The sequence below is a fragment of the Panulirus ornatus genome, chromosome 59 (genome assembly GCF_036320965.1).
Source record: "Panulirus ornatus isolate Po-2019 chromosome 59, ASM3632096v1, whole genome shotgun sequence".
Lineage (NCBI taxonomy): Eukaryota > Metazoa > Arthropoda > Malacostraca > Decapoda > Palinuridae > Panulirus > Panulirus ornatus.
In genome coordinates, this window is record NC_092282.1 from 1,016,252 (window position 1) to 1,129,627 (window position 113,376).

Sequence of the window (113,376 nt, forward strand, 5' to 3'; positions counted from 1 at the left end):
ATATTGTCAAGTTGGATATAAGCTGGAGGAATCTTCTCAGGATGGATTTCGTCTTTCAGCTGTCGATAGACACAAGAAAATATATAGCAGAATATTCACATTACACTTGATGCCCAAACTGAAATATACTTCTCAAGTTTAGTTAGAGCGACTAAGGCTCGAAGGAAAGCAACATATATGATACCAGAATTTAGAGCTAAGTTACATGCCTTAAATTTATCCACCATAAAAGAGAGAAGAGTAATGCGTGACCTAATCACAAAATTAAGATTTTGGTGATGGTAGCAGCTAAGAAGTCCTCGAAAGATGCAAAGATTGAATACCCAGAGGCTATGATTTGATAGTGAACAAGAAATTTATGAAAGAGAATGTAAATAAGCACTTCTGAAGTATAAGAGAAGTGGACGGATGGAATAAACTTAGTAATGAAGTCACGCATATGAACAACATACAAAAGTTTGAAAAGCTGTATGATAGTAAAGAAGGTTCAAGGGACGGGGCCCTTCAAGTGCAGAACTACCTCCACGTCCAATAGAAATAGGGTAATTACACACCCACACATTTATTCATTTTCTTTATGTATAATTGCTCCAGGAACAATTTCTAGAAAAAGAGTCCTGGTGTTACCCAGCATCTCTTTCCAGAGGCTTCCACAGTTCAATGCTACGCCACTTTCAGTAGCAGGGAAATGTGAACTCCTTTAGAGTTAGAAGTCGTTTAACGAGACTACTACCAGAGATGCAGCCTCTCCGAAGGTGACTTTTCACTCGAGCAGTTGAAGTCCAACAACACCCATAAACACACACACACACTATCAAGTGTTTTACGACAGTACATGGTCCAGGTTTATGTACAAAAGTCAAGGATGAAAAGAAAAATGATTTACCTTTGAGAGATAAATGCGGTGGGTGGTTACTCCTTTTTTTGACCAATGAAAGCTGGCCGCCTCGGGTTAGCATGGCTTGCTGCTACATGACGTCATCAGTTCTCATCCCGCTCTCGCTAAGAGAGGTCAGGTGTCGAGCGTTAGGTAACGCCAGAAGATCGTAAGTCTGCTGGTTTACACTTAAGGATCTCTCCTTGTTGTATACAGGGGGCCTCAAGTGTCTGAAAGCGTCTGGTCTGGGGTCAATTGAAGTGTCTAATATGGATGTTTCATATATTTGAAAATATTAATGTATTGAAACATTTGAACATTCAATATTTTTGTGATTCTGTTATGTAAATCCTATAAAAAAAAATTGATGGGACTACAATCCACATAGAAGCAAGGCAAGGTGGGCTTCCTCTGTGGCAAGGTTCTCAAGACAATATTCTTTTCTGTCTGGCAAGGTCTCAAGACAATATTCTTTTGTCTGTCATCCATGAAAGCTTCACAAAATGTGACTTCTTGATGGCAGTTGCCACCTGCAACCAGGCTGGATCCACTATCGCCCATTGTAGATAAAGTGGTTTATATAATGTGCACTAAATATTATAAAGTGGTTTATATAATATGCACTAAATGTTATAAAGTGGTTTATTCATTATGCACTAAACATTATAAAGTGGTTTATCTATTATGCACTAATATTATAAAGTGGTTTAGTTATTATGCACTAAATATTATAAAGTGGTCTATTATGCACTAAATGTAGAAAAAGTGGTTTATATATCATGCACCAAATATTGTAGATAAATTGGTTTGCAAATTATGCTGTAAATATTGCTTCAATCAGTATACACATTCATCATAATACATCAATGGAGTCTTAGAGTTTTACGTACCTGATCCACCATATAATGTATGGAATGAGTATACAGTACAAATACCTTTCTTCTCCATAGTATGTGCCACTCTTCCTTTGCATAACTAAAAACTTAACCTCAAACAGCAATAATAAGTTTACCCCGAATTTTACATTTCCGCCACATATTCTCACATATTCACCTTTGCCCAACGAAGCACAATTCTGACAAATCATACACGCACTAAAATGACTTGACATATAGCCATCAGATATTCAGTTTCCAACACATTTGCCCTCTATCCGTTTTCCTTACAGGGCCCACTCCTCCATACATACAGCACTGTTGAGACTACAGTACACTCACACACCTATTTTTGCCAATACAGATAGTGACCTTTCCCCACACTCCTCAGTTTTCTTTCCCATCTCACAGGGCTGGCATCCAAAACTGAAAAACAATGTCCTTATTTGCAGGCACTCTTACCATAGATAACTGGCGTATTACGCCAAAAACAGAGTCTTCCATCTATAGTCAAGTCCTACAGACTTTTCCATGGTTATTTTGGTTCATTCATATACCCTGTTTCATCCCAATAACAGCATCTCAGCCACTTTACGTTTCTCACTCTTGTATTTTCAGGCCCTGATATTTCAATGACTCTGTCCGTGGTTGATATACCTATCACCCTAAACACACTGGCCTCTCTCCTCAATGCACCTGGGATGTTAGACCCTTCTACCTTACATTTTACTCAACCTCATGGTTTCAATTTCTCCAGAATCCACTACCTGATATCTAAAGCATTGCCTTTCCTTCTCATTGAACTTACTCTGTCACTCCTCTGTTATTCACTCGACGAACCTCATAAACTTTGTTCATTCGCCCTCTTACCTCTCCTTTCAAATATTGTCCCAAGCTACAGGATTACATTTTCTAGTCTGCTACCAGAGATATGTCATCTTGAAACATCAGTTTGACCTCACACCAGGGCCTCTGAGTGGAATTTTATCAGGGGGTACAGTTTCTCTTGGGTCCTCAGTAAGAAAATTTTCTCAATTTGTTCACTATTCATTTAAGTAGTTCAGTTCACTAGTGTTTACCTCACATGCGCTTTAAGAATATTTTTAATTATGTAGGCTCACAAGATATGAATGCTGCTAGTCTTCAACATATGCAAACATTTTCCAACATCCCAGGAAATTCCAGTGCCTCCTTTTGGACCCCCGGGCCTGGGGATGATGTTCCCCTGCACCCACTTCTCGTTGGCTGTGCCTCACATTTTCATTTCATTGTAACCCTTTTTTTTGTTGTTGTTCTACTAAATGGTCTTGTATCTTAAGAAACTGCTATTTTCTGTTATGTGGAACGAAAATAATTTCGAAAGATTTTTTTTATTTCATTTCAAATGTTATTTCAGTACATTAAGTTCCTTGTCACTAAGTTTTGCTTTACCCCCCTCCCCCCTTCATAAATTCCCACAAGGCCAATAAAAAGAATTCTGAAGTTTGGTATTTATAATTTCATGAAAAATGCTTTGATTGGGCTTGAGCATGCATGGGATAGAACAAACTGGTGATGTGGTACGTAAGGGGTGGCGTGCTATTAATCACCTTAACTAAGAGTAGATGACATGATCTGGGGAAACCATAGGTGTCTGTGGGACTTGATTGTGGATAGTGAGCATTGGTTTCAGGGTATTATGCGTGACAGCTTGAGAGTGGGCGAGAGCAAGTAAGACCCTCTGTTCCAAATACCTTGCTGATGAGAAACAGCAATTAGAAAAAAAATCCATCACCCATAGAATAATAATGAATGATTTTTTACTGTATTATCAACATTTCTGAGATACTGACTGATTCAAACATGAAGATTGCTTGAAAAAAAATGTTTCATTGATTACACAATGGAACAACAGCATTTTTGCAAGAAATTCATTAATTCCCTTATGCTTGGTTCACATTTCCAAGACATTCTTACACATTTGCCACATTGTAGGTAGTGGTTGATAGGTAGCCACCCATCAGGGAGGTATATCACTTGTACTACCCACCTGGGTATGGAGAGGATTAGCAATGGCTGTTGTGAGCCAACCCTTCAGTAAAGTTGCACTACCCTTACCCAGGTAGCTGTCTTTTCGTTCTGCTTCACCAATGCATGGATGGTTAGCATTCTGTCTCCTTGTTCCATATAACTTAGCACATTCTTTGCATGTTAAATTTTCCTGTCGTGACTATTATGCAGTAATCAGCCCTTTACAAAATGGTAAGAGCAATAGATAGTAGTAGTAAGCAGAAACATTAGGCAAGAACTAGTAGTAATTTTTTGTAACATTAGAGCCTTCGGAAACAATGCAAGAGTTGCCCTCTGCCAGTGGCCTGTTAAGGGTGATACACTATAGGTAAGCAGCAGCACTGGAGTTCGCTAGTTATGGAGGCTTTTGCCATGGATAGCCACTTGAGAGTTCCCAGAGGGAATGGACATCAGATATATAAATAATGTTACAGTTAAGCTTTTTTTAACATTATGTCAGAGACGTTCCTCCTGACACTTTAGAGGTAGAGTGCATAGGTTAGGATCCTGGTTACAGCAGTTGGTCCGCAGTCAATCCAGCAGTTCATCCAATCTTAGAAGTTAGTAGATAAAATGGGTACCTGGCTCAGGCTTTTAATACATTTAATTTTCTACCTTCTTCCACACTATTTACTACTATCCTTACATAACCCTAAATATTCCTTCTCCAGGGTTTCCTGGTTTTAAGCCTGTAATACAACCAGTGACTGGAAAAGGATATAGTTCCTTCCAGTAAGTTCTTAGAAGAAATTGTACTCCAGTACATCAATGAAGACTTTTAACTTGCAGCATAACCACAAGCAGGCTGAGTCTTGGCAATGCCCTTTCCTTTTTACCCACAACAACCTAACTTACTTCCTTACACTCCATTACAAATGTCACTGCCTACTTCACTTTTGCTTTCACACTAACCCCATGAGCATTCCCAAAATACTTCACCTCATTCAACTTTGTCGCACACAGAACCAGAACATCCAAGTTCCTTTCAGAATCCAGATCCTACATCTCCTTTATCCTTGATACGAATATTCATACACATTTAGAGACCCTAGCCTAAGCCTTTGAGGAGAAATCTTCACTTGGCTACCTGTTTCTGTTTTTGAAGTGATTCCATCCAAAGGGTTGGGTTTCCAGCCCCCAACTATTTAGTGCAATATACTTATAATACCAATTTTTCAACAATTTAACGTACACAACTTATTTTTCTCATGCAATAATATCACGTGTAAACAAAGATATAGTATTTCAAATTTCACTTTATATCTGTACACAAAACATTGCCCATATAAGCTTGCATTTGAGGACTCCCAATATCAAAAGGCTAAATAAAAATATACCTTTAATTCAACACATACGTTTTAATCACAAAAAAAAAATGTAATTTCAAGTGCTTTTGGCATTGAACAATTGTACTCTCATGACCTACATTTGAATTGAACTAAGGCCTAGTACTCAAGAATCATTCACCATACAATTACCTTTCATACAAACTTAAAATTAGTGGTGAACTGCACCAAAATCTTTATGACTACACAATATAAAAGTTATCATCAAAACTATTTCATGAAAATAATGCCATGGGCTCCATCATGAGTCAAGAACGAGTTGCCCAAGAATCATTATAAAGATGAGAAAATCTGAAGTTCACAAGATGAGTAACAGAAGTGGACAACAGTAGTCCACAGACTATAAAAAGCTATGCTTGCACGTGTCTATGGCGTAGTCCATCAGTCCCGTTCCAACATCTTCACCCGCTTACGTGATCTGCTGAGGAAGAAATTACAGTTAACTCATGTTTCAGTTCCAGATCAAAGAAGATGCACAATAATTACCCAAGTCATGCAAGAACCCAAGGTAACATGAAAATCAGTTTCATACAATATATAAACAGAAATGATACTTACTGCACTGCAAACAAGAAATTTATAGAATAGAAGTAATATCTAAAAGAACAAGACACAGGATACTTGGGTGGTGGCAGGCAGGGAAGTGGGATCGGCGAGACAGTTGGGACGATTGCCTGTAGCCGCCACACCACACTAGTCTCCGAACAAGCGTCGAGGGGGTTATGGAGGGCCCTGGCTCACCTCGTTTACCACTGCGGCACGTTCCACCCCATACCATCACCAACCCCAAGTTGCTTGTAGAAAATCATTATCCATCAGTCAGTAGAATGGGACATTTTTCTATGAATTTTGTAATCACAGCCAAATACTCTTTTTCTCTTCCACTCACTTAAGTATGAGGTCTAGCAGTTCACATTTTCCAGTACCTTTTTATTTCAAATTTAGATTAAAACCACATTTATGGGGTACATTTCCACATACATTTCACATACTCTAAAGGCTTAAAAGGACAAATTGGCACAAATGAATTTAGTAAAGATATGGTACGGAAGTTCAAAAACTACAAAATTAAGATAGCCAGTTGAAACTCCCAAATGTTCAACATTCCATAACTGACTCCTTACTGGCACAAATAATCCAATGGCTTATAATGAACTTATATATTTATAATGAACTAGACAACCATTTGATGATTTTTCGTTCTTCTTCTGTGAATCTTGTTTCTGGCAGGAATTACTTGAGTCCTTGAAAATCTATCTATTCTTGAGTGTTCCTGTTGACAAACTTCTTGACTTCTTGGGTCTTCTGGCTTCAACTCCTTATATTTAGACAACTATCGTCGACATAACTTACACATCTTCCAATGATGCTTTTTCTTTTCAAGTGTCGCTTGATTGGATGATGCCATGTTAACAAGTATCTTTGAAATACTTAAGTGTACTCTAGAAGTTCCACTCTTTGATGTGGAGGAATGTTTCATCAATAACAATTCACTGAAGAACATATTTACTGCCTTTTCAAGTAATATGGCATTATGTCTGCAAACATTACATTCAGATTTCAACAAAAAATACTCAGGATCATTTAATTAGTGCTACTTTCCTTGTAACAAGTAAAGGAGACCGGACAAACTGTTAGAACCATAAACGCATATTGAAGATCACTTTAATGTGCCAATTTTTCAACTAATGAATGTTTTTAATTAATGAAATTTCCTGTCCTATGGACATGGGATAATGATGCACTAAAAACAACCCTCCCCCACATATTCCCCACAAACGCAGGGCCCAATCCTGAGGTCTGGAAGGCCAGACCCAGCACCTATCAGCAATGCAGCTGACATCACTGAGGTGGGCAAGTCGCAGCAGCAGGCAGCCAGCACCGCCACACAAGAGTACCCAGATGACGATGATGAAGGCCTCCACTCCTGGCCACCAATTACCTCACTTGTTGACCTGGTTGACATAGGCGTCAAGCTCAGCATCCAACTCTTCTGCAGTGGGCACCTTGGTCCTTGCCCCCCGGCCTCCAAGGCCTCTGCCACGGCCACCACCACGGCCTCTGGTGCCTTTGCTCCCTCTGATGCTTCCGCGAAGACCTCTGCCACCACGGCCACCTACAAATTGAAAACAATTATCAACTGTTAGGAGGTGTTTCCTTGAGAATCCAAGAAAATAGTTTGTGGACAAACAAACCAATCGCTTGTGACAGGAATAGAATTCTAGATCTAAAAGACATCTAAAATGTTACCCAAGTTTTTGTTTATACCTAATTGCTCCTCCTGCCTTGGTGATATACAATAAATAACAAAAAACAATGACCTTATTGGCACAAACCATTCTCTATCTTGAATTCATTCTATCTACAGTAATCATTCCATTCCCCTAAATGTTAAGGCTTCTACACCTCACAGCTTCCTTAACACCAACCTCCCCATCTCTATCAAAATAATGAACATGCAACACATAGGCACACAAAAACAAAATCATATTCTTTGCACAGGTCAAAAACTTTACCACCTCCAAATTCCTTCCTATTTACACTACATATCAAAAGACCAAATGCACACATTTTCGCAAGAATAAGGACAGCAGTAAGAAATCTCTCTAGGGATTCCACTTCAATCAAATGCATTTATAAACTAATGTGAATTTTGTAAAATTCATCAAAAATATCAAATCCAAGATATATCACTAACGAATAAAAAATAAAGAGCACGATAAAATCAATCACTACTTACCAAAGCTACCCCCAATTCCCCTAGGTCCTTGAGACAGTCTCTTCACATTCACAGTATTTCTTATCCCTCCAGACGATCCACCATCTAGTGTGATATTCATGGGTCTACCATCCAAATGAACTCCATTATACTGTTTAATTGCCTTAAGCGCATCTGCTTGCCTCTCAAAAACAACATGTGCAGTACCCAACGATCTTCCTGAGCGATCATAGTGAACTGCTGCATTCCTCATAACTCCAAATTCAGCAAATAATTCCTGTGAAAAACATGGAAGTTAATAATGTATAAACCCTAACCCTCTCAATACATATAATTTTCTTAATATACTTTCTTGCCATTTCTCGACTTAGCAAGGTAGTGTCAGAAACATAAAAAAATTTGCCTTGTTCATTCACATTCACTATGTCATTATAATACACCATTACCACAAGCCCCAAAGACCCTTCCACTGTTTACCCCTGACCACTTTGTATGCCCTGGTTTAGTCCACTGACAGCATGTTATCCCCTGTACACATCACTCCAACTGCCTCTACCCCAAGCATGCCTTCTAACTCTGCATTTTCAGGCTCTAAACATGCCTTACACGCACATGCATATTCAAGTCCCAAGCACTTAAAACCTGTACCTCTACATTCTTCTGTCTCCATTTTGATCTTCCCCCTTCTTGTCCACTCCACTTCAGACACATATACCATCATGTAAATTTCTCCTCACTCATCCTCTCCAAATGTCTAAACCATTTTAGCACATCTTCAGCTCTCACAACCATAATCTACTAATTACTACACCTCTCTTACCCAATCAAGCCTCAGAATGATTACACATAAGTGGTGAGCAACAGGGATCAGTTTTGGTATTAGTAGTCTTTCTCAAATTCATTATTGATACTGATAACAAAAGATTTTGTCCCATGGAAAAAAATACTTTTCTTATGTATTTCTGCATGCTGAATTTCAAAAAACGTTTTCAGAATTTCCCCTATCACCCATAGGTTTTTGTTCCAGCATACCTGCATTTCATTACTTACTGTATGTCATAATTTACCAGTGCTCTACGGAGCACCTGAAACAACAAATTGATCAAACACAGCTATTTTCATTGTAAGTGAAGTGCAAATGCTTCTTTTGGAAAGCATAAGCCTAAACAAACGAGTCACCAGAAGCCTGCAGACACACAACTGGAAATGCTGGGATATTCAAAGTGCCCACTCCTAAGTAGCAGCTCTCTATCAGGTGCAGGCTAGAACTCAATGCATAAACAGTGTCTTTTCAACTCTGTTGACAGATTATGCTTTTGTGTATTCAAGTGTTATGCTGATACCCCATTCACCATCATGATGCCGAGAAACTTGTTAATAGTCTGAATTCTTTCTGCTACATCTGCAACTAAAAGGAGAGGGAGCAGGGGGCTGGAAATCCTCCCCTCATGTTTTTAATTTCCCAAAAGATGGAACAGAGAAGGAGGCCAAGTGAGGATGTTCCCTCAAAGGCTCAGTCCTCTGTTCTTAACACTACCTTGCTAATGCGAGAAAACGCGACAGTATAAAAAAAATCTAAATCCAAGCATAAGGTTAAATAATCAAATTTACTATGTGCTATGAGGCCAGTACCTCACTGTCAGGAATTACCCATGCCAAAGCCTCCAAGAAACATGACACTGAGACAATAAATCCGGTGATGAGAAAGTAGACTAGGTAGAGGGCAATATGGATCCAAAATTTGAAGCAAGCCGTTCTTCAAGTAAACCACATTTGCCAAGTCAAGATCTTAATGATCTCATCAGCGATATAAATTTGTCTAAGAAGCAAGCCAATCTTTTTGGGTTCCACGTTAAAGGGCTGGAATCTTCTCCAGAATGAAACAAAGTTTGCTTTTATCATGATAATGTCATTTTTGAAGAATTTTTCTCCTTCAAGATGGTATTGTGTTCCTGAGGCCAAAAATAGCCAAATATCATACATTTCTAAATTCTAGAGGTATGTATTTTAAGTGCAGTACCAGGCTTATTTGCTAATGAGTAATATACACTTATTGAAAAATTTAATTTCTGTCACTTAAATACCATGCCTGAAAGAAAAATTCTAAAAACAGATTCAAATTCAGAATAAAAAGTACTACAAGATCCATCTATTTCAGTTTGTGGGGCAAACGAAAAAATTAAATTTTGTTGACCAGTGTAATGGGTTACATAGCAGGATATCAAAATTCCCAGATTATGCTAGGTTGAGAAACAAACCTTAGCAGAAAATCAAAATAACATCCAAAATGATGGGATTGGGCCAACAGATGGCATATGATTTTCTGTACTGAATGCACAGTTTTACATGTCAGAAGTTAAAATAATGAGATGCTACACTATGAATTTTGATGATCTACAAAACGTAAATGAAAAACCAAAAACTAAAAATATCTGGTTGTAATAGCAATAATCAGTGGTGACAGAAAGCTAAGTAAGCAGTTAAAATAAGTAGTAAAAAGGGGCGAACAAAATTCCTAGACACATACAAAGGGTTTATAAATTCATCCTCACTCTTTACAACTCACTCCACTTCACAAGCTGGAAGACTTACTGTATGCTGTCACTTAACAAACATTGTTTTAATGACATAACAGCAATAAAACTAATTACAAGAAGCAATTATCTATCTACAGTTCTGACTGTGTGGAGTAACTACTCACATGTATGTCCGAGTCTGATACGCCAAAATCAAGATTGGAAATAAGAAGTTTTGCTGGTCCAGAGAGGGGCTGAACACGACCAACTCCTCCTTGATATAAGTCATGACTCCATCTTCCATCAACATTGCCCTGAAAAGAAAATACTTCCTCAAATCAAATTGGCCACCAATGTCTCAAATTGAAACATAGTGCCTTTTATGCTTGCGATGACATCCCTGGCATTGTTACCTGATGCTGCTGCGTAAATTTTTTCCATACATTGATCAATGTAAAGTTAAGGAGGCCTGTATGAGATATGGGTCCTCATGTAATAATTCTTAAATCAGTAACAATCTTACAATAGACAATAAGGAAAAAAACCCAAGGTAATCTATTTTCTGGGAAAAACATTGCTATTAATACCACACATCTCACTGCAAATGCCAAACATTATTCCTGGAATTTATAAACCTCATATGTCTGGCATACAGCATTCAACAAATGTAAGTAATGTTTCATATAGTTGTATACATTACACTCAGCCATAATACCAATCATAATTAGGCAATGACAACAAATAAAAAAATACTCACTGTTTGCTATTCACATTCCGAGGGTACCTGTAGCCATAGCCTATCAAATAAGGCAATAATGGTAACCTATATATCAGGAAAGTATGAGGTTAATCAATGCACAAGCTAAAATACAAACTTATATAAACCTCTCATTCTTATTAGTAGCTAAAATGGCAGTCAATATATATCAACATTATATGTTTCCTGCTGGGGACTAAATAGAAGCCCATTGTCAACAGTTTGCTGACATCCACCACCATGTTTCCTACATATCACTGGAATGTTCTGACTAGAATACACAAACACTTAGATAAATCTTAAAAGAGCAGATGGTTAGTCAAGGAAAGTTATTTATATTTTTCAAAGTGTATAACTTTTAATTCAATTAACCCCAGTTCAACTAAGATAATACATTCACATCATTCAATATGAAAGATACAATAAACTGGTCCTCTGCATGTATCTCTGCGGCCAAAGTACCGTGGTATCTGATGTATGGTTTTCACCCTTCTTTCTATTTCCACCATGAAGTCATGTATAATCTTACAAAAATTATAGCTCATACTTGTAATACTCTCTACTCTTTTATTCGTAAAACTGACAGAACATTAACCATATATGCTAGGATGCTATATAAAGGCAGTGGCTATGGGTATACTTTGCATACACTCTGCAAAACAAATTCCTGGTACTTTGGCATACTCATTACTACTGCCTTATTCTATTTTTGTTGAACAGCTTACCGAATGAGATAAAATTACATGTATACATGGTAAATGTGGGGATTATTGTATGAAAAGGAAAAATCAACAGAACCTATAAAAACCAACCCTAAGCTCTTAGGAATAAAACTTATTAGAAAATGTCCAAGTAACAGGGGGTTTAATGGATTTACAAAGTTTAACAGTTGAAGCATCTAAGAGCAGTCAATAAACATGAAAAATCTGTTTTTAATGGGAAATTCAATGCAATTATACCAAAGAAGTTAACATTGCAGATTAAAAAGTAACTTCAGCCAGATTCGGAGCTTTCTAAAACAAAAAATACCGGATGCCAAGAAAAAAAATAAAAGCCTTACCACATCCAAAAAAAAAAATCAAATTCTGGTGGGAGTGTCGCTACGATTGCAGTTACTGTTAACAGGTCAAGCCAATAGCCACTTGATTTTCCTTTTTACAAATTCTTTCAACATTAGTACAAACCCTACCCGCTACAAATGTCTCATGTATACCCATGTTCCATATTCTCCTTTATAGAAAAATTTCACATTTCACACACTACCGCAATCCTTTGGACTCCAAGGGCCCTGATTTTCGGAATACCGTTAGATATTTGTGAATGGAATTGTCTGTCAATACGTAATATATAATAGTAATATCGTATTTAAAGCCACCTTAACACTGATATAAGGCTAGGCCTTTCATGAACATTTTAACTTTTAACAAAGGATTTACAATTAAAGAAAAGGTGCTATAAGCAATGGTTTGTATTCATTGTATAAATTTGATCTTTCTAAAGAATCTAACCGTTTCATCAGCTTAAAATACCGTAAAGACAAATAGTGAATGTGATACAGCGATGCAATTCGATGATGCAAGACTAGACGACGCGAGACAATATGACCACCAAATGGTGGAATTCACTACTTGCGCAACAATAACCAAAAATTCGGAGTCGTCCTAGGGCTCAATGTTAATCCATACAGAAATGTTTTCAAAATTCAGGTGTAATACATAAGCGTGCGTAACTTACCCTCTGACCAAATGGCTGTCTGTTTCCTCGTAGTGCGCCTCCAGGCCGCCCACGGCTGGCCCCAAGTCCGCGTCTTGCGCCGCCCCGCCCGCGGCTTCCTCGCAACCCTCGGCCTGCACCACCTCCTCTTCGGGTCCCTGGCTTCACCTTCTGTGTTTTTATGATGTCTTCTAAGCTCATATCTACTTTGCTTGCCATTTCTTCCTACTTTCGGCTACACCAACTCAAACAACCAAGGACCAACACTGGATTATGGCGTACCTGTCCGTCAAGAGTCCCACAATGCACTGCGAAGTAATGCCGACAGCGTCCCGATCCGCTCCAACATATGGTGGGATCTTACCATGTTTCCTGATCTAAAGGCCAGGCCAGGGAACGAGGGGGTTAGATAATGTTTAGCATAATACTTCTTCCATTTAGTTTATATTAAGCTTTATATATGTGTAATATTTTTGGTACATACGTTAAATAATTCATTTACAAAACCTTGATAATACTCGAACACAGAAAATCCACAGGATACAACTGAATAACTACAATTCTCTTCATTGTAAGGAGTATGACCACTTTATTTCAATATCAAGACTCTGAAAAAATCAAATTGAATTTGAAAAGATTACTAGTTGATAACGAGATCAACAATTTTATATTTACGGTCTGTCACCGGCTCTCGGATACATTGTTGATTCATGTCCTATTTTGCTACTTTACTTGACCGCTTCTCGTGGTCTTTCAGTTTCCATTCCGTACGTCTAAGTTTTGCACTTTTATCAACAACAGATATACAAAAATCATCGGTCACAGATAATGACAATAGAAATTATTATGAAACTAGTATTTTGATAACCCTGCCTTTTTCTGAATATTCGTGCATTTATCTCTTTAGTCTATGGCTTACAATATATTGAAATGTTCGTGCACATTTTCAAAAGTTCTCATCCTAAAATAACTTGGTACCAGTATTTCAAAGTGAAAAGTAAAGTCAAAAGTAGGCTTGATATTTTCGTGATTCCTAGAATTAAAACGACATACATGGATGCATACATTAGTTGTATTGCAGATTTCCCTGTAGACTGAGTATCCTCTGACACTTCTTATATGGTTCTTCCCTTGTCAGTGCTAACTAAACGTTTAGGAAAACCAAGTAATTTCCTGGGAAGTAAATAATGATAATGGCATACTTATTAGTGAGCCACAGTGATGTGAAAATTTAGAGATAATGTTGTGTCAGTGTATCAAAGAACTTTTTTTACACATTGGTAGTACCATTATATGTGCTTTCAAAATTCAGCAAACTCTATAGGTTTCAAATCTCTAAACACAATGTTGTATGCTCACAGGTCTGTTCTTTAAAAAGATCGGTCAGTGAATCATTTAAAGTCAATATGCATAATAAGAGGGTGTACATGGTCTTAGAATTATCTTTAATACCTGAAGAAGGTGTTAAAGATTTTTCTGTTGGTGGTTACACTTGATGTTGGAAGTTGATAGGCCTATATGCCGAAACAATCATTCCACTTATCATTTATCAGTTACTGCTGTATGAACTGTGGTTGTAGTTTTTCCCAACATGAATAAACTATCGACAGAGAAGATTTTTCTTAGAGTCATTATCCAAATATTTGCACATTTTCATCAGTTTATTTTAGGTCGTGAGTCCCTGCGACAAATGTAAACACGACGTTTGTAAAACCACTTTCGAGAATACAGTATGTCATTATTCCCTGCCTACACTGTGGATAACAAATTTGGTATGTTTCCTTTGTATTTTGAATCATATCCGAGTTCCTCGTATGATGTCTTCAAATATTTCGTATGCCCAAATCGTTGATAAAGCATTTTGAAACTAATTAAGCTACCTCAAATTTCGTCATATCGCCAAGAAAGTGGTTATTTTGCCAAAACATTAATGTGTCAGAGGTATTACACCGATATTATTTTCATAGAAGTACTCTGGTTTAAAGGCATTTCAAATATAGCAGCGATTTGGAATAAACATACTACTGTACTGTCACTCCTGTTATTTAGGCTTGTAAGATTTGGAGTATTCTGAAGTGTTAAGAAATATATACAGTATCTTGGTGAAAATCTGCTCTAGCTCCATATCCCTTGTAGCATAAATGATACAGTAACCTCGAAAACTCAATGAAGTTTAAGAGGACTGTGGAAAATTACAAAGTGCACTAAATCAGCGGGGCCGTGGAGGCTCGCAGGCTGCGGCTTCCAACAGCTTGGTTGACCAATTACCTAAGCCATCAGCCTAGAATCAGTGAGGGCTTTGATGTATTCCCTGCATGTTATAGAAGGTGAATAAGAGGGGTGGGAACAAATGGCCAGAATTCATCTCTTCCTGTATTATTTTCCAAAAGAAAGAGCAGAGCAAGGAGCTAAGTAAGGATTTTGTTCCCCCTAAAGCTTTGCAATCTGTTCTTGGGGAAAAATGGAGAATATATATATATATGTTGGAAAGGATCACAATTTTGTGCTTGATCAAGTATAATCTTATGAGTCCATGGGGAAAATGAAACACGATAAGTTCCCAAGAGTACTTTCATGTAATAATCACATCATCAGGAGAGATGCAAGAAAGAAATATAACAGTCAGTTGATATACACCGAAGAGACGTAGCTACCACACCATTTGGTAAACAAGTGATTGTCTTTGTAAAGGAAATATGTATATTTTATTTTTTTATTTATTATTCTTTGTCGCTGTCTCCCTCGTTAGTGAGGTCATGCAAGGAAACAGCCAAAAGAATGGCCCAACCCACCCACATACACATGTATATACATACTCGTCCACACATGCACATATACATACCTATACATCTCAACTTATATATACACACACAGACATATACATATATACACATGTACATAATTCATACCATCTGTCCTTATTCGTTCCCGTTGCCACCACGCCACACATGAAATAACAACCCCCTCCCCCGCATGTGCGCGAGGTAGCACTAGGAAAAGACAACAAAGGCCACATTCATTCACACTCAGTCTCCAGCTGTCATGTATAATGCACCGAAACCACAGCTCCCTTTCCACATCCAGGCCTCACAAAACTTTCCATGGTTTACCCCAGACGCTTCACATGCCCTGGTTCAATCCATTGACAGCACGTCGACCCCAGTATACCACATTGTTCCAATTCACACTATTCCTTGCACGCCTTTCACCCTCCTGTATGTTCAGGCCCCGATCACTCAAAATCTTTTTCACTCTATCTTTCCACTTCCAATTTGGTCTCCCACTTCTCCTCGTTCCCTCCACCTCTGACACATATATCCTCTTTGTCAATCTTTCCTCACTCATTCTCTCCATGTGACCAAACCATTTCAAAACACCCTCTTCTGCTCTCTCAGCTACACTCGTTATTACCACACATCTCTCTTACCCTATTATTACTTACTCGATCAAACCACCTCACAACACATATAGTCCTCAAACATCTCATTTCCAGCACATCCACCCTCCTCTGCACAACTCTAGCCCATGCCTCGCAACCATATAACATTGTTGGAACCACTATTCCTTCGAACATTCCCATTTTTCCTTTCTGATATAATGTTCTCGTCTTCCACACATTTTTCAACGCTCCCAGAAACTTTCGTCCCCTCTCCCACCCTATGATTCACTTCCGCTTCCATGGTTCCATCCGCTGCCAAATCCACTCCCAGATATCTAAAACACTTCATTTCCTCCAGTTTTTCTCCATTCAAACTTACCTGCCAGTTGACTTGTCCCTCAACCCTACTGTACCTAATAACCTTGCTCTTATTCACATTTACTCTCAATTTTCTTCTTTCACACACTTTACCAAACTCAGCCACCAGCTTCTAAAGTTTCTCACGAATCAGCCACCAGCGCTGTATCATCAGCAAACAACAACTGACTCACTTCCCAAGCTCTCTCATCCACAACAGCCTGCATACTTGCCCCTCTTTCCAAAACTCTTGCATTCACCTCCCTAACAACCCCATCCATAAACAAATTAAACAACCATGGAGACATCATACACCCCTGCTGCAAACCTACATTCACTGAGAGCCAATCACTTTCCTATCTTCCTACACGTACACATGCCATACATCCTTGATAAAAATGATATATATACATATATATATATATATATATATATATATATATATATATATATATATATATATATATATGTGTGTGTGTGTGTGTGTCTATGTATATGTGTATATATGTATATGACGGAAACGGCCACATTCGTTCACTTTCAGTCTCTAGCTCCCTATCCATATCCAGGTCCCACAGACCTTTTCATGGCTTACCCCAGACCTTTCACCTGCCCTGGTTTAGTCTATTGACAGCCTGTTAACCCCGGTATACCACATCGCTCCATTTCACTCTATTCCTTGCATTCCTCTTACTCTCCTTTATGGATAGAATGATTTAAGGGCTACTTTTCTTCAATTTTAAAGGGTTTTATATTGTGAAATAAAAGAGATTGAATTTTGCTTTTTTAGTCATTATTGTCTTGACAAAATATGACTGTAAATCTTTGTAAGACCTGACAAAAAGTTGTGAATACCCCAGTATCATGATGTATACATCATGTTTTATGGTAGCTTTCAAATGTAATGGTCTTTTGCAGATAGCCAATCAGGAGCTTCAGCAGTGTCCTTGGCTTGGTTAATCAATGAGAGCTGCCCTCCAGATGTGGGTCAACAGTCAGTGCTACATCCATCCCAGAGGTCAGATTGGAGTGTTGTGCTATCAAATTTGCCTTAAAATTGTAAAATTTGTTGTAATTTCTGTGGTATTTTTTGTTAGTTTTTGAATAATAAAGATGCCCTTTAGGTTGAATTTTACTGGCTCTCAAAACTATTTCTGTTGCATATGGATGGCATGTATATTAGTGCTACTACTTATCTTTATTTCCACATATGATTACATCTTTCTTCCTGATCTCTAGCATCTCTGATTATGCTAGATATTAATTAAACATGGGAGGATTTTCCATTCAATTAATGCACATTAATAATTTATCAGTTGCTATCAGTTCCTTTTATGTGAAATATGCCCGCAGATCCCCATGAAGTATTGTCAGACTCTAACTTTGGGTAATTTATTTGATCTCAGGCAAACCTGGTGGGCAGACAGATCTCATTTGTTCCATAGGTAATATCAGTGATATTGATGTAAGTGATTTGAACATAAGTTGAGAGGTGGAGCTTAATTTCACATACTTTATTTATTTATTATTATTTTGCTTTGTCACAGTCTCCCGCATTTGCGAGGTAGCACAAGGAAACAGAAGAAAGAAATGGCCCAACCCACCCCCATACACATGTATATACACACACGTCCACACACGCAAATATACATACCTATACCTCTCAATGTACACATATATATATACACACACAGACACATACATATATACCCATGCACACAATTCACACTGTCTGCCTTTATTCATTCCCATCGCCACCTTGCCACACATGGAATACCATCCCCCTCCCCCCTCATGTGTGCGAGGTAGCGCTAGGAAAAGATAACAAAGGCCCCATTCGTTCACACTCAGTCTCCAGCTGTCATGCAATAATGCCCGAAACCACAGCTCCCTTTCCACATACTTATATGCACAAATTACATACTCAGTTCATATCTTGATGAGGTTTGCTTATTTGTTTTGGCTTTTATTCTGACTTAGTTTACTTTTGGTTTTCATCAGTTTATTTTTAACCCAGTCTCCAAGAAAATGGTATCCAGAATTGACAGATTGTGACAGATTAAGAAATTAATTGACATAATTACTTATCATTGTGACTCCAAGGATAAATAACATGTGTGATTAGCTTTGTAAAGTAACTGAAGCTTATTGGATGGAGTTTTTTTCAATGTGGTATGTTATCTTGTATAATCTAAATGCTGAAGACCTGAATACCTGTCAGGTCTTAGAAACATTCATTGAAAAGTCAAAACCCTTTTTCTTTTATATTTACAGTGTTTTATCTGAAGATACAGTGAAATCTAGTGAATGTAAAGAATTACCAGAATCACCACAACATCAGCAGTCAAAATCATCTTCAATGAAGAAGAAAATGAAGAGAAAAAAGAAAAAGAAAAAATGTCACAAAAATTTTTCTTCTTCCAGTGAATCAAGTGATGAAACAAAAATCAAGAAAAAGAAGCATAAAGGTAGGAAACTTCGAAGTCCCAATATATATTTGTTTAGCTCACAATCAAGATCAGCAACTCCACAAAACAGCAGCAGAAAGACTGTATCAGAGACCAAATACTGTAGATCACAATCAAGAAAAAGAAGCAGGTCACGATCAAGATCTCAAATCATGAGGTCTAGATCTAGATCAAGAACAGGGCAGTCAAGGTCTAGATCAAGGACAAGGACAGGGCAGTCAGTGTCAATTTCTAGATCAAGGACAGAACTGTTAAGGTCAAGATCTAGATCAAGAACAAGGTCTAGATCGACATCAAGAACAAGAGAGTCGAGGTCTAGATCAAGAAGGGGAAAGTCAAGGTCAGGGTATACATCAAAAACAGATAGATCAAGATCAAGAAGTAGGTCAGGAAATACAAGGTCCAGATCAAGTTCAAGAAGTAGAAGATCCATTTCAAAGTCAAAAAGTAGGTCAAGATCAAGATCAAGAACTGGCAGATCAAGATCAAGAAGGGCCCCCCCCCAAAAAAAAAAAAAAAAGAAAAAAAAAAAAACCCAAAATTTTTTAAGAAGAAAAAATTTTTTTAAAAAAAATTTTTAAAAAAATAAAATTTAAAATGGTAAAAAAAACCCGAAAAGGGGGGGTTTTTTTTAAATAAGGAAAGGGGGGGGTTTTTTCCCCCCAAACGTTTTTTTTGGGCCCCAAAAAGGGAAAACCCCCAAAAAAAACCTTTTTTTTTTTTAAAAAACCCAAATTTTTTGGGCCCCAATTTAAAAAGGGAGGGGGGGAAAAAAAAAAAAATTTTTTTTTTTCCCCCAAAAAAAATTTTTAAGGTAAAATTTTTCAAAAAGGGGAAAAAAAATTTTTTAAAAAGGGAAAAAAGGGGGGTTTTTTTTTTTTTTAAAAAAAAAAAAAAATTTTTTTTAAAAAACCCTTTTTTAAAATTTAAAAAGGAAAAGGGGGGGAATTTAATTTTTTTAAAAAAAGGGGGAACCTTTTTTTTTTCCCCGGCCAAACCCCGGGAAAAACCTTTTAAAAAAATTTTTTTTTTTTTTTCCCCGGCCCAAAAAACCCCCCCAAAAAAAAGGGGGCCCCCCCCCAAAAAAAACCCCCCCCCCCCCAAAAAAAAACCCCCCCCTTGTCAATTTTTCCCCAAAATTTTTTTCCCCCCCCCTTCGGCCCCCCTTTTAAGCCCAAAATTTAAAATTTTAAAGGCAAAAAAAAAACCCAAAAAACCCCCCCCAAAAAAAAAAATTTTTTAAAAATTTCCCCAACCCCCAAAAAAAAAGGGGGTTTTTAAAAAAAGGGAAATTTTTTTTTAAAATTTTTGGGGGTTTTTAAATTTTTTTTCCCCCCCCAAAAAAAAATTTTTTTTTTTTTTTCCTTTTTTTTTTTAATTTTTTTAAAGGGGATAATTGGGGAAAATTTTTTTTAAAAAAAAATTTAAAAATTTTTTTCCCCCCCCCCTTTTTTTTTTTTTTCCCCAAAAAAATTTTTTTTTTTTCCCCCCAATTTTTTTTAAAAAATTTTTTAAAATTTTTTAAAAAGGAAAAAAAAAAAAAAGGGGGAAAAACCCTTTTTTTTTTTTTTTTTAAAAATTTTTTTTTTAAAAAAAAAAAATTTTTAAATTTTTAAAAATTTTCCCCCCCTTTGGGTTTTTTCCCCCAAAAAGGCCCCCCCCCCCCCCAAAAACCCCCCCCCCCTTTTTCCCCAAATTTCAAAAAAAAAAAAAAAAAAAAAAATTTTTTTTTTTGGGGGGAAAAAATTAAAAAAAAAAAAGGGGAAAAAAAAAAAAAAGGGGGGGGAAAAAGAGGGGGGGTTTTTTGGGGGTTTAAAAAAAGGGGGGAAAAAAAGAAAAGGGGAAAGGGGGGGGGGAAAAAGGGGGAAAAAAAATTAAAAAAATTTTTAAAAGGGGGGGGGGGGGCCCCCCGGAAAAAGGGGGAAAGGAAAAAAAAAAGGAGTTTTGGGGGGGGGGTTCTTTTAAAAATTTTAACCGGGGGGGGGAAACCAAAAAAAAGGGGGGGTTTTTTTTTTTTGGGGGGGGTGGGGGGCCTTTTTTGGGGGGGGGGGGTTGGGCCATTTCTTTCGTCGTTTCCTTGCGCTACCTCGCAAACGCGGAGACAGCGACAAAGTATAAAAAAAAAAAAAAAAAAAAAAAAAAAATTTTAGCTGCTACACCATAAACTGTCTCTCACCAACCTGGTCATCTACCCTGTCAAATGCATATTTAACTAAGCTGCAAACCACACAAAACTGAACACTCACAACAGTCACTGGCTGCCAACAACAACAGGCACTCGTCCTTAACGTAATGAAGCAAGGATTTTCCTAGTACAATCCAACCTCAGCATGCTCTGCATTCAACTCTTTGCAGCTGGACTCGACCCTTCTCATCCAGACTACATGATGAACCACCAACCCCAAAGTAGAAATAAAAAATTTACCCCTATCTCATATTTTAACTACCAATACTCACAGTTGCCCCCCCACCTCCAGTGAACATGACATTACCAAAACACATACACATTGAAATAATCCAACAAGAGCTAGAAGTCTTTCCTTCCAACTCAGTCTTAGACACCACCAACCAGACATACACCCATCTAAAGCTACAGTCTGTAAACATACACAAGTTACACTCCCGCATACACTCTGGACATCACCCATCCCTAAAACAAAACAAACACTAATTCAACATGTACTCTTCCTACCCATTATGCATTTATTACAGTGAAGACAATTGTCAGTTGTCCTCCACTCTCCTCACACAGACACACACATATCACTACGCTGTGATACCATTTAAGATTCATTAATACTTTATTGCCATTTCCTCCATTAGCAAGGTAGTGCCAGGAACAGATGAAGAAAAGCCAGATCCACTAACATACATTCCCTAGCTATCATGTGTAATTCACCATAACCACTGCTTCCTGTCCACATCCAGGCCCCCATAGACCTTTCCATGGTTTACCATGGTTGCTTCACATGCCCTGGTTCAGCATGGTTTACCATGGATGCTTCACATGCCCTGGTTCAGCATATTGATCCCAGTATACCACATTGTTCCAATTCACAATTCACTCTTTCCTGCACGTGCCTTTCCCCCTCTACATGTTCAGGCCTCAGTTGCTCAGAATCTTTTTTACTCCATCATATATGAAATGTTTGAGGACAATTTGTGGTGTGGGTTGGTTTGATCAATTAAGTGATGAAAGGGTAAGATAGATGTGTGGTAATAAAAAGAGTGTGGATGAGAGAGCAGAAGAGGGTGTTTTGAAATGGTTTGGTCACATGGAGAGAATGAGTGAGGAAAGATTGACAAAGACGACATATGTGTCAGAGATGGAGGGAACAAGAAGTGGGAGACCAAATTGGAAGTGGAAAGGAGTGAAAAAGATTTTGAGTGATCGAGGCCTGAACATGCAGGAGGGTGAAAGGCATGCAAGGAATAGAGTGAATTGGAACGATGTGGTATACCAGGGTCGACGTGCTGTCAATGGATTGAACCAGGGCATGTGAAGCGTCTGGGGTAAACCATGGAAAGTTTTGTGGGGCCTGGATGTGGAAAGGGAGCTGTGGTTTCGGTGCATTATTGCATGACAGCTAGAGACTGAGTGTGAACGAATGGGGCCTTTGTTGTCTTTTCCTAGCACTACCTTGCACACATGAGGGGGAGGGGGTTGTTATTCCATGTGTGGCGAGGTGGCGATTGGAATGAATAAAGGCAGACAGTACGAATTATGTACATGTGTATATATGTACATGTCTGTGTGTGTATATATATGTATACATTAAGATGTATAGGTATGTATATTTGCGTGTGTAGTATGTATAGGTATGTATATTTGCGTTTATGGATGGGGTTGTTAGGGAGGTGAATGCAAGAGTTTTGGAAAGAGGGGCAAGTATTAAGTCTGTTGCGGATGAGAGAGCTTGGGAAGTGAGTCAGTTGTTGTTCGCTGATGACACAGCGCTGGTGGCTGATTCATGTCAGAAACTGCAGAAGCTGGTGACTGAGTTTGGTAAAGTGCGTGAAAGAAGAAAGTTAAGAGTAAATGTGAATAAGAGCAAGGTTATTAGGTACAGTAGGGTTGAGGGTCAAGTCAATTGGGAGGTAAGTTTGAATGGAGAAAAACTGGAGGAAGTAAAGTATTTTAGATATCTGGGAGTGGATCTGGCAGCAGATGGAACCATGGAAGTGGAAGTGAATCATAGGGTGGGGGAGGGGGCGAAAATCCTGGGAGCCTTGAAGAATGTGTGGAAGTCGAGAACATTATCTCGGAAAGCAAAAATGGGTATGTTTGAAGGAATAGTGGTTCCAACAATGTTGTATGGTTGTGAGGCGTGGGCTATGGATAGAGTTGTGCGCAGGAAGGTGGATGTGCTGGAAATGAGATGTTTGAGGACAATGTGTGGTGTGAGGTGGTTTGATCGAGTAAGTAATGTAAGGGTAAGAGAGATGTGTGGAAATAAAAAGAGCGTGGTTAAGAGAGCAGAAGAGGGTGTTTTGAAATGGTTTGGGCACATGGAGAGAATGAGTGAGGAAAGATTGACCAAGAGGATATATGTGTCGGAGGTGGAGGGAACGAGGAGAAGTGGGAGACGAAATTGGAGGTGGAAAGATGGAGTGAAAAAGATTTTGTGTGATCGGGGCCTGAACATGCAGGAGGGTGAAAGGCGGGCAAGGAATAGAGTGAATTGGATGAGTGTGGTATACCGGGGTTGACATGCTGTCAGTGGATTGAATCAGGGCATGTGAAGCGTCTGGGGTAAACCATGGAAAGTTGTGTGGGGCCTGGATGTGGAAAGGGAGCTATGGTTTCGGGCATTATTGCATGACAGCTAGAGACGGAGTGTGAACAAATGGGGCCTTTGTTGTCTTTTCCTAGTGCTACCTCGCACACATGAAGGGGGGAGGGGGATGGTATTCCATGTGTGGTGAGATGGCGATCTGAATGAGTAAAGGCAGACAGTGTGAATTGTGTGCATGGGTATATATGTATGTGTCTGTGTGTGTATATATATGTGTGCATTGAGATGTATAGGTATGTATATTTGCGTGTGTGGACGTGTATGTATATAAATTGTGTACGGGGGTGGGTTGGGCCATTTTTTTCGTCTGTTTCCTTGCGCTACCTTGCAAACGCGGGAGACAGCGACAAAGCAAAATAGAATAAATGATAAATATATCCAAGTGTTTTGGTCAGCATAAATGGAGATGTGAAATGAGTGAGTGTTTAAATGTAAAAATATTGAATGAAACTGACAGATATGTATCAGTAAAATAGAGGAGTAGGAAAAACATGGATTTAGTGATGAGAAGTTTCTAAAAGGAAAGAAGTTGAACTTTCATATATAGCAAGGGTTAGTGGAAGTTTGCACAATGTACTTAAATGTAGGTGGATGAAAATTGATGGTAGAATTTTTGGGAAGACTGCAGAATGAAGGCACTGAATGTGACTTAGAGAAGAGTGTTTGTTAGTGAAAGCTTATTAAGAAATTTTGAGAAAAACTAATTTGTTGATATGTTGAAGATTAAGAAAATAGATTTAGGTAGTTTGTTGTTGAGGTGAGTCAAAGTTTTCATGGGTGTGCTGTTTGATGACCAGTCTCTGAGTAAGAAGTTATGATTTGTTTATTGATTACTTGCTTTTGTGTTTCTCAGATCTGAAGTGGTAGTATCCAGTAATAAGAGTGTCTTCCTGGAAGATCTCCATGGCCTAGTAAAACCACAGGATGCCTTTTTCATCAGTGTAGTTGGAGAGAGTAATAATGTAGCATTTCAAACTACACATTATTCTCAATTATCAAGGTGCAGATTATTAAGTTGTAATATATGTCAAAGAGTTTGGAAGACGATGATAAATTAGTGAATACAAGTGCTAAAGGAACATGATAAATCTTAATATGTAAACCTACTTGAAATAGTTTCAGTCATTGTTAAAGCTAGGAGCTATCAGAAATTCATTTGTAAGTGATGTATGATGGTATATATAATTTGTATAAATGGTTGATAAAGAAAAATTATTGCAGGTACAAGATCAAGGCCAAAAGTATTCTTGGAAGTAATTCTTCAGAGAGACAGAAGTTAAACAAAAAGGCAGGAAGATACTTCAAAAAAAGTGCACTAAGAATGATATACTCTGATGCTACAATGGTTAGAACACTACCTGAGGATACCTTAGACCAGTGTGGTTATGTACCACTTGAACTCACTTATGGAGAGGAAGCTAGAGTGAAGAACCCTCCCCAGAAGTCAGATGTTAATCAGCTGGGAATACATGATGGAATGACAGAACTGTATTTACTGGGAACAGGTGTTAATGAACAAGAGGAAGATCTTAGAAGTAGCAGAGAAATTGAATATGAATATTGGCAAAACCAGTCCAAGTTATATAATGAGAGGCTTAGTAAGGAACCGTTGAATGTTTCATTGTGGTTAGAATTTGTTAAATTTCAGGATGAGGCCTACATGTATCTGTTTAATGATACAGATGTAGATAAGACAGATAATAAAAAGAAGTACAAGAAGAATAAGAAGGCTTTAGCTGAAAGGAAGATTTCTATTTTAGATTGTGCCATAAAGAAAAACTTTAGGTCTTTAGACTTACAGTTTCATCGTCTGGAGATTGGTCAAGATATATGGGATGACAAAAAACTTAAGCATGAATGGGCCACCCTGATATTCAATTTTCCAAATAAGATGAGAGTTTGGATCCAATACCTTGCATTTACACAGACTCACTTCACTTCATTCAGTGTTCCATCAGTGGTGCAGACCTTTGCCAAGTGTACTGAGAAATTAGAACAAATGCATAGTGGTGTGTTCAAGACAAGCTCTCCACCTCCTGATCTAGGGAGGTGCTTAGTTGACATAGCTGTTCAGCTTGCTCATGTGTGGCGGCAGGCTGGACAAATGGAGAGATCAGTTGCGCTATTCCAGGCACTTATAGAACTAAATCTCTTTGCCCCAAGGCATGCAAGTACCAAGGACACGCCATTGGAAGCAAGAATAGCACTCTTTGAGCCTTTCTGGGATTCAAGGGCACCAAGGTAAATTACATGATATTTCTTATATTTTTATTAATGTTTCCACATGCAGTACAGTACTAGTTCCTTCATTATTAATAGAATTTCCAAGTACGTGTATTTTCAGAAGCCTTCTCCCTAGAGATTCAAGTTTTCCCAGTCAATTTCTTTAAAAAATCCTCGATCATTATTATTTTTACATCACCATCAAAGGCTTTTTTCTTGGCATATGTATCATTGTAATTATTCCCTTTCTAATGTTTATTCATTAAATGTTCTGGTTCATCACATCTTCAAAGGATTATACATTCTCAGAAGAGTGATGCACTTTTTCTTATTGTTACATCTACCATTAGGAACTGTCTGTATGGATTATTAATTGCTGCTAGTTCCTGAAACATTAGATTATCTTTACTGTTAGGGCAAGATTCCTACCTTCTTTGCCTTTTTTTTTCCCACTTGCTAACATATATCCATCAGCATAGATTGAATTTGCTTTCATCTCCATGTTAAATTTTGTGTTAACTACTACAGTAACATTGGGTTTGATTTCATCTATACATTCCTTAAACTCCACTTCCATATCACCTACTACCAGTACATCAACATTTACATGTGCTGAGGGTTCCCAGCTTATAAACGTTTTATGTTCTTGGGCCTAGTTTGTAAGTAAAATTTTTTGTTGTTAGTCCAAAAATATAAAGAAGTGATAGTTCATATAAAATTACAGTAAATACCTCTACCTGACTGTAATAGTGTAATAGATATTGTGTTCTGAAATGATATTGTTAAAAAAATCACTTTATGGGACATTTAAAGGAAAAAGTGCATATTTAGGTAATACCATGGTTTAAGATTATGAATAATCAATTTTATATTGAAATGAGAGTTAAATTAGAGGTTTTTGGAGTTCATTTGTAAGTATGGGTAATTTTAGATCAAACGTCGTAAGTAGGGGACTTCTAGTACAATGTTTAGCGTTACTTCTCTTTTGCTTGGTATTCTTTTGTTTTTTTTGTCATCTCTTGGTACACCCTGTAAAATCCTTTGCACTCCGCAAATTTACTTCCTTATTGCAACAGTATCTTGCTACTAAACTGCTTTCATATGGAAATCTTAAGGGGCCTTTTCCCCATATATATACTATATTTAGTATCCTTTTATATTCTTTTACTTTGGGTACTGTCCCTCTAGTGTTTGGTACTGAAATATACCAGAATGAAACAGTGTTTGCCATGAAAATTACTTGAATTGTGTTCAAATGAGCTAGTAGAGCAATGTTTGATATAAGAAAAGATTCAAATCCAGTCAGAGGAAAAACCAGAACTATTTTGCCCTTTGTGTCTCACCAGGTCAGTTTTAGTAATATTTGTTTGTGTGTGCATAGATGAAGTTTAGGTTTGCAAAGTCCAAATCCTTACAAATTCAAACTGCTTGCTTCCAGGCCATTTGAATTTTTGGAAATCTATATAATGTGATTTTGCTAATGTAGTCAGTCAGTGAAAGATATGTTTGAAGGAGTTAATTAGTAAGATAAGACAAGTATGTATGGGAGCTAAATGTAGAAACTTTGGATGTTGCAATAATTTTGTGTAGATTGTATGTTTAAACTAGCAATGATAATTCACAATATTGGGTTTTTTAAAGTCTCTTCTGTCTTGATTGAATCAGGATGTAATTTACCTTGTATGTTTTTTACTATGTTATTCAATGTTTTTTAGCATTATTGATGAATATGCACATTATTGTTTTTCTTTCCATTAATTATACAGATTTGGCGAAGAGAAAGCCATTGGATGGGCACAAGTAATGGAGAGGAGGCAAAAAGTTGATTATCCTGAAGTTATATTAGGTATGTAAAATGCTTTCAAAAACTTGTATTTGGGGTAGAATCTGCACATCTAACACTCTTAAGCCTAACTAGAGCTGAAATTAAACCAAAAGTTAATGGTTTCTGAATGCATTGCACTGCTTAGCATAGAAACAAAATTAGCTGCTTTGTGAGTCATCATTTGTCATACAACATGAATTTTATTCACATTCACTTTCACCTTTCTTATTTTACTCATTCTCCCAAATTTAGACACTAGCTTTTGTAGTTTCTCACTTGTCTACCATCAGAGCCATATCAACAGAAAAAAAGTTACTGACTTGCCCCCCAGTCTCCTTCAGTACCAGCAGACTGCAGGCTTGCCTTTGTCTCCAAGGCCCCTGCACTCACCCTCACCACCCCATTTATAATCAGTTAAACTCCTTGACTACTGAGTTAGGTTTCTTTTCAAGTGCTTGTGAATCTCAGTTTTTCATATTATTTTTTATTTTTATTTTTTATTATACTTTGTCGCTGTCTCCCGCGTTTGCGAGGTAGCGCAAGGAAACAGACGAAAGAAATGCCCACCCCCCCCCCCATACACATGTATATACATACGTCCACACACGCAAATATACATACCTACACAGCTTTCCATGGTTTACCCCACACGCTTCACATGCCTTGATTCAATCCACTGACAGCACATCAACCCCGGTATACCACATCGCTCCAATTCACTCTATTCCTTGCCCTCCTTTCACCCTCCTGCATGTTCAGGCCCCGATCACACAAAATCTTTTTCACTCCATCTTTCCACCTCCAATTTGGTCTCCCTCTTCTCCTCGTTCCATCCACCTCCGACACATATATCCTCTTGGTCAATCTTTCCTCACTCATTATCTCCATGTGCCCAAACCACTTCAAAACACCCTCTTCTGCTCTCTCAACCACGCTCTTTTTATTTCCACACATCTCTCTTACCCTTACGTTACTCACTCGATCAAACCACCTCACACCACACATTGTCCTCAAACATCTCATTTCCAGCACATCCATCCTCCTGCGCACAACTCTATCCATAGCCCACGCCTCGCAACCATACAACATTGTTGGAACCACTATTCCTTCAAACATACCCATTTTTGCTTTCCGAGATAATGTTCTCGACTTCCACACATTCTTCAAGGCTCCCAGAATTTTCGCCCCCTCCCCCACCCTATGATCCACTTCCGCTTCCATGGTTCCATCCGCTGCCAGATCCACTCCCAGATATCTAAAACACTTTACTTCCTCCAGTTTTTCTCCATTCAAACTCACCTCCCAATTGACTTGACCCTCAACCCTACTGTACCTAATAACCTTGCTCTTATTCACATTTACTCTTAACTCTTGTCCACTACAACCACTCTTGTAATGTGTAGAAATTATATATATTTTTCTGTACAACACGCTGAAAAGCGTGGGCATATGTCCTGAGTGTCAGGTGAGTTCCTACTGCATGTGTCCTGTTTATTTTACATACACCAAAACAATGATCACTGATTATTATTATTATGTTTTCTTTTACATAGTAAATATTTCTTTAGTATATTCAATGAGATTCATACATAATTTTCCATTATGGCACAAGATCGGGTATTAGTGATGGGGATTTGAATGCAAAGTTGAGTAATGTGGTAGTTGAGGGTGTAACTAGAGGGCCTGCAGTATTCAGTAATATGAATGGAAATGAACAGTTTATTATGGAGGTGTGTACTGAAAAAGGACTGGTGATTGGGAATGCCTAGTGTAAAAAGAGGGACTTACACAAGTGTACATATGTGAATAGGAAAGATAGTCAGTGGGCATTATTGGATTACATATTAATTAATAGGTATGTAAAAGAGAGACTTATGGATGTATATGTCATGTGAGAGGCAGCCAGTGGGATGTTTGATCACTTGTCATGTGGAGGCAATGGTGAAGATTCGTAGAAGTTTACGATAGAGGAAATATTATTGGTGAGAGTAAGTGAGGCTGGAAAAGAGACTTGTGTCAGGAAATACTAGGAAAGCATGAGATTGTAATTGTGTAACCCCATACGTGTGTAACGATATCAATACCTCATACTTTATAGTAATGTTATCATGTCAGCTAGTTAGCGGCGCATGTCAATGGTTGTGTTATGTTCCATACGTCTTATATGAATTTAGTTAGCCAGTGACTTGTGGCATCTTTCATTATTACCCATAAGTCTTGGGATTTTGATCAGTTGTTGTCGTGGTGCATTATTGTGCTTTTATGCTCCCGTAAATTGTACTGTTTCTTATTAGAAATAAGGACGTACTTGTGTACAAAGTGTGTTTCAGTCATCCTTCAATACCCTGACAGTATTCATACCAAAATACATGGTGCACTGAGTAGGATATGGGCAAGTTATAGTGCATCTCTGTGCGGAGTACACTCCAGCCATCTTGTGCCCCGTGATCTTTTACTGTGGATTTCATGAGGATATTTGCCTGCAGTGAGTGTTTGTGCTTTTGCGTGAGTGCATTGTTAATGCAAATGTAGCATTGTGTGTATTGTGTTTCCTTTCTGGCTTTCTTGTGGGTGTTGTGTTGTGTGACCTCGCTTGTTTCCTTGCTGGTGGAATCGCTGAGTGTGCCTACAATACCCCTCAATTTTTGAGTAGCACTGCTGTAGTCTCGCCACGCACAGGTACACACACACGCTGACAAAATTTTTATTGACTTTTTAATGTTGCTTTTGTTGATCTGTACAGCCAGTTCGAGCTGTTGAGGCGTTGGTTGGTAATAGAAATAAAAAGTGCCTAAATATGCCTTGCGGTAAGCACTGTCAGCAGCAGCAAGCTGCTACCTCTTGGGAATCTCCTACCTCCCTCGACTCCCAACCCGCTTCATCTCCTTGTGCTTCCTATTCTCCTTCACCCAGCGCCCTTTGCAACAGCCGCAGGAACCAGCACGGGTCACAGTCATGCCCAGCTGCTGATGTGGCGTGCAAGTTGTGGCCATAAGGGCCAATGGTCTTACTCAGTATGGTCCTCTGCTAATCGCACTCGGTGTAATGTGTACAATTGTATAGGCCATTATGACAAGTTTTATGCTCAAAATAAACCCAGGGGAAGGCAGCATAAGCAGCACTCTTCCACAAGTAGGGTGTGCACACAGTCCCCTGATCAGACACAACAGGACCCTGAACAGCACCCAAGCCATATCAGACATGTGAGCACACCCTCACTGCTCGGGACTGACTCCCCTCAGCCTATCAGCATCACCATCATCCATGGTAAGGTGTCATCCAGCTTACGAATGATTCCCGACTCTGGTGTTGATGCTATTGTCAGGTCTACAACATCTGAAATGTCTGGGACTTTCCCAGCTTAACTGTGAACTGGCCCCCAAGGCTAGACTCTTCACAGTTGACAGTTCTGAGATGACTCCAGCATTAGGATTTTTCCAAGCAGATATTACCTTTGGCAAGAGGTCGTTCTATGCTTGGATCGACTTGCACGATGGCGTTCAAACTCCTCTGTTGTCATACAAACACTACCAGGAGTTAGCTGTCATCTCCAAGGACTTTCCTAAGCCATAATTGAGGTGAAGCATGTCAACAGCTTGCACGCAGTGAGCAGTGGCAATCCTGCCTTTGCACCCCCTTCCTCTGTATCACCACTGCCCCCTCTCACTAACCAAATGTCTCATTCTGCTGTTCAAGAATATTTCCTGAGGGAATTCAGCGACATGCTAGTGACAAAGGACGTGTTATGGGCCATGCCATTCAAGCCGATGTGAAACCCTTCACCAACCATACCCCTTGGCTGATTCTCCTTGTTTTACGTGAGTTAGTGAAGTGAGCTGGAATCTATGATCGCCCAGGATATCATCACCGGCTGGTGATGACCCGTCTCCATGTTGCCACCCCCTTGTAACCATTGCCAAGAACAAAGGTGGAGTTAGGATCACCACCGACCTGTCCAGTCTAATAGTCTGGTGTGCCTCCTTCTCCCACGGCCCTTGCAGTAATTCGCAGTGCTGACTCGAAGGCGCGCTTCTTCATGATGATAGACGAGGAGGACCAGCTACTGACGTTTATCACTTCATACGAACGCTTCAGATATCACCGAGGCCCCATGGGTTTTGCCGCTACGGGAGACTCCCTCTGTCTCTGAGGTGATCTCGTTCTATAATTAATGAGGAATTGAGTGAAAGTCAATGATGACATACTCCTATAGGACGAGGACTACTTCACCCACCTCCGCTGCATCAAGGATGTAATCTGTAGGTGCTGGAATCACGGGATCACTCAATGCCAAGTTTGTTCTCACCGAATCTAAAGTATCCTTCTGTGGTTATACCCTCTCAGGGAATGGCATTGTAGACGATAAAGAGAAGATCCGTATCATCAAGGACTTAACAACTGCCAACCTGACTGACTGGTCTTTCATGGGACTCATCAGCCAATTGGCTGAATTTTTCTCCGGATGTTTCCGAAGCTGCACAGCCACTTTACCCCCTGATGAGGCCTAAGAGGACATTCCTTTGGACCCCAGACTATGACGAGGCATTCCAGCATGTGAAAGAGGCCCTGTCAAGTCTGCCCGCCCTTGCTACGTTTAACCCAGCCTTGCCCACTGTATTGTAGACCGATGCCTACTGCTTGTATGGCAGTGGATATGCTCTGCTGCATGACCACGGTGGGGGGAAGTTCTGACTCATTCATTGTGGCCCTGGGTTCCTGACCGATGCAGAAACACACTATGCTACCATCGAGCTCGAGCTGTTGGCTATGGTATGGGCCATGTTGAAGTTCAGATTTTATCTCACCGGTCAGCAACACTTTCGATTTGGCCATCGACCATCGACCACTCGTACCGATCCTTTACCACTATTCGCTGGATGCAATTGAAAACCCTCGTCTCCCGTGCCTGAAGGAGAAGTTTTCAGCATACCTCTTCACAGCAGCGTGGTTCGTGGATAAGTAGCTCCGTATCCCAGATGCTTTGTCCCGCTCTCCTGTAAGCCGCATCACCCCAGAGGATGAATCGCTGAGCACAGAAACCTGTCTCCATCAGGACCGTCGTTACTTTACGTGCCGTACAGTCCCTCACCAGTTCCCAGCGTTCACAGTTTTTTCCCGACGACGACAAGGCAATGGAGGATCTACAGACCGCAGCTCGAGACAACTCTTCCTACGTCAGGCTCATCGACTGTGTGAGAAACGGTTTCCCTCGTTACTGCTATGACCTTCATAGCATTGGAAACTGCGTGAGGACCTCTACTGTGATGGAAACCTCGTCTTTTACGAGGCACATGTTCCTGCTGCCTTACGTTGCCAAATCTTTGATCGCCTTACACAACAGCCACTGAGGAACGGAGGCCACCAAGTGACGAGCAAGACAGGTTGTATTCTGGCCCGGCAGCAACTCGGACATATATTAAACACTGCTCATGCGTGCGAGCCATGCCAGTTATTGCAGCCCAGCCAACAGCAGGAGCTCCTACTCTGTGACGGCAATCCCACCAGGCCCTTTGAGTCCGTGTCGGCCGAATTCTTCAGTGTATCAGGGGAGTCTTTTCTTGCCATCGTCGACCGTGTCTCTGGTTAGCCTGTTGTGATACCGTGCGGCAACGATACGACGTCCGCCGCCACCATCCGTAACTTCCGACTTTCCGTGATGCAGGCGTTCCCGTGCTTCTGAGGACCGACGGAGGGTCCCAGTTCGAGTCGGGATTTCGCAGCGTTCCTCGACTGTTGCAGAGTCCGACACGTAGTGTCATCGCCACATTACCCGCAGGCTAATGGCCACGCTGAGCCTGCTGTTAAGTCTGTGAAGCACCTCATCCTGAAAGTGGCTCCTGGCAACATTGACTGCGAGGATTTCGACCGGGGACTGCTAGAGCTTCGCAACACCCCGAATCACACCGGACGCTCCCCATCTTGTATGGACGCCCCCTTCGTTCTTGTATCCCTGTTCACCCTCAGTCCTTTTCAGATGAGTGGCAAGTCAAGACCTAAATATGTGACTTCCAAGCTATTGAGCGTACTCAGGATGCCGCAGACCGTTACATTGAGCACGCCCGTCCCCTTCCCAGTTCGAGTGTCGGCGAGCAAATTCGCAACCAGGATTCAACCTCTTCGTTGGGATGAGTGGGTACCGTCATGGGTATCGGCAGGTTCGTGACTACCAGGTGCGGTTATTTAGTGGTCGTGTGTGATGGCAGGTCACGGGACTACCAGGTGTGATTACTTAGTGGTCGTTTGTGGTGGAGGAATCGCCATTTCCTCCGTCGATGGAAGTGTCCCACAGGCCCCCCCACCCTTTAACGTGCATGAATCTCTTCTCTGTGAACTAATGCCTCGCCGCTCACTGCTGATGAACAAGGTCCGCACAACACATTGCCATGAACGTATAGGGGAGAGGGAGTTGTGATATTGTAACCCATATATGTGTAACAATATCATTCCTTGTATTTTATAATGTTATCATAACAGTTAGGCGGCGTATGCCAGTGATTGTGTTACGTCCCATACGTTTTATATTAATTTAGTTAGCCAGTGACATGTGGCATCTTTTATCATTACCCACAAGTCTTGGGATTTTGATCAGGTGTTGTCGTGTTGCATTATAGTGCCTTATGTTCCCGCATACAGTACTGTGTCTTGTTAGAAAAAAGGACCTACTTGTCTACGAAGTGTGTTTCAGTCATCCTTCAATACCCTGACTGTACTCGCACCAATGTAGAGAAAGATTGAGTGTAAAATGGCATAAGAAAAAATGAGAGCAAGGTGTAAATGTGGATTTAAGAGTGGCAGGAGGCAAGTGGACATAAAAAGAGGGACATGGAGTTGGAGGGTAGCATGGTAGGTGATAGTAAAGTGAGTGGATAAGACAGAGGTGTTGGTGAAGAAGGTGCAAATGTGGAGATAAGAAAGGGGGGAGAAGAAAGAGGCAGGAGAGAGAGTGTAATGTTGAGGAGAAAGGAATGAAAGGTGTATGGAGAACATTGGAGGGAATGAGAGTTGAGTGATGTGTATTAAAGCGAGGAGAATGAAGTGTGTGAAGGTTTAGTTGAGAGTGAATGAGGCGTGAAAGTTAGTATTGTAGAGATGAAAGCATGAGAGGATGATGTAAGTGCAAGTTGAATTTATAAGGAGGAATGAGTGTGATCGTTGGATAGGTAGTTGATGAAGAGGAACGTGTGTAGTGATTAAATGAGAAGTGGCATGATTTGATGTATGCGTATAGGAGGTACTGTGTTGTATGATTCGAGTGACTTAAGGGGTGAGCATGTAAGAGCACGACTGGAGGATGAGTCATGTGTGTTTTTAAAGAATGGTGTGGGGATGGTGGGTGTGAGTAGGGGAGGAGCAGTGTGGTGTTTTAAAGAATGTGTGGGGCCTGGGTGTGGATAGGGAGCTGTGTTTTCGGTGCATTACTCATGACAGCTAGAGACAGGGTGAGCAGATGTTGCCTTTTTTTTTGTCTATTTTCCTGGTGCTACCTCGCTGATGCAGGGCGTGGCAGTGCTGTTTCCTGTGGGGCAGGATGGCCATGTGAAAGGATGAAGGCAAGCAAGTATGAATATGTACATATGTATGTATATCTTTCTTTTCTTTCAAACTATTCGCCATTTCCCGCATTAGCGAGGTAGCGTTAAGAACAGAGGACTGGGCCTTTGAGGGAATACCCTCACCTGGCCCAATTCTCTGTTCCTTCTTTTGGAAAATTAAAAAAAAACGAGAGGGGAGGATTTCCAGCCCCCCCGCTCCCTCCCCTTTTAGTCGCCTTCTACGACACACAGGGAATATGTGGGAAGTATTCTTTCTCCCCTATCCCCAGGGAAAATGTATGTATATATATGTATAAGAGTGAATGTTGGGGTGAAGAGGGTGGTGAGAGTAAGTGAGCTTGGGAAGGAGACTTGTGTGAGGAAGTACCAGGAGAGACTGAGTACAGAATGGAAAAAGGTGAGAACAATGGAAGTAAGGGGAGTGGGGGAGGAATGGGATGTATTTAGGGAATCAGTGATGGATTGCGCAAAAGATGCTTGTGGCATGAGAAGAGTGGGAGGTGGGTTGATTGGAAAGGGTAGTGAGTGGTGGGATGAAGAAGTAAGAGTATTAGTGAAAGAGAAGAGAGAGGCATTTGGACGATTTTTGCAGGGAAAAAATGCAGTTGAGTGGGAGATGTATAAAAGAAAGAGACAGGAGGTCAAGAGAAAGGTGCAAGAGGTGAAAAAAAGGGCAAATGAGAGTTGGGGTGAGAGAGTATCATTAAATTTTAGGGAGAATAAAAAGATGTTCTGGAAGGAGGTAAATAAGGTGCATAAGACAAGGGAGCAAATGGGAACTTCAGTGAAGGGCGCAAATGGGGAGGTGATAACAAGTAGTGGTGATGTGAGAAGGAGATGGAGTGAGTATTTTGAAGGTTTGTTGAATGTGTTTGATGATAGAGTGGCAGATATAGGGTGTTTTGGTTGAGGTGGTGTGCAAAGTGAGAGGGTTAGGGAAAATGATTTGGTAAACAGAGAAGAGGTAGTAAAAGCTTTGCGGAAGATGAAAGCCGGCAAGGCAGCAGGTTTGGATGGTATTGCAGGGGAATTTATTAAAAAAGGGGGTGACTGTATTGTTGACTGGTTGGTAAGGTTATGTAATGTATGTATGACTCACGGTGAGGTGCCTGAGGATTGGCGGAATGCGTGCATAGTGCCATTGTACAAAGGCAAAGGGGATAAGAGTGAGTGCTCAAATTACAGAGGTATAAGTTTGTTGAGTATTCCTGGTAAATTATAAGGGAGGGTACTGATTGAGAGGGTGAAGGCATGTACAGAGCATCAGATTGGGGAAGAGCAGTGTGGTTTCAGAAGTGGTAGAGGATGTGTGGATCAGGTGTTTGCTTTGAAGAATGTATGTGAGAAATACTTAGAAAAGCAAATGGATTTGTATGTAGCATTTATGGATCTGGAGAAGGCATATGATAGAGTTGATAGAGATGCTCTGTGGAAGGTATTAAGAATATATGGTGTGGGAGGCAAGTTGTTAGAAGCAGTGAAAAGTTTTTATTGAGGATGTAAGGCATGTGTACGTGTAGGAAGAGAGGAAAGTGATTGGTTCTCAGTGAATGTAGGTTTGCGGCAGGGGTGTGTGATGTCTCCATGGTTGTTTAATTTGTTTATGGATGGGGTTGTTAGGGAGGTGAATGCAAGAGTTTTGGAAAGAGGGGCAAGTATGAAGTCTGTTGGGGATGAGAGAGCTTGGGAAGTGAGTCAGTTGTTGTTCGCTGATGATACAGCGCTGGTGGCTGATTCATGTGAGAAACTGCAGAAGCTGGTGACTGAGTTTGGTAAAGTGTGTGAAAGAAGAAAGTTAAGAGTAAATGTGAATAAGAGCAAGGTTATTAGGTACAGTAGGGTTGAGGGTCAAGTCAATTGGGAGGTGAGTTTGAATGGAGAAAAACTGGAGGAAGTGAAGTGTTTTAGATATCTGGGAGTGGATCTGGCAGCGGATGGAACCATGGAAGCGGATCATAGGGTGGGGGAGGGGGCGAAAATTCTGGGAGCCTTGAAGAATGTGTGGAAGTCGAGAACATTATCTCGGAAAGCAAAAATGGGTATGTTTGAAGGAATAGTGGTTCCAACAATGTTGTATGGTTGCGAGGCGTGGGCTATGGATAGAGTTGTGCGCAGGAGGATGGATGTGCTGGAAATGAGATGTTTGAGGACAGTGTGTGGTGTGAGGTGGTTTGATCGAGTAAGTAACGTAAGGGTAAGAGAGATGTGTGGAAATAAAAAGAGCGTGGTTGAGAGAGCAGAAGAGGGTGTTTTGAAATGGTTTGGGCACATGGAGAGAATGAGTGAGGAAAGATTGACCAAGAGGATATATGTGTCGGAGGTGGAGGGAACGAGGAGAAGAGGGAGACCAAATTGGAGGTGGAAAGATGGAGTGAAAAAGATTTTGTGTGATCGGGGCCTGAACATGCAGGAGGGTGAAAGGAGGGCAAGGAATAGAGTGAATTGGAGCGATGTGGTATACCGGGGTTGACGTGCTGTCAGTGGATTGAATCAGGGCATGTGAAGCGTCTGGGGTAAACCATGGAAAGCTGTGTAGGTATGTATATTTGCGTGTGTGGACGTATGTATATACATGTGTATGGGGGTGGGTTGGGCCATTTCTTTCGTCTGTTTCCTTGCGCTACCTCGCGAACGCGGGAGACAGCGGCAAAAAAAAAAAAATAAAAAAATAAAATATATATATATATATATATATATATATATATATATATATATATATATATATATATGTTGATATGTGTATGTGCATGTATGTATATATGTTGGAAAGGATCACAATTTTGCACGTGATCAAGATATTTCTATGAGTCCACAGGGAAAATGAAACACGAAAAGTTCCCAAGTGCACTTTCGTGTAATAATCACATCATCGGGGGAGACACAAGAGAGGAATATAACAGTCAGATATACATCGAAGATACGAAGCTAGGACGCCATTTGGTAAACGTTTACCAAATGGCGTCCTAGCTTCGTATCTTCGATGTATATCAACTGACTGTTATATTCCTCTCTTGTGTCTCCCCTGATGATGTGATTATTACACGAAGTGCACTTGGGAACTTTTCGTGTTTCATTTTCCCCGTGGACTCATAGGAATGTATATATGTGTGAATATGAGTGGATGGGTCTTTGTCTGTTTCCTGGCACTACCTCGCTGACACAGGAAACAGCGCTCAAGTATAATAAATAAAATTGATATAGATACATACATATACATATATACCCATGTACATATTCATACTTGCTCACCCTCATCCATTCCTGGTACCATCGCCAACCCCTGCATCAACAAGGTATCGCCAAGAAACAGTTGAAGAAAGGCCGCATCCACTCACACACATTCCCTAGCTGTTAAAATAAAATTGATTCTTAAAGTTAATGATATCTTTAACACTTTTCAGGTGGAACACAAGATGAAGAGGATGATATCATAGCTGAGGGTGGCACAACATCAAAGTTATGGGTAACTCTTGAGACTTCTCGTGAGAGGCGTCACTGGCTGCCATGGGAACAGGATCCTGAGGATTGTGAGGACCCAGAGAGGATGGTTCCTTTTGAAGAACTATCTCCCCACCTATTTGTCCTAGATTCTGTAGAGGAGTGCTTTTACCTTATTCTTCAGTTTCTAAAATTTTTTGGAGTGCCTGATACAAAACACCCTGTATTGGAAAGGCCTACAATGAGTAGAGTTGAAAAGACTGTTGATAATGGAAGAAAAAATAATGATAGTGATCATGTTTTTAAACCTCTTATAATTGAGACACTGAATGATACAAACTTATTCAGAAGTCACTTAACCTTTCAAGATGACACAAAAATTTTGAATTTTGAGGCTGTTGGGCCGTCTCTTTTGAAGGCTTCTTGTGAAGATTATCATCTTTTTTTATGTCGAATTATTGAACAGGCATTAAATGTATTTGAGCATTCCTACAAAAGAACTTTAATTATCTTGTACATTAAGCTTTTAGGTACACGATATTTAGTTAAGAAAAAAGGTGCTAGTGATAAACATACACTTAAGAATTTTGGAAAGGAATTAAAGAAACAAATAAAGAACATACTAAAATCAGAGGAATTCAGAATGTGTTTGCCTGTGTACCTGGAATATGGTAAACTAGAAGAAATCATGGAGCACTTTGATGATGCCAAGAATGTGTACACCATGGCATTGTCTGTTGGAACAAGAGCTGATAATGCATTAGATATTACTAGCAAGGATTTTCCTATTATATTAGACCTTTACATTTCATATATAGAATGTGAAATGAGTAGAGAGACAGAAGCGTGTAATGGTAAGCACATTAACAATGTTATGTACTCACTATGCTCATTAATCTTGGATGGAAAATTTTCAATAGCAAATGGTTCACCTGCAACTGGTGGAAACATTCTTAAAACCAAGAAAAAGCTAGAGGAATTGCAAGAGTTGTATAATCATTCATTAGCTCCTAATTGTGTAGGTGGTCTTGAAAAGGATAATGAAAAAAATTTTGCTGTCAAAATTGTAAGCTTCCTTGCCCTCTTGCAGTTAGTCACTGTAGGCTGTAAACCTGCATGTTTGGTTTTTGAAACTAGCATAAAATATATTAAGAATATATTTGAAGATCATGTTCCTCACAAGCTGGAGGATATTTCACTGCCTGCAGCAAAAACTTATAAGGCCCTTAAGTCACTGGAGAAAAGCAAATGCAACCCAAGTGAAAAGTTAGAAATATTGGAAAAATTATATGAAGATTACCTTTGGTTCATTGAGATGTCAGCCCAACTTGATCATCTAGTTAGAGACAATTGGATGACACAACAGTCCCTGAGGTCAGTTCTTGCTTCAGCTATCAAAGTTGCACCAAAAAACCAAAGATTTCTCCTCCTCCTTGCTCAAAACCAGGTATGTCTTTTTTTTTCTACATTTTTGAGCTTCATGAATAAGGTCTCAATAATCAGTCTTGACATCAATTTGTATTGTAAATTATTTAAATTAATCAAAAAACTGTTTGTAAAGTGAGAGGTAGTGCATTACATTAGACTTATTGCTGGTAGTTCACTCTTTTCCATACATAAACAAATTTACCATTATCTAAGGGTTTCATAAAATTTTGACACCACTATTAGATCATTTTCATCTCATCTTTAACGTTGCCTTTACTGTATTGCAACTTTCTGCAGCATTCTGTTAACCCTTCATTATGTATTAATTCTGATGATTATTGAAGAGGAATGGGACCTAGATGGTGGCACGGATCCTTCGTATTTATGTATGTAATGATAATGTTTTTTATAAGTTTGATTTTATTTAGCATACACCTCAACATATTACACACTTTCATTGTGCATTAATTCTTATGTTTATTGAAGAGGGATGGGCCCTAGATGATGATATGGATCCTTCTTATTTATGGATGAGATGATTCTATTTATCATTCACCATAACATATTATACACTTAATGGTTTTCCACCATGCATGATTTCACATATCCCATTGGTATCTTTTAAATTTTTAAAATTTTTTCATACTTGGTCGCTGTTTCCCGCTTTAGCGAGTTTGTGCCAGGGACAGAAGAAAGACACGTACAGATAAATATACATGTACACACATACACATACATGTACAATTATATATGCTTATACATATATACACATGTACATATTCATACTTGCTTGCCGTCATTCATTCCTAGTGCCACCCAGCCCTGCAAGAAACAACACTGCCACCCTCAGTGTCAGTGAGTTAGTGCCAGTAAACAGATGAAGAAAGGCCACATCTGCTCCCATCCATCCATGAGCTTTCACAAGTAACGCATGGAAACCACAGCTCCTTATCCAGATCCAGGGCCCACAGACCCTTCTGTGGTGTACCCTAGACATTTCAGTCCATTGACGGCATGTTGACTCTTATTATACCACATCATTCCAGATTTACTCTATTCTGTGCACGTCTTTCACCCTCCTACATGTTCAGGCCCCAGTTGCTCAAATTCTCTTTCACGCCATCCTTCCATCTCCAGCTTGGTCTCCCGATTCTCCTTGTTCTCTCTTCTTCTGACCCATATATCCTTTTTGTAAACCTTTCCTCTCTCAGTCTCTTCATAGGTCCAGACCATCTCAACACACCCTTTTTTTGCTCTCTCACCCACACTCTATTTCCACACATCTCGCTTACCCTTTCATTACTTCCTCGATCAAACCACCTCATGCCACATTTTGTCCTCAAACATTTTTTTTTACATATTATAGGTATTTTTTTTATAGATATTATACATATAATATTTGTATATTCATATATTTACAAAGATACATTTAAATTAAAAAATGACAAAACCTTATTTTCATTAAAAATATAAACAATACAAAAGATGATTTACTGTTAGAATGACTGCAAATTTGTTGCATAAATCTGGCTTCCTATTATAATGACAGTTTCACCTTTTTTGATAATTTATTGGTGATTGTGATGAGTGATATTTTTTTACAGTGTTTCATTAGGTTGCTAGTGACATCTGTGGATAAGATGTGGAATCATACATCAGCTGGGAATTCAAATGAGGGCACTTTTTAGAGCAACAAGCATGGCACAGCACAAGGAAAGCATTAACCACATTTCTTCTAAAATCTTTTCAACACTTAAACCATTGACATTTACAAAACAAAAATGCTAACCATATAATCAACATCCACAAGTGAAGGGCTTCTAGCATCCTTTCTATATTTCATCTGAACAAAAGGCTTTCACCCCCTCTTCTTGTTTCACTGAAACACTTGCCACGACTCTCTGTAGATACTCATGCTGCCCAAGGCTGTTCAACTATATATACCATTTACATTGCCTAATGATTTTTATCATTTTAAAGATTTTTTCTATTCTGTATACTTTTATGCATTCATAATAATGTACCAATTGAAACTGCAGAGTTGGCGTGATCTTCTCGGAGGCTTAGAGATCATTCCTCAGAAAAGTACTTCTATTGTCGCACTGGTGTCCCATCTCCTCCCACACATACAGAGAACTGTCACACTTATTGCCAACACAAATGAAGGTTAGTCATTCATCATGATGTGGACTGTCTTATGAATATTACTTCATTGTTTACTCATTTGACATTAATTGTAGTTTTTTTTTTATGCTTGATCGCCGTTTTCAGCCTGGCGAGGTAGCGTAAGGAAACAAAGAATGGACCATCCACTCATATGTATATATAGACGCCCATACACGCACATATGCATACATATACATATCAACATATACACATATTATCATTATAATACTTGATCGCCGTTTCCTGTGTTAGCGAGGTAGTGCCAGGAAACAGATGAAGAATGGTCCATCCACTCATATACACATATATATACATAAACACCCATACATGTACATATCAACTTATATACATACATATGCATGTTGGAAAGGATCACAATTTTGCGCGTGATCAAGATATTCCTATGAGTCTACTGGGAAAATGAAACACGAAAAGTTCCCAAGTGCACTTTCGTGTAATAATCACATCATCAGGGGAGACACGAGAGGAATATAACAGTCAGTTGATATACATCGAAGAGACAAAGCTAGGATGCCATTTGGTAAACGTGATTGTCCAAAACATGTATATACAAATATACATATACTTGCTTGCCTTCATCCACTGCCTGGTGCTACCTTGCCCCATAGGAAATAGCATCATTACCCCCTGCTTCATCAAGGGAGTGCCAGGAAAACAGACAAAAAAGTAGTGCTAAGGCATAATGTAAAATGAAAAACAGCAAAAGCAGCATGAAGTATTTAGCTAGTTTACTTATGTGGGTAGAGTGAGTGATATGGCTCAAACTGTTGTTTGTAAATGACGTATGGTTGTGAGGCACAAGTTGATCAGTACACTTCCACCTTCTTAAAAGTATATCTTTTTAAGAGATGTGTCTTTTATGTAACCATTTCTTTTTCAGAGTTCAAAAGATTGGAACACAACTCCTTTATTCTCGATTATTATTTTATCCATTACATCCTTGTTTGTCAAGTGCTAGAGAGACTTGACCACTGTCTTCCAAATATATGAATCTTTGTTTATCTTCCTGCACGATTCATCATCACGTCATAACCTAATATCTTGCTCTAATGTTATTATTGCAAACTGAGCCAAGCTTAGTAGACTTTTTAGCATAAAAACAAACAAAAAACATTTAACCAGCAATTTGCATGTGTTTAAAGTTATGTGCATCTGTACCAATTAAAATGAGCACACTTTTCAGGGTCACTTAGTTGCGGTCACCGTTTAGAATTTGTACTTGAACAGGCAGTGAATAGACCCCCAGGGAGTCACTGCCCTCTCCTCTGGAGGCTGTATATGGCTCTTGTTGCTGCTACGCGACCCAGAGGCCTAAAGGAAGTAATTTATAGGGCACTATCTCATTGCTGTGGTGTTAAGGTAGGCAACTAAATACCATTGTCCCAAATTTTTTTGGAATTACTGTAGCTCTTGATGCTTGTTCATCAGCTCCCAAATTCAAAGGATATTCCTTGCACACTTCATTCAAAATTTTGCTTCCAGGCATTGCCGAGCATTTAAGCATGCTTACGATTCCTTTGTATTCAATTCCATTTTCACAGGTTCTTTTGACATACATTCTGCATTCATCCCACTTACAGGTGTTTAGGTCATTATTACTATGTACTTAATTTTCATGATGACTTTATTTCATTAGTTTAACTTCAAGGTAACACCCCTTTATAATGTTTGTCAGCATTATATCTTTACATTTTGAAGAAATGCATAGTGGCTTACTTCATATCTTTGGCACTGTCATTCATGTACATTCGGACCTTTTTTCTTTTTCCTTCCTACTCAAGATGGCCAATTTCATACCATCCTCTCTTACCTGCCTAATGCAACTCATTACCTTAGTTATGTGTAAATTTACTGTCAGTTCTTTAAAACATTCCCAAAATTAGCCACTGGCTTTTGTAGTTTGTTTCTGGAGACTCCCATGAGGATAGAGTCATCTGCAGAGCAACTGATTCACCCCCTCCCCAAATCCCAAAACCCTCTTATATATCTTACCCACTGTCTCACCATAAACATACTGAGGTGACATGGTGATATCTAACTTCTTGAACATTGACTCACCTTTACTGGGAATCACTCATCCTTCCTGTGCACAAACAGGTCTAACTTTCCCGGGACATGATAGGTAGCCACATAATTTCAAGTATTTTGTGTAAGTTTTCTGGCAGGATGACTGATTTTACACTAATAGTCAAAGAACATTTGTGTAAGGTAAGGCTATAATGAAAGTTTAGCTCATATTAATAATTATTATTTATATTCCCCTACATCTGCAGAGTGTGTACTTGGACTGTGTGCGCCTCATGCCAGGGCTGCTGAGGGAGGTAGTAACTTTACTGTCAGAAAAAAGCACAAGAGTGAGACTACCTCTAGAAGAATTACAAGTTCTTACTGAAACAGAAATGGAATTGGAAGGAGAAGCTGAGGAGATCCCACCAGCCATTGATGAAGAGGGAGACCAAGAGTACAGAGGTTATCAGTAGTACCCCAAAGTACTCAAGTAGCAGTTAAAAAAAAATCTTAGAATGTAACTGACAGGAGGAATGAAGAGTATTTGGTCTGCTTTGCTGAATTTGGAGAACACATATAGTAACACGGGTAACATTTTTCTTTATACTCCCCATATATGTATGGGCAGTACTTACAAGGAGTGTGGTGATTGGAAGATATACAAGAGAAAGCAGTGTGAGGTCAAGAGGAAGGTTCAGGTGTTGAAAAAGATGGCAAATGAGAGTTAAGGGGAGTAGGTATACTCTCAAATTTCAGGGACAATAAGATGTTTTGGAAGGAGGTAGACAGTGTGAGAAAACATGGGAATAGAGGTGAAAGGGACAAATAGGAAAGTGGTAACAGGCAGTGGTGAGATGAGATGGAGAGAGTACTTTGAAGGTTTGTTGAATGTGTTTGATGATAGGGTGGCAGATGTAGGGTATTTTGGTTCAGGAGGTGTACAAAGTGCGAGTCATGGCAAATTGGTTTGGTGAAAAGAGGAGGGGTGTTGAAAGCCTTAAGATGAAATGTGGCATGATGGTTGGAGTAGAAAGTACTGCAGGTAAATTTCTTAAAAGTGGGTGACTTTGTTGTTAATTGATTAGGTCGTATTTTCATTGTATGTTTAGATAATGGGGAAGTACATGATGATTGGCAGAAAGTTTGTTTAACACCATTGTGTAAAGGCAAGTGTTTGAATTAGAGATATCAGTTTCTTGAGCATACCTGTTCAGTTATATGGAAGGGTGGTGTTTGAGAGGGTGATGGCATGCACAGAGCATCAGAGGAGCAGTGTGGTTTCAGGAGTGGTAGAGGATGTGTGGATCAAGTGTTTTCTTTGAAAAATGTTGCAAGAGATACTCAGGGGAACATAAGGATTTGTATGTGGCATTCATGAATCTGGAGAAAGCATAAGATGAGGTTGATGTAATGCTTTGTGGAAGGTCTTACAGATATGTGGTGTGGGAGGAAAGTTGTTAGAAAAAGTGAGGTGTTTTTATCAAGAGTGCGAGGCATGTGTGTTAGTAGGTAGAGAGGAGGATGAGGGGTTCCAGATGAAAGTGGGTCTGTAGCAGTGATGTGTGATGTCACCATGGCTGTTTAATTTGTTTTTGGATGGAATGGTGAGGGAGGTAAATGCAAGGATCTTGAGGGGCAAGTATGTAGTCTGTCGGAGGTGAAGGGGGCCTGGGAAGTGAGTTTGTCATTGTTTACTGACCACACAGCATTAGCAGCAGTCGAGTGAGAAACTGCAGAAGTTGGTGTCTGAGTTTGGGGGAGTGTGCGAAAGGAAAAAGTTAAAACGTGAATAAAAGCAAAGTTATTATGTTTACGAGAACAAAGAGTGTGTGAAGAGAAAGTTAAAAGTAAATGTGAATAAAAGCAAAGTTATTAGGCTTACCAGAACAAAGAGACATGTTAGGGTGTGAGTTTGAACAAGAAAAATTTGAGAAAGTTTTATAAGATTCCTGGGAGTGGACACAGCAGCTAATGGAATCACAGAAGCAGAAGCGAGTCATAGGGAGGGTAAAGGGGTTGAAGTTTTGGAAGCATTGAGGAATGTGTTGAGAAAAGAGGTCACTATCTGGGAGGGCAAAAATGGTTATGGTTGGAGATAGTCCCAACAAAGTTGTATGGATGAGAGCATGGGCTATAGATGAGAATGAACAGAAGTGGGTGGTGTCAAGGAAACATTGTTTGAGGACAATAGGTGTGAAAAGGGTTTATCAAGTAAAAGGGTAAGAGAGAGAAAGGTGTGATGATAAAAGAAGCATGGTTGGGAGAGTTGAAGAGGATGTGCTGAAATTGTTTAGACATACGGAGAGAAGAGGTGGATAAAGAAGATACAAATGTCAGAAGTTGAGGGTACAAGAAGGGGGAGAGCATACGAGATGGAAGGATGTAGTAAAACAGATTTTGTTTGCTCTGGGCCTGAACATGCAAGGGGGAGTAAAAGTTGTGCATGAGATAAGAGTGGCTTAGAATGATGTCATGTGCAGAGGGGGAAACATTCTGTCAGTTGACTGAACTAGGGAATATGAAGTAGCATGGTCTTTGGGGCCTGGTTGTGGCTAGGAGGCTGTGGGTTTGGTGCATTGTAATTGACATTTATAGAATGGATATGAGTGAATGAGGCTGTTTCTTCATCTGTTCTTGGCATTACCTTGTTAATACCAGAAACAGCAAACAAGTATGAAAAAAAAAAGACTTCCCATTGTGTCTAATCTCATAGGCTGACTGGATGACTACATTCTTATTTGCCTTACTAAAGAAAAGTTTCCTTATTTTCATTTTATGTTCTAAACTAATTTATTTTTCCATGCCCAAAACTCTAAGCACATTAGTGACGGTATCAGTAAAATGGTATAAAATAAAGGTTTATTTAGAACAAATTTACACTGATACCGGACTATAAACTTGAATAGACTGCACTTTCCTTGATCCTCCAGGTATTGCAATTTTCTTTAGAATGAGTTTTGAATGGGGATGCATATGTCTAGATACTTTTGAAAAACTTTTACTTCAAAAATTCTGTGGCTAAGATCCTTCTGGAAAGTCATGCTAATGACACATTTACTAGGAGAGCAGGACATGCAAGGGTATATTATTCTTAAATTATACATTGCTTTTTGTCACTTAATATTAAACTTTTTTCATACTTGTTCATCGTTTCCTGTGTCAGCACCAGGAAATGGACAAAAAAAAGGCCATATCCATTCACATAAACATATACACACATATACATGTGAACATATACACGTTTGCATACACACATGTAGTAGATATTCATACTTATTCAGTGTCATCCATTCCATTCCAGACACCACCCTGCCCCAGTGGAAACAGCGTAAATGCATGAAAGAAAAAATTATGCGTATACATATTATTAGCTTTAGTAGGGTTGAGGGACAAGTTAATTGGGATGTAAGTTTTAATGGAGAAAAATTGGAGAAAGTGAAATGTATTAGATATCTGGGAGTCGACTTGGCAGCAAATGAAACCATGGAAGCAGAAGTGAGTCACAGGGTGGGGGAGGGGGTTAAGGTTCTGGGAACAATGAAGAATGTGTGGAAGGAAAGAATGTTATCTTGAAGAGCAAAAATGGGCATGTTTGGAGGAATAGTAGTTCCAACAATTTTATATGGTTGCGAGGCATAGGCTATAGATAGGATTGTGTTGAGGAGGGTGGATGTTTTGGAAATGTGGTGTAAGGTGGTTTGATCAAGTAAGTAATGGAAAGGTAAGAGAGATGTGTAGAAGTAAAAAAAGTTGGTTGAGAGAGCATAAGAGGGAGTGTAGAAATGGTTTAGACATATGGAGAGAATGAGTGAGGAAAGATTGACAAAGGGATATAGGGAGAGAATAAGTGAGGAGAGGTGACGGAGTGGATATATGTGTCAGAAGTGGAGCCCAGTTTAGGGATGGAAACATGGAGTGAAAACGATTTTTTGAGTTGAGGGCAAGAACATGTAGGTGGGTGAAAGGCATGCACAGAATAAAATGAAGTAATGTATGCTGTCAGTGGAATGAAGCAGGGCATATGAAGCAGCAGAGGGAACCATGGAAAGGTCTTTGGAGCCTGATAGTGGTTTCAGTGCATTGCACAAGACAGTAGAGAATTGATTGTGATTGAGAGAGGCCTTTTCTTCATATGTCCTTGGCACTAACTTGCTAAAGCAGGAGACGACAAACAGGGATGAAAGAAAAAATTGTATAATGAAATTGTGTGCACTTGCATTCAAAAGTTTGTAATAATCATTTTGCTTTTGTTTGCAAATTCAAGATAATCATCATACTATTATTTCTTTCCTGCACCGATTTATATAAATTTTATTCACGTAATTTATATCATAAGGCACTAAGTCCTCCCCATTTCATTGTACACTGTATATAATTATAACAGGACCTTGCCACATATTTGAACAATGGATTGCTACACAAGTAAAGTCAGTTCCTTACTTAAACATGCTACAATACATCTCGTGCTGTATTTCGATAAGAAAATCCTAATTCAACAGTCTTCAGAAAGAATCCAAAGATACAATGTTCATATCAACAAATCCTAATTCAACACATTGTTCCCCAGTCTTCAAAAAGAATCAAAAGATAGTGTTCATTTTGAAAATGCATTATTACTCGCAATTTATTCAGTACTATATTCAAATCCACCTAAAATAAAAACATCTCAAAATATATGTATGACAACCTCAGGAACATGGTAGCCAGTGCATTAACAGTGCTATTATAATGTACCTTAAAACTAGATACATATAAAGCTTCACATATCCCCTCAAGGTCCAAGCAACTTTTAGTTCCTGGGCCAGGCACATATAGCTGGATATTGTCATAGCATTCACACTGATTTAATATTAGGCCATATAATAGTGTCCCTTTTCAAATGAAGGGATAACATGCAAATAGTGCATGTCACTAAAATTACTTATTTCATTGAAAAACAAGTATCGCATTAATACAGTAATTCTTAACACATATTTTTATAAACTACTTTTTCTTATTTAATAATGAATGGTGCAATGAATGATTTTACTGCCGACATATATCTACTAGGTTAATGGAGTGGCACCAAGGTGGCAACCTTAGTCAGTGTTTACATAAATCCATCTATTTAACATTAGAATCATTTCACATATATACAGCAAGGTAGTACATCTCAACATTACATGTCAGAGACCTATCATCAGTATTCACATCTGGTAAAGAACTCTACATGTTGGGTTGGTTTTACAAAGTTGATGCTACTGACATTATAAACAAAATATGCCCAAAGAATAAGGGCTGCTGTTGCTATAAGTACACATAAATGGAAGGATGATAATTAGAAAATTTAAAAATAGTGATAACACAGAAAAACAAAGATATATTTGAAAATATGAACCACAATAGTGGTCCTGTTAAGTTAATGTTGACAAATTCATTAAAAAAAAAAAAAAAAAAAGCCAAATTCTTTCCCCTGATAATAATTCTACCTAAGATGGATATGGTCAACTGATCCACTGTATGATAATTTCATAAATCTGACGTGTTGAAACCTATGCATATGAAATTTTGGTGATGAATCACATGGCACAAGCAAAACGATTCTCATTCAAGGCCATCTTAGGTAAAAACATAATGATATATAAGAAAAAGGATGAAATTATTCAACAGTCTCTGAAGACCTAACAAGGTAAAAGGTTAAAAGACAAAATAAAGAATATAATTTCAGTTTCTCATAATCATGCAAGTGACTTCAAAGTATTGCAGGATCCTTTAACAGTTACTAAACCCAAGTAAAAATCAGAACATTTCAGACATGAAAATATTCCAGTAAAATATGATCAGTTCACATAAACAGCATAAACTGTCAAATCATGTTGCTAGGGAAAGGCTCATGCATACACATCTTCAATGGTACTAGAATACAGTTGCCATCAAAAGAAAATTTTTGCCATTTAAGATATATCTTCAATTTTTCTGTACTGGTTTTTGGAATGAACATAATTAACTATGAGGCAATTGAAAAAAAAATCTACACAGGCATAATTTTCCAAGAATGGCTTTTGTTGGAACATTTTCTCTACTGTTAATCTTGTAAAAAAAAAAAAAAAAAAAAAAGGCATTTGCACTGTCAAAACAAACTAGTGTTTTCAGGAAGTTTTTTTGGGGGGACAAAATTTTAGTTTAGGTACTCGTGCATTTATACAAAGAAAATTGAGAACAAAAACATTTTCAAAATTTAAATATATTTTTGTCTGGAACTTTTACGTCTTTGGCAGTATTAATCATATCTTTATCAAATGATTTTGTTCCACAAATTAGCACTAATGTTGACTCTAAAGGGCCCTTCATGAGTTCCTCAGAAACATCAATTTTTGACAATTTTCTTGCTATGGCTTCCTCAAAGTACCTTTTCTGACTCATATCAGTCTCCTCACTCAAATAGTGGCACACAGTAAAATTCCAATACTGGCAATAATTGGATAGCTCTTCTCGTAACAGTACATCAGAAAAGTTTTTGGAAGCATAGTAAAGTTTTACAAAAGTCTCATCATCTTCATTTTCAACAATTACTTTTATTACCTGATACATTGGAGCAATACCTGTGCCAGCTGCCAACATAAGAATTCGCTTGTAGCTATTTGCCTTATACAAAAAGTTACCAAAAGGCCCTCTCCAAGGAATCAGATCTCCTACTTTCCAATCTTTAATTAATGATGTTATTTTCCCATTTGCATAAATTTTTATGAGAACCTCAAATGATCCTCTTTTTTTTATGTCTGACACTGGTGTATATTGCCTTGTTACTTCCTTGTCATTTTTAAGCTGTTTAACTACCAGATGCTGACCTACATTTATGCCCAAACTCTGATTCTCTTGCAACTTAAAGGCATATAAAAAGGTATTAATACCAATTTTAGTTATTTTAGTTAACTCAAACTCCTTCCATTTGTCTGGATAAACAGATCTATTTGATTGTGGTGTCTCCCTGCTCTTAGTACGAATGAGTTCACACTGTTTCTTCCAAGCTTTCAAATCTTGCTCATATATATCATGCACACAGGGACAACAACCACTGCCACAACAATCACTTGCATTTGGTGCTCTGGGCTTTACTGGCAGCAGATCTTCAATATCAGCAATTTTTGTTGTCATTATACTTTTATAATTTGGCTTATTTCTTACTCAAAAATGCTTGAGATTAATATATCATCTTACAAATCTAAATCACCTCTTTTCTTATCAGTATCAACAAAAAAGACAAATCAATTTGAAGAACACGGAAACGCCACAGATTTATAATCAATATTTCTCAACAACTAAATCAAGTACGCAAAAGAAAATTCTACAAAATTGCACATACTCAGCTGGAACTCTAACAGACAGAGTTTGGAAGCCCACACATTTTCAGTTTTTCTCATTTTCAACATGGGAATCACACTAACATCAATGTATACTTTTTTTGCAAACCAAAAAGTGAAATCCTCATCTATCTGTTCTTGTCCTTTTCTCTGGAAAATAGGGCAACACTATATTAATGCATTAATATTATCATGCACCCACATTCTTTAAATTTTTAAACAGGTTCTTGATACAGTGTCCAGATACAGGTCTGACCAATACCGCTTGATGATACCAGTCTCCATCCCTTTGCCTCAAGCATGTTCAGGATTTCACGTGGCACCAACTTCGTTTGGTAACTGAAACTAAAAATAAAACAAGTTAAATAACACAAATATATAAAAGGAAATATGGAAATAGCCATATTCCATTGAAGTCAGTTGTAATATAAGTCTGTTCTGTAATGCTGTTGTAAAGATTTGAGTGCTGAGCATGTTGAAGTGGGACTGTACTGAGATCTTTGTTTCAATATGAAGGTGTTGAGTATTTGTGGTTCCTAGGCAGCCAGTCATTGTTCTCTGTGCACTATTCTGTATGGTTTGCAACTCTGTTATATCTACTTCTGTAAGGGTGAAAGACAAGGTAGGTGGGGCATAGTTAAAAGTGCAGTTTGCCATTTCCCACATCAACAAGGTAGTGTCAGGAATACACAAAGAAAGGCAAATTTCATGCACATCCATGTGCTTTCATGTGTAATACTGAAATTACAGCCCCCACTATCCCCAACGAAGCCCCTGAGACCTTTCTCTGGTTTCTCCTGTCTGCTTCATATGCCTTGGTTCAGTCCACTAACAACACTATATACCACATCACTCTAATTCACTCTACTCCATGCATGCCTTTCACCCTCATGCATGTTCAGGTCCTTAGCACTCAGAATCTTTTCAACTTTATCCTTCCATAACCAATTTGGTCTCCCCTTTCTCCTTGTCCTCTCCATTTCTGACACATACACGTATATCTCTTTTGTCAATCTGTCCTTACCCATTCTCTCAATATATCCAAACCAATACAGCACACCCTCTTCAGCTCTCTCAACCACACTTTTTATATTATCACACTCCATCTCACTCTACATGTCCTCATTTCATTTCTAATAAATCCATCATCCTCCGCACATCTTCATCTATAGCCCATGCCTCACATCGACTACTATACTTGTCAAATATCCCCCCCAAAAAAAATTACCTCGCTTTCCATAGATACCTCAATACTCCCACATTACAACTCTGGCGGTGATCAAGTGTATGTGCAAAAAAAAAAAAACCGGAAAAATGAAACATGATAAGCTCCCAAATCCACTTCCATGTAATGATCACATCGTCAGGAGAGATACAAGAATGAGACAGAAGACATAGAGCAGTCATTAATATAGAAGGAAGAGACATAGCTTAGACGCGATTAGTAAACAAGCATTACTGGATAGTGGTGTTTGGGTCTGGCAACATGCCTGTCATAAAATATTTATTATGTGGAAATGAAAGGGAATTGTTTAAAATTTTGCCTACAATAAAGCTATCCACTTTGTACTGACCTTCACAAACATTAATGATACAATTCTTTGTGTATTTAATAAAAAGATTCAATGATATTTCTCATGGTAAAAGTGTTACAATTAATAACTGAATTGGCATTACTCCAGTCAATACAATGGTCATAAATTTTAACAAGATTAAACAAAGCATTTGATTCTCGTCCTGTTCTTGTATTACATTTATGTTGCTTAAGTCTAACATAAAGATCCTTACCAGTCTGCCCAATATAAAACATTAAAATTTTTTCAAGGCATTGTGCAGACTGCACAGAATTTTCTGGTTAGTTTTTTATTAAGATATTCTTTATAGTACAGTTACTGCTGAAGGGCTATATATACGTCAAAGGATTTAAGCAACCTGGGAAGTAAAGTAAAATTATATCTAAAAGGGAGAACTAAAAGATTCTTGGTATTAAGGGAAGGTTAGGGACTAACTCTATAAAAATAGCTTTGCCAAGTTAAAGAATTTAACAATGAAAGATCTGGGATACTTCAACTTGGATCCAATAGAATACATCTTCTCAAACTTATCAATGAATTCCAGACTGCATATACATTATGCCCGAAGGAACATCAACTGGAATGATGATAATTTAACTCATGTTGAGCTGAGTAATAATGTATATGCGAACAAACATTGGTGGGTTTTCTGTTTATGTTAAATATTTCTGTCCCTATGGATCATGCATAGAAGTAAAGGGAGAAATATTTGAAAATTTTCGTTTGTTGGCCAAACACATCTACATGCCTAAACCAAACTGCCTCAGAGGGTATGATATCCCTTAGTAATTTTGTTTCAAGGAATTATGTGTAATGATTACTTAATACTGATGAAAGAGGGTTACCCATTGCCATACCAAATTTCTGAGCATAATATTTTCCATTTACCTGAAATACAGTCTTTTATACACAACTGTATCAACTCAATAAAAAAAAAGACTTTGAAACAGGTAAATCCAAGACATCAACCACATATAATAAAAGGTCATCAAATGGAACTTTTGTGAACATGGATGAAACATCAAAACTTATCGGTTTAAAGTCAAAAAAATATGGATATCATTAAGCTTGTTAATGAAATCTACATTGTTCCTGATATTAGAATTGGATATCTTGCCCACCATGGTGTTGGCATTGCAAGGTCATTTTGTAATTTAGAAAAGTACAATAAATTATCTAATGATAAAGCTGACATTTGTAAAGGTTTAGTGTATGATAATTTGTTAAAATCAGTGGTTCCAAACTATCCAAAAAGGTTTATCAGTGCTATAAAGTTTGAAAAAAAAAGATAATGATATACATGTTACTAAAGCAGTTAAGGTTGACAGAGTTGTAATTATAGACAAAGTTAACTATCAAAAAATGACTGATCTTTTATGTGGTGATACAACATTTTTTAAACTCAGTAGAAATCCCCAAAAAGCAGTTAATTCTCACTAGGAACCAATCACTTTCCTCTCTTCCTACTCTTACACATGCCTTATATCCTTGATAAACACTTTTCATTGCTTCTAGCAACTTACCTCCCACACCATATACTCTGAATACCTTCCAAAGAGCATCTCTATCAACAATATCATATGCCTTCTCCAGATCCATAAATGCTACATACAAATACATTTTTTTTCTAAGTATTTCTCACATACATTCTTCAAAGCAAACACCTGATCCACACATCCTCTACCACTTCTGAAACCACACTGCTCTTCCCTAATCTGATGCTCTGTACATGCCTTGACCCTCTCAATCAATACCCTCCCATATGATTTCCCAGGAATACTCAACAAACTTATACCTCTGTAATTTGAACATTCACCTTTATCCCCTTTGCCTTTGTACAATGGCACTATGCATGCATTCCGCCAATTCTCAGGCACTTCACCATGAACCATACATACATTGAATATCCTCAACAACCAGTCAACAACTCAGTCTCCCCCTCTTTTAATGAATTCCACTGCAATACCATCTAAACCCGCCACCTTACCGACTTTCATCTTCCGCAAAGCTTTCACTACCCCTTCTCTGTTTACCAAATCATTTTCCTTGACCCTCTCACTTTGCACACCACCTCAACAAAAACACCTTATATCTGCCACTCTATCATCAAACTTATTCAACAAACCTTCAAAATGCTTACTTTATCTCATTCTCACTTCACCACTAGTTATGATCTCCCCATTTGCCCCCTTCACTGATGTTCCCACTTGTTCTCTTGTCTTTATTTACCTCCTTCCAAAACATCTTTTTACTCTCCCCAAAATTTAATGATACTCTCTCACCCCAACTCTCATTTGCCCTCTTTTTCACCTCCTGTACCTTTCTCTTGACCTCCTGCCTTTCTTTTATACATCCACCAGTCATTTGCACTATTTCCCTGCAAAAATCGTCCAAATGCCTCTCTCTTCTTCACTAACAATCTTACTTCTTCATCCCACCACTCACTACCCCCTCTGATCTTCCCACCTCCCACCTTTCTCATGCCACAAGCATCTTTTGCGCAAGCCATCACTGCTTCCCTAAATACATTCCATCCCTCCCCCACTCCCCTTACATCATTTGCTCTCACCTTTCTCCATTCTGGTACTTCCTCACACAAGTCTCCTTCCCAAGCTCACTTACTCTCACCACTCTCTTTACCCCAACATTCTCTCTTCTTTTCTGAAAACCTCTACATATCTTCACCTTCGCCTCCACAAGATAATGATCAGACATCCCTCTAGTTGCCCCTCTCAGCACATAAATATCCAAAAGTCTCTCTCTCACGTGCCTATCAATTAACATGTAATTCAATAACGCTCTCTGGCCATCTCTCCTACTTAAATATGTATATCTCTCTTTTTAAACCAGGTATTCCCAATTACCAGTCCTTTTTCAGCACACAAATCTACAAGCTCTTCGCCGTTTTCATTTACAACACTGAACACCCCATGTACCCTCAACTGCCACATTACTCACCTTTGCATTCAAATCATCCATCACTACAACCCGGTCTCGTGCATCAAAACTGCTAACACACTTACTTAGCTGCTCCCAAAACACTTGCCTCTCATGATCTTTCTTCTCATGCCCAGGTGCATAGGCACCAATAATCACCCGTCTCTCTCCATCCACTTTCAGTTTTACGCATATCAATCTAGAGCTTAATTTCTTACACTCTTATCACAAACTCCCACAACTCCTGCTTCAGGAGTAGTGCAACTCCTTCCTTTGCTCTAGTCCTCTCACCAACCCCTGACTTTACTACCAAGACATTCCCAAACAACTCTTCCTCTTTACCTTTAAGCTTCGTTTCACTCAGAGCCAAAACATCCAGGTTCCTTTCCTCAAACATACTACCTATCTCTCCTTTTTTCTCATCTTGGTTACATCCACACACATTTAGACACGCCAATCTGAGTCTTCAAGGATGATAAGCACTCCCCGCTTGACTCCTGTTTCCCTTTTTAGAAAGTTAAAATAAAAGGAGGAAAGGGTTTCTAGGCCCCCCGCTCCCGTCCCCTGTACTCGCCTTCTACAACACGCGGGGAATGCGAGGGAAGTATTCTTTTTCCCCTATCCCTGGGATATATATATATATATATATATATATATATATATATATATATATATATATATATATATTTATTATTATTATTATTCCTGGTAAATTATATGGGAGGGTATTGATTGAGAGGGTGAAGGCACTGTACAGAGCATCAGATTGGGGAAGAGCAGTGTGGTTTCAGAAGTGGTAGAGGATGTGTGGATCAGGTGTTTGCTTTGAAGAATGTATGTGAGAAATACTTAGAAAAGCAAATGGATTTGTATGTAGCATTTATGGATCTGGAGAAGGCATATGATAGAGTTGATAGAGATGCTCTGTGGAAGGTATTAAGAATATATGGTGTGGGAGGCAAGTTGTTAGAAGCAGTGAAAAGTTTTTATCGAGGATGTAAGGCATGTGTATGTGTAGGAAGAGAGGAAAGTGATTGGTTCTCAGTGATTGTAGGTTTGCGGCAGGGGTGTGTGATGTCTCCATGGTTGTTTAATTTGTTTATGGATGGGGTTGTTAGGGAGGTGAATGCAAGAGTTTTGGAAAGAGGGGCAAGTATGAAGTCTGTTGGGGATGAGAGAGCTTGGGAAGTGAGTCAGTTGTTGTTCGCTGATGATACAGCGCTGGTGGCTGATTCATGTGAGAAACTGCAGAAGCTGGTGACTGAGTTTGGTAAAGTGTGTGAAAGAAGAAAGTTAAGAGTAAATGTGAATAAGAGCAAGGTTATTAGGTACAGTAGGGTTGAGGGTCAAGCCAATTGGGAGGTGAGTTTGAATGGAGAAAAGCTGGAGGAAGTGAAGTGTTTTAGATATCTGGGAGTGGATCTGGCAGCGGATGGAACCATGGAAGCGGAAGTGGATCATAGGGTGGGGGAGGGGGCGAAAATTCTGGGAGCCTTGAAGAATGTGTGGAAGTCGAGAACATTATCTCGGAAAGCAAAAATGGGTATGTTTGAAGGAATAGTGGTTCCAACAATGTTGTATGGTTGCGAGGCGTGGGCTATGGATAGAGTGGTGCGCAGGAGGATGGATGTGCTGGAAATGAGATGTTTGAGGACAATGTGTGGTGTGAGGTGGTTTGATCGAGTAAGTAACGTAAGGGTAAGAGAGATGTGTGGAAATAAAAAGAGCGTGGTTGAGAGAGCAGAAGAGGGTGTTTTGAAATGGTTTGGGCACATGGAGAGAATGAGTGAGGAAAGATTGACCAAGAGGATATATGTGTCGGAGGTGGAGGGAATGAGGAGAAGAGGGAGACCAAATTGGAGGTGGAAAGATGGAGTGAAAAAGATTTTGTGTGATCGGGGCCTGAACATGCAGGAGGGTGAAAGGAGGGCAAGGAATAGAGTGAATTGGAGCGATGTGGTATACCGGGGTTGACGTGCTGTCAGTGGATTGAATCAGGGCATGTGAAGCGTCTGGGGTAAACCATGGAAAGCTGTGTAGGTATGTATATTTGCGTGTGTGGACGTATGTATATATATGTGTATGGGGGTGGGTTGGGCCATTTCTTTCTTCTGTTTCCTTGCGCTACCTCGCAAACGCGGGAGACAGCGGAAAAAAAAAAATTATTATTATTATTAGTATTATTATTATTATTATTATCATTATTATACTTATAATATTCTTGGAACCACTATTCCTTCAAACATACCCATTTTTGCTCTCCAAGATAATGTTCTCACCTTCCACACACTCTTCAACGCTCCCAGAACCTTCGCCCCCTCCCCCACCCTGTGCCTTACTTCTACTTCCATGGTTCCATCTGCTGGTAAATCCACTCCCAGATATCTAAAACACTTAACTTGCTCCAGTTTTTCTCCATTCAAACTTACCTTGAAGAGAATGAGTGAGGGAAGATTGAAAAAGAGGATATATGTGTCAGGGGTAGAGGGAACGAGGAAAAGCAGAAGACCAAACTGGACATGGAAGGATAAATGAGTGAAAAAGATTTTAAGCAATTGGGGCCTGAACATACAGGAGGGTGAAAGGTGTGCAAGGAATAGAATGAATTGGAACAATGTGATATACCAGGATGGACATGCTGTCAATGGACTGAACCAGGGCATGTGAAGCGTCTGGAGTAAATGTGTGTGTGTGTGTGTGTGTGTGAGTGGATGGGCCATTCTTCATCTGATTCCTGGCACTTAGTCGCTGACACAGGAAATGGCAATCAAGTAAAATAAATATTATTTATTTTATCTATTTTGCTTTGTCGCTGTCTCCCGCTATTTCAGGTCCTGATCGCTCAAAATCTTTCTCACCCTATCTTTCCTCTTCCAATTTGGTCTCCCACTTCTCCTTGTTCCCTCCACCTCTGATACATATATCCTCTTTGTCAATCTATCCTCACTCATTCTCTCCATGTGACCAAACCATTTCAAAACACCCTCTTCTGCTCTCTCAACCACACTCTTTTTATTACCACACATCTCTTACCCTTTCATCACTTACTCGATCAAACCACCTTACACCACATATTTTCCTCAAACATCTCATTTCTAACACATCCACCCTCTCCCGCACAACTCTATCTATACGCCACACCTTGCAACCATATAACATTGTTGGAATCACTATTCCTTCAAACATACCTATTTTTGCTTTCCGAGGTAATGATTTTGCCTTCCACACATTCTTCAACGCTTCCAGAACCTTCGCCCCCTCCCCCACCCTGTGACTCACTTGCGCTTTCATGGTTCCATCCGCTGCCAAATGCACTCTCTGATATCTAAAACACTTAACTTCCTCCAGTTTTTCTCCATTCAAACATACCTCCCAATTGACTTGTCCCTCAACCCTACTGTACCTAATAACCTTGCTGTTATTCACATTTACTCTCAGCTTTCTTCTTTCACACACTTTACCAAACTCAGTTACCAGCTTCTGCAGTTTCTCACCCGAATCAGCCACCAGTGCTGTATCAGCAGCGAACAACAACTGACTCACTTCCCAAGCTTTCTCATCCACAACAGACTGCATACTTGCCCCTCTTTCCAAAACTCTTGCATTCACCTCCCTAACAACCCCATCCATAAACAAATTAAACAACCATGGAGACATCACGCACCCCTGCCACAAATTGACATTCACTGAGAACAAATCACTTTCCTCTCTTCCTACTTGTATACTTGCCTTACATCCTCGATAAAAACTTTTCACTGCTTCTGACAACTTACCTACCACACCATATATTCTTAATACCTTCCACAGAGCATCTCTATCAACTCTATCATATGCCTTCTCCAGATCCATAAATGCTACATACAAATCTATTTGCTTTTCTAAGTTTTTTTTTTTTTTTTTTGCCGGTCTCCCGCGTTTGCGAGGTAGCGCAAGGAAACAGACGAAAGAAATGGCCCAACCCACCCCAACACACATGTATATACATACGTCCACACACGCAAATATACATACCTACACAGCTTTCCATGGTTTACCCCAGACGCTTCACATGCCTTGATTCAATCCACTGACAGCACGTCAACCCCGGTATACCACATCGCTTTTCTAAGTATTTCTCAAAAACATTCTCCAAAGCAAACACCTGATCCACACATCCTCTACCACTTCTGAAACCACACTGCTCTTCCCCAATCTGATGCTCTGTACATGTCTTGACCCTCTCAATCAATGCCCTCCCATATAATTTCCCAGGTATACTAGGTATACTCAACAAACTTGTACCTCTGTAATTTGAGCACTCACCTTTATCCCCTTTGCCTTTATACAATGGCACTATGCATGCATTCTACCAATCCTCAAACACCTCACCATGAGTCATACACACATTAAATATCCTTACCAACAAGTCAACAACACAGTCACCCCCTTTTTTTAATAAATTCCACTGCAATACCATCCAAACCCACTACCTCGCCAGCTTTCATCTTCTGCAAAGCTTTTACTACCTCCTCTCTGTTTGCAAATCATTTTCATTAACCCTCTCACTTTGCCCACCACCTCGACCAAAACACCCTATATCTGAACATGCAGGAGGGTGAAAGGCATGCAAGGAATAGAGTGAATTGAAATGATGTGGTATACTGGGATCGACGTGCTGTCAATGGACTGAACCAGGGCATGTGAAGTGTCTGGGGTAAACCATAGAAAGTTTTGTGGTGCCTGGATGTGGAAAGGGAGCTGTGGTTTCGGTGCATTATACATGACAGCTAGAGACTGAGTGTGAACGAATGTGGCCTTTGTTGTCTTTTCCTAGCGCTACCTCGCACGCATGCTGGGGGAGGGGGTTGTCATTTCATGTGTAGCGGGGTGGTGACGGGAATGAATAAAAACAGCAAGTATGAATTATGTACATGTGTATATATGTATATGTCTGTGTATGTATATATGTGTATATGTTGAAATGTATAGGTATGTATACGTGCGTGTGTGGACGTGTATGTATATTCACGTGTATGTGGGTGGCTTGGGCCATTCTTTCGTCTATTTCCTTGCGCTACCTCGCTAATGCAGGAGACAGCAACAAAGTATAATTATAATAATATGTACTATACATATATTCATTCTATTTATTTATTTATTTTGCTTTGTCGCTGTCTCCCGCGTTAGCGAGCTAGCGCAAGGAAACAGATGAAAGAATGGCCCAACCCACCCACATACACATGTATATACATACACATCCACACACGCAAATATACATACCTGTACATCTCAACGTATACATATATATACACACACAGACATATACATATAAACACATGTACATAATTCATAACGTTTGCCTTTATTCATTCCCATCGCCACCCCGCCACACATGAAATAACAACCCCCTCCCCCCTCATCTGTGCGAGGTAGCGCTTGGAAAAGACGACAAAAGGCCACATTCGTTCACACTCAGTCTCTAGCTGCCATGTAATAATGCACCGAAACCACAGCTCCCTTTCCACATCCAGGCCCCGCAGAACTTTCCATGGTTTACCCCAGACGCTTCACATGCCCTGGTTCAATGCACTGACAGCATGTCGACTCCGGTACACCACATTGTTCCAATTCACTCTATTCCTTGCACGCCTTTCACCCTCCTGCATGTTCAGGCCCCGATCACTCAAAATCTTTTTCACTCCATCTTTCCACCTTCAATTTGGTCTCCCACTTCTCCTCATTCCCTCCACCTCTGGCACATATATCCTCTTGGTCAATCTTTCCTCACTCATTCTCTCCGTGTGACCAAACCACTTCAAAACACCCTCTTCTGTTCTCTCAACCACACTCTTTTTATTACCACACATCTCTTACCCTATCATTACTTACTCGATCAAACCACCTCACACCACATATTGTCCTTAAACATCTCATTTCCAGCACATCCACCCTCCTGCGCACAACTCTATCCATAGCCCACGCCTCCCAACCATACAACATTGTTGGAACCACTATTCCTTCAAACATACCCATTTTTGCTCTCCGAGATAATGTTCTCTACTTCCACACATTCTTCAAGGCTCCCAGAATTTTTGCCCCCTCCCCCACCCTATGATTCACTTCCGCTTCCATGGTTTCATCCACTGCCAAATCCACTCCCAGATATCTAAAATACTTCACTTCGTCCAATTTTTCTCCATTCAAACTTACCTCCCAATTGACTTGACCCTCAACCCTACTGTACCTAATAACCTTGCTCTTATTCACATTTACTCTCAACTTTCTTCTTTCACACACTTTACCAAACTCAGTCACCACCTTCTGCAGTTTCTCAGATGAATCAGCCACCAGCGCTGTATCATCAGCGAACAACAACTGACTCACTTCCCAAGCTCTCTCATCCACAACAGACTGCATACTTGCCCCTCTTTCCAAAACTCTTGCATTCACCTCCCTAACAACCCCATCCATAAACAAATTAAACAACCATGGAGACATCACACACCCCTGCCACAAACCTACATTCACTGAGAACCAATCACTTTCCTTTCTTCCTACACATACACATGCCTTACATCCTTGATAAAAACTTTTCATTGCTTCTAACAACTTGCCTCCCACACCATATATTCTTAATACCTTCTATAGAGCATCTCTATCAACTCTATCATATGCCTTCTCCAGATCCATAAATGCTACATACAAATCCATTTGCTTTTCTAAGTATTTCTCACATACATTCTTCAAAGCAAACATCTGATCCACACATCCTCTACCACTTCTGAAGCCACATTGCTCTTCCCCAATCTGATGCTCTGTACATGCCTTCACCCTCTCAATCAATACCCTCCCATATAATTTACCAGGAATACTCAACAAACTTATACCTCTGTAATTTGAGCACTCACTCTTATCCCCTTCGCCTTTGTACAATGGCACTATGCAAGCATTCTGCCAATCCTCAGGCACCTTACCATGAATCATACATATATTGAATAACCTTACCAAACAGTCAACAATACAGTCACCCCCTTTTTTATAAATTCCACTGCAATACTATCCAAACCCGCTGCCTTGCCGGCTTTCATCTTCCGCAAAGCTTTTACTACCTCTTCTCTGTTTACCAAATCATTTTCCCTAACCCTCTCACTTTGCACACCACCTCGACCAAAACACCCTATATCTGCCAATCTATCATCAAACACATTCAACAAACCTTCAAAATACTCACCCCATCTCACATCACCACTACTTTTTATCACCTCCCCATTTGCCCCCTTCACTGAAGTTCCCATTTGTTCCCCTGTCTTATGCACTTTATTTACCTCCTTCCAAAACATCTTTTTATTCTCCCTAAAATTTAATGATACTCTCTCACCCCAACTCTCATTTGCACTCTTTTTTACCTCTTGCACCTTTCTCTTGTCCTCCTGCCTCTTTCTTTTATACATCTCCCACTCATTTACATTATTTCCCTGCAAAAATCGTCCAAATGCCTCTCTCTTCTCTTTCACTAATAATCTTACTTCTTCATCCCACCACTCACTACCCTTTCTAATCTGCCCACCTCCCATGCTTCTCATGCCACAAGCATCTTTTGCGCAAGCCATCACTGCTTCCCAAAATGCATCCCATTCCTCCCCCACTCCCATTACCTCCTTTGTTCCCACCTTTTTCCATTCTGTACTCAGTCTCTCCTGATACTTCCTCACACAAGTCTCCTTCCCAAGCTCACTTACTCTCACCACTCTCTTCACCCCAACACACTCTCTTCTCTGAAAACCTCTACAAATCTTCACCTTCGCCTCCACAAGATAATGATCATACATCCCTCCAGTTGCACCTCTCAGCACATTAACATCCAAAAGTCTCTCTTTCACGCGTCTATCAATTAACATGTAATCCAATAACGCTCTCTGGCCATCTCTCCTACTTACATACGTATACTTATGTATATCTCTCTTTTTAAACCAGGTATTCCCAATCACCCGTCCTTTTTCAGCACATAAATCTACAAGCTCTTCACCATTTCCATTTACAACACTGAACACCCCATGTATACCAATTATTCCCTCAACTGCCACATTACTCACCTTTGCATTCAAATCACCCATCACTATAACCCGGTCTTGTGCATCAAAACCACTAACACACTCATTCAGCTGCTCCCAAAACACTTGCCTCTCACGATCTTTCTTCTCATGCCCAGGTGCATATGCACCAATAATCACCCATCTCTCTCCATCAACTTTCAGTTTTACCCATATCAATCTAGAGTTTACATTCTTGCACTCTATCACATACTCCCACCACTCCTGTTTCAGGAGTAGTGCTACTCCTTCCCTTGCTCGTCCTCTCACTAACCCCTGACTATACTCCCAAGACATTCCCAAACCACTCTTCCCCTTTAACTTTGACCTTCGTTTCACTCAGAGCCAAAACATCCAGGTTCCTTTCCTCAAACATACTACCTATCTCTCCTTTTTTCTCATCTTGGTTACATCCACACACATTTAGACACCCCAATCTGAGCCTTCGAGGAGGATGAGCACTCCCTGCGTGACTCCTCCTTCTGTTTCCCCTTTTGAAAGTTAAAATACAAGGAGAGGAGGGTTTCTAGCCCCCCGCTCCTGTCCCCTTTAGTCACCTTCTACGACACGTGAGGAATGCGTGGGAAGTATTCTTTCTCCCCTATCCCCAGGGATATATGGAATGGGATGTATTTAGGGAAGCAGTGATGGCTTGCGCAAAAGATGCTTGTGGCATGAGAAGCGTGGGGGGTGGGCAGATTAGAAAGGGTAGTAAGTGGTGGGATGAAGAAGTAAGATTATTAGTGCAAGAGAAGAGAGAGGCATTTGAACGATTTTTGCAGGGAAATAATGCAAATGAGTGGGAGATGTATAAAAGAAAGAGGCGGGAGGTCAAGAGAAAGGTGCAAGAGGTGAAAAAGAGCGCAAATGAGAGTTGAGGTGAGAGAGTATCATTAAATTTTAGGGAGAATAAAAAGATGTTTTGGAAGGAGGTAAATAAAGTGCATAAGAAAAGGGAACAAATGGGAACTTCAGTGACGGGGGCTAATGGGGAGGTGATAACAAGTAGTGGTGATGAGAAGGAGATGGAGTGAGTATTTTGAAGGTTTGTTGAATGTGTTTGATGATACAGTGGCAGATATAGGGTGTTTTGGTCGAGGTGGTGTGCAAAGTGAGAGGGTTAGGGAAAATGATTTGGTAAACAGAGAAGAGGTAGTAAAAGCTTTGCGGAAGATGAAAGCCAGCAAGGCAGCGGGTTTGGATGGTATTGCAGTGGAATTTACTAGAAAAGGGGGTGACTGTATTGTTGACTGGTTGGTAAGGTTATTTAATGTATGTATGATTCATGGTGAGGTGCCTGAGGATTGGCAGAATGCTTGCATAGTGCCATTGTACAAAGGCCAAGGGGATAAGAGTGAGTGCTCAAATTACAGAGGTATAAGTTTGTTGAGTATTCCTGGTAAATTATATGGGAGGGTATTGATTGAGAGGGTGAAGGCATGTACAGAGCATCAGATTGGGGAGGAGCAGTGTGGTTTCAGAAGTGGTAGAGGATGTGTGGATCAGGCGTTTGCTTTGAGGAATGCATGTGAGAAATACTTAGAAAAGCAAATGGATTTGTATGTAGCATTTATGGATCTGGAGAAGGCATATGATAGAGTTGATAGAGATGCTCTGTGGATGGTATTAAGAATATATGGTGTGGGAGGCAAGTTGTTAGAAGCAGTGAAAAGGTTTTATCGAGGATGTAAGGCATGTGTACGAGTAGGAAGAGTGGAAAGTGATTGGTTCTCAGTGAATGTAGGTTTGCGGCAGGGGTGTGTGATGTCTCCATGGTTGTTTAATTTGTATATGGATGGGGTTGTTAGGGAGGTGAATGCAAGAGTTTTGGAAAGAGGGGCAAGTATGCAGTCTGTTGTGGATGAGAGAGCTTGGGAAATGAGTCAGTTGTTGTTTGCTGATGATACAGCACTGGAGGCTGATTCATGTGAGGAAATGCAGAAGCTGGTGACTGAGTTTGGTGAAGTGTATGAAAGAAGAAAGTTGAGAGTAAATGTGAATAAGAGTAAGGTTATTAGGTACAGTAGGGTTGAGGGTCAAGTCAATTGGGAGGCAAGTTTGATGGGAGAAAAACTGGAGGAAGTGAAGTGTTTTAGATATCTGGGAGTGGATTTGGCAGTGGATGGAACCATGGAAGCGGAAGTGAATCATAGGGTGGGGGAGGGGGCGAAAATTCTGGGAGCCTTGAAGAATGTGTGGTAGTCAAGAACATTATCTCGGAAAGCAAAAATGGGTATGTTTGAAGGAATAGTGGTTCCAACAATGCAAGGCATGGGCTATGGATAGAGTTGTGTGCAGGAGGGTGGATATGCTGGAAATGAGATGTTTGAGGACAATATGTGGTGTGAGGTGGTTTGATCGAGTAAGTAATAATAGGGTAAGAGAGATGTGTGGTAATAAAAAGGATGTGGTTGAGAGAGCAGAAGAGGGTGTTTTGAAATGGTTTGGTCACATGGACAGAATGAGTGAGGAAAGATTGTCCAAGAGGATATATGTGTCAGAGGTGGAGGGAACGAGGAGAAGTGGGAGACCTAATTGGAGGTGGAAAGATGGAGTGAAAAAGATTTTGAGTGATCGGGGCCTGGACATGCAGGAGGGTGAAAGGCGTGCAAGGAATAGAGTGAATTGGAACGATGTGGTATACTGGGGTCGACATGCTGTCAATGGATTGAACCAGGGCATGTGAAGTGTCTGGGGTAAACCATGCAAAGTTCTGTGGGGCCTGGATGTGGAAAGGGAGCTGTGGTTTCGGTGCATTATTGCATGACAGCTAGAGACTGAGTGTGAACGAATGGGGCCTTTGTTGTCTTTTCCTAGCACTACCTTGCACACATGAGGGGGAGGGGGTTTTTATTCCATGTGTGGCGAGGTGGCGATTGGAATGAATAAAGGCAGACTGTACGAATTATGTACATGTGTATATATGTATATGTCTGTGTGTGTATATATATGTATACATTAAGATGTATAGGTATGTATATTTGCGTGTGTGGACGTGTATGTATATACATGTGTATGTGGGTGGGTTGGCCCATTCTTTCGTCTGTTTCCTTGCGCTACCTCACTAACGTGGGAGACAGCGACAAAGCAAAATAAATAAATAAATAAATATATATATATATATATATATATATATATATATATATATATATATATATATATATATATATATATATATATATATATATCTTTCTTTCAAACTATTCGCCATTTCCCGCATTAGCGAGGTAGCGTTAAGAACAGAGGACTGGGCCTAAGAGGGAATATCCTCACCTGGCCCCCTTCTCTGTTCCTTCTTTTGGAAAATTAAAAAAAAACGAGAGGGGAGGATTTCCAGCCCCCCGCTCCCTCCCCTTTTAGTCGCCTTCTACGACACGCAGGGAATACGTGGCAAGTATTCTTTCTCCCCTATCCCCAGGGATAATATATATATATATATATATATATATATATATATATATATATATATATATATATATATATTTTTTTTGCTTTGTCGCTGTCTCCCGTGTTTGCGAGGTAGCGCAAGGAAACAGACGAAAGAAATGGCCCAACCCACCCCCATACACATGTATATACATACGTCCACACACGCAAATATACATACCTACACAGCTTTCCATGGTTTACCCCAGACGCTTCACATGCCCCGATTCAATCCACTGACAGCACGTCAAACCCGGTATACCACATCAATCCAATTCACTCTATTCCTTGCCCTCCTTTCACCCTCCTGCATGTTCAGGCCCCGATCACACAAAATCTTTTTCACACCATCTTTCCACCTCCAATTTGGTCTCCCACTTCTCGTTCCCTCCACCTCCGACACATATATCCTCTTGGTCAATCTTTCCTCACTCATTCTCTCCATGTGCCCAAACCATTTCAAAACACCCTCTTCTGCTCTCTCAACCACGCTCTTTTTATTTCCACACATCTCTCTTACCCTCACGTTACTTACTCGATCAAACCACCTCACACCACACATTGTCCTCAAACATCTCATTTCCAGCACATCCATCCTCCTGCGCACAACTCTATCCATAGCCCACGCCTCGCAACCATACAACATTGTTGGAACCACTATTCCTTCAAACATACCCATTTTTGCTTTCCGAGGTAATGTTCTCGACTTCCACACATTCTTCAAGGCTCCCAGGATTTTCACCCCCTCCCCCACCCTATGATCCACTTCCGCTTCCATGGTTCCATCCGCTGCCAGATTCACTCCCAGATATCTAAAACACTTTACTTCCTCCCGTTTTTCCCCATTCAAACTTACCTCCCAATTGACTTGACCCTCAACCCTACTGTACCTAATAAACTTGCTCTTATTCACATTTACTCTTAACTTTCTTCTTTCAAACACTTTACCAAACTCAGTCACCAGCTTCTGCAGTTTCTCACATGAATCAGCCACCAGCGCTGTATCATCAGCAAACAACAACTGACTCACTTCCCAAGCTCTCTCATCCCCAACAGACTTCATACTTGCCCCTCTTTCCAAAACTCTTGCATTCAACTCCCTAACAACCCCATCCATAAACAAATTAAACAACCATGGAGACATCATACACCCCTGCAGCAATTCTACATTCACTGAGAACCAATCACTTTCCTCTCTTCCTACACGTACACACACACACATATATATATATATATATATATATATATAAAGAGCGTGGTTGAGAGAGCAGAAGAGGGTGTTTTGAAATGGTTTGGGCACATGGAGAGAATGAGTGAGGAAAGATTGACCAAGAGGATATATGTGTCGGAGGTGGAGGGAACGAGGAGAAGAGGGAGACCAAATTGGAGGTGGAAAGATGGAGTGAAAAAGATTTTGTGTGATCGGGGCCTGAACATGCAGGAGGGTGAAAGGAGGGCAAGGAATAGAGTGAATTGGAGCGATGTGGTATACAGGGGTTGACGTGCTGTCAGTGGATTGAATCAAGGCATGTGAAGCGTCTGGGGTAAACCATGGAAAGCTGTGTAGGTATGTATATTTGCGTGTGTGGACGTGTGTATGTACATGTGTATGGGGGGGGGGTTGGGCCATTTCTTTCGTCTGTTTCCTTGCGCTACCTCGCAAACGCGGGAGACAGCGACAAAGTAAAAAAAAAAAAAAAAAAAAAAAAAAAAAAAAAAAAAAAAAATATATATATATATATATATATATATATATATATATATATATCTTTCTTTCTTTTTTCATACTATTCGCCATTTCCCGCGTTAGCGAGGTAGCGTTAAGAACAGAGGACTGGGCCTTTGAGGGAATATCCTCATCTGGCCCCCTTCTCTGTTCCTTCTTTGGGGAAAAAAAAAAAAAACATATGATTTGGTGTGTGTATAAAGTTTAGAGAAGGGGCCCAAGAGTGTAAACCTCTCTCCTAATTTGTTAATAGCAATCACCCATGAAACAGGTAGCACCTACCAACCTAGCCAAGACATGACCAAACTGCTACTGTTCTTTGATCTTCATTTCATACTGCCACCTCTGGTTTAGCTGCCTTGTCAATGTTAGTTTATTATCATGCGCTACTTTGTGCTACTTGATACTTCTAGCAAAAGATATTGTTTTGAATTCCCATACAAAGGCCATGCTAGGAGTCAGAATTTTAACATCTTGGTTTATACTGAAAAATAAAGCCTCATACTTGGTATAAATAAAATAAGAGAAAGTTTGACTTAGAAACCTTCCTTAATCTAATAAGAAATCCCTGATCTCAAGAATGTCTTATATTTTTCACATTATCTTATATTCTCTTATTCATCTAGCTGAGAGTTCCTCCAGGGGAGTGTGTAAATATCATGTGAAAACATGTCATTAGTTTTATTAATACAATATGTACTTACGTGCTGGAGGTTTGTTCATATATTTTTTCTGCCTTAAGGTATGACATTAATGTTGGATCACTCATACTGTCTCCAACGTACGTGGGGCCATCGTCCTGCAATTATTAATAATGAATGAATTTAGAAGCATTACTAAGGTGAAACATTTCCAAACCTGAGGGAGTTATGAAAGTAGTAGTTGATGGAATGATGTGAATTCTGAGGTGGCATTATCATAAGGCAATTATAGGTTTGGAAAAGTGATAAATGAATAATGTGCCTGAATAATGTCAGTTGGAGCAGATATCGAGAAAAATTGATTGCATGTTACTGGTGTATGAGCAAGTTGTACTAAAGGAAATGTAAACAATGACATCACAGATACTTTAAAAAAAATCAACATTTCTTTAATTTTCGATATTTCTGTGAAGCAAGGTAGTGTCAAGAAATGATGACCAAGCTTTATTAAGAAAAAATCTACACTGGCCCCTTCTGTTCTTTCTTTTGGAAATAAGTACAGAGTAGAGGAATTCCAGCTCTCTACTCCCACCCCTTTTAGTAGCAAATCATTATGTAAATCAGACAGGGTTGGGCTGTGGTAAACTGGACAGGAATGGATTACACCTAACCAATTGAATTCTGCAGAGTTGCATTCTGCTGTGGAGTTGGGTTTTGTCATGTTAGATCAGTCTAGGCTGCTCCTGGATAAAACAGTTGAAATGAGAAAGTAAATGATGTTCTACTGTACTGGGCTAAACAGAATGTGTCTATGGAGGCTTGTATTAGGTTAAGTAGCACTGGACTGTTTCTTGCCAGATGGGTAACACTGTGCCAGATTAAATGAAGTTGCAAGGTTCAAGTGATTGGGTTAAGACATACTGGAAAAGAATTAACTTTGCCAGGTTAAACAGGGCTGTGTCCCTATGTGACATCAGGCAGGAGTGAGCTCTACTGAACTAGAAGCACGCAGACCATTCCAGAATAAGAGCGATCAGGTTTGCCATGTGTGTCTATATAAGGTATAATCAAACGAAAGAAGCCTGGGAGTGAATAAGGCCTGAAGATAATTAACTCAGTTTTATTCAAACTTAATGCTTTTCTACAAACAAGGCAATGTATATCCAATATTTTGGGACCATCAGATATTACAATTCACTGCCTGCTTTAATTTCTAAGGCTGTGTAATTACTGGGACAGTCTAATTAGACTACATTACATCAAAGCCAAATGTCTACTATATGCATGTTAACTATCTGCTAGGAGTGACTTTGTACGTATGTACATAACCAACTAAAATGATAGCATCCACAAAAGGTGCAAGGTTTAAATGCGTCCCCCCCCCATCCCAAGCTTCAGATAAATCATCTATGCTCAGGCCAACAACTGGGCAAGAATTAGAGCACCTAAGACTTGTTTTCTTAGTTACCTGGCACGTATCTGTGCTGATCAAAACTTGGTTTGTACATTTCAAGGTTACAGGAATAATTACAGTATGGATTAACTTCCACTACATTTTTCATTTGTTGTACAGGTTCAAGCCATGCCTTTATGCAAGAACCAGGCTGACCTGGGATTACTTGGGAGGGTGGCCTGAGGTCACTAAGTATATACTGCAGCACCAGTACAAGAGTTTGCCATTTCAGCAATGCATCATTTCCCAACAGCTGTGATCTTCACATACTCATGAACATAGCACTGTTCTATCTTTTAAATATGGCATTTCAGTTTGTAAATACAGCCCTCTCTCTATTATTCAGGGTTTCATTAACCATTTGTCTCAGTATCTTCACATCCTCATGAACACAGCACTGTGTAAATACAGCCCTCTCTCTATTATTCAGGGTTTCATTAACTATTTGTCTCGGTTACCATTTTTTCTTTACATAATCACTTAAAAAAAATCTAGTCCCGATAATAAATGTATAAACTAGCTCCATAATATCTATTTTTCATTATACTTAATCACCATCTCCCGCATTAGCGAGGTAGCGCAAGGAAACAGATGAGGAATGGCCCAACCCACCCACATTCACATGCATATACATAAATGAACACACATGCACATATACGTACATATACATTTCAACGTATACATACATGTACGTACAGAGACATATACATTAATACACATGTACATATTCATACTTGCTGCCTTCATCCATTCCCGTCGCCACCCTGCCATACATGAAATAGCATCCCCCCCTCCAGTGAGATAGCGCCAAGAAAGGACAAAAAAAAAAAAAAGGCCACATTCGTTCACACTCAGTCTCTAGCTGTCATGTGAGATGAATCGAAACCACAGCTCCCTTTCCACATCCAGGCCCCACAGACCTTTCCATGGTTTACCCCAGACACTTCACATGCCCTAGTTCAGTCCACCGACAGTACGTCGACCCCAGTACACCACATCGTTCCAACTCACTCTATTCCTTGCATGCCTCTCACCCTCCTGTATGTTCAGACCCTGATCGCTCAAAATCTTTTTCACTCCATTCTTCCACCTCCAATTTGGTCTCCTGCTTTTCCTTGTTCATTCCACCTCTGACACATATATCCTCTTTGTCAATCTTTCCTCACTCATTCTCTCCATGTGTCCAACCACTTCAATACACCCTGTTCTGCTCCCTCAACCACACTCTCTTCACTACCACACATCTCTCACCCTTTCATCACTTGTTCGATCAAACAAACCCACGCCACATATTGTCCTCAAACATTTCACTTCCAACACATCCATAATATGTATGTAAACAAGCTGAACAGACAGGACAATGGTGATATGGGAAAATGAGGTAACTGCAGGTACTGCAAGGAAAAAGAGTACTTTTGTAGCCCCATATTAAAGTTTACACTAACAAAGGCCTGAGTCACAGGAATAAACTACTAGAGCAAGGGTCACAGGAACAAACCTCTAGAGCAAGGGAAAAAATAACAAGGTACTATTTGTAGTGCCTAAAGGTCTACAACAGCCTGCCAAAAAATAAAAATAAAAAACTAGTACATGTATAAAGATAAGACTAGCACATTGTTTACAGAGGATCCTATCTAATATTCCTACTAACAACTTCTACCTAGTGCTCTTTCCTACTACTTATACCTAATGCTCCTACCTATTACTTCTATCTACTGCTCCTACCATTTTGCCAAAAGGCAGGGGTAGGTAGCACATAGCACTCACCATAGGGAAATCTAGAGTTATGAAGAATGAGCTGTGTGAATTAAGTATTGTCAAGTGTTATTTGTGACAAGGAAAGATTGTATCTTTGTAGACAGAATGCCAGTAATCCACATGTGGGTAGGGTAGAAAGAAAAGACAGCAACCTGGGTCAGAGGAGTGCAACTTGTCACCCACTGAAGCACTGGCTCCCTATGCAGTAGTTGGCTGCCTACCAACTACTACCTACCTATCAATTTATTGCATGCAGCTTTAAGTAAAACTTAATTAGAGAAAATAATCAATTACCTAAACATAAAACATCACATTATCAAACAACTTTACACCTATTCATAGTCATTTTATTACAGTAATCTCTTTTTTTCAACTTATGTTGGATGCTCCAATCACTAACAAAAGTCCACATCAAGACTGGGCTTTAATTAGAATATATAGAGGTAACAGAAAGCAAAAAAAGAGAATGAAAAATATATACAAATTTTGGAGAGGGGAGAAAAACATGTCTTAAAAAGTGCCAGGTCATACTTACTGGGAAAGACATGAGAGGAGAGAGAGTTCCAAAGCTTTAGGGTGTAAAAGAAGCAGTTATCAAAACAGCTCACCTCTGAGATTCCAATGGCTACACAGTAATATGTGATGCAGCAGCTGGTCAAGTATTGCGTGGTCTAGCTAATGGTGGGGACACAAACAGCCAGCTCTCAGAAACAAAAACCAAAGTAGTACCTATAGAAGATGGAAAATGAACCAACAATGTGGTGTAGGACAAGTGAGTTAAGTTTTGAATGGGGCTGCTGATAAGTTGCACCACTTTTGACTTGACTCCCTCAAGTAAGGGTGCAGATCTTAAACCACCCCAAAAATGAGAGCAGTACTTCATACAAGGATGGATCAATCCTTTGTAGAAGTGGAGCAACTGTTCAAAAGAAAAGAAATTCTGACATCTACACAGAACTCCCAGTTTATTAGAGGAAGACTAAGCTATTAACATAATGTGGGGTTTCCAAGATAGAGTGGATGCTACTGTAATAAGAAGTACATTCACTAATTCGAGAGGTGGAATTACAGAACTGTCAAAGAGAGGAAAGTTGTGAGGAACTTTCAATAGAGAGATGAGCAGAAACTAGGTTTTTGAGGAATTAAACTTGACCAGATTTTGTTTATCCCACTGAAAATCCTGTCCAAATCTGAGTTTAATGAAGACATGTTGCGACGATGCAGATCAAGGGAAAGAAGAAGGAGCAAAAGTGAAAGATGTGGAGGAATAGAGTGTTTTGTCATCATCATGTGAGTGCATTTAGTTATTTGTTGAAGAAAGGAAACTGTTGATAAAGAGAAAAAGTTTAAATGACATGACAGAACATTGAAAGACACCATGAAGGTGTCAGCCAGAGAGGAAGCAAAGTGATGGGGGAGGGTAGAAATAAAGAGGGGAGCTTTGGTATGAGACCCTGATGCCACACCCGGTCAAAAGCATTGGAAATGCCAAGGGCAACTACACAGGATTCCCCAAAATCTTTCAGGGATGATAAACAGACATTAGTAAGCCAGGAAAGGATATCACCAGTGGATTCTCTAATGAAAGCCAAGTCTGATAAAAAAAATAGAAATAAAGTTCTGCTAGTAATCATTGTAGTTGACTACCAGCAACTGCAGATGCAATATAATGATGATGCTCTGGATAAGGGCATAGATTAGTGAAAATGTTAAAAAAAATATTATTTGCTTTATTTTGCTTTGTCGCTGTCTCCCGCGTTTGCGAGGTAGCGCAAGGAAACAGACGAAAGAAATGGCCCAACCCACCCCCATACACATGTATATACATACACGTCCACACATGCAAATATACATACCTATACATCTCAATGTACACATATATATACACACACAGACACATACATATATACCCATGCACACAATTCACAGTCTGCCTTTATTCATTCCCATCACCACCTCGCCACACATGGAATACCATCCCCCTCCCCCCTCATGTGTGCAAGGTAGCGCTAGGAAAAGACAACAAAGGCCCCATTCGTTCACACTCAGTCTCTAGCTGTCATGCAATAATGCCCGAAACCACAGCTCCCTTTCCACATCCAGGCCCCACACAACTTTCCATGGTTTACCCCAGACGCTTCACATGCCCTGATTCAATCCACTGACAGCACGTCAACCCCGGCATACCACATCGATCCAATTCACTCTATTCCTTGCACGCCTTTCACCCTCTTGCATGTTCAGGCCCCGATCACTCAAAATCTTTTTCACTCCATCATTCCACCTCCAATTTGGTCTCCCACTTCTCCTCGTTCCCTCCACCTCCGACACATATATCCTCTTGGTCAATCTTTCCTTACTCATTCTCTCCATGTGCCCAACCATTTCAAAACACCCTCTTCTGCTCTCTCAACCACGCTCTTTTTATTTCCACACATCTCTCTTACCCTTACATTACTTACTCGATCAAACCACCTCACACCACCCATTGTCCTCAAACATCTCATTTCCAGCACATCCACCCTCCTGCGCACAACTCTATCCATAGCCCACGCCTCGCAACCATACAACATTGTTGGAACCACTATTCCTTCAAACATACCCATTTTTGCTTTCCGAGATAATGTTCTCGACTTCCAAACATTCTTCAAGGCTCCCAGGATTTTCGCCCCCTCCCCCACCATATGATTCACTTCCGCTTCCATGGTTCCATCCGCTGCCAAATCCACTCTCGGATATCTAAAACACTTTACTTCCTCCAGTTTTTCTCCATTCAAACTTACCTCCCAATTGACTTGACCCTCAACCCTACTGTACCTAATACCCTTGCTCTTATTCACATTTACTCTCAACTTTCTTCTTTCACACCCTTTACCAAACTCAGTCACCAGCTTCTGCAGTTTCTCACATGAATCAGCCACCAGCGCTGTATCATCAGCGAACAACAACTGACTCACTTCCCAAGCTCTCTCATCCACAACAGACTTCATACTTGCCCCCTTTCCAAAACTCTTGCATTCACCTCCCTAACAACCCCTCACCTCCCTAACAACCCCATCCATAAACAAATTAAACAACCATGGAGACATTACACACCCCTGCCGCAAACCTACATTCACTGAGAACCAATCACTTTCCTCTCTTCCTACACATACACATGCCTTACATCCTCGATAAAAACTTTTCACTGCTTCTAACAACTTGCCTCTCACACCATATATTCTTAATACCTTCCACAGAGCATCTCTATCAACTCTATCATATGCCTTCTCCAGATCCATAAATGCTACATACAAATCCATTTGCTTTTCTAAGTATTTCTCACATACATTCTTCAAAGCAAACACCTGATCCACACATCCTCTACCAATTCTGAAACCACACTGCTCTTCCCCAATCTGATGCTCTGTACATGCCTTCACCCTCTCAATCAATACCCTCCCATATAATTTACCAGGAATACTCAACAAACTTATACCTCTGTAATTTGAGCACTCACTCTTATTCCCTTTGCCTTTGTACAATGGCACTATGCACACATTCCGCCAATCCTCAGGCACCTCACCATGAGTCATACATACATTAAATAACCTTACCAACCAGTCAACAATACAGTCACCCCCTTTTTTAATAGATTCCACTGCATCCAAACCTGCTGCTTTGCCGGCTTTCATCTTCCGCAAAGCTTTTACTACCTCTTCTCTGTTTACCAAATCATTTTCCCTAACCCTCTCACTTTGCACACCACCTCGACCAAAACACCCTATATCTGCCACTCTATCATCAAACGCATTCAACAAACCTTCAAAATACTCACTCCATCTCCTTCTCGCATCACTACTACTTGTTATCACCTCCCCATTAGTGCCCTTCACTGAAGTTCCCATTTGCTCCCTTGTCTTACGCACTTTACCTCCTTCCTGAACATCTTTTTTTTTTATTATTATTTTTCTATTTTGCTTTGTCGCTGTCTAACGCGTTTGCAAGGTAGCGCAAGGAAACAGACGAAAGAAATGGCCCAACCCACCCCCATACACATGTATATACACACACATCCACCCACGCAAATATACATACCTATACATCTCAATGTACACATATATATACACACACAGACACATACATATATACCCATGCACACAATTCACACTGTCTGCCTTTATTCATTCCCATCGCCACCTCGCCACACATGGAATACCATCCCCCTCTCCCCTCATGTGTGCGGGGTAGCGCTGGGAAAAGACAACAAAGGCCTCATTCGTTCACACTTAGTCTCTAGCTGTCATGCAATAATGCCCGAAACCACAGCTCCCCTTCCACATCCAGGCCCCACACAGCTTTCCATGGTTTACCCCAGATGCTTCACATGCCCTGATTCAATCCACTGACGGCACGTCAACCCCGGTATACCACATCGATCCAATTCACTCTATTCCTTGCCCGCCTTTCACCCTCTTGCATGTTCAGGCCCCGATCACTCAAAATCTTTTTCACTCCATCTTTCCACCTCCAATTTGGTCTCCCACTTCTCCTCGTTCCCTCCACCTCTGACACATATATCCTCTTGGTCAATCTTTCCTCACTCATTCTCTCCATGTGCCCAAACCATTTCAAAACACACTCTTCTGCTCTCTCAACCACGCTCTTTTTATTTCCACACATCTCTCTTACCCTTACATTACTTACTCGATCAAACCACCTCACACCACCCATTGTCCTCAAACATCTCATTTCCAGCACATCCAACCTCCTGCGCACAACTCTATACATATCCCACGCCTTGCAACCATACAACATTGTTGGAACCACTATTCCTTCAAACATACTCATTTTTGCTCTCCGAGATAATGTTCTCGACTTCCACACATTCTTCAAGGCTCCCAGGATTTTCGCCCCCTCCCCCACCCTATGATTCACTTCCACTTCCATGGTTCCATCCGCTGCCAGATCCACTCCCAGATATCTAAAACACTTTACTTCCCCCAGTTTTTCTCCATTCAAACTTACCTCCCAATTGACTTGACCCTCAACCCTACTGTACCTAATAACCTTGCTCTTATTCACATTTACTCTTAACTTTCTTCTTACGCACACTTTACCAAACTCAGTCACCAGCTTCTGCAGTTTCTCACATGAATCAGCCACCAGCGCTGTATCATCAGCGAACAACAACTGACTCACTTCCCAAGCTCTCTCATCCACAACAGACTTCATTCTTGCCCCTCTTTCCAAAACTCTTTATATTCTTTTTATTCTCCCTAAAATTTAATGATACTCTCTCACCCCAACTCTCATTTGCCCTCTTTTTCACCTCTTGCACCTTTCTCTTGACCTCCTGTCTCTTTCTTTTATACATCTCCCACTCAATTGCATTTTTTCCCTGCAAAAATCGTCCAAATGCCTCTCTCTTCTCTTTCACTAATAATCTTACTTCTTCATCCTACCACTCACTACCCTTTCTAATCTGCCCACCTCCCACGCTTCTCATGCCACAAGCATCTTTTGCGCAATCCATCACTGATTCCCTAAATACATCCCATTCCTCCCCCACTCCCCTTACTTCCATTGTTCTCACCTTTTTCCATTCTGTACTCAATCTCTCCTGGTACTTCCTCACACAAGTCTCCTTCCCAAGCTCACTTACTCTCACCACCTTCTTCACCCCAACATTCATTCGTCTTTTCTGAAAACCCATACAAATCTTCACCTTAGCCTCCACAAGATAATGATCAGACATCCCTCCAGTTGCACCTCTCAGCACATTAACATCCAAAAGTCTCTCTCGCGCGCCTGTCAATTAACATGTAATCCAATAACGCTCTCTAGCCATCTCTCCTACTTACATACGTATACTTACGTATATCTCTCTTTTTAAACCAGGTATTCCCAATCACCAGTCCTTTTTCAGCACATAAATCTACAAGCTCTTCACCATTTCCATTTACAACACTGAACACCCCATGCTGTGCACAGCATTACATATGGCTCAGATCTAAACAGCAAAGGTTTACAGGCTACACAATATACTGTTATCTATATCATATATTGTCAATGTGACATTTGCTGGGGTGGGGTTATCTGAGTATTGGGGGCTATAGTGTAAGTCAGGGGAAAGCTTTTATTTCTACAGAAGTCTGCACGTTTACAAATGAAACAAATTATCTGTCTACCTATCTATATCTCTGGTGCCTATTCCCTCAAGGGGAAGATCATGATAAAAGTCTTCATAATTGGCAAATCTGAGTGCTGCTTCTTAGTTTAGTGCCTCACCCTTAACAGGCCATGGGCAGAGGGCATTTCTAACACAGTCTTTTTTTACAAAGGCTCCTACCTAAAGTTACTACCACTACCAACTACTACCTAATGTTCTAACTTACTACTTCTATTAAATGTTCCCACCTAATGTCATTACTACTACCAAATGTTTCTACCAAATGAGCTGTAATGTTTCTTCCTCAGGGACTATGTGAGTCATCAAAGACAGTAAAAAAGAAAAAAAAAAAAAAGCATCAATTACCCTTTCAAAAATTTTCACAATTTTACTGGGTACAGATATTATTGTAATTTTTTTCATACTTGCTCATAATTTGCCATGTTGACAAGATTGGGCCAAGAAAAAAGAAAAGCCTAATCACCCCCATCCACACTCCAACTGTCATGTAAAGTGCTCCAAAACAGAGCTCCCATCAATGGCCAAGCCCCGCCAGGTGTTCCATAATTTTTTCAACAATAAGTTCTCATTCAGCCCATTGACACAATGTCACAACCTATACACAACATAGCACCAAAATGCTTTATCCCATTCTCACCTTACACCTTCCTGAATGTACAGCTCCTGATAACTATATGCCTATTTCATTCTATCTTTCCAAACAATCAGTATCCATAGAGACATTTAAAAGAACATATGATAAATGGCTGAAGTTGATTCCTGATGAGCCTCAGAACAACAATTGCAAGAGGAACATACTCTAAGAAGAACAAAATACTGAGTGAAATATGATTTGGAGCAATTTTTCTTTTATCCTCGTGTGGTCTTTAGAGGTCATAAACCCCAATAACCCGACTTGAACTAGGCTGTTAGGTTGTTGGTTGACCAAGTTATTAGAAGCTGATGCCTTCAGGCTCACACAGCCTCCACAGCCTGGCTGGTCTTTTAAACTGTAAATACTTGTCCTGGACACTTAAACTTCACTGTGCATCTCATGGTGTTTCTGATGATTAAAGGTAAGATGTTGAAAAGTCTCAAGCCCTACATGTTTAAAGTACTATAATTTTTTGTGAATATCACATCTTTTGATTTCTGACAGTATTTTAGTCTTCCATGGCTGTTCTGCCAATGGGAAGTTGTTGCCAAGTGTAAGCTGGGGACTATGCCATCTAGAATTTTCTAAACATAGGTGAAAATATATCTCTCCCATTTTTCCTTCAAGGAGTACAGTCTCATGATTTCAGCCATTCCCCACAATACAAGAGATGATAATGGGGAACTATGATGCATTTTAGAGATTAACTGAATCAATGAAAACCTCATTCATCTTCCTATAGCAGCCATGATTTACCTTACTTTGTCAATATTACTACTGAAATACACCAAAAATATCAAGTACGTTTGCATCCTAGCACATGTGCAGAATGTTCAATGGGCCAGGTTCATACACTGCAACACATCTATGTGAAGACAGATGGGTAAGGTAAATTCTGATTACCATGGGAAGTTTTAGTAAGGTTTTCCCATTGTTCTGTTGAATTTCAGAAATGTTTCATTCAATGATAGAATAATCAGTTCCTCATTTTCCTAGGATTCATGGCTCTTCCCACCAATGACATTAAAGTTGTATAAGTGCTATAAATCTTCACTAACCTCATTTTCAATACAGAGTTCACAATCACTGCAAACCATGCTATTTCAAAGTTAGACACACCATGACAAGCTACTCAGTTAAGTGTCCAAAGTATCTGTATTAATTTTTTTTCTTATTCTATGACAACAAATGTTCAGGGTTACCACCACAGAAATAACTCGGGGATTGGGAATAAATGCACATCAAGGTTTCCTTACATTTAGGAGAAATGACTCAAACTGGTGGACTGAGATTTAGAGCATTACCTTTCATCTATAATTAATAAATGTGATAGTGAAAAGGGTTATGATTAGGGAAAATTTGGGGAACAATAAGCGAAACACTTCTAGAAACCGAAAGAACCTATTAAAGCCACATCCACCTTCCAGTGGCAACCTAAATTTCATCATATTTACAAAATGACATGTTTGCATTCAGTTGCTGGGAGAATACCTCTGCTGAATGTTTCCCTCAATGCATGCCGCTAATTTGGGAGAAGGAAATGATGCAGTTTTCTGTTTACCCTGCCTACAATAATGAATCATAATGTAAATCTCAGACCAAAGATGAAGTCAGGTGAGTTTTGTTTTCATAGGTTCTGACGATCTCTGCTACTTTAACTTCTGCCTCATTTTCCTTGATCATAGTAGACTCCAATCTCGTTTATCTATCATTCATATGACAAAAGTTATTCTCCTGTCTCAATTACTTTTATTAGCAAAGGCCCATTGGTAAGAACTTCCTTCAGATCTATAAATCATAAGGTGACCCTAAACAGTAACACTACCCAAATAGCCTGATGTGGGTTGGACTTTGAAGATGTGGGAAAGTGTGGCCTTGAATAATGTAAAGCTGAGGAAAAGCCATCACAGTCAAGCTACCTAGTTAATCCATTATGCACACAAAATACAATTAACCCATTAGAAATTCTAAGTGAAATAAGACGACGGTACTGAGGTAATGTACACTTTTACAAGTTCAGGTTATTAAAGCACAACGCAGACCAAGAACAAAACTAAGTAGCATCTTACATACTATGGGGAACAAGCTGACAAACCTGGGCAGGCGGTGACAGTGGTTGCGGTATATCGTATACCAGTGTTGATTCTAATACGAAAAAAAAAATCAATTACTGCGTTACTCACCAGTCTAAACTGTGTTGAAATTATCATGTAAGGCATGACTTCCTCCTTAACTGGTCACACTGCTAACTGTGCTACACTACTACTGGGCACACACTGATCACCGTGTGAATCACACTCTTATTACTATACACTTAGATTATGTCAAATACACACTTAAGTCATTCACACTTGTTATGTGAGCTTAGGGAAATCAACAAATGTGCTTCGAACATATCAGGTGACGTCAATACAGCAGTGTACGAACCTGCTCTGCCTCGGGCGGTCTTGACCCCGGCAACAACTCAGTCTTGTTGTGGTCTGTATTTCTCCATACGACTCAGGTAGAACACTACGTCTGTAGTCAGTCAGTCTAAAGACTCTCCTTGCTTCTCAGCAATGCACTTCATTCACTATACTGTGTGTAAGTGAAAGGAAATAATGGAATATCTTATCCTTCAGCAGTCGACATGTTAGGTTTTCTGTAGGAGTTACAGATGAATGATAATTAAACTGTCTAATGTTGGGGAGGATTATGGCCTGCTAACATGCAATGGAATAAGAAATAAAAGAACATCGCAATTTCATCAATCCATAGTCATAACGCTAGGATGTGATTACAAGTAAAGAGTAGTTTTACACTCGCGTTACCTTGCGAGCAGACAGTATGAATTATGTACATGTGTATATATGCATATATATTCCCATCGCCACCCCGCCACACATGAAATGACAACCCCCTCCCCTGTATATATGTATATATATTCTCATCTCCACCCCGCCACACATGAAATAACAACCCCCTCCCCTTCATGTGCGCGAGGTAGCGCTAGGAAGACAACAAAGGCCCCATTCGTTCACACTCAGTCTCTATCTGTCATGTAATAATGCACCGAAACCACAGCTCCCTTTCCACATCCAGGCCCATCAGACCTTTCCATGGTTTACCCCAGACGCTTCACATGCCCTGATTCAATCCATTGACAGCACGTCGACCCCGGTATACCACATCGTTCCAATTCACTCTATTCCTTGCACGCCTTTCACCCTCCTGCATGTTCAGGCCCCGATCACTCAAAATCTTTTTCACTCCATCTTTCCACCTCCAATTTGGTCTCCCACTTCTCCTCGTTCCCTCCACCTCTGACACATATATCCTCTTGGTCAACCTTTCCTCACTCATTCTCTCCATGTGACCAAACCACTTCAAAACACCCTCTTCTGCTCTCTCAACCACACTCTTTTTATTACCACACATCTCTCTTACCCTATTATTACTTACTCGATCAAGCCACCTCACACCACATATTGTCCTCAAACATCTCATCTCCAGCACATCCACCCTCCTGCGCATAACTCTATCCATAGCCCACGCCTCGCAACCATACAACATTGTTGGAACCACTATTCCTTCAAACATACCCATTTTTGCTTTCCGAGATAATGTTCTTGACTTCCACATATTCTTCAAGGCTCCCAGAATTTTCGCCCCCTCCCCCACCCTATGATTCACTTCCGCTTCCATGGTTCCATCCGCTGCCAAATCCACTCTCAGATATCTAAAACACTTCACTTCCTCCAGTTCTTCTCCATTCAAACTTACCTCCCAACTGACTTGACCCTCAACCCTACTGTACCTAATAACCTTGCTCTTATTCACATTTACTCTCAACTTTCTTCTTTCACACACTTTACCAAACTCAGTCACCAGCTTCTGCAGTTTCTCACATGAATCAGCCACCAGCGTTTTATCATCAGCGAACAACAACTGACTGTATACGTTGAGATGTATAGGTATGTATATGTGCGTGTGTGGACGTGTATTGTCTATGTTCCTTCCTGATTATTACGTGTTTGCAATCCAGAGTTTATTAATGATGAGTTTGAAAAGATATATTCTACTGGATCCAAAAAACCTAGATCTTTCATTGATAAATCTCTTAAGCTGGCAAAGAAATCATTTTATCGAGTTATACCCAAACCTGCCTTTGACATCAAGAACCTTTTAATTTTCCCTTTTAGTAATAATTTTACTTTACTGCCATGTTACTTAAATTCTTAAATGTAAATGTCAACACTACAAAAACATCTTAATCAGAAACTCCCCAGAAACTTCTGCAGGATGCATCTATATAATACCATGTAGAAAGTGTGATAAGTTTTATGTTGGGCAGACTGGTAAGGATCTATCTATTAGACTTTAGCAACACAAATATAGTATAAGAACAAGACAAGAATCAAATGCTTTGTTTAATCATGTTAAAAATCATGATTTATTGTATTGATTGGAGCAATACTACTTGTTATTAACTCTCATTCTTATACCACGAGCTATATAATTGAATCTTCTATCATTAATTATAATAGAATTGTAACATTAATAGTAGTGGAGGTCTATACAAATCGGATAGCACTAACATCTAAATAATCATCTTATGTGACTATAGATGCCTGATTTCATGATGTACATACATGAAAAACTCCATAGAAAAATTACATTGGAGCCGGTGAAGTATTTAGTTAAGGAATATTAATGATAGTTAATATTAAAATAAAATAGTTTACCATATAAATATTTAATATTCTAATATCGAATTTTGCTATCTCGGAAAACGAATAAGTTTTATGGGATCCTAATATAAGATGCCACATGTTCTTAAAAGACCCACTTTATCTCGACTTTAAAGAGTGATTCATTACATATTCTATGATTATTAGTCAGGCTCAGAATATAGCTCAAATACAATTGATAAGGTAAAACAGTGGTGCGGAGTTCCACTATGTAATTATTGCCTGAATGAATTTTAAGTAAAGACCCAAGCACTTGAATACTTTCAAAATACATAGTTTCACATAAGGGATAAAAGTAACTAAACTTCAAAATAAAAAGTTCACTACATTAGATTATTCACAAACCTCTGGTTTTATGAAAGAAGAGTTTTACTAATTTCGTAAGATCTGTTCCACTCATGGTACAGTCTGGTCCTCATGGTTTTAATACAGTCTTGAGCCGCACACGACCTGTTGCCTGGCAGCGTGAGGATATAGCTGTCAAACTTGTGGTGGTGTGGCCAGGCCTGCAGTAACTCAGTTCGATGACCACTGAGAGAACCTGGACCCCACGACTGAGGACGGTATATCTCAGGTCCCCATACCCTCGCTCCAGGTCAGGACCCCATACTATCGCACCAGGTCAGGTCCCCATACTCTCGCACCAGGTTAAATCTCCATACCATCGCACCAGGTCAAGTCCCCATACTCTCGCACAAGATCAGGTCCCCATACCCTCGTACCAGGTCAGGTTCCCATACCCTCGCACCAGGTCAGGGCCCTTCCAGGACTGTCAGCCTAGAGGGATCCACTAATCGCCCGTCCTTTGTCTCCCCGGCAGCGCCTCCTTCAGGCACAACAAAACCCCACCGACGTCAATTTTCCCGCCATGTAAAGTGGTGGGTTGGCGGCCGCTGGTGGCTCCCACGGGGCTGCAACCACAGATGAGGAAACTGTCTTTTGTCGTCTCCTTTAGACGCCATTCTGTCCGGCAGGAGTCGTTTCTGAAGCAATTATGAGTTTAGAAAGAGTGAGAATAAATCAGAACCGCCGTGGCAGCGGGTGTTGATTACCCAGAGGGGGAGGCGGTTCGCGTCCTCAAATGGTAGAAAATTAGGAAGACGTCTCGTGGGGAGCCCGCTTGTTGTTCTCAGCTCGCAATCAATGGTGTCCCGGCTGCTGCTGCTGCTGCTGCTGGCCGGGCCAGGCAAGCAACAATACTCGTTCCTCGTCCTCGTCTCTACACAATTCTGCCATTAACTATACCTTCCCTGTCGTCCTCACCACTATTATCACCATCACCATCACCGTCACTATCATCACCATCACTATCATCACCCTCACCACTCCCCTCAATACCAACCTAACCATCACTACTATCACCACCATTATCACCACCATTCACCACTTCCATCGTTCTCACCACCACTATCTTGAGGCCGTCGTATCACCTTCTATCTTCCGTCATAAAGTGATCTTTTGTATCTATTCATTACTTCAATAATTTTTTTCCAACTACCATTATCCCCACCATCTCCCAGGTGTCACCAGCATTATCAGAAAATACACAAACGTTACCAGAGGAAGGATAATTAAATATTGAAGATTCTCTACGCACTACGATGGAACCTATGCAAATTATAAATATGGACAGTATCAAATGAAATCCGGCCTTGACAGATGTAAAGTTATTAATAGTAGTAGAGAAAATAGAGGTCCGGTGTGTACATTAACAACAAATATACATTAAACAATCGATATGGGAGAGAGAGAGAGAGAGAGAGAGAGAGAGAGAGAGAGAGAGAGAGAGAGAGAGAGAGAGAGAGAGAGAGAGAGAGATTGGAGTGTTGGTAAACACTGGCATAAAACCAAGACAACAATGTATAAACGTCGGAGGTAAAGCTATGAGAGTACTTGTATTTATGTAGTACAGAAGTGTTGTTGGCTATAAACCTGCCAATGTTATACTTCAGCAATACCTCTCCAATGAGACCCAACCTTCATCATATAACGCATTTCTGGACATCGTAATACACAATGGATAAAAAGTCTCCAGAAAACATACACGGGAGAATGACAATAATGATACAAGGCGTCAGAAATCTCTCCTGTGAATACAGACTAAGAAAATTAAGGTTGAATTCCCTAAAAAGACGTTAATTCAGGTGGGATATAATCAAAGAACACACAGGTGGATGAGAGGAATAGATAAATGATAGCAATAAACAGAGTATTCACATTAGAGAACTTATAGGATTTTAAACGATAATTCAAGATTAAAAAATAGAGTTGTTGACGAGTGGAATAAGATGCCTAATAGATTAATAAGTACATAAAATATAGAAAATTTCAAGTACGTATTGGGTGCGTACATGAGTGTAAGTAGGAAGGTGGGAAAAGGAAGTGCTTGGAAGGGGTCAACAGGCCAACTGCCAGTCCTCTCGCGATGTGCGTTCATGACGCACGACAACCTAGGGTTAGTAACACGTTACTTGGGTAGAACCTTCACTAGATCGCCACACACAAGTTATCAGGCCAGAAATAGACTCACCATACAGAGTATAAGGGCATCATTCAGTGTGTGTTCGACGACAAGTCAGTAAGCGTGGTATGTGTCGCTAGCCAGACGATCAGGCCTCAGTTACCACTAAACAGCAAGTCTCGTCCACATATCTTAATTATCAGTAATTATAAACACAATGAACTTGTTTATCACAATATTACATGAAATTCAAACAATTTGTAGGTTGTTTATATCAGCTGTGACATATAAACTGTGATTGATTTGTTCACAACGCTAGTGCTGCTGTAGTGCGTGCTCCTGGTGAGGACTGTGTCATGTTGCTCTCTGACTCCACTGATGCTGGTGCTCTCCATGTTAATGGGACTCTGGTTGATACTGGTGTAGTCTACGTTACTAGAGTTATCGTTCATGCTGGCGTTATCAATGTTACTGAGGCTGTCCTTCCTGCTAGTGTTACTGATGTTCCTGGGCTACCGTTGATGCTGGTGCTCTCCATGTTAGTGGGGACTATCGGTGATATTACTGGAGCTCTCATTGATGTTGATGTAGTCGATGTTGCTAGGGCTCTCGTTGATGTTGTTGCTGATGTCGATGTTGCTAGGACTCTCACTGATGTTGCTAGGACTCTCGTTGAAGTTACTGGTGTTCCCACTGGTTACTATTGCTACTACAGTTATTGCTGTCGGTATCATTACTGTCACTACTGTTGTCATCGTTTATGTTAACGATATTGTCCAGGCTTCCTTCACAGACGCCCTCCGTGTAAGTGGTGCCGCTGATGTCAAATTCACTGTTACTGGTCCTGTTGGTGTGGTGAGAACCACCTCGGCTGTTCCTCCAGGCGTCAATCTCAGCACGCAGGTCGGGCAGGCGAGTGTAGGAGCCCTGGTCCAGAGGCTGACGTGTGAAGGGGTCCTTAGGAGACACGAGCAGCAGGTGCATCAACGTCGACTCGTCCACCACCATGTTGGACGACGCCAGCATCACGGGCGCTTCCATTACCGTCTGTGTCACGCTGTCCATAAACCTCTCAGGGCATTCCTCCGTCGACTCCTCGTTACCCTGGGTGAGGCGATATAAAGAGTACTGTAGGTCCAGTGCCCGTATGCTGAGGTCCGCCAGAGTCTGGCCATGATCACGCCGCAGCGCTGCCGCCACGGATTGCGGTTTGTCATTAGCGGCCAGAGTATTGATAACATACTCAACTTCGCCGTGGAGCCACTGGCACGCCATGGCGCATTCAGGCGCCAAGGTGGAAAGGGTGTCAATAAGGGAAGACATGGAGGCGATAAAAGCGGTAGCAGCCAACTGCGCCATGCCAGGACTCTCGTAGGCCTTCATGGTGGGCGGGGTGGCCACCATCGTCCGTAGCAGTAGGAAGCTGTTCTCATACAAGATCATGGTCGTTGAGGGATCGCGGGCATCACTCTCATGCATATCTTGCGCCATCTTCGCCATCTTGCCCGCCAATTCGACAAGACGGGCCAGACAGCGAGCCTCGGGCCCAACGTGCAAGGCCCCCACCTGCTGCATGGTGGCGGCAGCCACGGACCCAAGATGTTCGTGGTCCTGGAGGGCCGTTAATACTCTGACGAACGGCTCTATGAGGCAGGGGCGTTTCCCGTCGGGCAACAAGTGCGCCAGCTTCAGGCGAGAGCACGCAGTCACTAATCCTGATGCGGTTTGTTCCCCGAAGGGTGAGTTTTGCAGATCCTTTCTCCAGCACATATCAATGAGACGAAGCATTTCCAGACGCAGACAAAGATTGGGACAGATTTTGCACTCGTTCAGCAGACGAACAGTCCATTGTTTTAAGTTTAACGTGTAAGGTATGGTTAGCGTGCGATGAAATGAGGGTTTCCAGTTCCACAGAAGACCAATGAAGGCCCAGGTGACATCCTCCCAGCTGTCCGCCACCAAGATGGGCGAGCCCACTTGCCTGCTGGCCACGGACTCTGCTACGTGTATACCCAGACACACCTTGTGCGCCGCCACGCTCTCTGTACTTTGTTGGCTGTATAGAAAATCAAGAGCTTCCTCCCCGATGGCAATGGCTTTTCTGAGGTGGCGAGAACAGACTGACGGGTCCAGAAGCCATTTCATAGTTCCGCACAGCACCCGCCAGCCCACCTTGTAAGATTCGAGGACTTGAGTCTTACAGTGATCATCAAACAGTCGGCGGAGAGCGCCCACGCTCCGCTGTGCCGGATTTGGCCTCGTTTCCCTCACACAACACGGACATTCTTCACAGGCGTCCTCACACAACGAACCAACACTAGACATCTCGTTAACACCTGGACGCTTGTGACGGGTCTGGGCCTTGTTAGGACACACACACACCTGGAGTAATTAACCTCTGCCCCAGCCCATGCCCACGCTACGAGCTGATTGGTCAAACACACAAGCAACTTTATGCTGATTGGATGATATTCACAATGTCGTTTTCTCTCTTCTCCCATTAGTAAATCTATTTAACAAATGATTAATTTGGATGGGATATTCCAGACTGATTATGGAAAGGTGACAGGTCTTTTGCCTTAGAGACTATTGACCAATATCTTAACGTCAGCAGTGGAGAACTTTTTTGAGACAATAATATCAGATGAGTCGCTTAGAACACAACTTAAATATTCACAACATAGACTGAACAAGGCAGATCGGGTTCCGCAAACAACTGATATTTAAACAAATGTTATGTTTGACAAACACGAGCCGTCGATCATTATGATAACATACAGGAATTTTCATACAATATATATATATATATATATATATATATATATATATATATATATATATATATATATATATATATATATATATATATATATATATATATTTCAAAGGGTTGCATTATAACACTGGGCAATACTGCAATGAGGGTCTATCATAGTTCACAGTTTAATACCTTCTCTCTCCTCAATTTAGTTACCCAGATAGTGAATTGAGCTCACAATAGAATAATCATTATATATTAGCAAAATCAAGCATATCAACGTGATGAAGTCGTACACAAATACCGTGAAATAAGATATTTCTAAAGTGATATGATGCACATACAGTGAATGTCAACATAGGGGTAAAATCCTAAACAACCCTTGGTAAGATAACTGCTGACCCTAGACTAACTAACACTAACAACCTGTCATCCTGTTAACTACTGATCCCAGACTAACTAACACTAACAACTGTCATCCTGTTAACTACTGATCCCAGACTAACTAACACTAACAACTGTCATCCTGTTAACTACTGATCCCAGACTAACTAACACTAACAACCTGTCATCATGTTCGAAAAGCGAAATTACACTAACAATCGCCCATGATCTGTACACGAATCGTAGCATGAGGGATTTGTTAAATATATGGCTGACTTCCTCTTTGCACTCCTTTAAGACTCTGGGATCAGTTTTGCTTGATGCTGGGAACATACGTGTTTGACTGCAGTTTAGATATGTGCCTTAGGACACTGTCTCTAGTTACAGTTAGTTTGTATGATCTATCTTCCTCACGTTTACTATGTAATTCTTCGTCCTTAAGTATGGTTCTTTTATCTTCTTTCACAAATACAGAAGGTAGTTGTAGAAAACACTAGTCGTTTGACCTTATCCCTGAGCATATCCACACCGTCTTGTGTTGTCCTCAACCCCCCCCCCCCCCTTCCCCTCAATTTTGTTTTGTCCATGAGAAACCATGTCTTGTTGGGGTTTGATCTTGACTCAGAACAACTGTATATCATAATGTCCTCTTGCATGTCTGATATTTCTTGCTGACTCCAAGTACCGGGTCCCACGATTCACCTCTCTTCTTCCCAGCTTCTGAACCATAAAGTATTCAAATTACCTGTCATCGAATAAATTATAGCAGACAAAATACAGAACACTTGGAGAGTCATGATCTCATTAGGGACTCTCAACATGGGTTTACAAAACGGAAATCATGTCTCTGTAACCTTCTCTCATTCTCGAATAAAGCTTTTGAAACTGATGATTAGGGTAAGATTATGATATTATATACTTACACTTAAGTAAAGTTTATGAAAGAGTACCTAATGAGTGTCTGCTTAGAAAAATAGCTGCTCACGACACCGATGGTTGTGTATATAATTGGATAAGGTCGTGGCTCACCGATAGAAAAAGGGTATGCTCAACGGAGTTACATCGGACTGGGGCAATGTAGCCAGTGGTGTTCCTCAGGAATCAGCCTTGGGACCGCTCTTGTTCGTTCTATATATATATATATATATATATATATATATATATATATATATATATATATATATATATATATATATATATCCCTGGGGATAGGGGATTAAGAATACTTCCCACGTATTCCCTGCGTGTCGTAGAAGGCGACTAAAAGGGAAGGGAGCGGGGGGCTGGAAATCCTCCCCTCTCTTTTTTTTTTTTTTAATTTTCCAAAAGAAGGAACAGAGGGGGCCAGGTGAGGATATTCCACAAAGACCCAGTCCTCTGTTCTTAACGCTACCTCGCTAACGCGGGAAATGGCGAATAGTTTAAAAGAAAAGAAAAAAGAATATATATATATATATATATATATATATATATATATATATATATATATATATATATATATATATATATATATACATATATATTCATTTAGCTTTGTCGCTGTCTCCCGCGTTTGCGAGGTAGCGCAAGGAAACAGACGAAAAAAATGGCCCAACCCACCCCCATACACAATGTATACACACACACACGTCCACACACGCAAATATACATACCTATACATCTCAATGTACACATATATATATATATATATATATATATATATATATATATATATATATATATATATATATATATATATATATATATATATATATATATATATATATATATATATATTCTTTTTTATATATATATATATGTATATATATATATATATATATATATATATATATATATATATATATATATATATATATATATATATATACATACACAGACACCTACATATATACCCATGCACACAATTCACACTGTCTGCCTCCATTCACTCCCATCGCCACCTCGCCACACATGGAATACCATCCCCCTCCCCCTCATATATATATATATATATATATATATATATATATATATATATATATATATATATATATATATATATATTATCCCTGGGGATAGGGGAGAAAGAATACTTCCCACGTATTCCCTGCGTGTCGTAGAAGGCGACTAAAAGGGAAGGGAGCGGGGGGCTGGAAATCCTCCCCTCTCGTTTTTTTTTTTTTTTTTTCTTCTTCTTTTTTTTAATTTTCCAAAAGAAGGAACAGAGAAGAGGGCCAGGTGAGGATATTTCCTCAAAGGCCCAGTCCTCTGTTCTTAACGCTACCTCGCTGTCGCGGGAAATGGCGGATAGTATGAAAAAAAAAAAAAAAAAAAAAAAAAAAAAAAAATATATATATATATATATATATATATATATATATATATATATATATATATATATATATATATATCAACGATTTGGATATAGGAATGAACAGCGACTTAACTAAATCTGTCGATGATATAAAAATATGGATCTAATTGACTCAGATGAAAATTCAGTGAATTTGTAGAGGGACATAAATAGATTATCAGAATGGGCGTGTAATGGAAAATGGAATTCAACATAAATAAACGCATAACACTCAGTGTGGTTAAAGATAGGAACACTAATAACAAACTGGACAATATTACCACTGGTGAAATATAATACGAGAGTTAGGGGTACTGGTGAGCAAGGATCTTAAGCAGCGGTAACAATATATTAAAGTGTGCAGTAAGGCTAATAGGATGTTAGCAATATAACTCCTATAGTATTATTGTAACTTTATCTTGCGTTGGTGAGACCACATTTGGATCATGCGGTACACTTCTGGGCTGCATACTTTGTACTTGATTTAGATACTCGTAACCCAGTACACGATATTTAGATACTCGTAACCCAGTACACGATATTTAGATACTCGTAACCCAGTACACGATATTTAGATACTCGTAACCCAGTACACGATATTTAGATACTCGTAACCCAGTACACGATATTTAGATACTCGTAACCCAGTACACGATATTTAGATACTCGTAACCCAGTACACGATATTTAGATACTCGTAACCCAGTACACGATATTTAGATACTCGTAACCCAGTACACGATATTTAGATACTCGTAACCCAGTACACGATATTTAGATACTCGTAACCCAGTACACGATATTTAGATACTCGTAACCCAGTACACGATATTTAGATACTCGTAACCCAGTACACGATATTTAGATACTCGTAACCCAGTACACGATATTTAGATACTCGTAACCCAGTACACGATATTTAGATACTCGTAACCCAGTACACGATATTTAGATACTCGTAACCCAGTACACGATATTTAGATACTCGTAACCCAGTACACGATATTTAGATACTCGTAACCCAGTACACGATATTTAGATACTCGTAACCCAGTACACGATATTTAGATACTCGTAACCCAGTACACGATATTTAGATACTCGTAACCCAGTACACGATATTCAACAAGAACAATTTCTAGTCATCCACGTTTCCGATACATAATTAACATTAATTCATTCTATACTAATGATTGTCCTTCTCTCAACCATCTTGTTTCTTAAACTTGTCGTTGTATGGTCTATCACGAGTCTAGCACATACCCCTGTATTATAGTACTCATTATATCGACAACATTTAACACTTAGTTTCGTTCCATTGGTTATAACTTCATTATCATTAGTTGTTGCAATGGTCAGTATAATTTGTCTTTAGGAATCAGTTACAGGAAATAACTATAGACTCGCCTGGTACAGACACAGCTACAGGTTCACCGGTTCCAGGCTACAGCTGCAGACAAGCCAGTTAACATGCCACATCTACCTAATGAATCAGTCATTTCCTCCTCCATATAATGTGTTTCCTCACAGCTTTCTCCTTAACGTTATTGTTGTACATTGTCTCCCGGAGGTGGTGGCTGTAAGGTGTATGGCAGATACTGTTCACTGATGACTGAGGTCAGCGGTAGTCCCCAGAGGTAAAGACAGGTCACTTAGGTCAGGTCAGGACGCTTGGGTCAAGGTAGGTAATATAACGATGGGTGGTCCCCACTCCTCACACCACAACTGTGTAAATGTTAGATGACATGATGGTGGTGATGATGACATGATGGTAGTGATGATGACATGATGGTGGTGATGATGACATGATGGTGGTGATGATGACATGATGGTGGTGATGATGACATGATGGTGGTGATGATGATGGTGATGATGACATGATGGTGGTGATGATGACATGATGGTGGTGATGATGACATGATGATGGTGATGATGACATGATGGTGGTGATGATGACATGATGGTGGTGATGATGACATGATGGTGGTGATGATGACATGATGGTGGTGATGATGACATGATGGTGGTGATGATGACATGATGGTGGTGATGATGACATGATGGTGGTGATGATGACATGATGGTGGTGATGATGACATGATGGTGGTGATGATGACATGATGGTGGTGATGATGACATGATGGTGGTGATGATGACATGATGGTGGTGATGATGACATGATGGTGGTGATGATGACATGATGGTGGTGATGATGACATGATGGTGGTGATGATGACATGATGGTGGTGATGATGACATGATGGTGGTGATGATGACATGATGGTGGTGATGATGACATGATGGTGGTGATGATGACATGATGGTGGTGATGATGACATGATGGTGGTGATGATGACACGATGGTGGTGATGATGACATGATGGTGGTGAGGATGACATGATGATGGTGATGATGACATGATGGTGGTGATGATGACATGATGGTGGTGATGATGACATGATGGTGGTGATGATGACATGATGGTGGTGATGATGACATGATGATGGTGATGATGACATGATGGTGGTGATGATGACATGATGGTGGTGATGATGACATGATGGTGGTGATGATGACACGATGGTGGTGATGATGACATGATGGTGGTGATGATGACATGATGATGGTGATGATGACATGATGGTGGTGATGATGACATGGTGGTGATGATGACATGATGATGGTGGTGATGACATGATGGTGGTGATGAAGAACTGGTGGTTATGGTGATGAAGACATGGTGGTTATGGTGATGATGACATGGTGGTTATGGTGATGACATGGTAGTGGTGAGAACAAATGGTATCTAACCACTGTGGACGTCAGAACCACAGTCACTTAAGAGGAGAGCAACATATGATCAAGTGTGGACGACAAGATGAGAGCAACATATGATCAAGTGTGGACGACAAGAGGAGAGCAACATATGATCAAGTGTGGACGACAAGAGGAGAGCAACATATGATCAAGTGTGGACGACAAGAGGAGAGCAACATATGATCAAGTGTGGACGACAAGATGAGAGCAACATATGATCAAGTGTGGACGACAAGAGGAGAGCAACATATGATCAAGTGTGGACGACAAGAGGAGAGCAACATATGATCAAGTGTGGACGACAAGAGGAGAGCAACATATGATCAAGTGTGGACGACAAGAGGAGAGCAACATATGATCAAGTGTGGACGACAAGAGGAGAGCAACATATGATCAAGTGTGGACGACAAGATGAGAGCAACATATGATCAAGTGTGGACGACAAGAGGAGAGCAACATATGATCAAGTGTGGACGACAAGAGGAGAGCAACATATGATCAAGTGTGGACGACAAGAGGAGAGCAACATATGATCAAGTGTGGACGACAAGAGGAGAGCAACATATGATCAAGTGTGGACGACAAGATGAGAGCAACATATGATCAAGTGTGGACGACAAGAGGAGAGCAACATATGATCAAGTGTGGACGACAAGATGAGAGCAACATATGATCAAGTGTGGACGACAAAAACGTCCCCTTATAAAGCCATGTTGTGCATTTCTGATAACTTTATAAGGTACAACATTACTGCATGAGTTTTCTTATATTGATTTCAGTCATTTTTCAACAATTGATATCAAATGTGGTGCCCCCCCCCCCACCCCACCTCATTACTAGTGGCATACTAAGGTATTTTGTGTCAATTTCCTTTGACGTTCTGGCGTTAATCTGGTGTTAATCATGAATATATTAATCTAAAATGTATCACTCTGCTCTGAAACCTTCGGAACTTGTAAGTTTCATGTAGCAATAAACTTTCAGGATGAGTTCCTCTCGTTTTCTTGTATGATGTCCCTCCCTCGTGTGGTGTGAATCTGTTCATCCATAATGGGTCACATCTGTCTGGCTGGGATGATTGTCGCTTATGTTATTCCCAAGCTTCGTGCAAGGCGTCCCTGACCATGTGTCCAGGTGATCGCAATCCTCTGGAAGTGAGGTCATGTGCGCCCTGAGGTCAAAACGACGCCCCGCATCCCCAACCTTCCCCCGCAGTGAGGTCATAACTGACCACCAGGGGTCAGGGTCCAGTGACCTGCCACACCTTCTCTCTCTCAACCCCATCATCACACAAGACCTGACTGGCCGTCATCGCAAGACATTACTATGTTGACCCTTAATAACACGACATGTACAATACAGTGCTATATTGACCCTTAATAACACGACATGTACAATACAGTGTACAGGTCTCCTCCATATATTATCATAACATCAATATAACATGCTAAAAGTCCACGGAAAAGCTAATCTGACAATGTAAACAATGAGAGATATGTTTTATTAAGACAGAGGATATGATAAGATAGATACAGTACTGGACGTACATAAACAACCTGAAACAAAAAATAATGAACCAATGTTTACATGAACAACGTTGTAGAACACAAACAGAAAACATTTATTTACAACTTGTGATCGAAGAAGGGGATAAAATATCACTTATGTTCAAGAATGGCCAACTAACACTTATTGAAACACAGATCAGACGATTATTACCATTCTGAACTTGGTTATTAACAAGAAAATAATGAACTGAGCAGGTAACCTGGCCAGTAGATCCTCCACTTCCGGTCTGAGTATCTGTGTTTTCTCAGGAAGCAAGCCCCCCCCCCCCCCCCCCACCCGTCCCCTGTGAGGCAGACCCATACTGGTTAAGTCTCGCCTCACTCACTCACCCTACATACCACATGTGCTGCAGGGATAACGTAATATGGACCCACCCGTTGTGTTGGCAGGACTGACCCTGTACAAACGATACCCACCTGCCTCATATCATTACATTTATTCTTTTGGAGTTAGTTGTACGTAACGACTTGTTTTTGGAAAACAATTACATAGAAATACAAAACTTTATTGATTAGTGTATATATGTTTGTACGAGTCATTAGTGTTCAACAGTAAACGTTTTCAGCAAAGACTAACATTCTTCATTAGTGGAACCCGCCTGGGGGAACATTCCTAAAAGACCACAGAAAATATGTTAACAGGTTAAGGCGACACATTATAAACCTTGCTCTTGATCAGTTATATAATCATTTTTTCGCTGCCTATAAAATGAGCACTAACTTCAGGGAGTAAAGCACTGCTCATTCTTTCCTACATATCAGGAAGTTTCTTTAAATCAAATTTATGAGGAATGATATTGTCTGGAATCTTAGTCTTGTCAATACAAAATTCTTTGTATCAACCTCCATCTCAAGTATAACTCATCTTGTTTCCCTTAACAACCTTCTGATACTCCAGCCATGATAGTTCTAAAGTTATATTCTCCTTATATCATTTTTCTATTGGCTTTACATTGAGGTAATACTAGCTTTATTTCATAATTTCTTCTTTAAAGATACCGAGTAATGAAGGGATTCCACATTATAACTAGTCTTATTAACGATACTTATCATCAAAGTTCATGATTAGTACAACCGACTTCAAACAGCTACTCATCATTCAGACATAATGAGTAACGAGGTTGTTGTGGTAGCACGGGAACACAAGCTTATAGTACATGTGGAACCGCTGCTCTATAACTAACACACACCATCACTCGTGACGGCACCATTAAATCAGTATATGATACAAATCATTTTTAGGTTATCTTCAAAAAATTGTGGAAGACATTTAACAGAACTTTATTTATACTAACCAAAAGAATAGTATTTATAGTCGTCGTAGATGACAAGAACAGTATTTACAGTGGTTGAAAATGACAAGAACAATGTTTACAGTGGTTGAAAATGACAAGAACAATGTTTACAGTGGTTGAAAATGACGAGAACAGTATTTACAATGGTTGAAAATGATAAGAGAATGATTTAACTAATGGTTAAGGAAAACATTCAACATTATTCATTATCTAAACATTTGCTTGACTACAGATAATGGTAATAATAAACATATTTAGGAACTTTACGTACAGGTTTTACTCCTGTATTATCAAAGATCAGCATTATGCATGGTACTAATAACATGTATCACACACAACTTCTGTTGCACACCTTCACTGGCAAGGATCACCAGACTCGTCGTCAGCGGGGCCATCCTTGCCACCGTCCGGGTTGACCTTGAGGTGCTCCATGTCTTCCACAATATTGTTATCATCACCGTTGTTAATGCAGCATGCGACGCCATAACCAGCCTCGTCGTCGTCGTCACTATCGTTGTCGTCGTCGTCATTATCACCGTCGTCGTCGTCACTATCTTTGTCGTCTTCGCTGCTACTGCTTCTGTTGAGGCAACTGGCAGCGTGGTGAGAGGCACCTTGGCTGTTCCTCCAGGCGTCAATCTCAGCACGCAGGTCGGGCAGGCGAGTGTAGGAGCCCTGGTCCAGAGGCTGACGTGTGAAGGGGTCCTTAGGAGACACGAGCAGCAGGTGCATCAACGTCGACTCGTCCACCACCATGTTGGACGACGCCAGCATCACGGGCGCCTCCATTACCGTCTGTGTCACGCTGTCCATAAACCTCTCAGGGCATTCCTCCGTCGACTCCTCGTTACCCTGAGGGAGGTGGTACAAGGGGCAGTGCAGGTCCAAAGCTCGTGTTCTGAGGCCTGCCAGAGTCTGGCCATGATCACGTCGCAGCGCCGCCGTCACGGACTGCGGTTTGTCGGAAAGTGCCAGAGTACGAAAGGTGTCATCGATGGAGGATATGATCCAAGAGCAGCGAATACTTTCCATTTCCTGCAAGGTGGAGGCAACATTGAGTATGGACGACGTAGCTGTTACAAGTGAGGCGGCAGCCATCTGTGCTAATCCAGGGCACTCAAAAGCTTCCATGATGGGCATCACCGTCAGCAGCAGGTCCAACAAGAGGCATGTGACGTCAAACGTGGCTAAAGTCATTCTTGTACACCAGAGATGCATCTCATGCATCTCCTGCAACTCCTCTGCCACTTGCCCTACCAGTTGTACTAGATGTGCCAGACAGCGAGACTCTGGTCCAGCCTGTAAGTCCCCTACCTGGTGCAGGGAAGCAGCAGCCACAGGACTAAGATAACCGTATTTCTGGACGCCCTGAAGCACTTTCACCAGAGAAAAAGTGAGGTTCCGCCGCCTATCTATGGGTATGAAATGTTCCACAGACAAATGGATGCTGGTGGCCACCAAACCAGATGTTATCTGCTTTCCAAGGAGTGGATTTTGAAGCTCGAAGTCAGTATACAGTTCAATGAGGCGAAGCATTTCCAGACGTAGATGAACGTTGGTGCAGGTTTGAGGGTCGTTAAACACTCGCAACACCCAGTGTTTCAAGCAAGATGACTGTCTCACGCTGATGACATTGACAAAGTCTTGCTCCCACCTGCAGATGTGTGTCACGAAGGTCCACACGACAGTCTCCCAGGGGTCTGTCAATCTGATGGAGGAGGATACCATCTTACTGGCCACACACTCGGCTATATATATGCCCAGGCATACTATGTTCACAGCCACGCCCTCGGAGCCCTGGTGTCTGAAGAGAACCTTCACAGCCTTTTCTGCAGTCTTGATCGCCTGCAGAAGGTGTTGCACACAGATATTGCTGCTGGCCATCCACGTTTTGGCCGAGTTATACACAAGCCATCCGGCACTAGACTGGTCACTGGAGTCGCTGTTCGCAGGATGGGTATCCAGTAATTCATGAAGCCCGTTCAAAGTCCGTGTCAGGGAGTGATTGGAACAGACCTCCATTGTCACACTAGAACTTCGTCGGTCTAACGTCAGCGACAGAATAACCAAGAGATGATATCCCTACGTACATTATGATGACTTGAGGTCAGGGATCTGGGTCGCGCTTCACGCTCATTGGTCGAGTGTTGGCATCTGTTCGCCCATAGGCGGAGTCCGCTCGGCCGTTTCAGCGACGATTTCCTGAAGGTGAAATTTAGGGAAAATCGAACTTAAAGTAAGAGTACATAAATATTACGTTTAGTTGTCTCCAGAAATAGCAAAAGTTTCACAAAGATTTTTCACAAATATACTAGACGAAAATATCTACTTGGAAATGAATCAGATCAAACACTGCAAGTTGTTTATTATATTCAAAGGCGACCTACGGGAGATCAGTTGGAAGGAACCATTTTTGTTTGATTATTGACCACATGTTACAGAGGGAGAGAGGAGGATGGAGGGCCTGCATGGACAGGGAAAAAATAGTTAGTCTGCAGCAAAGGCCAAGTGCCAGTCTTGTATTATGGTATTGACCATCGTTGACCACAGTGAATTACTTCAGCAGGACTTCAGGCAACTGAACTATATCCAAAACTTCACTTGATTCAATCTGTCGTGAGGTCCATCTCCTCCCATCTTTACACAGGATACACACCTCGCCACCTGCCCTGGTCTGAAGGCAGCGCCGCAACATGTTCTTGTTGCCGTATCTGATCACCGTGGTACAGTATTTTTTCCCTGGCCATGCAGGCCCTCCATCCTCCTCTCTCCCTCTGTAACATGTGGTCAATAATCAAACAAAAATGGTTCCTTCCAACTGATCTCCCGTAGGTCGCCTTTGAATATAATAAACAACTTGCAGTGTTTGATCTGATTCATTTCCAAGTAGATATTTTCGTCTAGTATATTTGTGAAAAATCTTTGTGAAACTTTTGCTATTTCTGGAGACAACTAAACGTAATATTTATGTACTCTTACTTTAAGTTCGATTTTCCCTAAATTTCACCTTCAGGAAATCGTCGCTGAAACGGCCGAGCGGACTCCGCCTATGGGCGAACAGATGCCAACACTCGACCAATGAGCGTGAAGCGCGACCCAGATCCCTGACCTCAAGTCATCATAATGTACGTAGGGATATCATCTCTTGGTTATTCTGTCGCTGACGTTAGACCGACGAAGTTCTAGTGTGACAATGGAGGTCTGTTCCAATCACTCCCTGACACGGACTTTGAACGGGCTTCATGAATTACTGGATACCCATCCTGCGAACAGCGACTCCAGTGACCAGTCTAGTGCCGGATGGCTTGTGTATAACTCGGCCAAAATGTGGATGGCCAGCAGCAATATCTGTGTGCAACACCTTCTGCAGGCGATCAAGACTGCAGAAAAGGCTGTGAAGGTTCTCTTCAGACACCAGGGCTCCGTGGGCATGGCTGTGAACAAAGTATGCCTGGGCATATATATAGCCGAGTGTGTGGCCAGTAAGTTGTTTAACTCCTCCATCAGATTGACAGGCCACTGGGAGACCGTCGTGTGGACCTTCGTGACAAACATATACAACTGGGAAAGTCACTTTGTCAACATCGTTAGCATAGTTCAGCCCCCCTACTTGAAATACTGGATGTTGCGAGTGTTTAACGATCCTCAAATTTGCCCCAACTTTCATCTACGTCTGGAAATACTTCGCCTCATTCGACTGTATACTGAATACGATTTTCAAAATCCATTCCTTGGAAAACAGATTATATCAGGTTTGGTGGCTAATTGTATCTACTTGTCTACTGACCACTTCATGGCCGCGGATTGGCGGCGCAGCCTCACTCTCCCACTCATCAGTGTGCTCTATGGCGTCCAGAAATACGGTTATCTTGGACCTGTGGTTGCTGCTTCCCTGCACCAGGTAGGGAACTTACAGGCTGGACCAGAGTCTCGCTGTCTGGCACATCTGGTACAACTGGTAGGCCAGGTGGCAGAGGAGTTGCAGGAAAAGCATGAGATGGGTCTCTGGCCTGCAGATCTAACCCTGTCAACCTTTCGAAGCACTTTAATCCTGCTGCAACGGCTGTTGACGTCGACCCCTATTATGAAAGCTTACGAGTGCCCTGGATTAGCGCAGCTGGCTGCCGCCTCACTAGTCAGCACTACGTCATCCGTCCTGACTGTCGCCTCTAAGATAGAGGGTGATGAAAGAGTTCGCTGCTCTTGGATCATATCCTCCATCGATGACACCTTTCGTACTCTGGCACTTTCCGACAAACCGCAGTCCGTGACGGCGGCGCTGCGACGTGATCATGGCCAGACTCTGGCAGGCCTCAGAACACGAGCTTTGGACCTGCACTGCCCCTTGTACCACCTCCCTCAGGGTAACGAGGAGTCGACGGAGGAATGCCCTGAGAGGTTTATGGACAGCGTGACACAAACGGTAATGGAGGCGCCCGTGATGCTGGCGTCGTCCAACATGGTGGTGGACGAGTCGACGTTGATGCACCTGCTGCTCGTGTCTCCTAAGGACCCCTTCACACGTCAGCCTCTGGACCAGGGCTCCTACACTCGCCTGCCCGACCTGCGTGCTGAGATTGACGCCTGGAGGAACAGCCAAGGTGCCTCTCACCACGCTGCCAGTTGCCTCAACAAAAGCAGTAGCAGCGAAGACGACAATGATAGTGACGACGACGACAACGATAGTGACGACGACGACGAGGCTGGTTATGGCGTCGCATGCTGCATTAACAACGGTGATGATAACAATATTGTGGAAGACATGGAGCACCTCAAGGTCAACCCGGACGGTGGCAAGGATGGCCCCGCTGACGACGAGTCTGGTGATCCTTGCCAGTGAAGGTGTGCAACAGAAGTTGTGTGTGATACATGTTATCAGTACCATGCATAATGCTGATCTTTGATAATACAGGAGTAAAACCTGTACGTAAAGTTCCTAAATATGTTTATTATTACCATTATCTGTAGTCAAGCAAATGTTTAGATAATGAATAATGTTGAATGTTTTCCTTAACCATTAGTTAAATCATTCTCTTATCATTTTCAACCATTGTAAATACTGTTCTCGTCATTTTCAACCACTGTAAACATTGTTCTTGTCATTTTCAACCACTGTAAACATTGTTCTTGTCATTTTCAACCACTGTAAATACTGTTCTTGTCATCTACGACGACTATAAATACTATTCTTTTGGTTAGTATAAATAAAGTTCTGTTAAATGTCTTCCACAATTTTTTGAAGATAACCTAAAAATGATTTGTATCATATACTGATTTACTCTGGTGCAGTCACGAGTGATGGTGATTTGGGAATTCCCCTGGTTAATTTCTATCTTTAAAAAAGAATAAGATAAAGTAAGTTTTATCTGAAGATTAGAATTGTCCAAAAATAAAAAGGGAGACTATCACTTCAGAAATATCATGACCAGAATATTATAAGATTGTGGAGGGAATTATGAGATCACTTGTACTTGAGATGAAGGATAAAACAAAAGATTTTCTTCCAAATGTATAAATAAAAGAAGCCAGACAAAAAATTTCCTCGTGGACTTAATCTAAAGAAACTTCCTTATGTAGAGGAAAAATGAACAATTGGACGTTTACACGAGTGTAAGTGGCTGGCATGGGTGAACAGACCTGGTGTAACCTCCCTCCAGTCTTATGTCCTCACTCATCATAACTGCAAGTGCTCTACTATGTAGCAGCTCAGGGTACCCTCAGCAATCCTGCTTCTATCAGAATAACGTGATAAATTTATCACAAGACAGACCAAAGTATGAGGGAAATATCTTTATAACTCTAGATCCTTGATAGAAACATTGTATTAGTAGGAGACGTTTTATCTTTTCCTAAATGCAACAATAATACAAATAGCAAATTCATGATTACAAACTTAACACTGTTGACCATTATACATGACCTAGGAAGGTTTGGGCGGTGCTAGAGGTCAGGTAGTGAGGGTTGGGCATTACGTGAGGTCAGGTGGTGATCGTTTGGCATTACGTGAGGTCAGGTAGTGATGGCTGGTCATTACGTGAGGTCAGTTGTGGATGGTCATTATGTGAGGTCAGGCGTGGTGACCTCAGAGTATGCGGATCACTCACAGAAAAAAAATGAATAAATCAGCGACCTACCAGTGAAGCGTTTTTGAGGGCCTTGAACAAGGCTGACCTTGCTTTCAGTACGCCTCAAAAAATCTGTCGACGTTACGTGACCCAGAGAACACCAGCCAACTGGCGAAGACCCGACCATATAACAATTTCAATGAAAAACAGACGCAATACACACAGTGAATGTATAATGATGTACAATATACATATTGAATGTATAATGATGTACAATATACATAGTGAATGTATAATGAGAGGAGACGTGCACGTCCCACATGGCAGTGTGCAGTCACTCCCCCAACATGAACACTTAACATGGGTCTTAAGTGGTCACTTGCTACAGGAAACGTTCCGGGAGATGGATATTTGCCCCCATATGAAGAATAGGTAATAATCACAGCCCAGGAGTCATCATCCAATCAGCTTAACGGCTGTAGTTAGTGGCATGGATCATGCAACACTATTCTGGTGGTACCGACCCTGCAGGAGTAGTGTGGTGACACTGCTCCTGCAGGACTACTGCGGTGAGGGTAAGTGGGCAGCAGGAGAGGGAGGGTTGGCAGCAGTGGTGGCTGGGTGGCAAAAATCACACTAGTCTTAGGGGTCACATCATTAGCCAAGGCTCGATAGCCATGTGGCTGGGAGAGTTCTCCATCAGGAGTATTGACAGGTGTGAGCCTCACCTGCCTCCCGTCAGTGGCACTCACATCCACTGGTCTGGCACCGCCTCATTCCCACCCAGCCGAGCCTAAGACCTCACCTTGGTGTCACCCAGCTGAGATGCGGATGTCTTGGTGTCATGCAGCACCTGGGGCCACCCATGACAGATGTTCACTGTTCCTTGTTGCTGCACATACTTCATGACTGACACTGTTTACGTCTCCCAAGTTATATGGAAAAATGACAGGTTTTTCTCTGAAACATCTGTATTTCTTTCTGCTTTTACCACACGATTCATGAGTTTACATAACCTTCCCATGTCAGAGATATTAGTAGTTTTCTTAATAGTTTTCGGTTAAAATTCTGTTATATTACAGTGATATTCTAATCATACCGTTCATGATATGATACATTCACGGATATGTAATACCTTTGGTAAAATGACGTACATATTACAGTGGAAAGTGGAATAAAATCATGATGAAAAAATCGACTTTCGCTTCCATTCGTTGTTCAGAGTATCACAACATGCTAACAACTATATAACCAGCATAGGTTATGTTCCGGTGAATTGTTAATGAATCCTTCGTAGCCAGACGTGTTGCAGATACTGGCAGATCAAGCCAAGCAGAAGGTAGGTAGATCCCTCGTGTCACACTCACTAACTCCACCATCCTGACACGTACCCCACACTACCTTACCTTGTGACACGTCCCCCACAGTATCTTACCTTGTGACACGTCCCCCACACTACCTTACCTTGTGACACGTCCCCACTTTACTTTACCTTGTGACACGTCCCCCCACACTACCTTACCTTGTGACACGTCCCCACTTTACCTTACCTTGTGACACGTCCCCCCACACTACCTTACCTTGTGACACGTCCCCTACACTACCCTACCTTGTGACACGTCCCCCACACTATCTTACCTTGTGACACGTCCCCCACACTACCTTACCTTGTGACACGTCCCCCACACTACCTTGCCTATCTTGTGACACTTCTGCAATTTTGCCTGATCGATCCACCTTATCAAGCTAAGGTTTTAACTACCGCCAGCTGGCAGAAATGTGAAACATAATGGGTTTATTGGTGACACGTCAGGTACCCGGAGAATAGTTTTGCAGTCCCCTGGAATGGCCGCCTGATTGAACGGGTTACAAGCAGAGGTGAACACAATGGTTTGTTAAGTGTTTCTTGTTCCACCACAGAATTAAGGTGAGAGTAAACTGTATGAAACGTATCATTATCTTGCATCACAAACAAAAGTAAGGTTACATAAACTCTTTTAAGTATTCAATTATTTCCACCACCAGACATGGGTGTAGAAGAACTCTTAATCATATGATCATAATCCATGAGAGGACACGGGAGAGGGTAGAGTGTCAGTGACATGTCCGGTGCAACATACCAGGAATGTATTCAGTCTGCTCTGACGCAAGGCTTTAACATTATCTTAACTCATTAAAATCGATAAAGTTAATCGATGTGACCCAACGATTCCGTCTACTGAGAGGAAAACGAAGCAATAATTGTCAAGATGGATTTTTGGTAAGAAATGTTCTGGTACGGAAGATGAGGTGGAGTCATTGCAAACATAAACAAGACAATAATCACATACATGTAAACAGCAAACAAACTATGACGTGCATAGTGACTGCATCAAACAAAATACATTGCTCAACACTAGACGTGGCCACTAATACAATCATACTACAAGTCAGGAAGGTTAACAGTAAGAGGCATTATGCTCACGAAGAGTAAATAAGACTCACTAAAGTATATTACAGTTCAGTAGGAGTAAGACCAGAATATCGGAGAGCAAGAGTAATAAGAATCCGAGTATTTCCCGCGGACGGCCATTGAAGGCGGCCTCTAGTGGCGCGCGTCCTGAGAGAGGGAAGATCATCCCTGGAGGACGAACCTTTACAAATGTCAAAGCATTCATTGGTTAAGAGGAACAGACGCCATTTCCCCCACGTCACGAAGGTCGGAGAGGACGTAGGTGAAGGTCGGGACTGTAGCCTCTACGGCGGCGGGCGTGAAGGGCCCTCTACCCGGCGCCCACACTTGTCAACACGCTAGACACATTTCCAACTGACGGGCGGCAAGAGCCTCCAGGTCTGGGTTAGAACAAGAGTTGGTTTGGGTATATTGGCTTCGTTAGCCAACCATGGGTCATGCCTCTTAGTTCAAGGTGGCTCAAGCCCTCGCTCACAGCCCCACCCAACTTATTGAGAGACACGAGACAAGAGTCGGGATTATGGTGCTTGTCTTGCTCATGTACACACAGGTTCCCTGCTTCGCCCACCCCCCCACCAGGAGGAACCACACGTTAATGTGTTCCACCAGAGGAGTTCGCCTCCCGGGCCCACATGACTAAAAGCGACGAAATGATTTGAAAAGTTCCAGAGCGTGGAAAGGTGAGTGAAAGCTATTGATGAGCTGAGTGAAAATCAAACCTCTCGAGTATGTTGGCGGGACAGTGGGGAGGTGTCACGGGTCGCAGCCCTCCCCTCCCTCCGTCCCTCCTTCCTGACTGCGCCTCCCTCCCTCCACTTACCCTTCTCTCCCTCCACCTGCCCTCCTGATGCTTTCTTCTCCTCCCTCCATCCATCCATCTTTTTGGTGCTCTCTCTCTCTCTCTCTCTCTCTCTCTCTCTCTCTCTCTCTCTCTCTCTCTCTCTCTCTCTCTCTCTCTCTCTCTCTCTCTCTCTCTCCCTCCTAGTTCTTCAACCCCATAAGTAATGCACTTTGGCGAGGGAAATATTGACTATGAATAAAACATGCTCGGGCAGCCATGAATGTATGCATATACAAGAAAAAAAGTCTTAGAAATATTCAGTTATGACTTGAAATACACTCAGCAATACGTAGCTATTATATACAATACCTAGCTATATACAATACCTTGCTGTATACAATACCTAGCCATATACAATACCTAGCTATATACAATACCTAGCTATATACAATACCTAGCCATATACAATATTTAGCCATATACAATAAAAGAATGTTAGGTTTTCCAGCTGGAAACAGAAACTGTAAAACGAACATAATATATATTCCTTATAAAACCTTGGTCAGAAAAACATGAACTAAGTTAAGTTAATACAAACCAAAGCAAAAAACTAATCTTGTATGACAATATACCATACAATACTTGCTGATCTTAAGCTCGGGTAGCTACACACGCCCGACATCTCCCTAACCAGACGACACCAAACATGAAGGATCATGAATGCAAGTTATGGTATAAGCACCACAAGGAGACACTGTCAAACTACAGATGTGGACAGAAAATGGCAAATGAAATCTAATGTTAATAAATATAAACCGATTAATGTTAGATGATAAACAAATTACATATTAAGAAATCGTTATGAAAGAGAGAGAGAGAGAGAGAGAGAGAGAGAGAGAGAGAGAGAGAGAGAGAGAGAGAGAGAGAGAGAGAGAGAGAGAGAGAGAGAGAGAGAGAGAGAGATTGGAGTGTTGGTAAACACTGGCATAAAACCAAGACAACAATGTATAAACGTCGGAGGTAAAACTATGAGAGTACTTGTATTTATGTAGTACAGAAGTGTTGTTGGCTATAAACCTGCCAATGTTATACTTCAGCAATACCTCTCCAATGAGACCCAACCTTCATCATATAACGCATTTCTGGACATCGTAATACACAATGGATAAAAAGTCTCCAGAAAACATACACGGGAGAATGACAATAATGATACAAGGCGTCAGAAATCTCTCCTGTGAATACAGACAAAGAAAATTAAGGTTGAATTCCCTAAAAAGACGTAAAGTCAGGTGGGATATAATCAAAGAACACACAGGTGGATGAGAGGAAAAAATGAGAGGTAAGTAATAAGAACTCACAATAATGGGTTCCATCTTAATGAATTTAGAATTAAACAATGATAAAGATAAACACTAAATGATGATGAATGGAATCAGTTAACTAACACTGGAGACTGACACCACCGCTATGGTAGGTCCCAGGGAAAGTCTGGTGCACGGTAACATGAGCGAGGGAGGCGCAGGCCAGTCTGGTATCCACCTCTAGGGAGTTGGCTTACATTCTTAACTTTTAATATCACTTCATCTCGTCCCTCAAAACGATGTTCTCCTGTTCTCTTTTACTCAGTACAATGGTTATATCCTTGTATAGAAGTTATTTTGTTCTCATGAACCACCTCCCCCTGAAGAAAAAATACGACGAACACGACACATCACCTGACCCAACACCATTTCTGCACCTGACCCACCACTACCAGTGCACCTGACCCACCACTACCTGGCAAAAAAAGGCTGTTCGCCTGACCTAACACCCTCCTCTCAAACAATTGTGCCCCTCCCTCCCTCCCTCCCTCCTGGTGTGCTTACTGTCTCTCCTTCCGTCCGTCCACCGTCGTGTTACTGCCCCTCCCTCCCTCCCTCTACTCCACCTGCCCGTGTCCCTCCTCCTCCTCTGCTTCCACCCTCGGTGTCCAGCTGGGTCTTGTCACCAAACTTAACACATGAAGAAAAACTTGAAAAAATACAAAAAACAGCAACTAAGGATCATCGTTGTCCTTACCAGCTGATGCTGGCACCACCTGTAGGGTTACCACCGTCCCCGCCAGCTGGTGTTAACACTAGGCACCACCTGTAGGGTCACCACCGTCCCCGCCAGCTGGTGTTAACACTAGGCACCACCTGTAGGGTCACCACCGTCCCCGCCAGCTGGTGTTAACACTAGGCACACCACCTGTAGGGTCACCACCGTCCCCGCCAGCTGGTGTTAACACTAGGCACCACCTGTACGGTCACCACCGTCCCCGCCAGCTGGTGTTAACACTAGGCACCACCTGTACGGTCACCACCGTCCCCGCCAGCTGGTGTTAACACCAGGCACCACCTGTACGGTCACCACCGTCCCCGCCAGCTGGTGTTAACACCAGGCACCACCTGTAGGGTTACTACCGTCCCCGCCAGCTGGTGTTAACACCAGGCACCACCTGTAGGGTTACTACCATCCCCGCCAGCTGGTGTTAACACCAGGCACCACCTGTACGGTCACCACCGTCCCCGGTAGTGTGCCCTCTGCTCTCCATGACCCACTTGCTGGCCCTTTCCCACTCCATTCTCTCCACCTCCCGGTCCTCTCCCCGTTCAGTCTCCCCACCAGCCAGTCCTCTCCCCGGTCCAGTCTCCCCACCTGCCAGCTCTCTCCCCAGCCAGCACTTGTTGGCAGGAAGTCCCACTAACAAGGGCGTGTGGAGGGTGCGGCTCCTGTGATGCTGCTGGAGGACCTCCACTCTTCCCTCCACAGGTGCCACTCCAACCCCTCCCCTTCACCCCTCCCTCACTACTGTATCGCCTCCTCCACCTTTCCCTCACCACTGTATCTTCTCCTTCACCCCTTCCTCACTACTATATCTTCTCCTTCATCCCTCCCTCACTGCTGTATCTTCTCCTTCATTCCTCCCTCACTACAGTATCTTCACTGCTTATCTCCTCTTCCAACCCTACCTCATCCTCAGCTCCAGGTCATCCCGTCCTCTACTTAACCTTTAGCTAATAAGATCATCCTAACCTTATGTCAGGAGGAAGGCAGCCTGGAGGTGCAGGTCCACATGGGGTCCAGCAGCAGCTCTCACGGAGGCACACTTTCCCAGCTGTCTACTGCAGAGCAAGTCACGTTTGTTTCCTGTTGATGATGATAACAGTATGATACAAGAAGTGATAACAAAGTACAAGGTGTAAAAATCATTTTGATTACTTCATACGTTAACTTACAGTGTGTAAATGATGCATAATACAGAGAGAAACTATGTCACCTGGACAACAGTGCTACGTCACTATCTTGAGAAGGACACTGGCAGCTAGACCTGTGTCTTAGTGGGCTAAGGAAGACAACAGCTGAATACAATTGTTTGTTGCTGTTTGCATTCACACGCAGTATGACCTGTTCTCACACAACTAATGTACGAAATCTTCGTTGGTGATTCTCTTGAATAAAAAAATGTAGTTGATCAAATATCGAAGCTTAAATATACTCTGAAGGTCCGAGATATACAGAGTATGCCCGGTGTATAGACATGCTTGTTATGGGTCGCCCCTGAAGTGTCCCCAGGACCAAAAAAAACAGATTTAGGGCTGCCCTAAGACGTGTGCTGGTCTAGCGTTACAAGTGTAGGATTACTGGTAGGACTAGCACCACTACGACGGTGGTAGGACTAGCACCACCACGACGGTGGTAGGACTAGCACCACCACGACGGTGGTAGGACTAGCACCACTACGACGGTGGTAGGACTAGCACCACTACGACGGTGGTAGGACTAGCACCACCACGACGGTGGTAGGACTAGCACCACTACGACGGTGGTAGGACTAGCACCACTACGACGGTGGTAGGACTAGCACCACCACGACGGTGGTAGGGCGGTGTTAAATAGTACTTGAGAGTCTATTAGTACAGTGTATCCATGTATGTCACTCCTCACCCACTCATCAAAGTCTGTACTATTCGCAGTACAAGATTTTTTTTACCCTGAGTCCAAGTCCCGTCTCACTAACGTATATTCTATCTTTGTAAGTACTGATTCACCTTCTTGCCTTGGCTCTCCACATAATTCACAGAGGGCGCTTGTCTGTGATAGTGGCCTGTAATTATCCCCTCCTATCCATCTTCAAACGAGTACTTAAAAATATCTGACGTCGTGCATCTTGTGTATGAGCATATTCTGTTAGTGCATGTATGTGAATTTATAAGAGCATATGTATGTGCTTAAGAGTATGACTCTGTGTGTGTGTGTGTGTGTGTGTGTGTGTGTGTGTGTGTGTGTGTGAGTGTATGATTATCTATGTATATGTGTAGGGAGTTTTCCACTCATAGGGCCGTGTCTTAACCTTCCGTTTTTATAATATAACATTGTGAACTTCATTAAGCTTCCTACATGGCCGCCATTATCGCCGAACATGTCTTTACTCTTCGTATGTTTATATCTGGTCATGTCGTTGGTGTCTCCTCTCTTATTCAGCTACCCTCTCGTGTGCACCACGACACTCACGCCGCCCCGTACCAAACAACTTCAACATGGGCCTCATCACATCCACTGAGGAGCTTCGATCCAGTAATCACGTCTCTACCCAGTGTCTTGTGTTCTTTGTTTTCTTATGTATAAAAATTCTTAGCTCCTGACCTCTGTATTACTTGACTCTTCATCCCAGGTGCATGGTTTGTATCATCTTCAAGAAGGATTTATGGCTTTTTAATCGGATCTGTCGATTCTGAGCTGCATCCAATAGATGCTGTAAAAGATCATTCTGAACCTCTCATTGTCTAAGTCCTTGATGACAGATGTGACAACTATCTATATGTGATGTGCCGCTTGATCAATGTGGTTACCTGGCAAGGCTGGGTAGTGCGTCAACCAGAGAGTTCCTCTCATGTCCCGTCCTCATGACCTTAGATTTCGTTGGAATGAACATCGTCAATCCTACTGTTCCCTGAATGTTGTCTTCACTGTTCTGAGTGGCATCTTTAGATCTGCTTTAGTGTCTTGAGTCAAGGCTTCAAACCAACGAGAGAAAACAACAATGATTGCGTCATTCCCCTGCGTTCTGAAAGCAGTATCTTGAGTACATCATTTACAGTTTGCTATGTGGTTGGTTTACGTCTTGAGTGCCGACTCGAGTGTCCTCAGTAACTAAGGTTCTTCAGCTTCCGACTTCAGTTCTCTCAGGTTCCCAGAGTAAAAGGCTGGAAGTTACTCGGTAAATGGCTTCAGTTTGCTAACTGATGGCCACTGCCCAGTGCCATGGTTTCATTTCCATGGGTAACAGTTTTTATTTCCTGAGTGACAACTACATTTACGTGAGTGACAGCCTCACTACCCAGGGGAGCGGCTTCAGTCCTGTGAGTGACGTCTGCAGCAGATGCTTCGCCTTTATGTCCCGCGGGAGTAAACCTTTCTCACCCCTGGACGCCATCTTGTCTTTATCTAGTCGTCAGCAACTGCCGG

The 113,376-nt window shown here is 40.8% G+C and overlaps 5 protein-coding genes across 6 annotated transcripts; 1 reads left to right on the forward strand and 4 right to left on the reverse strand.

Moving 5' to 3' along the window:
- Window positions 1-5,139: 5,139 nt before the first annotated feature.
- On the reverse strand, window positions 5,140-13,168 carry Ref1 (RNA and export factor binding protein 1). Of its 2 annotated transcripts, none has more exons than XM_071696450.1 (5): window positions 12,874-13,168; window positions 10,568-10,696; window positions 7,888-8,143; window positions 7,090-7,263; window positions 5,140-5,565 (listed from the first exon to the last, which is right to left on the reverse strand). In XM_071696450.1, the coding sequence occupies exons 1-4, from the start codon at window positions 13,069-13,071 to the stop codon at window positions 7,091-7,093; spliced, it is 756 nt and encodes a 251-aa protein (XP_071552551.1). In that variant the 5' UTR covers window positions 13,072-13,168; the 3' UTR covers window positions 5,140-5,565; window position 7,090. The 2 variants fall into 2 exon arrangements, with proteins under 2 accessions (XP_071552551.1, XP_071552550.1); XM_071696449.1 differs by having other exon boundaries at window positions 5,140-5,568.
- Window positions 13,169-14,527: 1,359 nt separating this feature from the next.
- On the forward strand, window positions 14,528-45,064 carry LOC139767367 (nuclear exosome regulator NRDE2-like). The gene is made up of 11 exons (XM_071696694.1): window positions 14,528-14,624; window positions 17,507-17,606; window positions 18,863-19,550; window positions 24,575-24,609; window positions 24,706-24,852; window positions 25,074-26,093; window positions 27,842-27,921; window positions 38,855-40,338; window positions 42,359-42,485; window positions 43,690-43,865; window positions 44,780-45,064. Exons 1-11 carry the CDS (start codon window positions 14,585-14,587, stop codon window positions 44,984-44,986), a joined length of 4,104 nt encoding a protein of 1,367 aa, XP_071552795.1. The 5' UTR covers window positions 14,528-14,584; the 3' UTR covers window positions 44,987-45,064.
- Window positions 45,065-48,808: 3,744 nt separating this feature from the next.
- Window positions 48,809-51,647, reverse strand: LOC139767185 (NADH-cytochrome b5 reductase-like). The gene has a single exon (XM_071696245.1). The coding sequence runs from the start codon at window positions 51,645-51,647 to the stop codon at window positions 50,724-50,726; it is 924 nt and encodes a 307-aa protein (XP_071552346.1). The 3' UTR covers window positions 48,809-50,723.
- LOC139767186 (GTP cyclohydrolase 1 feedback regulatory protein-like) lies at window positions 48,809-82,664 on the reverse strand. Its single transcript, XM_071696246.1, has 3 exons — window positions 82,427-82,664; window positions 70,290-70,384; window positions 48,809-52,198 (listed from the first exon to the last, which is right to left on the reverse strand). Exons 1-3 carry the CDS (start codon window positions 82,460-82,462, stop codon window positions 52,069-52,071), a joined length of 261 nt encoding a protein of 86 aa, XP_071552347.1. The 5' UTR covers window positions 82,463-82,664; the 3' UTR covers window positions 48,809-52,068.
- An 11-nt stretch (window positions 82,665-82,675) lies between these two features.
- On the reverse strand, window positions 82,676-89,793 carry LOC139767181 (uncharacterized). Its single transcript, XM_071696237.1, has 2 exons — window positions 87,504-89,793; window positions 82,676-82,820 (listed from the first exon to the last, which is right to left on the reverse strand). Exon 1 carries the CDS (start codon window positions 89,757-89,759, stop codon window positions 88,113-88,115), a length of 1,647 nt encoding a protein of 548 aa, XP_071552338.1. The 5' UTR covers window positions 89,760-89,793; the 3' UTR covers window positions 82,676-82,820; window positions 87,504-88,112.
- Between the last annotated feature and the right edge of the window lie 23,583 nt (window positions 89,794-113,376).

What these genes read in the sequence shown, in the direction of transcription:
- LOC139767186 (XM_071696246.1), bottom strand. Translation starts at nt 82,462, where the DNA reads ATGCCTTACATGATAATTTCAACACAGTTTAGACTG. An exon ending in TTTCAACACAGTTTAGACTG is followed by an intron (nt 70,385 to 82,426) that starts GTGAGTAACGCA and finishes TAATAATTGCAG; the next exon opens with GACGATGGCCCCACGTACGT. An exon ending in TATGAACAAACCTCCAGCAC is followed by an intron (nt 52,199 to 70,289) that starts GTAAGTACATAT and finishes TTTTATTTTTAG; the next exon opens with TTTCAGTTACCAAACGAAGT.
- LOC139767185 (XM_071696245.1), bottom strand. Translation starts at nt 51,647, where the DNA reads ATGACAACAAAAATTGCTGATATTGAAGATCTGCTGCCAGTAAAGCCC.
- Ref1 (XM_071696450.1), bottom strand. Translation starts at nt 13,071, where the DNA reads ATGGCAAGCAAAGTAGATATGAGCTTAGAAGACATCATAAAAACACAG. An exon ending in TATCAGACTCGGACATACAT is followed by an intron (nt 8,144 to 10,567) that starts GTGAGTAGTTAC and finishes TGTTTTTCACAG; the next exon opens with GAATTATTTGCTGAATTTGG. An exon ending in GGGAATTGGGGGTAGCTTTG is followed by an intron (nt 7,264 to 7,887) that starts GTAAGTAGTGAT and finishes TTCAATTTGTAG; the next exon opens with GTGGCCGTGGTGGCAGAGGT.
- LOC139767181 (XM_071696237.1), bottom strand. Translation starts at nt 89,759, where the DNA reads ATGTCTAGTGTTGGTTCGTTGTGTGAGGACGCCTGTGAAGAATGTCCG.
- LOC139767367 (XM_071696694.1), top strand. Translation starts at nt 14,585, where the DNA reads ATGTCATTATTCCCTGCCTACACTGTGGATAACAAATTTG. An exon ending in GTGCTACATCCATCCCAGAG is followed by an intron (nt 17,607 to 18,862) that starts GTCAGATTGGAG and finishes TTATATTTACAG; the next exon opens with TGTTTTATCTGAAGATACAG. An exon ending in TCCTCCTTGCTCAAAACCAG is followed by an intron (nt 40,339 to 42,358) that starts GTATGTCTTTTT and finishes TTGAAACTGCAG; the next exon opens with AGTTGGCGTGATCTTCTCGG.